This window comes from Cervus elaphus, chromosome 7 (genome assembly GCF_910594005.1).
Source record: "Cervus elaphus chromosome 7, mCerEla1.1, whole genome shotgun sequence".
NCBI classification, from domain to species: Eukaryota; Metazoa; Chordata; class Mammalia; order Artiodactyla; family Cervidae; genus Cervus; species Cervus elaphus.
This window is the reverse complement of record NC_057821.1, coordinates 35,521,681-35,665,859: the sequence shown is the minus strand read 5'-3', so window position 1 is coordinate 35,665,859 and position 144,179 is coordinate 35,521,681. Positions and strand designations below refer to the sequence as shown.

At 40.4% G+C, this 144,179-nt stretch overlaps 3 protein-coding genes, 4 non-coding genes and 2 pseudogenes across 7 annotated transcripts in view; 5 read left to right on the top strand and 4 right to left on the bottom strand.

Annotated features, from left to right (window-relative positions):
* The window catches only part of LOC122696832, a 15,049-nt pseudogene extending 14,823 nt beyond the window's left edge, over window positions 1–226 (top strand).
* Window positions 227–22,825: 22,599 nt separating this feature from the next.
* Window positions 22,826–35,688, top strand: LOC122697837 (placental prolactin-related protein 3-like). The gene is made up of 5 exons (XM_043908833.1): window positions 22,826–22,880; window positions 29,953–30,134; window positions 32,308–32,415; window positions 34,687–34,866; window positions 35,497–35,688. The coding sequence occupies exons 1-5, from the start codon at window positions 22,826–22,828 to the stop codon at window positions 35,686–35,688; spliced, it is 717 nt and encodes a 238-aa protein (XP_043764768.1).
* On the bottom strand, window positions 27,880–27,986 carry LOC122697864. The gene has a single exon (XR_006342197.1). It is a non-coding gene; the product is annotated as a U6 spliceosomal RNA (small nuclear RNA).
* A 21,977-nt stretch (window positions 35,689–57,665) lies between the features above and the next one.
* Window positions 57,666–75,315, top strand: LOC122697836 (placental prolactin-related protein 3-like). Its single transcript, XM_043908832.1, has 5 exons — window positions 57,666–57,720; window positions 70,075–70,256; window positions 72,449–72,556; window positions 74,314–74,493; window positions 75,124–75,315. The coding sequence occupies exons 1-5, from the start codon at window positions 57,666–57,668 to the stop codon at window positions 75,313–75,315; spliced, it is 717 nt and encodes a 238-aa protein (XP_043764767.1).
* On the bottom strand, window positions 59,702–59,808 carry LOC122697888. The gene has a single exon (XR_006342219.1). It is a non-coding gene; the product is annotated as a U6 spliceosomal RNA (small nuclear RNA).
* Window positions 75,316–93,518: 18,203 nt separating the features above from the next.
* LOC122697835 lies at window positions 93,519–106,164 on the top strand (annotated as a pseudogene).
* On the bottom strand, window positions 98,638–98,739 carry LOC122697870. The gene has a single exon (XR_006342202.1). It is a non-coding gene; the product is annotated as a U6 spliceosomal RNA (small nuclear RNA).
* A 31,069-nt stretch (window positions 106,165–137,233) lies between the features above and the next one.
* The window catches only part of LOC122697834 (placental prolactin-related protein 3-like), a 10,547-nt gene continuing 3,601 nt past the window's right edge, over window positions 137,234–144,179 (top strand). Inside the window, exons 1-2 of the mRNA XM_043908830.1 lie at window positions 137,234–137,288; window positions 142,541–142,722. Coding sequence (XP_043764765.1) covers window positions 137,234–137,288; window positions 142,541–142,722 — 237 coding nt within the window. The remainder of the gene's footprint in view (window positions 137,289–142,540; window positions 142,723–144,179) is intronic.
* Window positions 140,458–140,562, bottom strand: LOC122697876. Its single transcript, XR_006342208.1, has one exon. It is a non-coding gene; the product is annotated as a U6 spliceosomal RNA (small nuclear RNA).

Here is a 144,179-nt window from a genome sequence, read left to right as displayed (position 1 = left end):
GTGCATAAGAAGTCATTATTTCTTGGGTATTCAGATGGTTCTTCCAGTCAGGCAGAAGTTGTCTGAGGATTGCATTTACTGGTCAGGATTCCCAGCAATGGTGTCCAGCAAGGAAGATGTGCATCATTCTACATTTTATAAAGTGTTCAAGTGCCTGAGCAGGGATTCCCGTACAGTTGACATGTACACCAACATCCTGGCATGCCGAATCAGCGACGAGTGCTAAATTATCCACATCCATCCCATCCAGCTCTGAGATGGTCTTAATTATCTATCCCACAGCAAGCTTCTTTGAAATTTACAGCTTTTTCATGCATGCTCTGTGAAATGGGTCAAATTTCTAAACATCTAACTCTAAACATCTAATTCTATTGTGTTACTTGCTTAACTTTCTTTCCTTCAATATCTAGATATTTCCAGCAGAGAGGATGATATCTCTTAGAGGGAAAATTTGGCAATAAAGGGCCAATGCAATTGGAGGAATCATACACTCTTTAATGGACCACACACATCTTCATGTATTTGTCTATTATAAAATTTATTTCAAGCATAAATTTAGGACTTTACATCAAGAACAGAGGTGATGGCATTTGGAATGCTCTACTTGCTTGACAGTGACATATAACATGAATACTGTAGATTCCAGACAATATTGAACAGAGCCATAGATATTCTATAGAGTGAGTCAGGAATAGAAAAGGAGGGGATATTTGGACAGGATTTAACAATCACTCCCTTGCCATCCAGAAAGCATTGATTTTCCCCTCTTTTACAGATTTTCATGTAAGATTACATTTGAAGAAATGGCCCTGCTATATGAAGAATAGCAACAGTGGTTACTGAAGGGAAACAAACAAATGAAGACCCTTTGAAGTGCACTGACCTTATAGATTAGTAAGTCACATATCATGGGTACAGTGAGGACTTCAACTGAGGTTTGAAAAAGTCTCTATTTTCCAGAAGCAGGTCCTCAAGTTGTGGCAAAGGAGAGAGTGATATAAACAATTAAATTACTTATATTGCATGGTAGAGTGAAGAACATTAAGACGTGATGCCAACACGGTGCTACAGTAGATTGAGGTAAAGCTAGGAGCCATCTGAGTGTGTCATAGGAGTGATGCAAATGGGATGGTTTTATGATGGACTTTTGAAAGATTGTTGGGATATTGATGTGGAAAAATAGGAAAACAGTATATCTGTCAATTCATATAGGATCATCTTATGAAGTAAGGATCTCCGACATCCTAGATCAAGGCAACTGAGATATTAATACGTATAGCATTATAAGGTATCAGTGAATAATCAAGTCTGATGAAAACACAAGAAATGTTCATTTTTTACCATTCGTGTTTTATCTCTCCTGATTATGCTCCCATGATATACTGTATATATTATTGTAGGGTTAGAATGGAGAAATACTTGTATGGATTTTTATGCATTAGGGAGAATCATATATGCCAATTTGGAGAGTTTGTCTTTATTCTACAAAACAACAGGAAACCAAGAGCATTAGGTTCAAGAGAGAAGAGTGTCCAGAATTAGAAAAGAGAAACTTTAGTGTGGATTGAGTTGTTGTGGCTGTTGGTGCTGGTGGAGAATAAGAGAGAGACCAGGAAGAGCTGGGAATATTATGACACTAAAAATCAAAGAGGGCTCTGCCAAGTGAAAAGATGCAAATGATGTGAGAGATACAGGAAATGAAAAGGACCTTGACCACATGCAAGGGATGAGGCAGACGTAAGAGCCAAAAAAGGCATCCAACAATATGGGACTATTGAGTCAATCAGTGAAACTTCAGACAGAAGGGAGGAGACAAATTAAGGTTTTATCCAAAAGCATCTGAGCTCTATTTTCCTGTATTTCATCAACTTAGTACCAGAAATCACCAAAAAAATGTTAAGGTTCTGCAGCAAATGATAGAAATAAGTACTCTACAGAGCCTCTGCTAGACCCTCTGGAATACCAGAAGCAAAGCACGACTACCCAGTGATAACAAGCAGTAAGTCTCTAGTCACTTTCAACACTTAAATAAGACATACATTGTAAAGAATAGAGGATGAATGGAAATAAAATGGACTTATCCCTTATAAATTTAAGAGCCAGCCTAAAGAAAACCTAAAACCTAAGCAAAATAGAAGTAATGGTCTCCTTAGTCATGTGTCCACTTTCTCCAAGAGTTCCTCATTCCTTTTGCTGAATCCTCCCTTGTTTACTAACCCTTCATTGCCTTACTCTCAGCAGACGGTCAGCTAATCACTAAAACAATAAATAATTAAACAGTGTTCACTCCTGAAATATAGTTGTATTGATGGACTCTTCAAACTGAAAAGCTTTCTAATCCCCTGAAAGTAAAACTCTAATACTGGAAGGATTCCTCCCCAGCCTCTTTCCAAAATGCCCAGTGGGCAGGAACTGTGAGTGTAGCTACGTAGACATCTTCTGCCATAATTATAACCTGTTTGGATTGAATACAGGAAATGGATGAAGCACTGAAAGATGTCAAGAAAGAAATGCATGGACAAGTGGAAAAGAGAGCAGAAGCCTTAAACACCGATCTATGCCTGCACACCATACCATGTGTGATGGGAGCCAGGTGGGGCCTAATCAGGGATGGATATTTCAAAGAAAGTTCTATATGAGTTGGCACTGAGAAGTTTGATTCAACTCAACTGTTTCAACATGATTCTTTGATTCTAAGACTCAAAGCCACCTGTCTCATTTAACTGCACTAAGTCAAAACGGGAATATACTTATTGGCTATTTGAAACTGCCAAGGTAGGAGAAACCCAAGTAAGACGGTAGGTGTTGCAGGAAGGATTCAAAGGGCAGACACACTGAATAATCACAGAAAACTAGCCAATCTTATCACAGGACCACAGTCTTGTCTAACTCAGTTAAACTAAGCTATGCCGTGTGGGGCCACCCAAGACAGATGCATCATGGTGGAGAGGTCTGACAGAATGCGGTCCACTGGAGAAAGGAGTGGAAGACCACTTCATTTTTCTTGCCTCGAGAACCCCATGAACAGTATGAGAAGGCAAAATGATAGGATACTGAAAGAGGAACTCCCCAGGTTGGCAGGTGCCCAATATGCTACTTGAGATCAGTGGAGAAATAACTCCAGAAAGCATGAAGGGATGGAGCCAAAGCAAAACAATACCCAGTTGTGGATTTGACTGGTGATAGAAGCAAGGTCCGATGCTGTAAAGAGCAATATTGCATAAGAATCTGGAATGTAAGGTCCATGAATCAAGACAAATTGGAAGTGGTCAAACAGGAGATGGTAAAGATGCATGTTGACATTCTAGGAATCAGTGAACTAAAATGGACTGGAATAGGTGAACTGAACTCAGATGACCATTATATCTACTACTGTGTGTAGGAATCCCTTAGAAGAAATGGAGTAGCCATCATGGTCAACAAAAGAATCCATGCAGTACTTGGATGCAATCCCCAAAATGACAGTATGATCTTGGTTTGTTTCCAAGGCAAACCATTCAATATCACAGTAATCCAAGCCTACGCCCCAACCAGTAATGCTGAAGAAGCTAAAGTTGAAAGGTGGGATGTTCTGAGAGAATAGCATTGAAACAAGTATACAATCAAGGGTGAAACAGATCACCAGCCCAGGTTGGATGCATGAGACAAGTGCTCAGGGCTGGTGCACTGGGAAGACCCAGAGGGATGGGATGGAGAGGGAGGCGGGAGGGGGGATCGGGATGGGGAACACATGTAAATTCATGGCTGATTCATGTCAATGTATGGCAAAAGCCACTACAATACTGTAAAGTAATTAGCCTCCAACTAATAAAAATAAATAAAAAAAAAAAAAGAAAGGTTCTATGAAGACCTGCAAGACCTTTTAGAACTAACACTCAAAAAAGATGTCCTTTTCATTATAGGGGACTGGAATGCAAAAGTAGGAAGTCAAGAAATACCTGGAGTAACAGGCAAATATTGCCTTGGAGTACAGAATGAAGCAGGGCAAAGGCTAACAGAGTTTTGCCCAGAAAATGCACTCGTCATAGCAAACACACTATTCCAACAACACAAGAGAGGACTCTACACATGGACATCAACAGATGGTCAACACCGAAACCAGATAGATTATATTCTTTGCAGCCAAAGATGGAGAAGCTCTATACAGTCAGCAAAAACAAGACCGGGAGCTGACTGTGGCTCAGATCATGAAGTCCTTATGGCAAAATTCAGACTTAAATTGAAGAAAGTAGGGAAAACCACTAGACCATTCAGGTATGACCTAAATCAAATCCCTTATGACTATACAGTGGAAGTGAGAAATAGATTTCAGGGACTAGATCTGATAGACAGAGTGTCTGATGAACTATGGACAGAGGTTTGTGACATTGTACAGGAGACAGAGATCAAGACGGTCCCCATGTAAATCCATGGCTGATTCATGTCAATGTATGGCAAAAACCACTACAATATTGTAAAGTAGTTAGCCTCCAACTAAAAAAAATAAATGAAAAAAAAAAAAAAAGACCATCCCCATGGAAAAGGAATGCATAAAAGCAAAATGTCTGTCAGAGGAGGCCTTACAAATAGCTGTGAAAAGAAGAGAAGTGAAAAGCAAAGGAGAAAAGAAAAGATATTCTCATTTGAATGCAGAGTTCCAAAGAATAGCCAGGAGAGATAAGAAAGCCTTCCTCAGCGATCAATGCAAAGAAATAGAGGAAAACAACAGAATGGGAAAGACTAGCGATCTCTTCAAGAAAATTAGAGATACCAAGGGAACATTTCATGCAAAGATGTTTTTGATAAAGGACAGAAATGGTATGGACCAGCAGAATAAAAGATATTAAGAAGAGGGGCAAGAATACACAGAAGAACTGTACAAAAAATATCTTCATGACCCAGATAATCATGATGGTGTGATCACTCACCTAGACCCAGACATCCTGGAATATGAAGTCAAGTGGGCCTTAGAAAGCATCACTAGGAACAAAGCTAGTGGAGCTGATGGAATTGCAGTTGAGCTATTTCAAATCCTGAAAGATGATGCTGTGAAAGTGCTGCACTCAATATGCCAGCAAATTTGGAAAACTCAGCAGTGGCCACAGGACTCGAAAAGGTCAGTTTTCATTCCAATCCCAGAGAAAGCCAATGCCAAAGAATGCTCAAACTATCACACATTTGCACTTATCTCACAGGCTAGTAAAGTAATGCTCAAAATTTTCCAAGCCAGGCTCCAGCAATATGTGAATCCTGAACTTCCAGATGTTCAAGCTGGTTTTAGAAAAGGCAGAGGAACCAGAGATCAATTTGCCAATATCTGCTGGCTCATTGAAAAAGCAAGAGCATTCCAGAAACATCTATTTCTGCTTTATTGACTATGCCAAAGCCTTTGTGTGGATCACAATAAACTGTGGAATATTCTGAGAGAGATGGCCATACGAGACCACCTGACCTGTCTCTTGAGAAACCTATATGCAGGTCAGGAAGCAACAGTTAGAACTGAACATGGATCAACAGACTGATTCCAAGTAGGAAAAGGAGTACATCAAGGCTTTATATTGTCACCCTGCTTATTTAACTTATATGCAGAGTACATCATGAGAAACACTGGGCTGGAAAAAGCACAAGCTGGAATCAAGATTGCCAGGAGAAATATCAATAACCTCAGATGTAGAGATGATACCACCCTTATCAAAGAAAGTGAAAATGAACTAAAAAGCCTCTTGATAAAAGTCAAAGAGGAGAGTGAAAATTTGGCTTAAAGCTCAACATTCAGAAAAGTAAGATCATGGCATCTGGTCCCATCTATTCATGGGATATAGACGGGGAAACAGTGGAAACAGTGTCATACTTTATTTTTTTGAGTTCCAAAATCACTGTAGATGGTGATTGCAGGCATGACATTAAAAGGTGCTTACAATGAGGTACCATTACACGCCAGTCAGGATGGCTGCTATCCAAAAGTCTACAAGTAATAAATGCTGGAGAGGGTGTGGAGAAAAGGGAACCCTCTTACACTGTTGGTGGGAATGCAAACTAGTACAGCCGCTATGGAGAACAGTGTGGGGATTTCTTAAAAAACTGGAAATAGAACTGCCATATGACCCAGCAATCCCATTTCTGGGCATACACATTGAGGAAACCAGGTCTGAAAGAGACACATGCACCCCATTGTTCATCGCAGCACTGTTTATAATAGCCAGGACATGGAAACAACCTAGATGCCCATCAGCAGACGAATGGATAAGGAAGCTGTGGTACATATATACCATGGAATATTACTCAGCCATTAAAAAGAATTCATTTGAATCAGTTTTAATGAGATGGATGAAACTGGAGCCCATTATGCAGAGTGAAGTAAGCCAGAAAGATAAAGACCAATACAGCATACAAACACATATATATGAAATTTAGAAAGATGGCAACAATACCCTATATGCAAAACAGAAAAAGAGACACAGATGTACAGAACAGAATTTTGGACTCTGTGGGAGAAGGCGAGGGTGGGATGTTTCGAGGGAACAGCATCGAAACATGTATATTATCTAGGGTGAAACAGATCACCAGCCCAGGCTGGATGCATGAGACAAGTGCTCGGGCCTGGTGCACTGGGAAGACCCAGGGGAACCGGGTGGGGAGGGACATGGGAGGGGGATCGGGATGGGGAATACTTGTAAATCCATGGCTGATTCATGTCAATGTATGACAAAAACCACTACAATATTGTAAAGTTATTAGCCTCCAACTAATAAAAATAAATGAAAAAAGAAAAAGAGAGAGAGAGAAAAAAAAAGATGCTTACTCCTTGGAACGAAAGTTATGACCAACCTAGACAGCATATTAAGGAGCGGAGACATTACTTTGCCAACCAGATCCATCCAGTCAAGGTTATGGTTTTTCCAGTGGTCATGTATGGATGTGAGAATTGGACTGTGAAGAAAGCTGAGCGCCGAAAAATTGGTGCTTTTGTATTGCTGTTTTGGATCAGACCCTTGAGAGTCCCTTGGACTGCAAGGAGATCCAACCAGTCCATCCTAAAGCAGATCAGTGCTGGGTGTTCATTGGAAGGGCTGATGTTGAAGCTGATTTCCTTTAGTATTGACCGGTTTGATCTCCTTGCAGTCCAGGGGACACTCAAAGGTCTTCTCCAATATCGCAGTTCAAAAGAATCAATTCCTCAGTGCTCAGTTTCCTTATGGCCCAGCTTTCACATCCATCCTGACTGCTAGAAAAACCATAGCCTTGACTAGATGGAATTATATTTATATATATCTAAACATATATGTACACACACCTATGTAAGGAAAAGTTTTGAAAAGGAATATAATTCTATTCTGGATGAAGAAATCAAATCAACTAGTATTTTTCTTTTTATAATGTGCATTTTAGCTATCATGTTGGGTCTAAAACCTCTCCTTGAAACGTAGTTTATGTTTATGCTGATAAAAGAAACAGAAACATGTCTTAATCTTGTAACATTAACTGCAGAAGAGCTCATTTACAATACCTAATTGAAACCATAAAATTTTGAAACCTATAGGCCCTGCCCAGTATCTGCTATTGGTCATTTAACCAATTGATCATTGACTTAATTCCTCCTTGACTCAGAAACTCTTATAGGTGCTTAGTTTACATCAGTAAACTAAGCAGGCAGACACTTGTCCTCACGGTACTGAAATTAGAACTGGGGTAAGACAGATAATCTGCAATAAACATGAATCCAAGTACATTACATGGTATGTTAACAGGTGATCTGTACTGTGGGAAAAGAAATGGTAAAGCAGAAGATGGAGTTTAGGGATTGTACGTGAAGAAATGGAGGTGATTTAAAGAAAAACAACTTAGACCACACTGATGGGAGCAAACATGGTTTCTTGCATTCAAGATTCCAGTTTTCCCCCGTCCAGTCAGGTCTCTTGGTCTTCTACCCAACTTCAAAAATGTTTCTGTCTCTGAGGCTCTATGTGAACACACGCAAACATGGATGTTCTGAACATTCTGCCTCTCTTTAGTTGAACCGGTTTCAGAAAAAATTTTTGATAAACTCCCCCAAATCAAGTAACATTTTTGCAGCAAAATTTGATAATTTTCTGTTTCCTGAAGAACTAATCTCCAAATTATTTTTCATTTTACAACACACTGTCAGTGACCTAATAATATTATGTAAAAATATTATATATGCTTTGCTATTCTAATATATTATGACATTTAAAAATATACACAAAATGTAAATTAAATGACAGTGAGATAAAAATAAATAGAAATGGTAGTGCTAACATGTTCTTCCCCAGTGGATGAGGACATTCATTTTTTTGGCCACTGAACTAGTAGATTCTGAATGTACACAATAATTATACCAGTTTTTTAACTATAATAATAAAGGGATTTCTTTTATGTAGAGCTTCAATCAAAGTTCTCAGAATACCACAAGGGGGTTCTGAACCAGAACTCTGGTTCTTAATACCACAAGGGGGCAAAAATAAAATTGTATAGGAATAACTTTCTTCATATGCGTATATAAAAGTTTGAGCTCAATTAATTAATCATCTTTAGTTCTTTTGTTATTCTGTCAATTCATCTACTGGTAAATAATCCAAACTTTACAATAGATTTCTCTTTTTCAGGGTTTGAATCTCAAATCATAATAAAAGTAGAGCAATGGCCTTGAAAAAAAATGGCCTAGTGAAAATGTTGGGTTAAAGCTCAACATTCAGAGAACTAAAATCACAGGATCTGGTTCTATTACCTCATGGTAAATAGATGGGGAAACAGTGGAAACAGTGGCTGACTTTATTTTTCAGGTCTCCAAAATCACTGCAGATGGTGATTGAAGCCAAAAATTAAAAGACACTTACTCCTTGGAAGGAAAGTTATGACCAACATAGACAGCATATTAAAAAGCAGAGACATCACTTTGTCAAAAAGTTCTGTCTAGTCAAGGCTATGGTTTTTCCAGTGGTTACGTATGAATGTGAGAGTTGGGCTATAAAGAAAGCTGAGCACTGAATAATTGATGCTTTTGAACTGTGGTGTTGGAGCAGACTCTTGAGAGTCCCTTGGACTACAAGGAGATCCAACCAGTCCATCCTAAAAGAGATCAGTCTTGGGAGTTAATTGGAAGGACTGATGTTGAAGCTGAAACTCCAATACTTTGGCGACATGATGTGAAGAGCTGACTCATTTGAAAAGAACCTGATGCTGGGAAAGATTAAGGGCAGGAGAAGTGGACAACAGAGCATGAGATGGTTGGATGGCATCACTGACTCAATGGACATGGGTTTTGGTGGCCTCCAAGAGTTGGTGATGGACAGGGAGGCCTGGTGTGCTGCAGTTCATGGGGTTGCAAAGAGTCGGACATGATCAAGCAACAGAACCAAACTGAACTGAAATGGCCTAGAAGAATAAATAAAATATTGTATGGATATCATTATATATATATTCATTTGTAAAGAAAATTAATGAAAAAATACAGAAATCTTACAGTTTGCTGAAACAGAAGGTGTACTCACTCAGAGCAGAATATACATATAATCTAGAAAAAATACTTTCTCAGCTACTGATGACTTCTGAAAGGGACTCCATGACATTCATCTCCAGCCTACTGTGGACTCCTTTCCACTTCCCTCCTCAACTTCCCTCCGTGAAATCTCTTCCCGAGGTTATAAAACACACTTTGGGCTTCTGGTTCAGACATGAAGACCTTGATCTCTTGTGCCCACTCCTCTGTTTATTCTGGAAATAAGAAGAGACCACTAAGGGACCTTTTATAGTTCGCAAGAAGAAGGGGAACTAGTTTGGGGCCTGAAAAATGGAAGAGAAACACAGCAGCACATGACAGAAGACAACCCAGGCCCAGCATTCCTGACCTCCAACCTAGCATCAGAAGGCAGCCTGAGTGGGGCTGTTCTTCCCAAGGAATAAATGTGAAGAAACACCAGGTGGTGGCTTAGTTGCTAAGTTGTGTCTGATTCATTTGGACCCCGTGGATGGTAGCCCACCAGGTTCCTCTGTCCATGGAATTCTCTAGGCAAGAATACAGATTCCCATGTCCTCCTCCAGGGGATCTTCCCATCCCAGGGATTGAAGCCAGGTCTTCACAAGGCAAGTGGATTCCTTACTGTCTGAGCCACCAGGAAAGCCTGAGAAATTTAATAATGGCATGGATATTTGGAAATTAAAAGGATAAAAACATATGTGAATATTAGATAAAGTAGACTTTAGAGCAAAGAAAATATCTAAAGACAAAGGAGTAGAAGGACATTACATAAGGAAAAAAGAATCAGTCAAGCAGGAACACATATTAGTCCTAAATATGTATACATCAAACAACATAATCTCAAAATACTTGAAGCAAAATTAGATACATCATATGAATACTCCTATACAGTTTTTGAGATTGAAACTATGACATGAAAGTTTTGAAAAAGAAATCATCAATCCAAGGTAGTTTAACCAGAAAATTCTAACAAATATTTTAAAAATTAAGAATAATTTGACATACGTCTTCAAGAAAATGAAAGAGTAGGAAACCATTCTGAACTAATTAGATGGAGCCAGTATTGCTCTATATCAAAATCAGACAAACGCAGTACAAAAAGGAAATTTCAGACTAACGTCTCTGACAAATTTGGAATTAAAAGTTTTCACTCTCACACATACAAATCAACCAAACGAATTCAACTATGTATAAAAACATCTCTTGATAGTTTCTGGTCCCTTCCTAAGTCTGGTCACGTTACCTATCTCTTCAAAGGGTTTAAGTGAATCAAGTGTACAGACACTTCAGTTCAGTTCAGTTCAGTCGATCAGTCTTGTCCGACTCTTTGCGACCCCATGAATCGCAGCACACCAGGCCTCCTTTTCCATCACAAACTCCCTGAGGTTACTCAAACTCATGTCCATCGAGCTGGTGATGCCATCCAGCCATCTCATCCTCTGTCGTCCCCTTCTCCTCCTGCCCCCAATCCCTCCCAGCATCACAGTTAGGGTCCCAGTAAGAATATTATCATACCAGAAATACAGTGACAAATCCTCGAGTCTAGGTCAAATCAGCAACTGACCTCTCCCATTCAAGTTAATCCGACCCAGTCATTTTAAGTGTCTGGCAAAAATCACTGCAACTAGATACATAAGATAAAGAAAACGTATCTACTACATAGAAATGGTGGGTGTGTTTGATATTCTTTATTTTACCCTCAGGAATGCGGTTGATCATTTTCTATTATGTTATGAACCTTTGGAGGCTGAGAAGGCCAGACTTTATCCCTCTAGTTCTCCTGTCTTCTGACTTCTACTTGAGTTTGGCCAGTGGTGGACAAAAGAAATTGTTGAGTCAGTAGAGAAAGAGATTCATGGATTGATTGTTTCCTCTGACTCCTTTCTTACTGGGCAGTGGCCAGATCTCTCCACTGAAGCCCAGAGTTCTGGTCAGAAGCCCTCGCTTTTAGCTGCAGCTATGTACAAGACTCTTTAGAGACTGCAATGTCCATTCTCTTCTTTGCCCCATGGCCCTAAAAGTGTTCATGCACCCCTGTTCTTGCATGTCTCAAAGAGTTTTGCTTTTCCTTTTAAGCTTTCCGGAGCTCTGCTACAGCTTCCAAATCCTTAAAGACCTTTGTGTGTTAGTCGCTCAGGCATGTCTGACATTTTGTGATCCCCATGGACTGTAGCCTACAAGGCTTCTCTGTCCAAAGGATTCTTCAGACAAGAATAGTGGAGTGGGTAACCATTCCCTTCTGAATGGATCATCCCTCACCCAGGGAAGCAACCCAGGGCTCCCACATTGCAAGGAGATTCTCTGTCATCTGCACCACCAGGGAAGTCAGTTTTCTTTGTTTTTCTTATCTGTGTAAATCATCTTGATTTCTGACAATGATAGGGGTGGCTATGGAGCTGCTAGATAAAGATGGTCCCTCAAAGATCTAATGCTAAGCTGTTACAACAGGAGGGGGACATCTTTTTTCCTGACTCCAAAATCATAAATACAAGAACATGTCTCATGTCGTATAAAAATAAGTGCTGAGAAATCAATGACTTAAGAATGAATTTGGTAAAAGTGCACAAACTTTAAGCTGTAAGATGTTGAGTAAGATCTGAGGATCTAATGTGTAACATGGTGACTATGGTTTGTAATGTGTTATTGACATTTGTGGGGTTTCCCAGGTGATCTTAGTGGTAAAGAACACTCCTGCGAGTGCAGGATGCATAAGAGACGTGGGGTGAATCCCTGGGTCAGGAAGATCCGTTGGGGGAAGGCATGGCGACCCACTCTAGTATTCTTTCCTGGAGAATCCCCATGGACAGAGGACCCTGGCAGGCTATAGTCCATGGGGTCACAAAGAGTTGGACATGACTGAAGTCACTTAGCACACATGTAAGAGAGGAAAACTTAAAAGTTCTCAGCAAAAAGATTTTTAAGGTAAATATGTGAGGTGATTTCAATAAATATGTTAATTAAATCAATGAGGGAATCCGTTAATCATGTATACCTATTTAAATTGTCATGTATATTTTAAATATCTTGCCATTTTATTTGGAAATTATATTTTAAAAAACTTAACAAAGAAAAAAACAAGAATTTCAATGCTTTTTATTTCATGTTTAGGTATTTCAGCCATTAGTCTTTGTGTGTAAAAGGGTTTTCTTTAGTCCATATAATAAATGGAGGATTCACTGGATATTCAGAAATGGAAGAAATGTTGGAAATTATCTAGACAGTCCTCCCATATTGAGGATGTATAAGTAAATCCAAGAATGATTAAGTCACTTTCTAAACTTATAAAACTCGATGCAAAAATAGCAATAGAAACCAGGTTTCCTAGGTTTAGGCGAATCTTTACCAAATTTCCCGGCAAATGGAAATATCTCCTATGCTCTGCAAAACTTGATTTTTATCTTCGTTAGGTGTTTGGTCAATGAAAGACTTTTATTCGTGCAGAGTTAAATTCCACTGAATTTTTGATGCTGCTCTCAAGCATACAGTGAGAGCCATGCAACCATTGAGGTCTTTTCTTCCCACCCAAACCCTCATACCCTGATTATTTGGACATAATTAGAGAACTAGAAGTGCGGGGGCTTCCCTTGTGGCTCAGTTGGTAAAATATCTGCCTGCAATGTGGGAGGTCTGGGTTTGAACCCTGGGTTGCTAAGATTCCCTGGAGAAGGGAAAGGCTACCCACTCCAGTATTCTGACCTGGAGAATTTCATGAAATTACAGTCCATGGGTCACAAATATGACACAACTGAGCAACTTTCTTTCAAAGAACTGTGGATGCATTTGCATTTATTTGTTTCCCTATTAGATGGAAAGCACTGGATGTTCGGTCTTTTATTCCACAGACACTAGCCCTCACAGTTTCCTGTCCTATGATAATGAGATAATTGAGTCACTGACTAAAAAGGCTGAATAGGACAGAACTGGAGACAGTGCTCTGAACCTGCCACTTGAGTCTACCTTTTATCATAGGATTCTTAACTTCACTAGAGGAGTTCAGTTTCTTAGCTGCACTCTCTGATCATGACAGGTGAAAATACTTTAAGGAGAGCCTACAAATCAAATATTCTTACCTTGTACACAAACACCTAATCTCTGTTCAAAGTTATAAATGAAATTCACCTCCTTGATGAATTGTTACCTACTTTACCTAGATGAAAGTACCATCTTCCTCCTTATGGCTTCCTAATTTCATTCCCACCATTTTTATCTCTCTGACCACATTCTGACTTATAGCTAATTATCTGAACAACACCAATCCCCACTCCTTTAATTCAGTTCCCCTAGGACTACATGGGTATGCCAACTGCCCTGAAGTTACTTTTTATTCAGTATCAAATGTGGCAGAAACTGGCCAGTCATTTGTTCTTTCTCAGGTAAATATAATTAAAAACAAATAGCTAGCCTCTGGTATTTTGGATAAACTGACAACAGGACAAAATCTTAACTGCTATTCCAGATAAAACTTCCCTTTGTGTTAATGTCTTTCTTTTAGAGAGAACTTCCATTCTACATAGCATTCAGGTAATAAGCAATGGGACTTATATGTTAGCTTGAAAATAAACCCACTGTTGCAGGAAATAAAAGTAGACAAATCACTCATCTTCTGTATACTTCAAAACTCATTTTTTAGGAGCTGGCAGCTCAGACAGTAAAGAGTCCGCCTGCAGTACAGGAGACCTGGGCTCCATCCATGGTCAGGAAGATCCCTGGAAGAGAGCATGTCAAACCACTCCAGTGTTCTTGCTTAGGGAATCCCCATGGACAAAGGAGCCTGGTGGGCTGCAGTCCAACGGGTCGTCAGTCCATGGGGTTGTAAAGTGTTGGACATTTCAGAGCAACTACATACAGCAAACTTCGCAAGTTTTCATACTGACATTTAGAAACAGTTTCTCTCACTAGTGTGCTTAACTACAACTCCTGCTTGTCAATGGAAGATCAAAGATAAAAGTAATATTCCATAACAGTCAAGTAATTATTTCTATCAATGATTTATTCTTAAAGCTAAGCTAGAGAAATACATTGTGAGATAGAGCAGATAATGAGAAGTATAAGAGATCCAAACAGGGAAGCTGCTCAACCAATCGATAATTTTCTTTTCAGAAAAAAGAACAAACGTCAGTTTGGAATCATGTTTTATACAGAGATTTGCATAATCTTTGGAAAGGTAAAGGATTTTCTACTCTAATTGTCCTTCCGGTTGAGATAACCAAGCCCTAGAGAAGTGAAGATAGGTTTTCCAAGTCAAAGGGTAATTATGTTAGGATTCTGATGAGAGCCCAGTGACAGGCCTTAAGGTTCAGTTGTTTCATCCTTACGCTGACAGGCAGGAGTTGGGCTACCAGTAATGGTCCCATCTTCAGACTGAATTGCTTTTACTGAGAAACTTATTTCTTTGCTCTTAAGGCCCTCAACTGATGGCATAAAATGCACAATCTATATGTTTAAATGTTAATTACCTCTAAGAAAATATGTTCCCAGGTGAGCATGTCAAAGAACTACAATTTGAAAGAAATGTGCAATTCTATGGAATATATTACCATGTGCCACTTTATTTGGAATTGAATATCTATGCTACGTGTTCCACATTCATGACCTTGGAAGGGAAAACAAGATTGACAATTTTTTCCCCCCATTTAATCATGTCCAGTGTTTTAGTGCATGCAGGCTGCTGTTACAAAATGCCAGAGGCTGGGTGGTTTATCAACCACGTTATTTATCTGTTCTGGAGGCTAGAAGACCAAGATCAGGGTGCCAGCATGGTTGAGTGAGTGTGGGACTCTTCCAGGACATATCCCTAAATAGAAGGGATGAGTAAGCATTTCACCTCTTTCACAAGAGCCCTTATCTTATTCATGTGGGCTCTGCCGTCATGACCTAATCATTTTCCAATGGTCCCACCTACTAAAATCATCACTTTGGGGATTAGGTTTTCAACATATGAATTTTGGAAGAACACAAGCATTTAGACCATGGCACCCAACGAGGAGACTGACTTGTCTAAGGTAACCCAATGCCTCATGCATACTGAATGTTCTGTGGTGCTCATAGGAAGCCAAGGACTAAGGAAGTTGAATAAGGACCAGCAGCCCCAGGTGGAGGGTCTGAGATGGCAAAATTCTTGATGAACTTCATAACAATATATTAGTGTCTCCAGCATCTTCCTTGGCTATCAGTCATTGAGAAACATCCTCTCCTATACATGTTCCTATTTGAAATACGAGTTAATTTTTGAGTTCCTAGACAAAGTACCATTTGACTGACATGATAATATCATGACTATGCATATGAAGAAAAGTGCTTTTGACAGATACAAATTTCAGAGTGGAAAGTCCTCAAGCCTTTATTCACTTCAGAGAGCAATACAAGTTTGGGGATCTCCCAAGACCATTCTTGGGTTCCATAATCAGCTAGGACTCCAAGAGCTCACTGAAAGCTGTTTTACATGTGGTTATTGTTTATTTCAGACCTTTGATTTATTTTTAATTCATTTTTTATTTTTAGTGAAGTATAATTAATTTACAATGCTATAAATGTCAGTTTTTTTGAATAGTGAATAATTGTGTATATATATACGTATATCCACTTTTGTTTAGTTTCTTTTATCATGGAGCAACAGACATGTTTCAAAAAGGAAAAGGAGTATTCAATGTTGTATATTGTCACCATGCTTATTTAAGTTATATACAGAGTACATCATGAGAAACATTGGGCAGGATGAAGCACAAGTGGGAGTCAAGATTGCCGGGAGAAATATCAATAACCTCAAATGTACAGACGTCACCACCCTTATGGGAGAAATTGAAGAAGAACTAAAGAGCCTCTTAATGAAAGTGAAAGAGGAGAGTGAAAAACTTGGGTAAGCTCAACTTTCAGAAAACTAAGGTCACGGCATCCTGTCCATCATTTCATGACAGGAACATGGGGAAACTGGACAGTGGCTGACATTATTGTTTGGGGCTCCAAAATCGCTGCAGATGGTGATTGCAGCCATGAAATTAAAAGATGCTTACTCCTTGTAAAGAAAGTTATGACCAACATATACAGCATAGTAAGAAGCAGAAACATTGCTTTGTCAACCAAGGTCCGTCTAGTCAAGACTATGTGTTTTTCAGTAGTCATGTCTGGGTGTGACAGTTGGACTATAAAGAAAGCTGAGCACCGAAGAATTGATGCTTTTGAGCTGTGGTGTTGGAGCAGACTCTTTAGTCTGTTGGAGTGCAAGGAGATGCAACCAGTCTATCCTAAAGGAGATCAGTCCTGTGTGTTCATTTGAAGGACTGATGTTGAAGCTGAAACTCCAATATTTTGGCCACCTGATGAGAAGAGTTGACTCATTTGAAAAGACCCTGATGTTGCGAAAGATTGAAGGCAGGAGACGAAGGGGATGACAGGGTGAAACGGTTAGTGGCATCACTGACTCAGTGGACATGAGTTTGGGCAGACTCCGGGAGTTGGTGATGGACAGGGAGGCCTGGCTTGCTGTGGTTCATGGGGTCAAAAATAGTTGGACACGACTGAGCGAATGAACTGAACTGAACTCAAGTAGGTCATTTCAGAGAGTTGAGTAGAGTTTCTTGTTCCATATACTAGGTCCTTATTAGTTATCTATCTTATATATATTAGTGTGTACACATCAATCCCAATGTCACAATTCATCCCTCCCTTCTTGCCCCTGGAACCATAAGATAATTTTCTACATTGTGACTCTCTTCCTGTTTGTAAATAAGTTCATTTGTACCATTTTTTAATATCCCACATATTAGTGATATCATATGCTTTGTCTTTCTCTGTCTGACTTACTTCACTTGGTATGACAATATCCAGGTCCATCCGTATTGCTTCTGTTAGCATTACTTTATTCCTTCTTATGGCTGAGTAACATTACATTCTATATCTGCACTACATCTTCTTTGCCTATTTCTCTGTTGATGGACATTTAGGTTGCTTCCATGTTCTGGCTATTGTAAATGGTGATGCAATGAACACCGCTATGCTTAGTAACTTAATCGTGCCTGACTCTTTGTGACCCCATGGATTATAGCCTGCCAGGTATCTCTGTCCATGGGGGTAGTCTCCATGGACAATAATAGGCAAGAAGATTGGAGTGGGTTGCTATCCCCTCCTCCAGGGGATTTTCCCCACCCAGGGATCGAACCCAGGTCTCCCGCACTGCAGGCGGATTCTTTACCATCTGAGCCACCAGGGAAGCCCTGATGAAGCAAGGAACACTGAGGTGCCTGTATCTTTACAAAGTATGATTTTCTCTTGTTATATATCCAGGGGATTGCAGCTATTTAAAAGATACAGATTAAAAAAACTGCCCAGGAAAAGGCATATAGGGCAGAGTCAAAGGAAATGTGAGACATGGATCTTTAGTTTCATCTTCCCAGGGTGTCATGGGCAGCTCTGTGTTCCCAGCAGCGATGTGCCGGCAGTGAGGTCTTGCAGACACGGGAGCTCACTCCAGGCTCTGTGTCCAGAGTTTTTACTGGGGCTCCATCACCAAAGAATGACTGAGCGTCCATACAACTGATCTCAGGCTCAAACCTCTCTAGAGGTGTAGCTGATACTGCATGACAAAACCCCCATCCTGAATCACATCATTCTTGTGGCTCAAACTTTTTATTCTAAGTCATACTGTTGACATCCCTGTCAGGCTGGCCCAAGACCTTCACAAAAACAAAGGCACTTTTCTCACTCTTTACCTTTGACCCCTTTAATCACCCTTTCTCAGAGGAAATAGCCTATGTGTTTAGAGAGGAGCTCCCAGGAAACAAGGGCAAAGTCCAGACTTCCCTTTGGATGAGGCTGAGCCCTTCACTACACAGCCCTGTGGATGGTTTTGCTTGAGAAGGCTCCCTTTTTGTAGTTTCACAATAAGAAAATGTGAAGTTACAAACATCAGTCAAGCATTTATCTTCTTCTGGTCTTTGTCTGAAATGTTTTTTTTTTTTTTTTCTTGCATTATCTTCATTAACTCTTATGTAACTCCATGAGGTAGACGCTATTTTGAATGGCATTATGGAGAGAAGTAAAATAAGGCTTGCCTAAACATCCAGGGCTTGTGAGTGGTGGAGTGGGAGTATGTACACGGTCTACAGGACTCCAAGGTTCATTTCTGAAGCCACTATGTTGAAAGATATCAGCAATTTTTTTTAGCCATTTTTTTTTTTCAGTTACGTTGCTGAGGGGCTATTTTTTTAGCAGTTTTATTTTTTTGGTTTCGAGGCTGTGGGGCTATAGTCCACTGATAACTACTTAATTATTAATCCTTTTGATTAAGTGATATTTAAGCATCAAAAATTCCATTTTGCCTTTCTCAGTAGATTACTGCAAAGTTTTTCTTTTTCCTGTGTAGACAACAAGATATATAAATCAAATGTCATGAATAGTGACTAGCAAGCAGAGTATTGTTTGAAGCAGAACTGGCAAATAAAACTGTAAAAATATTTGAAGTATATAAATTGAGAATTTGATAGAGGTATATACTATTTTTTAAATTTATTTTTAATTGGAATATAATTTCTTTAAAATGTGTTGTGCAATGCTGTGAATCAGGCTGAAGTGTACATATACCCCCTCCCTCTTGAGTCCCCCACTCGCACCCCATCCTGCTTCTCCAGGTGGTCACACAGCAAGGGGTGAGCTTCCTGGGTCATTCAGCAACTTCCCAGTAGCTATCTGCTAACATTTTACACATGGTATTGTACTCTGTTTCAGTGCAACTCTCTCAATTCAACTTGCCTTCACCTCTCCTGTTATGTCCACAAACATGTTCTCCATCTGTGCCTCTGTTCCTGCCCTAAAAATAGGCTAACCAGTGCCATTTTTCTGGATTCCATATATACATTAACATACCATATTGGTTTTCGCTTTGTGACTTACTTCACTCTACATAACAGGCTGTAGGTTCATACACCTCAGCTCTAGTGACCCAAATTCGCTTCTTTTTGGGGTTAATTAAAATTCCCTTGTATAGATGTACCACAACTTCTTTATCCATTCCTCTCTCAGTGCACATTTAGATTGCTTCCATGTCCCGGCTATTGAAAACACTGTTGCAATGAATTTTGGGGTACACGTGTCTGTTTGAATTATGGTTTTCTCAGGGTATATGCCCAATAGTAGAATTTCTATGTCATATGGTAGTTTTGTTAGGACTTCCCTGATGGCTCAGCAGCTAAGAAATCTGCCTACAATGCAGGAGACACAGGAGATGGTTCAATCCCTGGGTCAGGAAGCTTCTCTGGAGGATGAAATGGCAACCCACTCCAAATGCCATTTTCCCCTACCCCTCTGCCATAGTGCTGACCCTCATTACATGTGTGTTAGAAAAGAGTTTCCCTTTCTATTAACTTAAGTAACATAGCTATCATCTGACATGTTTCCCTTTTATTTTTTGAAGAGAACACAGGTAAGTTCCATTCTCTTAGACATCACCAATTATACAACACAATTTTATCAGTTATAGTCATCATGCTACATATTAGATCCTCAGACCTTATAATTTTCATATGTTAAAATGTATAACCTTTTACAAACTTGTTCCTATTTCTTCCACTCTCCAAGCCCTGGCAATCACTTTCCTATGCTCTTTGTGACTTCCAGTTTTTGTTTTTTATTTTTTTTTCGATTTCTTACTGATAGATCATACAGTATCTGTGTTTCTCTAACTTATTTCAATTAGCATAAGGCCCTCCAATTTCATCCATGCTGCCGCCTATGGAAGAATTTCTTTCTTTTTTAATGGCTAAATAAAATTCACACACACACACACACATATATATATCACATCGCATGGTTTTAATCTCTTCACATGCTGACAGAAACTTAGATTGTATTTATAATAGGTTGTTTCTAGGCTACTGTGATGGAGAAGGAAATGGCAACCCACTCCAGTACACTTGCCTGGAAAATCCCATGGATGGAGGAGCCTGGTAGGCTGCAGTCCGTGGTGTCGGTAAAAGTCGGATACGACTTCACTTTCACTTTTCACTTTCATGCATCAGAGAAGGAAACGACAACATACTCTAGTGTTCTTGCCTGGAGAATCCCAGGGATGGGGGAAGCCTGGTAAGCTGCCGTCTATGGGTTCGCACAAAGTCGGACATGACTGAAGCGACTTAGCAGTAGCAGCAGCAGGCGATTGTCAATATTGATGCAGTGAGATGGGATTACAGATTTCTCTTTGAGATAATTATTTCATTTCCTTTGAATATATATTCAGGAGTGAATATATATCCAGAACTGTGAAATTTCATGAGAAATTTACCAAAGGTATTCCATAGGAGTTCTACCCATATACATTCCTACCATTAATCCATTAAGACCTCCATTTTCTACACATCCTCAATCACACTTATTTCTTACTTTTTGGTAAAAGCCATTTAAACAGGAGTGACGTGGTATGTGTTGTACTTTTGATTTGTACTTCCGTGATATGACGTTGAGCATCTTGTCATATACTTCTTGGCATTCTGTATGTCTTATTTGGGGAGAAAATTGTCTACTCTGTAAAAAATAGCATGCATTTTGTATACTGTATTTGAATATATAAAACTCAGGTACCTTTCCATACACCAAAAAAATTACAGAAATACAAATAATTCCATTTATAATTGCATCAAAAAAATAAAATACTTAGAAATAAATTTAAGCAAGGTGTTGAAAGATCTGTGTATGAAAATATTCTAGACACTCATGAAAGAAATGTTTAAAAGACACAAAAGGAAACATGTTTCATATTTATTGACTGGCTCAAAAACAGACACATAGATCAACAGAGTGGAACAACAAAGCCAGAAAGAACTGCACACCCATATATTGTGTGTTAACTTATGAAAAAGGAGCCAAGAATATCCAGTGGGGAAAGGACAAGCTTTTCAAAAATGGCACTGGGAAAGCTGGATAGTTCTATGGAAAAATAAAACTGTGCCCCTGTCTTTTAGCATGCACAGAAATCAACTAAAAAGTGATTAAAAAGTTGAACATAAGACTTTAAGTGTTTAAACCCCTAGAAGAAAACACTGAGGTAATCTTCTTGCCATCGGTCTTTGCAATGAGTTTTTGGGTTTCACACTAAAAGCAAAGGCAACAACTGCAAAAACAAACCAGTGCCACCACATCAAACTCCAAAGAAAGGAACATTAATAAAATCAAATGGCAATTTACAGATTGACAAAAGATATTTCCAAATCATATATTTCATAAGGGCTTAATATCCAAAAATACATGAGACATACTAGTCAGGGCAAAAAACACCAAATAATCCAAATTTTTAATGGAACATAAGAAAAATAAGAGTTTCAATAAATCTGAAGATTAGACTGTAGATGAGAGACACTGCAAGGTTTTTCTCCTAGAACAACAAAAGCCTGTGCCTTCCTGACATTACTTTCTTCATCTCCACTCACTTGTTTGACAATGACAGTTCACAGTGTACATTCTTCAGTCAATAGAAATCACCCACAATGAGCTAGAATATGTACTAAAAACAGCTTCACAAGGGGAAAAAAAAAAGCAAAACTAATATTTGCATACTAACTAACAAGGCATATCAAAAGGAAGGTAATTTCCAGAGTTTACCACTCCATTGTTTTCTATAATTCATTTCAAAATTGAGTCAGCTAGTAAGGAAAAGGAGTTCAGAGACCTCACTAATATATTGATAGAAAATCAGTTTCAAATGTGAGCATTAATGGATTATAATTTGGAGGTAATTTATTACTAGTGTTGAAACTGGAGTCCTTTTGATTCTCTACTACATCGGGTTAATAATTTATTATAAATATTAATAGCAACATAGGGACACATACTACTAAAATTACAGTGAATAGTGAAAGACATAGAGTATAGTAGAAAGAAGTGAAAGTATGGGAAGTCAGCAATGGTAGTAAAGTAAAGGGCAGCATTGCCTTGAGAGGAAGGAAGCTTCTCAAAATTTCTTGAAACACCAAGAATGAGTCAGATGTGAGGAACTAGCTTAATTTGTAAACCAGAAACTCTACCAGAAGAAATTTAAGTTCATAAAAATATTACAATGTTAATATCCATAATTAAGACAGACAATAGGATAGGGTAGGGTACACAGACATTCAAAACTCTTCATTGCTTAGTGCATCAGGCACTCAAGGACCACCCTCACTGAAGTCTTTCTCTATTGCTCCACCTACAGGTACCAGCATGGCGAAAGAGATAACTGGACTCCACAAGCAGTTGAACCCTACTTTTATGGCCTCCTGGGTTTCCTTAAGAAGCATTCGATGCAGCAGATTTCCTCCATCCCATCCCATCCGGCTGACTCCCCACAGTAAACAGGAGTCCTCACCCTGGGATCATTCTGCAGTCCCCATGGCTCCAGCTCTCAGCTTCCGTGGACACCAGTGGACTTACAACCCTGTCCGAGGTATGAAAGGCAGCAGCATGGCTTGTCTATGAGGTTCTCACTCCATTCAGACGGTGACAGATTAGTTAGTTCACTCCCCAACAGCTTCAAATGACTTTCCCATTCCAGTGGACGGCTATGGACCCGGGGATTACTCCTCTGCGCTTTAGCTCCCTCACCCCCAGGTGCAGGCTGGTCCCACATGCTTTCCTCCTTCTTTCCCCTTCCTCCTTGTCCCTTCTTTCCTTTGTCCTACTGAGTTTTGTGTGGATCAGGATATTCCACCTCAGTAGTCAGGGCGTCCTGCCAGTATTCACCTGGTCTTCTGTGAGAACTGCTGCGTTTATAGATGCTCTTGATGCATCGGTGGAGAGAGGTGTACCCCACTTCCACATACCCCTCTGTCATCTTGTCCACCCCCATTTGTGGATGTATTAGAAACAAGTTTCCCTTTCTATTAAGTAACATTGCCATCACCACACATGTTTAACTTCTGCTTTTTGAGGAGAACACAGGTTAGTTCCACTCTATTCAGTTGAGTCACTCATTCAGTCGTGTCCGAATCTTTGTGACCCCATGGACTGCAGCACGCCAGGCTTCCCTGTGTATCCCCGACACCCAGAGCTTACTCAAACTCATGTCCGTTGAGTCAGTATGCCAGTCGATGATGTTCAGTCTCTCAGAGATTATTGTTTTTTTGTAATTCCTTATATTTGAGATCTTATTGTATTTTTCTTTGTCTGACTTAGTTTACATAGTGGAATGCCCTCCAGTTTCATCCATGTTGCAATGATTGGTAAGATTTCTTTCTTTTTCTAATGGGTAAATAATATTTACATATATATGTCACATCACATTGTTTTAATCCATTCACCTATTGAAAGATACTCAGGTTGTTCCTATACCAAGGCTACTGTGAATGATGCTGCAATGAACATGGGAATATGACTATATATCCAGAAGGGGGATAATGGATCACATAACAGTTCTCTTTGAAATTTCTTGAGGAACCTTCACAGTATTTTTCTGTGGGATTTGCACTGGTATACATCCCTATCAACAGAGCATAAGCACTCCTTTTTCTCCACATCCCCAACAAGTTTTGTCATTTCTTACATTTTTGGTACTAGCCATTCAAACAGGCACGAAATGATATCTCTTGTGCTTTTGATCTGCATTTCCTTTGATTATTAGCAGTGCTGAGCATCTTGTCATTGTCTTGACCATCTATATGTCTTATTTGTGGGAGAATGTCTATTCTTTAAAGATGTAGCATACATTATGTTTACTATATTTCAATATATGAAACTATGTTGTGTACCTATATATATTAACAAAAAACTATCAGAAAGTTGAATAAAGAAAACAAGCACATTTACTATTGCATCACAAAAAGATAAAACACTTAGAAATAAACTTAAGCAAGGTGTTGAAAGATTTTATAAAAAACCTTTAAGATATTGATCTGGAGAAGGAAACAGCAACCCACTCCAGTGTTCTAGCCTAGAAAATCCCATGGACAGAGGAGCTTGGTGCAGGCTACTGTCCATGGGGTTGCAAAGAGTCAGGCACGACTTAGTGATTTCCCTTTCCTAAGACATTTATAAGAGAAATTTAAAAAGAGCTAAAGATATGTAAAGCTAGGTTCTCTATTCAATGTGTATCTTCAGGTAGGATTTGTATTACTAATAATCTTCCCTTTGAGAACTGCTCTTGTTGCATCCTATAGGTTTTAGATCATCATGTTTTCATTGTTCTCTGTGTCTAGGAATGTTTTGATTTCCCTTATTTCTTAAGTAATCTGTTTATTATTTAGAAATGTGTTGCTGAACCTCCATGTGTTTGTGTTCTTTGAAGTTGTTTTTTTCCCCCTATAATCTATATCTAGTCTCATAGTGTTGTTGTCAGAGAAAATGCTTGATATAATTTCAATTTCCTTAAATTTACTGAGGTTTGATTTGTGACCCAAGATGAGGAAAATGTTCCATTGCACTTGAGAAGAAAGTGTATTCTGCATTTGGATGGAATATGCTGAAGATATCAATTAGGTCTGTTTGCTCTAATATTTCCTTTTAGGCTTATGTTTCCTTATTAATTTTCTGTTTTGTTGATCTGCCCATTGGTATAGGTGTGGTGTTGACATGCTCTACTATTACTGTGTTACTGTCAATTTCCCCTTTTGTGTCAGTTAGGGTTTCCCTTATGTATTGAAGTGCCCCTAGTTGGCTACATAGATATTTAAAATTGTTTTGTCTTTTCCTTGGACTGACCCTTGATCATTAGGTGGTGTCCTTCTTTATCTCTTATAATAGTTTTTATTTTAAGGTCTATTTTTTTCTGATATGAGAATTGCCAATCCAGCTTTCTTTTGATTTCCATTTGCATGGAATATCTTTTTCCATCCTCTCACTTTCAGTCTGTATGTGTCTCTAGGACTGAAGTGGGTCTCTTGTAGACAGCATATATATGGGTCTTGTTTTGTATCCATTCATCCAGTCTCTGTCTTTTGGTAAGAATGGGAGAAGATAATAGCAAATAAAACAACTGATAAAGGATCGCTTTCCAAAATACAAGCTGCTCAAATAAGTCAGTCATCAAAAGCAAAGGCAAGAACTGCAAAAATAAACTAGTGAGAATACACCAAACTCAAAACCTTCTACAGAGTAAACGAACCCATCAATAAAATTAAATGGCAACCTATGGAATGAAACAAAAAATTCAAATCACATATTTGGTAAAAGCTTCATATCAAGTTTATATAAGAGACTCATGCACCTCAGTAGGAAAAAAAATAAAACAACTCAAATTATTAACCGAGCAAAGGAAGAGTAAGTGTTTTGAAAAATCTGAAGATTATACTGTAGATGAGAGAAACTGTAAGTTTTTCCTTCCAGAACAGAACCCTGTGTCTTCTTGACATTGCTTTTTTTATTTCCAATCACCTGTTTGGTGATTGAAGTTCACAGTATACATCCTTCACTCAATAGCAATCACCGTACACTGAGCTATGTGTGCTCTACTAACTATAAAAAACTAATCATTACATACTTAATCTTGAGGCATCTAAAATCCAAGGTGATTTTCAGAATTTTCCACTCCATTGTTTTCTACAATCTATTTCAAAATTGAAACACATAGTAAGGAGTGAGTAAGAGACCACAGTAATACATGGGTAAAAAGTCATTTACAACTGGGAGCATTATTGGATTATAATTTGGGGGCTGTATCATTACTAGTACTATTAAAATTTTATTCCCTTTAATTCTCTGGTATACTATGTTGATATTTATTTAAAATAGTAATACAGCCACTATGGAGAATAAGGTGGAGATTCCTTAAAAAACTAGAAATAGAACTGCCATAGGACCGAGCAATCCCATTACAGGGCATAAACACTGAGGAAACCAGAATTGAAAGAGACAAGTGAACCCCAATGTTCATTGCAGCAATGTTTATAATAGGCAAGACATGGAAGCAACCTAGATGTCCATCAGCAGACGAATGGATGAGAAAAATGTGGTACATATATACAATGGAATATTACTCAGCCAGTAAAAAGAATGCCTTTGAATCAGTCCTAATGAGGTGGATGAAACTGGAGCTATTATACAGAGTGAAGTAAGCCAGAAAGAAAAACACCAATACAGCATACTAGCATATATATATGGACCTCAGAGAGATGGTAATGAAAACCCTGTATGCGAGACAGCAAAAGACACACAGTTGTATAGAAGTATTTTGGACTCTGTGGGAGAGACGAGGGTGGGCTGACTTGGGAGAATGGCATTGAACCATGTATATTATCACATGTGACACGAATCGCCAGTCCAGGTTCGATGCATGATCCAGGGTGCTCGGGGCTGGTGCACTGGGATGACCCAGAAGGATGGGATGGGGAGAGAGGTGGGAAGAGGGTCAGGATGGGGAACACATGTACACCCATGGCGGATTCTTGTCATTGTATGGCAAAACCAATACAATATTATAAAGTAACTAGCCTCCAATTAAAATTAAAAAAATAAAATAAAATAGTAATACCAACATAGAGACACATAGCACTCAAGTTAGAGTAGACTGAGAAAGACAAAGCTTATGAGGCAGGAGGTGAAATCACAGAAAATTAGCAATGCTATCAAAACAAGGGGCAGTATTGCCTAGAAAGAAAGCAGAGTTCTCTGATTTTTTGGAGACAACACGAAAAAGCCAGATGGGAGCCCACCAGCTTAAACTGTATACCAGAAACTTCACCAGAAGGAAAATGAAGTTCATAAAAGTATGCTGATGCGGAACACCAAAATCCAGACAGTAAGCGAATAGGGTAGGGTATATGTAGATGCTGAGAACTACTCAGATTTAGACATGGAAGCAAATACACTAATAAGCATCAGAAAAATCAAAGCTCAAAAGGGTCTAAAAAGTAAATCATAAAGAGACTTGGTAGTCTGATCAAAAGAATAAGAGAATCAAATTAGACACCAAAATAGAAAGACTTGTGCACATGATAGAACCAGAGAATGCTCAGGAGAGAAAGTTTCGGACCTAGTGGACCAGCGCACAGAAGCCTCCAGCATCAGGAACAAAACCCTGAACAGAACTCATGACTGTGGGCTTCTGGGAACGGCCTCAGTTTCAAAGTCTGGGCGCTATACCGCCTAAAGGCGAATGCAGACCAGGACTATAGCTTGCTGTGACACTGAATCACAGACAATAGTGTTTGTTAGTTGACTTTTCTCATCCAACTATAAAGTTAATGAAACACTGACCAATGATAATTGACACCATCAGTTTGCAGTCAGATCCTCTTTAGTCATAGAATGGACATCTGAACCTGTTATATGATCCCCAATAACAGTTTTAATCATTAAATTTATTGATGTTTAATTGAAGGCTAATTGCTTTACAACACTGTACTGCTTTCGGCCAAACATCAACATGAGTCAGCCATAGGTTTACCTATGTCGCCTAGTCTTGAACCTCCTTCCCACCTTGATTCCCATCGGATACCTCAAAGCTGTTAGAGAAAAATATGGAAGGCTTCACATATTTGTGTATCATCCTTGGGCAGGGGCCATGCTAATATTCTCAGTATTATTCCAAATTTTTCATATGTGTGCTACCAAAGCAAACACAGAAATAACACTTTAACAGAAAAAAAAATCATACAGTTAGTCATCCACCAACAAATGATCAGTTACATTAGGAATTAGGGTATTCTGTTATATTTACTGCCACTTATAAATTTGAATTTTATAAGGTCTAAAGTTCCATGTAGGAATTATGCATATATTTATTCATAACACATGTATACATGCACAGAATATATACACAGAAATATGTCTATGTTATACAAGGTATTATTCTCCTTGCCTTTCACAATAAGCTTTTTAGTTCATGAGAGAGATTGTCCCAAATTTCTCCAACTTATATGTCTTCTTTTTGAGAACCAGTTCTTTGATTTTCATCACCTACTTTTACATAACCATTTTATTTCTAGATATCATGCCCCTTTAAACTAAGAGCAGAGAAAACCTAGTAAATGCTAGTATCTTATCCTTAAATAAATTACCACTCTTCTGGCAAATTGGAAAAAGAATCATGTTCAGATCTCATTCAGGAGGATAAAATTCCAGTTTAATCAGTTTCTTGTCCAAACTCAATTCTTGCTCACTTCAGTCAAATTATACTTACTTACAAAGGACGGACAGGAAAAGTAATATTAAAATCACGCTAGCAAGAGTCTATGCTTTTATGCTTCTGTTGGCCAAAATTAGGGCCAGAAGTAATTTCTGAAATATCAAAATACATCATGGAAGCATGAATGTCTAGTTCTAATATCAACGAGGAGATGTTTGGAGATGGTACAAAAACTTGGCCCATGGGTTGTCAGGATGTGCTCCTGATGAGACAGTTGAATTTACTCCCTAAAGCATCAAAGTCAGGCCTTTGTTCGCAGAGCCATGAGGTTGTCTTGGGTGCTGACCAGGTAATATTCTTGTATTACCATTTGGAGATTTACCTGCCATTTTCTCGAAGAAACAAATGTAATGAGAAGATTAAGGATGCATAAAAGTAGCAGAGTTGTCAAGTTGCCTAGAAGCAAGGCTAGCCAGGAGAACCAGGCCCCACACTGATAATTGTCAAAGATTTTAACAGTGAGTGTTTTATAGACAGAGCAGAACAAGTGGATAAAACCAGTGCTCTAGGGTCACTGCTGATTTGCAGTCAAAGACAAAATATTTTTCGCGTTAAACAGAGTCATCACAGCTCCTGATGTGGTCCTGGTTACACACATGCAGGCCGAGAGCCCACAGGCATGTGTGATGTGACATCAGGAAGTGAACAGATGACTGCATTGGTGCCCAGTCACCTCCATCTGCTAATAATGGGACCTGGGAAAGTTATTTGCCCTGTACAAGTCATTGCATCTTCCTTAACATAAGTTGATGATCATAGTGAAAATCAAGGCTATCTCACAAGGCTACTGTGAAACACAAATTTTAAGATGTTTTAGAGCTTTGGGGAAAGTATCAAAGACATGCATGGGGTTACAAAGGTGAGTTAGCAGATCCAAGGTACAGTATTCTTTTTCTCTTAGTATTCTCTCTGTACTCAATAGTAGTGATCAGTCAGTCAGAGTTTACTCTTACCCCAGCGTGATGGTAAACCACACAGATCAACTGTACACTTCTTGTCATTTCTGTGTCTAAAATTCAAGCACTAGTCAATGTAGAGTGAAAAAATAACACACTCCTAGAGGGCCTCGGTGCTCAGAATCTGCAGAGTCCCAACATTAAACTGTCTTAAAAGAATGGCCTAAATACTCTGGCTCAGAATGAAATTCCAAATGTTTGCAGAGCACAGAAGTACCTCTGGGAGCAATACAAAAATGCAGGGAGTAACCTACTTCTCCAAATATCTGTCTGTGCAAATGTCATCATCCATCTAAATTCACACAGAGGGTGCACTTTCTTCCGCACCCCAGCTACTACAGCATCAACTCCTGCTCAGAGCAAAAGGCTTCCCTCCACAGGATGGATTCGATAACCTCAGGTGATTAGACATCTCAGAATGGCTCATGTTTTTATTTTGGCAGGGTCCTGCCTGCTCCTGCTGCTGGTCCTGTCAAACCTGCTCCTGTGCCAAGGCAACGTATGCCCGTCCTGCGGTCCTGACGTGTTTGGCGTCCCCCTGAAGTTCCTTAGAAACACGTTTAGCCGTGTCTCCAGGCTGTCCCACGACATGCATAACCTTTCCACAAGAATGTACAATGAGTTTGTAAGTACTATGGTGGTGGTTTAGTTGCTAAGTCGTGTCCGACAGTTGCAACCCCATGGACTGTAGCCCGCCAGGCTCCCAGAAGGTACCTTTGTGTAAGTGACTGGGCCATACTGTCCTTTCAACAAGAGGGCTGCATCAGCCAAAGTTCAAATAACACACTCTCTAGGTTAAAGATGCTAACAGCTCATAAGATGTGGAAATCGAAGAACGGACCAGTTTTGTGAAATCTGAAAGTTTCCTAGGAAGTGCAATAACTTTTTAAATTTCCTTTCATTCATTTTCTTTTTTAAATTTCCAAAATAGATGATTTTGTATTTGTCAGCTAGGAATGCCATAAAAGAATACAATAGACTCAGTGGAATAAACACCAGAAATTTATTTCCTCACCGCTCTGGGGGCTAGAAGTCCCAGATCAGGGCACCAGCAAGGTGAGGCTCTGCTGAGAACTCTTTCTCTCCAGGATGGCTTCTCCATGCGTCCTCACACAGGGTGAGGAGTGGGGAAGACAGACAGAGGAAAAGACACAAAGACACAGAAACAGAAGAGAAAATTCTCTGGTGTTTCACTTCATGGAGACACTAAACCTATTGGATGAGCTCATTTAACCTAACGGGCTTTGCTGGTGGCTCAGATGGTAACAAATCTGGCCACAATGGGAGGGAACTGGGTTCTATCCCTGGGTCTGGAAGAGTCCCTGGAGAAGGGAATGGCAAGCCGGTCTAGTATTTTTGCCTGAGAAATCCCATGGACAGAGGAGTCTGGTGGGCTATAGACCATGGCATGCCAAAAAGTCAGAACCCTTTTCAAAACACAGTACTTTGGCAGTTAGGGGTCTAAGACATGAATTTAAAGAACACACATTCAGTCCATAATACTACCTGACTAAAGAACGTTTAGGCGGGACTGGGGAAAAGGAAGCATGTTGATTTTCTGGTCCTTCAGGGCCTCTCTGGGCTTTCTTCTCCAGGCTCAGAGTAAATAGCCAATAAATGAGAACTGCTGTGCAGTGAACTGCGTGGATGGAACATGTTAAACAAAGCTGAATCCCGGTCGCAAAAACGAACACTGGTAGTTTTTTTAATGCTACAAATTATTGTTTTAAGATTTGCAGTGAATAGGTTTAGAGTTATAGTAGAAGGGGAGTTTACAATTGGAAACAATTATTCTCTTTCTGATGAAGGTATTTGAAAGTTGTATGTTAATTTTTTTAGGTCAATGAAGGAGCACACAGTAGAGCAGACAGCTAATAAAAGGCGGTGCTAAAGGTTTCTATTAAATTCACGTAGTTCTTTGTAAACACTAGTTTTTGTTTCATCCTCCATTTTTGACTGTCCATTTTTTCCAACTCTTCCTAGTAATCTCTTCAAATGTTCATAACTTCCATTAAAGATTAGTTTTTCTCTATCAAAGTGTTAGTTAAGATTTTTCTACTCTTATTATTCTCAGTCCATTGCTTAGTATTTCCCATAATTTTATGCCATTTTTTTCTGATGTACCTTTTTTTCACCATAAACAGCATTGTATTCTGCACCTGGGATGAACACTAAGCTTTTTGGTGAGCATGTTCAGACATAAGTCAGAGTCATTACTGTATTACTCTGTATAAAGGAATATATTGGCTCTAAACCACAGTAAACAAGAGATTAAATGGTTAAATATAGGTGCATGCATGCATTCTAAGTCACTTCAGTTGTGTCCAACACTTTGCAACCCTACTGACTGTAGCCCAACAGGCTCCTCTGTCCATAGGATTCGCCAGGCAAGAGTCCAGGAGTGTGCTGCTGTACCCTCTCACAAGGGATGCTCCTCACCAAGGGATCTAACCTGAGGCTTCTTGTATCTCCTGCATTGGCAGGAATGTTCTTTACCACTACCGTCACCTGGGAGGCATCAAGTATCGGTACAAAAGTACTATATTTGGTTCAAATACTAAAAAAAATTTAAAAAGATAGTGTTATAATAGAGAAGGGAAAAGTTTGAACTTAGGAAAGTTAGATGTAAAATCATTTTCATAGAGACAATATATAGAAAAAGTAGGAAAATAATGACTTTCAAATTTTGTGATGCCCCCGGTTAAAAATTTACACTACTATCAAACATGATAATGTTCTGGTAATGGGCTCATCCACTGAATACCCAACAACCCTCGCTAATTTCTGATCACTTTCAGGAAGAAAAGTATTCCCAGAGTAAACCAGAGTATATCAATGCCATCAATGACTGCCACACCAATTCCCTCCATGCTCCTGAAGAAAGAGAAAAAGCCGAACAGATGAACGTGAGTCTTTCACCTGGGTTTTTCACCAGATCTAGTGAGTGTGTAGCTTGCCAGGCTTCAGATTATGAGAGGTAATGTTAACTGTACATGAAGAAAATGGTGGAGGAATTGTAAGCACTTAAAGAGAAATTATATTTTGCAGTTGATGAAGCATGAGGGAAATCAAGGGATAACTAAAGATCTGTAGTAGCAAAATGAACAACAGATCTATAAATTGTCCATGCAGACAAGTTTAGTTCAAGTAATGCATTAGACACAGGATTACAGCTATTATTCTGCACAAAAACAGGAAATGAATGGGAACTTCCATGTGTAAAATATAAGATTGCAAAATTCATGAATATGTAAGAAACACACCCCAGTTTTGAGTACTCCCTGTTACTAGTGACTCATATGTGGGAGTCCTATACTGCATCATTTGAGCCAGTGCGTCTGCCTCTCAAGGCTCTCCTGATTCTGCTTCTACTTCTCTGAAACCTCCTTCATTCGTCATTCTCAATGACTCCTCCGTCACCTTTTATTTTTAATTTGTAAGTTTCCCCCACAATGGCCTATGTAACATTGCTTTGCTTCTCATGGCTGCAACAATTGCATCCGTACTGAGGACAACACAGTTTACATACCAAGCCTCAATGATTACTGGCACCTCCAAATTTTCACCGTTATAATCTCTCCTTACTGATTTCCTGCATTGTCCTTCATCCTAACATATTTTAAAATATTTTCACATGCATGCCCCCTTAAAATTCTATCTTTCTCTCTACAACTTTCTTTTTTTTTTTCATTTATTTTTATTAGTTGGAGGCTAATTAGTTTACAATATTGTAGTGGTTTTTGTAATACATTGACATGAATCAGCCATGGATTTACAAGTATTCCCCCCCCGATCCCCCTCCCACGTCCCTCCCCACCCGATTCCTCTGGGTCTTCCCAGTGCACCAGGCCCGAGCACTTGTCTCATGCATCCAGCCTGGGCTGGTGATCTGTTTCACCCTAGATATATACATGTTTCGATGCTGTTCCCTCGAAACATCCCACCCTCGCCTTCTCCCACAGAGTCCAAAATTCTGTTCTGTACATCTGTGTCTCTTTTTATGTTTTGCATATAGGGTTATCGTTACCATCTTTCTAAATTCCATATATATGCATTTGTATACTGTATTGGTTTTTATCTTTCTGGCTTACTTCACTCTGTATAATGGGCTCCAGTTTCACCCATCTCATTTGAACTGATTCAAATGAATTCTTTTTAATGGCTGAGTAATATTCCATGGTGTATAACTTTCTTAATGATATCAGCATTGTTTTCCTCTGTTAAGCTCATTAATAACGAGGATGATCAAGTAAAGGAAAAGTTCAAAAAGGAGGAGGACGAGGGATTTTTCAATAAGCTTGAATTTAAAGTTTATTGAGAGGTTCTACATGGCCATACATTCTACTAAGCACTTTATGTGCATTACTGTAGTTAGTCCTACTCAGTTCTAAGTTCTTTACCACTAAATGAGTTCATGGCTATAAAGAAATCAAGATTATTAACTAGAGATGTTCAGACCCCAGGATTTTCAAACTCAGTTCTGCTAGTAGTAGTGCACCACGGAGGAAAACCCTCCATTGTGAATCCCACTGATGCTGTTACTAAAGACAATGCTGTGCCATTTTTTGCCCGGACACGTGTCAACCAGACAGACTCTTCTGATACCAGCATGGGGGCTGGTGTTGGGATCAACTGAGGAAAGAAAGCCTGTTTAGGAATGTCATGTCTTCTTCATTGTCTCTTTGTTGTAACAACATAAAACAAATTACCAATCGAAAACAAATACATATGATTCATCTGACTCATTAATACGAAAAAATCACTGGGTGACAATGATGTGGGCACAGGCAGAATGCCTCTTTCCTGGGTCAGGTACTGCAGGCACATACTGACTTGTCATAAAATACTTAGATTTCTCCCCTGCAAATAAACAAACATAAAAGAACTCACTGAGTGGGTGGTAGAATTTCAGAGGAAAAAGAAAATTCATGTTATAAATTAGAACTCATCAGAAGAATTAATTCCTAAAATAACCCAGATTTTTAATAATTCAGTGAAGTGGGAACTAATAGCTTACATTTTATAATTTTGCAACTTTTACTACCTTCAAAAATCTCTGCATACACATAGGAATAAGCAAAAGCCTTTTAGGTCAGCTGCCCTGAGCAACCATCACCTGTAACCAAAACCATTGAATTATGATTATTTCAATGAGATTGTTTCTTATATTTTCTTAGAATGAAGACCTTACTAAGTGGATACTCATGTTACAGTACCTCTGGACTGCTCCTTTGGTTGATCTAGGCACTGATCATCGGATTGAGAAAGACCTCTCAGATACGATCATATCAAGTGCCTTAGAGAATATTAAAAAATGTGTGAAACTTCAAGTAATCTTCGAGAGGCGATTCAGCCAGGTGAGCATCCTGCAGAGGGCTTTCTTGCTTTGTTCATGAATGAAAGAGTTGACCTCTGTAATGCATAAGGAGTTTTGAAATATCTCATTTTGTAAGAAAAAGATTCATGAATTCTATATGCTAGACTGCTACTACATAAAGCAGGAGCCTAGTCATTCATAATGATAGATTCCACTGTAAATGAATCAGAATTTCACTGCAATTTTTGACATGTGGAGCCTTCCGTACATTGCACATGATTCCACCAAAAGCTTGCCTCTTCCTGGGCACAGGTGTTTGAAATATTTTCAAGAGTAAGAGAACTAAAGAACAGAATTTCCAAGCTCAGCATTTTCCTCAAAGTATCGCAGGACATCTGCTCTTGAAGTTCCACTTTTCCTCTTTCTCTGTTCTCCTCAAATCAAAGGATGAGAGTGGGAAGGAAGAAAAGAGAAAGTTAAAACTAAACTTGAGTTATGTTTCTACTTTTTAGATTCCTAATTGTTTTCTCATAGGCTGGCTCCATATTCCATATCTAGAGAGTTTTACATTTGTATGTGTTCCCCAAATCTTAATTTGAGAATTACAAGGGACAAAGATAAGGAAATACTAATAAAACGCGTAAGAAATCATTATCTTTTGGGTATTCAGATTATTCTTCCAGTGAGGCGGATATTGTCCGAGGAACACATGTACTGGTCAGGATACCAATCCCTGCTGTCCAGCGATGAAGATGCACGTCATTCTACACTTTATAACCTGTTCAAGTGCCTGCGCAGCGATTCACGTAAAGTTGACATGTACAGCAAGATCCTGGCGTGCCGAATCAGTGACGAGTGCTAAATCCACATCCATCCCATCCAGCTCTGAGATGGTCCTAAAGATCTATCCCATAGCAAGCTTCTTTGAAATTTACAGCTTTTTAATGCATGCTCTGTGAAATGGTTCTTCTCTTAAAAAAATAAACACAGACTCTGTAGAGATTTCAAAATCTAAGAGGGAAATTTGTTAACATTTCTTATTTTCATTTAATCGAAAATCAAAACAAAAACCACCCCTACAATTGAGAGAATGAAGCTCCTATTAAAATTAGTCCAAATAGCAGAAGCTAGCATTACAAAGAAGACCATTAAGAGATTACATAAGAATCACAGAAAATTATGCTGGTCAAGTTATTAGAATCAAAGAATTAGACAATTGTTCATGGTTCTGGTCATGCTACCAAGAATGAATTCTAGGGATTCTTTATGAAAGCCAGCCGCAAACTGTCAGCCCACTGTCACAGTGTTACACCAGACAGGATCAGTGCTTCACAACTTTGTACAAATAGCATGAGGTTTACTGAATTGTGTGAAGATTGTTAGGATGCTGTCTTAGACCTTTGGGGTTGCTATAACAAAATATCACAGACTTATAAACAATGGAAATGGATTTCCACAGTGCGGTCATTCAGGGTCCTTTCTGGTCACACACTTCTTATTGTATTCTCACACAGGGTGAAGGGCTAGGAAGCTCTGTGTATCTCTTATACATAAAAGCACTCATCTCATTGAGGGGGCTCCATCCTTATAACTCCATAAGCTCACAAAGGCTCCTCAGATGGATGCTATAACCATGGGAATCTGGATTTCATCATATGAAATTTCTGGGAGACAGAAAGGTTGAGACCATAGCAGATACAAACCTGAACTGCCTCCATCCTCCTCCAGTGACTTCTTCACCCAAGCTCCACTGCATCCTCTTTTTCTGCACCACCTTGCAACCATTCCATACATTCTGTCACTCTGGGTTTCACAAGGCCAGGTCAGTCAAGTGTCAACTCCATCTCATATTCAGCCTATTCAATGTTTCCCTCTCCCCTGCTGAGGCACAGGGGACCTACCAGGAAGCATTGATGTGTCCATTTCTGCAAGGTTCCTTCTCTCTCCCTCTCTGGATCTTCATTCCTTGGGCCATGTTAGAACAGGGTAGATGGAAACGAGGTGGGAAAGTTCTGACATCACTGACTTACATGGAGCTGTTGTACCCTTCTCTTGGTCCAGACGGACTGATCTGAAATTCTCCCTGACTGACAACTGTTTCTCTTGTGGGGTATCCTTGTGATTACCCCGGACATTCAGAAGTTGGGGATCCCCAATGCCAGAGTTCCCTTTTTAATCAGGGGAAATGTTCTGGTCCCCACAGCTCACCACCCGCAGTCATCAGCACAGCCTCTCTGTCTCCCTCACTCTGCAAAGCACCATCTGGAGAAGATTCAGTAGCCCACAGTGAGCTGCCTACTAGCTGACCCACAGGAAACCCATGTATCATAAACACTCTGAACCATTGAATGGCAGAAATACAGGTGTGCATCTGTCCCTGCCCGGGGCCTCAGGACAAATATTCAACTGTTCATATAGATATCGAGTAGGTCAGAAAGCTGGATTTAAAAACACATTTATCTGAGAAGTGAGATACCATTCTCTCTTCCTTTTAGAGTAACTATCCTTGTCTTTAATTATTTGGCCTTACATACATGCCTTAGTAGGTCACTGAATTATAAAATCCTCCAAATAGACTGAGTCTCTCCTGAGACTGGAGCAGTGTGACTGGATTAGGTTGCTCAGCTTGTTCAAAGGCCTCCAGACAACCAGGGTTGAGGGCCAGTCTCTTGACTGGCACTCCTAAGAAGTCAGTGATGTTGCTGGGCTGGCTGTGTAGCATCTTTAGGGCTTTACCAGTAATTCCTAGTAATCAGAAAATGGGAAATCAAAAGGTAGATGGGAAAGGGGGATGAAGAAGAGGGAAGGAAGAGAAAGACAGAAGGAAGAAAGAGCAGCAAAAGAAAAGTGAGTCAAGGACTTGGGTAGTGAACGATGAAAAGATGTTAGAACTCTATTTTTGAGGACCCAAATATATATATATATATATATACATATATATATATATATATATATATATAATATTGTAAGAGCAAATATCTCATATTCCCTTTTATTTCCATTTTTCTTCTCTCTTCTTTTTTCTGAAATTGTCCTTTTATTAGGACTATTCTTTTGTTGTTACTAAAGGCCATAGTTCTAGAGATGAACCAAGACTGGTAAGTCTTCAGGGCAGATCCAGCCAAATTATCTTCTTTCAGGCAAAGACATATTCACCCACATACAGGAACACTGTCCAGCAAAACCAAACTCTTCCTTCATAGCCAGCATTATTCTGGCCTGAGTCCTACCCCTGTCTCTACCTGGGATGACCCAAACCTTCCAGAACATGACAAAATACTCTGACCCAAAGGAATCTATCAAACCTTCCCTGGGAAAATCACATATGCCAGTTATCATTAGGGAGAATCACATATGTCAATTTGGAGAGCGTGTCTTTATTCTACAAACAACAGGAAACCAAGAACATTTAGTCCAAGTGACCAGGATGTCCAGAATTAGAGAAGAGAAACTTCAATGTGCATTGAGGAGTTGTGGATGTTGGGACTCATAGAGAATAAGGAAGAGATCAGAAAGAGCTGGGAATATTATGACACTAAAAATCAAAGTGGGCTCTGCCAAGTGAAAACACGCAAAGGATGTCAGAGATATAGGAAATGAAAAGGACCTTGACCACATGCAAGGAATGAGGCAGACATAAGAGCCAAGAAAGGCATCCAACAATATGGGACTAGTTCAGTCAATCAATGAAACGTCAGAGAGAGGGGAGGAGATAAATTAAGGTTTTATTCAAAAGCATCTGAGCTCTATTTTCCTGTATTTCATCAACTTAGTACCAGAAATCAGCAAAAAAATGTTAAGGTTCTGCAGCAAATGATAGAAATAAGTACTCTACAGAGCCTCTGCTAGACCCTCTGGAATACCAGAAGCAAAGCACACTACCCAGTGATAACAAGCAGTAAGTCTCTAGTCACTTTCAACACTTAAATAAGACATACATTGTAAAGCATAGAGGATGGATGGATATAAAATGGAAACAACACATACCTTTACAGAGCCAGCCTAAACAAAAGCTAAAACCTAACCAAAATAGAGGTAATGGTCTCCTTAATCATGTGTCCACTTTCTCCAAGAGTTCCTCATTCCTTTATCTTGAATCCTCCCTTGTTTACTAACCCTTCATTGCCTTACTCTCAGCAGATGGTCAGCTAGTCACTAATCAATAAATAATTAAACCTTGTTCACTCCTGAAATATAGTTGTATTGATGGACTCTTCAAACTGAAAAGGTTTCTAATTCCCTGAAAGTAAAACTCTAATACTGGAAAGACTCCTTCCCAGCCTCTTTCCAAAATGTCCAGTGGGCAGCAACTGTGAGTGTAGCTACTTAGACATATTCTGCCATAATTATAACCTGTTTGGATAGTGAAGACAGGAGATGGATGAAGCACTGAAAGATGTCGAGAAAGAATCACATGGACAAGTGGAAAAGAGAGCAGAAGCCTTAAACACCGATCTATGCCTGCACACCACACCATGTGTGATGGGAGCAAGGTGGGCCTAATCAGGGATGGATTTTTCAAGAAAGTTCTATATGAGTTGGCACTGAGAAATTTGATTCACTCAACTATTTCAACCTGATTCTTTGATTCTAAGACTCAAAGCCACTTGTCTCATTTAACTGCACTAAGTCAAAACTGGAATATACTTATTGCCTGTTTGAACACTGCTAAGAGATCTTAGAAGTTCTCATCGCAAGAAGAAAATTGTAACTATATCGAGTGACAGATGTTCACCAGACTTATTGTGGTGATCATTTTGCAATATATATCAAATAATTACACTGTATACCTGAAACCAATATAACATTATATGTCAACATTATCTGTGTATAATGACACCTGAAACTAAAATAGCATTATTTGTCATTCTGGCCTATGTATAATGATCATGTAATCCTTATGTTATATACATAGCACATATGCATACCTTCAGTTAAGTTCAGTCACTCAGTCATATCCAACTCTTTGATAACCCATGACCTGTAGCACATCAGGCTCCCCTGTCCTCCACCATCAACTGGGGCTTGCTCAAACTCATGTCCATCGTGTTGGTGATGCCATCCAACCATCTCATCCTCTGCCATCTCCTTCTCCTCCTGCCATTCATCTTTCCAGCAGCAGGGTCTTTTCCAATGAGTCAGTTCTTTGCCTCACGTGGAAAGATAATTGGAGCCTCAGCTTCAGTATCAGTCCTTTCAATGAATATTCAGGGCTGATTTCCTTTAGTATTGACCGGTTTGATCTCCTTGCAGTCCAGGGGACTCTCAAGAGTCTTCTCCAACACCTCATTTCAAAAGCATCATTTCCTCGGTGCTCAGTTTCCTTATGGTCCAGCTCTCACATCCATCCTGACTACTGGAAAAACCATAGATAGCTTTGACTAGATGGAATTGTATTTATATATACAAAAATATATGTACACACACCTATATAAGGAAAAGTTTTGAAAAGGAATGTAATTCTATTTTGGATAAAGAAATCAAATAAACTAGTATTATATATATATATTTTTCAAATGTGCATTTTAGCTATCATATTGGGTCTAAAACCTCTCCTTGAAATGTAGTTTATGTTTATATCAATAAAAGAAACAGAAATATGTCTTCACCTTGTAGCATTAACTGCAGAACAGCTTATTTACAATAGCTAATTGAAACCACAAAATTTTGAAACCTATAGGCCTGTCCAGTACTATGCTATTGGTCATTTAACCAACTGATCATTGACTTAATTCCTCCTTGACTCAGAAACTCGTATAGGTGCTTAGTTTACATCAATAAACAAAGCAGGCAGACACTTACCCTCATGGAACAGATATCCCAGCTGGGGGAAGACTGATAATCTGCCATAAACATGCATCCAGGTACATTACATGGTATGTTAACAGGTGATCTGTACTGTGGGAAAAGAAATAGTAAAGCAGAGGATGGGGTTTAGGGAATGAATGTGAAGAAAGGGAGGTGATTTAAAGAAAAACAACTTAGACCACAATGAGGGGAGCAAACACCCTTTCTTGCATTCAAGATTCCAGTTTTCCCCTGTCCAGTCAGGTCTCTTGGTCTTCTACCCAACTTCAAAAATGTTTCTTCTGTCTCTGAGGCTCTATGTGAACACACGCAAACATGGATGTTCTGAATATTCTGTCTCTCTTCAGTTGAACTGGTTTCATAAAAAAATTTTTGGTAAACTTTCCCAAATTAAGTAACATTTTATGCAGCAAATTTTGATGCTTTTCTGTTTCCTGAAGATCTAATCTCCAGATTATTTTCCATTTTACAACACACTGTCAGTGACCTAATTATATTATGCAAAAATATTATATATGCATTTCTCTTCTAATATATTATGGCATTTAAAAAATATACAGAAAATAAAACCTAAATGACAGTGAGATAAAAAGAACTAGAAACATAAATGCTAACATTTTCTTCCCCAGGTGATGAGGACACTCATTTTTATGGCCACTGGACTAATTGGTTCTGAATGTACACACATAATTATATCAGTTGTTTAACTATAATAATAAAGAAATTTCTTTTATATATAGCTTCAATCAAAGTTCTCAGAATACCACAAGGGGAAAGAATAAAATTATATATGAATAACTCTCTTCATATGCAATATGAGTAATATAAGTAATCATCTTTAGTCTTTTGTTATTCCGTCAACTTATTTACTGTCTAGTAATCCAAACTCTACAATAGATTTCTTTTTTCAGGGTTTAAATCTCAAATCATAATAAAAGCAGAGCAATGGCCTTAAAAAAATGGCCTAGTGAAAAAGTTGGCTTAAAGCTCAACATTCAGAAAACTAAAATTATGGCATCTGGTCCTATTAGCTCATGGCAAATAGATGGGGAAACAGTGGAAACAGTGCTGACTTTATTTTTCTGGTCTCCAAAATCACTGCAGATGGTGACTGAAGCCAAAAATTAAAAGACGCTACTCCTTGGAAGGAAACATGACCAACCTAGACAGCAAATTAAAAAGCAGAGACATTAATTTGTGAAAAAATGTCCGTCTAGTCAAGGCTACGGTTTTTCCAGTGGTTATGTATGGATGTGAGAGTTGGGCTATAAAGAAAGCTGAGCGCCAAAGATTGATGTTTTGAACTCTGTTGTTCGAGCAGATTCTTGAGAGTCCCTTGGACTGCAAGGAGATGCAACCAAACATCCTAAAAGAGATCAGTCCTGGGTGTTCATTGGAACGACTGATGTTGAAGCTGAAACTCCAGTTTCAGCCATGTGATGAGAATAGTTGACTCATTGGAAAAGACCCTGATGCTGGGAAAGATTGAGGACAGGAGGAGTAGGGGACCACAGACGATGAGATGGTTCGATGGCATCACCAACTCAATGGAGATGGATTTGTGGGGCCTCCGAGATTTGGTGATGGACAGGGAGGCCTGGCATGCTGCAGTTCATGGGGTTGCAAAGAGTCAGACACGACTGAGCAAGTGGAACCAAACTGAACTGAAATGGCCTAGAAGAATAAATAAAATGTTGTATGGATATCATTATATTACATATATATATATATATACACACATATATATATATACATACATACATACATATATATGTATGTATTTTTAAAGAAAATTAATGAAAAAATACAGAAGACTTACAGTTTGCTGAAACAGAAAGTGTACTCACTCAGAGCTGAATATATGTATAATCTAGAAAAAATACTTTCTCAGCTTCTGATGGCTTCTAAAAGAAAGGGACTCCCTGACTTTCATCCCCAGCCTACTGTGGACTCCTTTCCACTTCCCTCTCAACGTCCCTCCATGAAAGCTCTTCCCTAGGTTATAAAACACACTTTGGGCTTCTGGTTAAGACACAATGACCTTGATCTCTTTGTGCCCACTCCTCTGTTTATTCTGGAAATAAGAAGAGACCACTAAAGGAGACCTATTATACTTGGCAAGAAGAAGGGGAACTAGTTTGGGGCCTGAAGAATGGAAGACAAACACAGCAGCATGTAACAGAAGACAACCCAGGCCCAGCATTCCTGACCTCCAACCTAGCATCAGAAGGCAGCCTGAGTGGGGCTGTTCCACCCAAGGAATAAATGTGAAGGAACACCAGGTGGTGGTTTAGTTGCTAAGTTGTGTCTGATTCATTGTGACCCCATGGACTGTAGCCCACCACGTTCCTCTGTCCATGGAATTCTCTAGGCAAGAATAGAGATTCCCATGTCCTCCTCCAGGGGATCTTCCCATCCCAGGGATTGAAGCCAGGTCTTCACAAGGCAAGTGGATTCCTTACTGTCTGAGCCACCAGGAAAGCCTGAGAAATTTAATAATGGCATGGATATTTGGAAATTAAAAGGATAAAAACACATGTGAATAGTAGACAAAGTAGACTTTAGAGCAAAGAAAATATCTAAGGACAAAGGAATACAAGGATATTACATAAGGAAAAAAGAGTCAATCGAGCAGGAACACATAGTAGTCCTAAATATGTATACATCAAACTACATAATCTCAACATACTTGAAGCAAAATTAGGTACATCATATGAATACTCCCATACACTTTTTGAGATTGAAACTGTGACATGAAACTTTTGAAAAAGAAATCATCAATCCAAGATAGTTTAACCAGAGAATTCTAACAAATATTTTAAAAGGTAAGATCAATTTGATATAATCTCTTCAAGAAAAAGAAAGAGTAGAAAACCTTTCCCAACTAATTAGATGGAGCCAGTTTTGCTCTATATCAAAATAAGAAAAAGGCAGTACAAAAAGGAAATTTCAGACTATCGTCTCTCACAAATTTGGAATTAAAAGTTTTCACTCTCACACATGTGAATCAACTAAATGAATTCAACTATGTATAAAAACATCTCTTGATAGTTTCTGGTCCCTTCCTAAGTCTGGCCACATTACCTATCTCTTCAAAGGGTTTAAGTGAATCAAGTGTACAGACACTTCAGTTCAGATCAGTTCAGTTGCTCAGTCATATCTGACTCTTTGAGACCCCATGAATCGCAGCACACCAGGCCTCCCTTTCCATCACAAACTCCCGGAGTTTACTCAAACTCATGTCCATCGAGCTGGTGATGCCATCCAGCCATCTCATCCTCTGTTGTCCCCTTCTCCTCCTGCCCTCAATCCCTCCCAGCGTCAGTTAGTGTCCCAGTAAGAATATTATCATACCAGAAATACAGTGACAAATCCTCGAGTCTAGGTCAAATCAGAAACTGACGTCTCCCATTCAAGTTAATCTTACCCAGTCATTTTAAATGTCTAGCAAAAATCACTGCAACTAGATTCATAAGATAAACAAAACATATCTACTACAAAGAAATGGTGGGTGAGTTTGATATTCTTTATTAGCCTCTCTGGAACCCTGTTGATCATATTCTATTATGTTATGAACCTTTGGAGGATGACAAGACCAGACTTTATCCCTCTAGCTCTCCTGGCCTCTGACTTCTACTTGAGTTTGGCCAGTGGTGGACAAAAGAAATTGTTGAGTCAGTGGAGAAAGAGATTCGTGGATTGATTCTTTCCTCTGACTCCTTTCTTACTGGGCAGTGGCCAAATTTCTCTACTGAAGCCCAGAGCTCTGGTCAGAGGCACTTGCTTTTAGCTGCAGCTATGTACAAGACTCTTTAGAGACTGCAATATCCATTCTCTTCTTTGCCCCGTGGCCCTAAATGTGTTCATGCACCCCTGTTCTTGCATGTCTCAAAGAGTTTTACTTTTCCTTTTAAGCTATCCTTAGCTCTGCTACAGCTTCCAAATTCTTAAATCCATCCTGTGTTAGTCGCTCAGGCATGTCTGACATTTTGTGATCCCCATGGACTGTAGCCTACAAGGATTCTCTGTCCAAAGGATTCTTCAGACAAAAATAGTGGAGTGGATAACCATTCCCTTCTGGATGGATCTTCCCTACCCAGGGGAGTAACCCAGGTCTCCCACATTGCAAGGAGATTCTCTGTCATCTGCACCACCAGGGAAGCTAGTTTCTTTTATTTTCCTTATCTGTGTAAACCATCTTGATTTCTGACAATGATAGGGGTGGCTATGGAGCTGCTGGATAAAGATGTTCCCTCAAAGATCTAATGCTAAACTGTTATAACAGGAGGGGGAGAACTTTTTTCCTGACTTCAAAATCATAAATACAAAAACTTGTCACAGGTCATGTAAAAATAAGTGCTGAGAAATCAATGATTTAAGAATGAATTCCGTAAAAGTGTACAAACTTTAAGCTGTAAGATGATGACTGAGATCTAAGGATCTAACCTGTAACATGGTGACTATGGTTTGTAATGTGTTATTGATATTTGTGGGGTTTCCCAGGTGATGTTAGTGGTAAAGAACCCTCCTGCGAGTGCAGGATGCATAAGAGATGTGGGGTGAATCCCTGGGTCAGGAAGATCCCCTGGAGGAGGGCATGGCAACTCACTCTAATATTCTTTCCTGGAGAATCCCCAAGGACAGAGGACCCATGCAGGCTATAAAGTCCATGGGGTCACAAAGAGTTGAATATGACTGAAGTCACTTAGCACACATGTAAGAGAGGAAAACTTAAAAGTTCTCACCAAAAAATCTTTAACGGTAAATATGTGAGGTGATAATAATAGATATGTTAATTAAATCAATGAGGGAATCCATTAGTCATGTATACCTATTTAAATTGGCATGTATACTTTAAATATCTTGCCATTTTATCTGGAAATTATATTTTAAAAAACTGAACAAAGGAAAAAAAACAAGAATTTCAATGCTTTTTATATAATATTGTAGATATTTCAGCCATTACTCTTGGTATGTAAAAGGGTTTTCTTTATTCCAGACAATAACCTGTGAGATTCACTGGATATTCGGGAATGGAAGAAACGTTTGAAATTATCTAGACATTCCTCCCATATTAAGGATCTATAAGTGAATCCAAGAATGATTAAGTCACTTATCTAAACTTATAAACTCGATACAAAGGTAGCAATAGCAACCAAGTTTCCCAGGTTTAAGGAACTATTTACCAAATTACCTGGCAAATGGAAATATCTCCTATGCTCTGTAAAACTTGATTCTTATCTCTTTCACAGAAGTGATCATATTCTGCTTTGTATTCATTGTCCAGTTAGCATAAGTTTTACCAAGTAAGTAAAATTCCTTGAAGGTTCAATCCTGGCATGTCTGTTCTTCTCACTCTATATTCTCACTTATGGCTGAAGCTCTTTATCAATGCCATTTCTTCTCTCTGGAAGACCCTCGCTCTTTTACCTCATGACTTCCCCAACATCTTCAGCTCTCAGTGAAAACGACTTCCACAAAGCAGCCTTTCGTGATTCTGACACAGCTCAGGTCTCCTTGTTATGAGGACATATGGCATTCTGTGCTTTTCCCTCTTGACACGTGTCCCAATTATGGTGCAACATTTAACTTTCAAATTTATCTCATTTCTCTTTTTCTATTAAATTTTAAGTCCTACTTTACAAAGTCCACATGTGTGCTCCTGACTACTGTCCATTCTTTGCATCCACCAGGGCTTCGTTAGGTGTCTGGTCAATGAAACACTTTTATTCCTGCAAAGTTAAATTCCACTGAATTTTCATGCTGCTCTCACAGCATACAGTGAGAGCCATACAACCATTGAGGTCTTTTCTTTCCACCCAAATCCTCATACCCTGATTATTTGGACATAATTACAGAAATAGAAGCCAGGGGCTTCCCTTGCGGCTCAGCTGGTAAAATATCTGCCTTCAGTGTGGGAGATCTGGGTTTGATCCCTGGGTTGGAAAGATTCCCTGGAGAAAGGAAAGGCTATCCACTCCAGTATTCTGGCCTGGAGAATTCCATGGACTGCATAGTCCATGGGTCACAAGTCGGACACGACTGAGTGACTTTCTTTCAAAGAACTGTGGATGCATTTGCTTTCAGTTTTTGCCCTATTAGATAGAAAGCACTGGCTGTTCGGTCTTTTATTCCACATACACTAGCCCTCACAGTTTCCTGTCCTATGATAATGTGATAATTGATCACTGACTAAAAGGCTGAATAGGACAGAACTAGAGACAGTGCTCTGAACCTGCCACTTGAGTCTACTTTTTACCATAGGATTCCTAACTTCACTAGAGGAGTTCACTTTCTTAGCTGTACTCTCTGATCATGACAGAAAAACATACTTTAAGGAGAGCCAGCAAATCAAATATTCTTACATTGTACACAAACACCTAATCTCTCTTCAAACTTACAAATGAAATTCACCTCCTTGATGAATTGTCACCTACTTTTCCTAGATGAATGTACCATTTTCCTCCTTAGGGCTTCCTAATTTCATTCTCACCATTTTTATCTCCCTGACCACATTCTGACTTATAGTTAATTATCTGAGCAACACCAATCCCCACTCCTTTAATTCAGTTCCCCTGGGTCTACATACGTACGCCAACTGCCCGGCACCCCACTCCAGTTCTCTTGCCTGGAAAATCCCATGGATGGAGGAGCCTGGTGGGCTGCAGTCCATGGGGTCGCTAAGAGTCAGACACGACCGAGCGACTTCACTTTCACTTTTCACTTTCATGCATTGGAGAAGGAAATGGCAACCCACTCCAGTGTTCTTGCCTGGAGAATCGCAGGGACGGTGGAGCCTGGTGGGCTGCCGTCTATGGGGTCACATAGAGTCCACACGACTGAAACGACTTAGCAGCAGCAGCAGCAAACATGGCAGAAACTGGCCAGCCATTTGTTCTTTCTGAGGTAAATATAATCAAAAACAAATAGCCAGCCTCTGGTATTTTGGATAAACTGACAATTGGATAAAATGTTAACTGCTATTCCAGATAAAATTTCCCTTTGTGTTAATGTCTTTCTTTTAGAGAGAACTTCCATTCTACATAGAGGTTGGGTAAACAGAAATGGGACTTATATGTTAGCTGCAAAATAAACCCACTGTTGCAGGAAATAAAAGTAGACAAATCACTCATCTTCTGTATACTTCAAGACCCATTTTATTAGGAGCTGGCAGCACAGACTGTAAAGAGTCCGCCTGCAGTACAGGAGACCTGGGCTCCATCCATGGTCAGGAAGATCACTGGAAGAGGGCATGTCAAACCACTCCAGTATTCTTGCTTAGAGAATCCCCATGGACAGAGGAGCCTGGCGGACTGCAGTCCAAGGGGTCATCAGTCCATGGGGTCATAAAGTGTTGGACACGACAGAGCAACTACACACAGTAACTTCTCAAGTTTAAGTAGTGACATTTAGAAATAGTTTCTCTCACTAGTGTGCTTAACTACAACTCCTGATTTTCAATGGGAGATCAAAGATAAAAGTAATATTCCATAACTGTCAAGTAATTATTTCTATCAATGATTTGTTCTTAAAGCTAAACTAGAGAAATACATTGTGAGATAGAGCATATAATGAGAAGTATAAGAGATCCAAACAGGGAAGTTGCTCAACCAATCGATAATTTTCTTTTCAGAAAAAAGAACAAACGTCAGTTTGGAATCATGTTTTATACAGAGATTTGCATAATCTTTGGAAAGGTAAAGGATTTTCTACTCTAATTGTCCTTTTCCAGTTAAGAAAACCTTGCCCTAGTGAAGTGAAGATAGGTTTTCCAAGTCAAAGAGTAGTTATGTTAGGATTCTGATGAGAGCCCGGTGACAGGCCTTAGGGTCCAGTTGCTTCATCTTTAAGCTGACAGGCTGGAGTTGGGCTACCAGTATTGGTCCTGTCTTCAGACTGATATCTTTAATTTTGAGAAACTTCTTTCTTTTTCCTTAATGCCATCAACTGATCACAAAAAATCCACAATCTATAGGTTTAAATGTTAATTACCTCTAAGAAAATATGTTCCCAGGTGAGCATGTCAAAGAACTACAATTTGAAAGAAATGTCCAATTCTATGGAATATGTTACCGTGTGCCACTTTATTTGGAACTGATTATCTATGCTACGTGTTCCACACTCATGACCTTGAAAGGGAAAACAAGATTGACAAGTTTTTTTTTTCCATTTGATCATGTCCAGTGTTTTAGTGCATGCAGGCTGCTGTTACAAAATGCCAGATGCTGAGTTGTTTATAAACCATGTTATTTATCACTGTTCTGGAGGCTAGAAGTCCAAGATCAGGGTGCCAGCATGGTTGAGTGAGTGAGGACCTCTTGCAGGACATATCCCTGAATAGAAGGGATGAGCAAGTATTTCAGGCCTCTTTCACAAGAGCCCTAATACCATTCATGTGGGCTCTGCCGTCATGACCTAATCATTTTCCAGTGGTCTCACCTCATATAATCATCACTTTGAGGATTAGGTTTTCAACATATGAATTTTGGAAGAACACAAGCATTTAGACCATGGCACCCAAAGAGGAGACTGACTTGTCTAAGGTAACCCAATGCCTCATGCATACTGAATGCTCTGTGGTGCTCATAGGAAGCCGAGGACTAAGGAAGTTGAATAAGGACCAGCAGCCCCAGGTGGAGGGTCTGAGATGGCAAACTCCTTGATGGACTTTACAACAATATATGAGTGTCTCCAGTGTCTTCCTTGGTTATCAGTCATTGAGGAATTTCCCCCTCCTATACATGTTACTATATGATATATGAGTTAATTACTGAGTTCCTAAAGAAAGTACCATTGGATCAACATGATAATATCACGACTAAACATAGGAAGAAATGGGCCTTTGACAGATACAAATTTCAGACTGGAAAGTCTTCAAGACTTTATTTACTTCAGATAGCAATTACAAGTTTGGGACCTCCCAAGACCATTCTTGGGTTCCATAATCAGCCTGGGTTCCAAGAGCTCACTGAAAGCTGTTATACATGATGTTATGGTTTATTTCAGATCTTTGATTTATTTTTAATTCATTTTTTTATTTTCAATGCTATAAATGTCAGTTTTTGTTGAACAGTGAATAACTTGTTTGTATATAAATATATCCACTTTTGTTTAAATTCTTTCCTAATGGAGCAACAGACAGGTTTCAAAAAGGAATAGGAGTATGTCAAAATTGTATATTCTCACCCTGCTTATTTAACTCATATACAAAATACATCATGAGAAATGCTGGGCAGGATGAAGCACAAACTTCACTCAAGATTGCCGGGAGAAATATCAATAACCTCAAATATACAGACACCACCACCCTTATGGCAGAAAGTGAAGAAGAACTAAAGAGCCTCTTGATGAAAGTGAAAGAGGAGAGTGGAAAACTTGGCTTAAGCTCAACTTTCAGAAAACTAAGGTTACGGCAACCTGTCCATCACTTCATGACAGGAACATGGGGAAACTGGATAGCGGCTGACTTTATTGTTTGGGGCTCCAAAATCACTGCAGATGGTGATTACAGCCATGAAATTAAAAGATGCTTACTCATTGGAAGGAAAGTTATGACCAACCTAGACAGCATATTAAGAATCAGAGACATTACTTTGTCAACAAAGGTCCGTCTAGTCAAGGCTATGTTTTTTCCAATAGTCATGTGTGGATGTAACACTTGGACTATAAAGAAAGCTGAGCACCGAAGAATTGATGCTTTTGAGCTGTGGTGTTGGAGCCGACTCTTTAGTCTGTTGGACTGCAAGGAGATGCAACCAGTCCATCCTAAAGGAGATCAGTCCTGGGTACTCATTGGAAGGACTGATGTTGAAGCTGAAACTCCAATATTTTGGCCACCTGATGAGAAGAGCTGACTTATTTGAAAAGACCCTGATGTTGAGAAAGATTGAAGGCAGGAGAAGAAGGGGATGACAGAGGGTGAAATGGTTAGTGGCATCACTGACTCAGTGGACATGAATTTGGGCAGACTCCGGGAGTTGGTGATGGACAGGGAGGCCTGGCGTGCTGCAGTTCATGGGGTCGCAAGGAGTTGGTCACGACTGAGCGAATGAACTGAACTGAACTCAAGTAGGTCATTTCAGAGAGTTGAGTAGAGTTTCCTGTTCCATACAATAGGTCCTTATTAGTTATCTATCATATATATTAGTGTGTACACATCAATCCCAATGTCACAATTCATCCCTCCATTCTTGCCCCTGGAACCATAAGATAATTTTCTACATTGTGACTCTCTTCCTGTTTGTAAATAAGTTCATTTGTACCATTTTTTAGTATCCCAGATATCAGTGATATCATATGCTTTTGTCTTTCTCTGTCTGACTTACTTCACTTGGTATGACAATATCCAGGTCCATCCGTATTGCTTCTGTTAGCATTACTTTATTCCTTCTTACGGCTGAGTAACATTACATTCTATATCTGCACTACATCTTCTTTACCCATTTCTCTGTTGATGGACATTTAGGTTGCTTCCATGTTCTGGCTATCATAAACGGTGCTACAATGAACACCGCTATGCTTAGTCACTTAATTGTGCCTGACCCTTTGCGACCCCATGGATTGTAGTCTGCCAGGTACCTCTGTCCATGGGAGTAGTCTCCGTGGACAATAATAGGCAAGAAGATTGGAGTCGATTGTCATCCTCTCCTCCAGGGGATCTTCCCAACCGAGGGATCGAACCCAGGTCTCTCGCACTGCAGGTGGAATTTTTACCCTCTGAGCCACCAGGGAAGCCCTGATGAAGGAGCTTTTTAAAAGATACAGATAAAAAACTGCCCAGGAAAGGGAATATAGGGCAGAGACAAAGGAAACGTGAAACTTGGAACTTTGGTTTCGTCTTCCCAGGGTGTCATGGGCAGCTCTGTGTTCCCAGCACCTATGTGCCAGCAGTGAGCACTTGCAGACAGGGGAGCTCACTCCAGGCTCTGTGTCCAGAGTTTTACTGGGGCTCCATCGCCAAGGAATGACTGAGGGTCTGTACAGCTGATCTCAGGCTCAAACCTCTCTAGAGGTGCAGCTGATACTGCATGACCAAAACCCTCATCATGATTCACATCATTCTTGTGGCTCAAACTTTTTACTCTAAGTCATGCTGTTGACATCCCTGTCAGGCTGGCCCAAGACCCTTACAAAAACAAAGGCACTTTTCTCAGTGTTAACCTTTGACAGCTTTAATCAGCTTTTCTCAGAGAAAACAGCCTAAGGGTTTAGAGAGGAGCTCCCAGGAACAAGGGCCAAGTCCAGACTTCCCTTTGGATGAGGCTGAGCCCTTCACTACACAGCCCTGTGGATGGATGGTTTTGCTTGAGAAGGCTCCCTTGTTGTAGCTTCACAATAAGAAAATGTGAAGTTACAAACATCAGTCAAGCATTTATCTTCTTCTGATCTTTCTCTGAAATGTTTTTTTTTTTTTTTTGCACTATCTTCATTAATTCTTATGCAACTCCATGAGGTAGACACTAGTTTGAATGGCATTATGGAGAGAAGTAAAATAAGGCTTGCCTAAATGTTCAGGGCTCTTGAGTGGTGGACTGGGAGTATGTACAAGGTCTAGAGGACTCCAAGGTTCATACTTAAAGCCACTGAGTTGAAAGATAGTGACAATTCTTTTTTAGCCGTTTGTTTTTTGTTTGTTTGTTTGTTTGTTTGTTTTGGTTGTGTTGCTTAGGGGCTATTTTTTTAGCAGTTTTATTTTTTTGGTTGTGAGGCTGAGGGGCTATTCGTCCACTGAATACTACTTAATTATTAATCCTTTTGCTTAAGTGATATTTAAGCATCAAAAAAGTCTCCATTTTGCCTTTCTCTGTAGTACTGCAAAGTTTTTCTTTTTCCTATGTAGACAACAAGATATATAAATCAAATGTCATGAATAGTGACTAGCAAGCCGAGTATTGTTTGAAGCAGAATTGGCAAAGAAAACTGTAAAATATTTAAAGTATATAAAATGAGAATTTGATAAAGATATATCTTATTTTCTTAATTTATTTTTTAATTGGAATATAATTTCTTTAAATTGTGTTGTGCAATGCTGTGAATCAGGCTGAAGTGTACATATACCCCCTCCCTCTTGAGTCCCCCACTCGCACCCCGTCCCACTTCTCCAGGTGGTCACACAGACGGGGTGAGCTTCCTGTGTCATACAGCATCTTTCCACCAGTTATCTGCTAACATTTTACACATGGTAATGTACTGTGTTTCAATGCTATTCTCTCAACTCAACTTGCCATCTCCTCCCCTGTTATGTCCACAAACATGTTCTCCATCTGTGCCTCTGTTCCTGCCCTGAAAATAGGTTAACCAGTGCCATTTTTCTGGATTCCATATATACATTAACATACAATATTTCGTTTTCTCTTTGTGACTTACTTAGCTCTACATAACAGGCTGTAGGTTCATCCACCTCAGCTCAAGAGACCCAAATTCGCTTCTTTTTAGGGTTAGTTAAAATTCCGTAGTATAGATTTACCACAATTTCTTTATCCATTCCTCTCTCAGTGCACATCTAGATTGCTTCCATGTCCTGGCTATTGTAAACACTGTTGCAATGAATTTTGGGGTACACGTGTGCGGGGCTCCAGCCCCGACAAGAACCAGGGGTTCCCTCAGGATGAATGGCATCGGCGAGGGAGAGAGAGAAAGAAAGAGAGACAGACCAGACTGGGGTTGTGCAGCAGAGTCTGGCAATGCTTTATTTTTTACCATAGTGTTCATACCCTAAGTTAGTACATTTCTAAGAGGAAGATAGTTTAACATTACATCAGCTTGTCCTTCACGAAATCAGGGTGTTTTCTGCATACTTCTTTGTCTATAAGGGTCTTGTACATTATCTTCTGGCCTTCGGGCCTATTGACACATTAGGCAAGTCAGGTGAATGTAAACCTATTTTTCCTTTCTGTGGTGATCTTAACAGAAAAGTTTCAGTCTCTTAGGGCAACAGTACAGCATGTCACAACATAGTAGAAGTATAACCTTGTTAACACAAAGGTCAATTCTTCTGCAGAAGTTGTCAGTTGAGTTTATCTAAGAGGATTATCCCATACAGACTCTGTGGCTTCAGTGAGGTAGCCTCTGCCTAACACTCCTGGCTGACAATTAACAACCATCTCATTGTTACCACACTAGGGCTAAGCTCTTATTTTTCTAGACCTTTAAGTATATTAACAATGGTTTCCATAACACAACCTTAGCACATTAAGAGCAAAAACACAGCAAGCAAATGTTAACCCAATAGCCACTTTTAGAATAATTTTTCTTGTGTTTTCTAATAGGGCTTCCTCACTCCCCGAAGGGCTCTATGTCTATTAGGGCCTTTATATGATCAGGTTCTTTATGCTGTTTTATGATTAGGGTATTGTAAGCAGTCGTGCTTATTAGTACCAAGGGCATAGATGCATTTGCTAATCAAACTAGAATGCCAGCAAAGGAGTTTAAATTGAAACACTCCTTTCATCTTGGATAATCTCATAAGATACCACCACCCAGGAAATTTATTGATTAAAATTCTAAATTGATTCTTATTTGGAAAGAGATCAGGGAAGGCCATCTGCCTGTGTCACAGAAATTAGGGAGTAGTCTATTGAAGCAAGCATCAGAAAGGCAGATATCATCTTTATGGTGAGCGCCGGGGGCAGCTTTTTGGAATCCCTGAAAACCTGAACCGCCTTGCCTGTCAGGTTTTCTCCTCATGACCATGTCATGGGTGGGATCTCGTGAGTTGGCTCCTGGACATGTGTGTGTTTGAATTATGGTTTTCTCAGGGTATATGCTCAATAGTAGAATTTCTAGGTCATACGGTAGAATTGTTAGGACTTCCCTGATGGCTCAGCAGCTAAAGAATCTGCCTGCAATGTAGGAGACACAGGAGATGGTTCAATCCCTGGTTCAGGAAGCTTCTCTGGAGGAGGAAATGGCAAGCCACTCCAAATGCCATTTCCCCCTACACCTCTGCCATAGTGCTGACCCTCATTTACATATGTATTAGAAAAGAGTTTCCCTTTCTACTAACTTAAGTAACATAGCTATCATCTGACATGTTTACCTTTTATTTTTTGAAGAGAACACAGATAACTTCCATTCTCTTAGACATCACCAATTATACAACACAATTTTATCAGTTATAGTCATCATGCTACACATTAGATCCTCAGACCTTATAATTTTCATATGTTAAAATGTATAACCTTTTACAAACCCGTTCCTATTTCCTCCACTCTCCAAGCCCTGGCACTTTCCTACACCGTTTCTGAGTTCCACTATTTTTTTTTTTTTTTTAGATTTCTTACAAATAGATCATACACTTATTTCACTTAGCATAAGGCCCTCCAATTTCATCCATGCTGCCACATATCAAAGAATTTCTTTCTTTTTTAATGGCTAAATAAAATTCATATATATATATATGTATATATATATATATATATATCACACTGCATTGTTTTAATCTCTTCACATGCTGACAGATACTTAGATTTTTTTTACAATAGGTTGTTTCTAGGCTACTGTGATGGAGAAGGAAATGGCAACCACTCCAGTACACTTGCCTGGAAAATCCCATGGATGGAGGAGCCTGGTAGGCTGCAGTCCTTGAGGTCACTAAAAGTCAGTCATGACTTCACTTTCACATTTCACTTTCATGCATCAGCAAAGGAAATGGCAACCTACTCTAGTGTTCTTGCCTGGACAATCCCAGGGATGGGGGAGCCAGGTGGGATGACGTCTATGGGGTCGCACAGAGTCGGACATGACTGAAGTGACTTAGCAGCAGCAGCAGCAGGCGATTGTCAATATTGATGCAGTGAATATGGGAGTAAAGATTTCTCTTTGAGGTAATTACTTCATTTCCTTTGAATATATATTCAGGAATGAATATATATCCAAAAGTGTGAAATTTCGTGAGAAACTTCCCAAAGGTATTCCATGGGAGTTGCACCAATATACATTCCTACCAAGAATCCATTAAGACCTCCATTTTCTACACATCCTCAGCCAAACTTGTTTCTTAGTTTTTGATAGAAGCTATTTAAACAGGAGTGAGGTGGTTGGTGTTATACCTTTTTTTTTTTTTTTTTTTTTTTTGTGTTATACTTTTGATTTGCACTTACCTGATATGATGTTGAGCATCTTGTCATATACTTCTTGGGATTCTGTATGTCTTATTTGGGGGGAAAATTGTCTATTCTGTAAAAAATAGCATATATTTTGTATATTGCATTTGAATATATGAAACTCAGGTACCTTTCCATACACCAAAAAAATTACAGAAATACAAATAATTCCATTTATAATTGCATCAAAAATATTAAAATAGTTAGAAATAAATGTAAGCAAGGTGTTGAAAGATCTAGGTAAGAAAATATTCAAGACACTCATGAAAGAAATGTTTAAAAGACACAAAAGGAAACATGTTTCATATTGATTGACTGGCATGGAAACAGACGCATAGATCAACAGAGCAGAACAACAAAGCCAGAAAGTACTGCACACCCATATATTGTCTGTTAGATTATGAAAAAGGAGCCAAGAATATCCAGTGGGGAAAGGAGAAGCTTTTCAAAAACGGCATTGGGAAAACTGGATAGTGCTATGAAAAAGTGAAACTGTGCCCTCATCTTTTAGCATACACAAAAGTCAACTAAAAAGGGAATAAAAAATTGAATGTAAGACTTTAAGTGATTAAACAGCTAGAAGAAATCATTGAGGTAATCTTCTTGCCATCGGTCTTTGCAATGAGTTTTTGGGTCTCACACTAAAAGCAAAGGCAACAACTGCAAAAACAAACAAGTGGGACCACATCAAACTCCAAAGAAAGGAACATCAACAAAATCAAATGGCTTTTTACAGATTGACAAAAGATATTTCCAAATCATATATTTCATAAGGGCTTAATATCCAAAAATACATGAGACATACAACTCGAGGGCAAAAAACCCCAAATAATCCAAATTTTTAATGGAGCATAAGAAAAGTAAGAGTTTCAATAAATCTGAAGATCAGACTGTAGATGAGAGACACTGCAAGGTGTTCCTGCTAGAGCAACAAAAGCCTGTGCCTTCCTGACATTACTTTCTTCATCTCCATTCACTTGTTTGACAATGACAGTTCACAGTGTACATTCTTCAGTCAATAGAAATCACCCCACAGTGAGCTATAATATGTACTAAGAACAGAAAAAAAAAAAATATATCTACTAAGAACAGCCTCACAGGGGGGAAAAAAAAGCAAAACTAATACTTGCATACTAACTAATGAGACATATAAAAAGGAAGGTCAATTGTTTCCATATTTCCTTTTAAAATTGAGCCACCTAGTAAGGAAAATGAGTTCAGTGACCTCACTAATATATCGATAGAAAATCAGTTTCAAATGAGATCACTAATGGATTATAATTTGGGGGTAATTTATTACTAGTGTTGAAACTGAAGTCCTTTTGATTCTCTACTGCATTGGGTTGATAATTTATTATAAATATTAATAGCAACATAGGGACACATAGTACTAAAGATATAGTGAATAGAGAAAAACATAGAATATAGTAGGAAGAAGTGAAAGTATGGGAAATCAACAATGGTAGTAAAGTAAAGGGCAGTATTACCTTGAGAGGGAGAAAGGTTCTCAAAGTATATTCAAACACCAAGAATGAGTCAGATGTGAGGAACTAGCTTAATTTGTAAACCAGAAACTCTACCAGAAGAAATTTAAGTTCATAAAAATTTTACAATGTTAATATGCACAATTTAGGCAGAGAACAGGGTAGGGTAGTGTATATAGACATTCAAAACTCTTCATTGCTTAGTGCATCAGGCACTCAAGGACCACCCTCACTGAAGTCTTCTCTATTGCTCAACCTACAGGTACCCTCATGGAGAAAGAGATAGCTCTACTCCACAGGCAATTGAACCCTACTTTTATGGCCTCGTGGCTTTCCTTAAGTAGCATTCGATGCAGCAGATTTCCTCCATCCCATCCCATCCCATCCGGCTGACTCCACACGGTCAACAGGACTTCTCACCCTAGGGTCATTCTGCAGTCCCCATGGCTCCAGCTCTCAGCTTCCATGGACACCAGTGGACTTACAACCCTGTCCGAGGTATGAAAGGCAGCAGCATGGCTTGTCTATGTGGTTCTCACTCCATTCAGACGGTCACTGATTAGTTAGTTCACTCCCCAACAGCTTCAAATGACTCCCCTATTCCAGAGGACGGTCATGGAGGCAGGGATCTCTCCCCTGCGCTTCAGCTCCCTCAGCCCCAGGTGCAGGTTGGTCCCACATGCTCACTCCTTCTTTCCCGTTCCTCCTTATCCCTTCTTTCCTTTCTCCTACCGAGTTCTGTGTGGATCCAGACACTCCTTCTCTGTAGTCAGGGAGTCCTGCCAGTATTCACCTGGTCTTCTGTTAGAACTGCTGTGTCTTTAGATGTTCTTGATGCATCGGTGGAGAGAGGTGTACCCCACTTCCAACTACCCAATCATCATCTTGTAAACCCCCATTTGTGTATGTATTAGAAACGAGTTTCCCTTTCTATTAAGTAACATTGCCATCACCACACCTTTTAACTTTTGTGGTATGTGTACACAATGGAATATTACTCAGCCATTAAAAAGAACAAATTTAAATCAGTTCTAATGAGGTGGATGAGACTGGAGCCTATTATACAGAGTGAAGTAAGCCAGAAAGTAAAACACCAATACAGCACACTAAGATAATATATGGACTTTAGAAATATGGTAACGATAACCTTGTATGCAAGACAGCAAAAGACACACAGTTGTACAGAAGTCTTTTGGACTCTGTGGGAGAGGGCGAGGGTGGGCTGACTTGGGAGAATGGCATTGAACCATGTATATTATCACATATGACATGAATTGCCAGTCCAGGTTCGCTGCATGATCCAGGGTACTCGGGGCTGGTGCACTGGGATGATCCAGAAGGATGGGATGGGGAGAGAGGTGGGAAGAGGGTCAGGATGGGGATACTTTTACACCCATGGTGGATTATTGTCAATGTATGACAAAACCAATACAATATTATAAAGTACCTAGCCTCCAGTTAAAATTAACAAAATAAAATAAAATAGTAATACCAACATAGAGACACATAGCACTCAAGTTACAGTAGACTGAGAAGGACAAAGCTTATGAGGCAGGAGGTGAAATCACAGAAAATTAGCAATGGTATTAAATGAAGGGGCAGTATTGCCTAGAAAGAAAGCAGAGTTCTCTAATTTTTTGGAGACAACACGAAAAAGCCAGATGGGAGCCCATCAGCTTAAACTGTATACCAGAAACTTCACCAGAAGGAAAATGAAATTCATAAAAGTATGCTGATGCTGAACGCCAAAATCCAGACAGTAAGCAAATAGGGAAGGGTATTTGTAGAGACTGAAAACTACTCAGAGAGGTAGACATGGAAGCAAACACACTAATGAGCATCAGAAAAATCAAAGCACAAAAGGGTCTGAAAAGTAAATCGTAAAGAGACTTGGTAGTCTGATCAAAAGAATAAGAGAATCAAATTAGACAACCAAAATAGAAAGACTTGTGCACATGATAGAACCAGAGAATGCTCAGGAGAGAAAGTTTCAGACCTAGTGGACCAGCGAACAGAATCCTCCAGCATCAGGAACAGAAATCCTGAACAGAACTTATGACTGTGTGCTTCTGGGAACGGTGTCAGTTTCAAAGTTTGGGCACAATGCCGCCTAAAAGCAAATGCAGACAAGGATTATAGCTTGCTATGACACTGAGTCACAGACAATAGTGTTTGTTAGCTTACTTTTCTCATTCAACTATAAAGTTAATGAATCACTAACCAAGGATAATTGACACCATCAGCTTGCAGTCAGATCCTCTTTAGTCATTCAATGGATATCTGAACCTGTTATATGATCCCCAGTAACAGTTTTAATCATTAAATTTATTGATGTTTAATTGAAGGCTAATTACTTTACAATACTATACTGCTTTCGGCCAACCATCAACATGAGTCAGCCATAGGTTTACCTATGTCGCCTCAGTCTTGAATCTCCTTCCCACCTTGATTCCCATCGGACCCCTTGAAGCTGTTAGAGAAAAATATGGAAGGCTTCATAAATTTGTGTGTTATCCTTGGGCCAGGGCCATGCTAATCTTCTCAGTATTATTTAAAATTTCTAATATATATGCTACCAAAGCAAACACACAAATAAAAATTTAACAGAAAAAAAATCATATAGTTAGTCATCCACCAACAAATGATCAATTACATTAAGAATTAGGGTATTCTGTTACATTTACTGCCACTTATAAAATTGAATTTTATAAGGTCCAAAGTTCCATGTAGGAATTAAACATATATTTATTCATAACACATGTATACATGCACAGAATATACACACACAAATACGTCTATGTTATACAAGCTATTATTCTCCTTGCCTGTCACAATAAGCTCTTTAGTTGATGACAGAGATTGTCCCAAATTTCTCCAACTTATATGTCTTCTTTTTGAGAACCAGTTCTTTGATTTTTATCACCTAATTTTAAATAACCATTTTATTCTTAGATACCATGCCGCTTTAAACTAACTAAGAGCAGAGAAAACCTAGTAAATGCTGATATCTTATCCTTCATTAAATTACCACTATTCTGGAAAATTGGAAAAAAAATCATATTCAGATCTCATTCAGGAGGATAAAATTCCTGTTTAATCAGTTTCTTGTCCAAACTCTATTCTCCTCACTTCAGTTAAATTTTACTTACTTACAAAGGATGGACAGGAAAAGTAATATTAAAATCATGCTAGCAAGAGTCTATGATTTTATGCTTCTGTTGGCCAAAAGTAGAGCCAGAAGTAATTTGTGAAATATTAAAATACATAATGGAAGCATGAAGGTCTAGTTCTCTTATCAAGCGGTGGTGTTTGGAGATGGTTCAAAAACTAAGCCCCATGGGTTGTCAGGATATACTCCCGACCAGACAGATGAATTTACTCCCTAAAACATCCAAGTCAGGCCTTTATTCACAGAGCCAATGACGCTGTCTTGGGTGCTGATTAGGTAATATTCTTGTATTACTATTTGGAGATTTACCTGCCATTTTCTCGAAGAAACAAATGTAATGAGAAGATTAAGGATGCTTAAAAGTAGAAGAGTTGTCAAGTTGCCTAGAAGCAACGTTGGCCAGGAAAACCAGGCCCCTACACTGATAATTGTCAAAGACTTTAACGGTGAGTGTTTTATAGACAGAGCAGAACAAGTGGATAAAACCAATGTTCTATGGTCACTGCTGTTTTGTGTAAGAACGCCGCGGCAAGACAAAGAGAGTGCCGGAGTATCAGGAGGCTTTTATTGGGCAATCGCTCCCGGGCAGAGCTCCCAGGCACGAGCAGGGGGAAAGCAGGAGTCTGCAACCGGCGGGAAGCGGGGCGACACCTATATACCCTGGCGGCTGCGGACGTGGCGGGACCTTTCCATATATGGTTAGGGTCGGGCTCTAGGGTGCTGGTTGGACTTTCTGGTCTCGTGCCAGTTTTTGATTGGCCAGAGTCTTGGTGCCTTTGTGTCCATCAGTCTGCCTGGTAACAGGCCATTGATTGGTGGATGTCTGTCCCTGGGACTTATCCGGGACTTTCCGGCGGGGGCTTCTCTGTCAGCATTTTCCGGCTGGAGCTTTCCCACCTGCGGTCAGCGTGACCTTTCATCCTGGCCTTTTTGGTATAGGACAAGGGACGACGTTTGTCTTCTGGCTACTTCCTGCTGAACGGGGGCAATGTGGGGGTCAGGGCCGGTTGGGACGAAAGGTCAGCTTATGTAGGATTGTGAGGTGGGTCTATGTCTTCTTAATTGAGTTGAGTGTAAGCTGTTAGTATCATGGCCTGTCCGGTCGTGGCCTGCGCTATTTTTTGGACCCTGCGAAAAACAAGTTGGAGGAGGCAGGGGCCTATGGTGAGGCTCATAACCAGCAGGAGTATAGGGCCTAGAAGTGGCAAGAGGTATGGGAGTAAACCATTGAGTCCGGTCCAGAGGGGGCTTTCCTGGATCTGTCTGCACCTTTGTTCCAGGTCGTCCTGTAGCTCCTTAATCTTAGTCTGGACTATTCTGGAGCGGTTGGCATAGAAACAGCATCTTTCCTGTAAGAAAAGGCATATGCCGCCCTCTTGGGCGGTGAGGAGGTCTAGCCCACGTCTATTTTGGAGGACAGCTTCTGCTAGAGAATCTATTTGCCCCTGAAGTTCTAACATGGTGTCAGCCACATGTTGGACATCTGATATGATCTGTTGGGAGAGCTTGGTGTATGTGTGCTGTGAGAGGCCGATCCCTGCTGCCCCTGCCGCTAAGCTGGTGGATAAGCCCAGTCCCGCCAGCAGGGGTGCCATTTGGATAGCTCGCTTTTTTTTCCTGGCCACATGGTCTAGAGTGGGTATGGGGACTGGTTCTTTTCCTGATATCAGGTCAATGTCTGGGAGCAGGACTGCGAGTACACAGGTTCCAGTCCAGTTTGTAGGGAGGAAAGTATAGGCCAGGTTTCCTCCACAGACAAAGACCAGGGGATGAGGGGCGCATATTGAGGTGGTGATGTTCTGTATTGTGGTGTAGCTGGCAAAGTCTCCCACCCCCACGTCTAGAGCTGTCTCATTGTCTGTTATTTGGCCTCTTAGGCAGTATCCTATTGAGGCTTCTATCGGTTGTGCCTGCAAGGGTGGTGTTACTTTACATGCTGCTGGGTATACAGAGGTGTTGACAGGTTGGGAGAGGTTGGCCGGCACGGCTAGCGGGCGAGGGGTTCCTATGGCTAGGCATATCCAGCAATCTTGGGCCCACTCGGGGCTGGACTGATTTAGGGTGTTCCATGTTAGCTGTATTAAGTTTGTAGATGCTGGGTCTAGTTGCAGAGGGCCCCGCTGATTAGGCAGGGCCAGGGGATGGTAATGGACTTTTGGAAAGTAATGGTCCATTACTTCTTGGAGTCTTTGTTGGGCTTGTTCTCTTCGTGCCATATCCTGGACCCCTCCTCCATCTGAGACGTGTATGGGTGCCTTTAGGTTCCAGCAGACCTCTTTACCTGCCTTATTTGGGCACGCAGGTGAGGAAGGGCCTGGGCCCGATGTACCCGGGAAGTGTCCTGTTTGTGTTGCAGTCCAATAAGTCTTATTTTTTGGGCCCCTGCATTGGCGTGCCTGTTCCTTAAGGTAGCATAGAGAGTGGAGAGTTTCCTGGTATTCTCAGCAAGAGCAGTTCTTGAGCTGACCTGGGGGCAGGGGTTCTGGGGTCTGGATGGCGTTAACGCATTGCCATGAATTGGCTTTTCCAATGTGTGAGTATCCATTTGAGGAAGACTCGTATCCCAACCCTATAAAGTTGTAAGCCATTTTGTCCCCGCAGTTGATTGATTGGACGTGTCTGACCCTTCCCTCAGGATATTGGGAGAGAGTCCCCCCGGTGCAGTCACAAGGCTTTCCTATTTGCCTGGCCAGGATTTGCCTCGTCTTAGCTGGGTCATCAAATCCCCCGTAGGTCTGACCAAGGAGAACAAGCAATAGGAGGGTACCTGTCATTCTTTGGCCACTGGTGGGAAGGGGGACTGGGAGATTTTTAGTTTTGCGGGCCCTGTTAGAGAGGACTGGTATGTGTGTCCTGGCGAAGCCTTTGGACCCGAGTCTAAGCCTGGATCTCTTTCTGGAAGGCCTGGGGGGGCTCGTTTGAGCCTGGTCACATGGTACCAGGGTTCGAGGCCTGAGAGGTTGGCTGCAGTGGGGGTGGTCAGGACTACTGTGTAAGGACCCATCCAACGAGGTTGGAGGGGCCTGGGAGACAGGGTCCTGAGTAGCACCTGGTCCCCGGGCGACAGCGGTCTGATGGAACCGTCACCTTCTCCAGGTTGTGGCAGGACCCGATCTGCATGTTCCCTGAGTAAGGCGCGCAGGCGGGTGAAGAGGAGCAGATAATTGGCCAGGGGAGGTGGTTTTTCTGGGGGAAGATGGGTCAGCAGGTAGGGCCTGCCATACAGCAGTTCGAAGGGGGTCAAACCTGTCTTTGAGTATGGTGTTGTGCGGATGCGGGTGAGAGCCAAGGGGAGGAGGTTGACCCAGGAGAGCCACACTTCTGAGGCGAGCTTGGTGAGGTGGGCTTTGAGGACCCCGTTGGCCCATTCTACCTTACCCAATGACTGGGGTCAGTACAGGATGTGAAGATGCCAGGTGATGTTGAGGGCTGCAGCTACCTGCTGGGTTATCTGCGAAACAAAAGCAGATCCGTTATCGGATTGGAGGGAGCTAGGGAGTCCGAACCGGGGGATGATGTGTTTGACCAGCGTTTTGGATACTATTGCAGCTATTTCGCAGGAGGTGGGGAAGGCCTCGACCCATCCTGAGAATGTGTCCACAGAGTACCAGCAGATAATGATAAGCCCAGTGTTTGGGCATGTGAGTGAAGTCCACCTGCCAATCTTGACTGGGCAGGTGTCCTCTCAGCTGGTGGGTTTCCTGGGGGGGCCGGAGCCCTCCTTGAGGAGAGATCGTTGCGCAGGTCAAACAGGAGCAATGTACGGTCTGGATGGCCTGTCTAAGGTGAAGAGGGGAGAAGAGCAGGCTAAGGAAAGTTAAGAGAGCTCGCGGTCTGATATGGAGGGTGTCATGGATCTGCTTTATGATGGTGATGGCTTGTTGTTCAGGGAGGACCAGTTTTTCGTGGAGGGTGATCCATCTGGAAGGATGTGTTTGTGTCCCCTCCTGGGCGAGTAGAGCTCTGGTTTCTGCCTTGGTGTATTTAGGGGTAAAGGATGTTTCCAGGACCAGTAGAGGGACCGCCTCTTGCTGCAGGGCGGTTTGCTGGGCCACTTGGTCAGCCAAATTATTACCCTGGGCTATGTTATCACGAGCTGCCTGGTGTCCCCGCAATGTAAGCTGGCTACTTCTTTTGGCAGGGGATGGCCTCCAGTAGTCTGGTAATATGGGAGGCATTACATATTGGGGAGCCCTTAGTTGTGAGAAAGCCTCTCTCTTTCCAGATTGCTGCGTGTGAGTGGGCGATTAGGAAAGCGTACTTAGAGTCTGTGTAGATATTGGCCCTTTTATTTCTTGTAGGGCTCGGGTCATTGCAGTTAGTTCTGCCTTTTGGGAAGTTGTTCCTAGTGGGAGGGGTTGGGCCTCAAGGACTTTCTGTAGGGTGACTACAGCGTAGGCCGCTGCCCGGCGCCCATCTGGGTCCTTTTTGGAACTCCCGTCGACAAACATGGTTATATTGGGATCCGGCAGTGGCTCTGCAAAGAGGTTTGGAGGTGGCTGTGTCAGAGAGTCCAAGATCTCGGTACACTGGTGAGCAGGGACTCTTGAGGAAATCGGGGGAGATGGAAGCGCAGATAGCGGGTTCAGCTGGGAACTACATCCCACGGTGACCTGCGGGTTGTCTAGGAATATTAAGTGGAACTGCTGTAGTCTGGAGTCACTGAGGTCAGAGAGGAACCTGGAAGCCAAGAGGTCACTGAGGCGGTGAGGGGAGAAAATGGTTAGAGGTTGATTTTGAAGTAACTTTTTTGCATCCATGTAAACCGCTGCTGCCGCTGCCAGTGCTCGTAGGCAGGGGAATCATCCCCTGGCAGTGGGGTCTAGTTGTTTGGAGATGAAGGCGACAGGCAACAACTCAGAGCCCACCGGCTGTACCAGGGCCCCAAAGGCTATTCCCCCCTTTTCATCAGTATAGAGATGATATGGGTAGTTTGGATTAGGCAGGGAAAGGGGAGCGGCAGATGTCAGGGCAGACTGTAACGTGAGAAAGGCTTGGGTGACCTCGTTTTGTGAGGAGAGTGGCCCCTTTGGGCTTTCTTTTGCTGCTGAATAGAGGGGTCTTGCCAGTGAGGCATAGTTGGGAACCCAATGGCGAAAGAATCCCGCCAGGCCCAGGAAAGACAGGATTTGGTCTCCGTTAGTTGGAGGCTGGATAGACCGGAGGAGTTGGCAACGGTCGGTTGTGAGGGCCTTGGTGGTGGGGGTAATTTGTAATCCCAGGTAAGTAACTGAGGACTGGGTGAGTTGGGCCTTTGACTGTGAGGCCCGGTATCCTCTGGAGGCCAGGAAGTTAAGGAGAGCTGTGGTGTGTTGTTTTGAGAGATCTTTGGAAGAGGTCATCTACATATTGGAGCAGGGTACTAGGGCTAAGACGGCAGACGGCCAGGTCCCGGGCCAGGGCCTGGCCAAAGTAATGAGGGCTATCTCGAAACCCCTGAGGCAGGACCATCCACGTGAGTTGAGTGGCCTGTCTGGTGTCAGGATCAGTCCAGGTGAAGGCGAACAGAAATTGACAGGCGGGGTGGATTGGGATGGAAAAGAATGCATCTTTGAGATCGATTACCGTGAAGTGGGTGGTGCCCGTGGGTATTTGGGACAATAAAGTATAGGGGTTGGGGACCAGCGGGTGTGTAGGGACAACGGCCTCGTTGATAAGCTGGAGGTCTTGGACTAGTCGGTAGGCTCCTGAGGCCTTACGGGCCAAAAGGATGGGGGTATTACATGGGGACGAGGTGGGGACCAGTAGGCCCTCTCCCAGGAGGCAGTTAATGATTGGCTTAAGCCCTCGAAGGTTGGGCTGGGACAGGGGGAACTGGGCCTGAGCCGGAAAACAGGTGGGGTCTTTTAGGTGGATGAGGACTGGGGGTTGGTGTTGGGCAATTGTTGGGATCTTGGTGTCCCAAACCTGGGGATCTATTTGGGAGCTAGAGGACCCAGTGAGTAGCAGTAGGAATCTGCCTGTGGAAGGGAAAGTCCCTGGGGTTAGGTGAAGTGTGGCCTTGAGTTTTGTTAGAATATCTCTCCCTAGCAGAGGGGTCAGGCAGGAGGGAATAACTAGAAAGGAGTGGGTGAATAGGCAATTGTCTAATTGGCAGTTTAAGGGCTTGGTCTCTAAAGGCTGTGACGGCTGGCCGTCAAATCCCATTACTGAGACCCAGGAAGGATGCAAGGTGCCTCCAAAAGAGGGAAAGACCGAATAGGTAGCCCCTGTGTCAACCAAGAAGTCAATCGACTTACCCGCTACCTGGAGCATTACCCTGGGCTCGGCTTGGGTTATCGGGGTTCCTGAGTCTGGGCGGCTTCAGTCTTCATCAAAGGTCAGCAGTTGTAGGGCGGGGTCTGGGCTCGGAGTCATCCTGGGTCGCTCTGGTCCCTTACCCCCTGGGGTCAGGGGCGAGAGGCCGAGGGACAGTCACTTGCCCAGTGCCTACATTGTCTGCACTTTGGGCAGGGCCTTGTGGGCGGTCTTGGGTTAGGACACATTTTGGCCCAGTGTCCCTCTTTGCCGCATTTGAATCAGGCCCCCGGTGGGGGTTTTTGTGGGCCCGAGCCCGTTTCCGGCTGCAGGGTTGCTATCAGAGCCTGGGTTTGTTGGTTGGGGAGGCTGGCCTGGAGTTCGCCCTTTTGTCTCAGTCTGGCTTTACGACTAGCCTCTGCAGTCTCTTCCCGGGCATTGTAAACTTTAAAGGCCATTTTTACCAGGTCTCGTATGGGAGTCTGAGGGCCGCCCTCAGCCTTGGCCAGTTTTTTTTGGATGTCGGGGGCGGATTGAGAGATAAAACAATTGGCCAGAGTGACTGCTCTGGCTGGGGAGTCTGGAGCCAGTCGGGTATATTGGATAAGGGCCTCTGTCAGCCTATTTAAGAACATAGCAGGGTTTTTGTCAGGGCCCTGGGTGATCTCATCCAGCTTGAGGAAGTTGACCACTTTATTAGAAGTGGCTTCCATGCCACCCAGGAGACACTCTACCATATATCTGACCCTGAGTTCGCCTCCCCCAGTCTCCTGATAGTCCCAGTTAGGGTCTGTGTTGGGGACTGCCTGGGCCCCTGGGGGGCGCTCAGGAGAGGGGTTAGTGAAGTGTCTCTGGTTGGCCTGGGTCTTAGAGGCCATCCAGATGGCTTGTCGCTCTTCTGGGGTGGTGGTGGAACCTAAGACCACATAGATATCTTTCCAGGTTAAGGCGTATGAGCGGATCAGTTGGGTGAACTGCTTGATGTAATGGGTAGGGTTGGATGAGAATGACCCAAGCTTGGCCTCGATTTGAGACAGGTCTTGGAGGGAGAAGGGGACGTGGACCTGTGCCAAGCCCTCAGCTCCGGCTACTTGTCTCAGAGGGAGTGGGGGGGCCGGGGCACGGGGAAAAGAATCTTGGGATGACTGTCCATGGGACCATGTGTGTGAGCTAACCAGTGATGGGGAGGGTGTTAGGGGAGGTAATGGAGGATAGAGAATGGGAGTAGGAGGGAGGTGTATAGTTTCAGTCGGTTGTGTATCAATTGAGGAAGTGTGGGAAGGTGTTGTTGGGGCAGTTAGGGAAGTGGGAGTGGGGGAGGGAGCTGCTGGAGTCAGAGAAGCATAGGGCGGGGGGGGGTGCGACCAGGTCTTCTAGGGGAATAGAGAAGGCAGAGGACTCAGGGCCTGGCGATTCTTTGGGAGGGGGGGTCTGGATTTGGGCAGGCGGGCCGTTTAGGTGAGCATAATTTGGGTCGGGGAGCAGGTTGTGCAAAGGGTAGGGCGGGAGCGCAGTGTCCAGAAAGCCTGTATGTAGGGGACCTCGGACCATTTTCCCGTTCTCCGACAGTAATTATCTAGATCATGGAGGACATCAAAGTCTAGCGTCCCTGTGGGGGGCCAATGGGAATCATTATCTAGGGGGTATTGAGGCCAAGCCTCTGAGCACAAAAAAGTGAGCCGTTTTGGCCTGACGTAGCCTGTTAACCTCAGATTTTTTAGGTTGGCTAGCAGGCATTCTAGTGGAGTACACCAATTGGACTCGGGTTTGGAGGCCACTGACCCCATGGTGACCACGTGGGGCTAGCCTCTATTGTCCGGGCTTCCCCGGGCAAACAGAGGCAGCCAGATCGGAGGTCTCGAGAGAGACCGGGGGTTACTCAGCCGATTAGGACATCTCCAGCATGAGCTGAGAACCGGGAGGAGGCACACCTGCTGGATGAGGGCCCGATAACTGCGCACCGGTTATCTGGCCCTAGGAAGTGGTAGCCCAGGGTGGCGGGGCCCAAAGCCAGAGGGACTTACCCCATCGTCTGCCATCTGGGAGGTTGGTCCATGGCTGGGGCACGTATGGCCACGGTGGTGGAGCTTGAGGGGCCCGGCACGGCATGAGCCGGGGCCCTCATCTCGAGCCCCACGTTGTGCGCCAAATGTAAGAACGCCTCGGCAAGACAAAGAGAGTGCCGGAGTATCAAGAGGCTTTTATTGGGCAATCGCTCCCGGGCAGAGCTCCCAGGCACGAGCAGGGGGAAAGCGGGAGTCTGCAACCTGCGGGAAGCGGGGCAACACCTATATACCCTGGCGGCTGCGGACGTGGTGGGACCTTTCCATATACGGTTAGGGTCGGGCTCTAGGCTGCTGGTTGGACTTTCTGGTCTTGTGCCAGTTTTTGATTGGCCGGATTCTTGGCGCCTTTGTGTCCATCAGTCTGCCTGGCAACGGGCCATTGATTGGTGGATGTCTGTCCCTGGGACTTATCCAGGACTTTCCGGCGGGGGCTTCTCTGTCAGCATTTTCCTGCTGGTGCTTTCCCACCTGCGGTCAGCATGACCTTTCATTTGCAGTCAAAGACAAAATATCTTTTGCATTAAGCAGAGTCATCACAGCTCCTGATATGGTCCTGGTTACACACATGCAGGCCGAGAGCCCATAGGCATGTGTGATGTGACATCAGGAAGTGAACAGATGACTGTATTGGTGCCCAGTCACCTCCATCTGCTAATAATGGGACCCGGGAAAATTATTTGCCCTCTCCAAGTCATTGCATCTTCATTAACATAACTTGATGATCATAGTGAAGATGAAGGCTATCTCACAGGGTTACTGTGAAAGGCAAATTTTAAGATGTGTTAAAGTGTTTGGGAAAGTATCAAAGACATGCATGGGGTTATGAAGGTGAGTTAGCAGATCCAAGGTACAGTATCCTTTTTCTCTTAGTATTCTCTCTGTACTCAATAGTAGCGATCAGTCAGTCATGTGTTTACTCTTACCCCAGCGTGATGGTAAACCACACAGATCAACTGTACACTTCTTGTCATTTCCGTATCTGAAATTCAAGCACTGGTCAATGTAGAGTGAAAAAATAACACACTCCTAGAGGACCTGGCTGCTCAGAGTCTGCAGAGTCCCAACATTAAACTGTCTTAAAAGAAGAGCCTAAATACTCTGGCTCAGAATTAAGTTCCAAATGTTTGCAGAGCACAGAAGTACCTCTGGGAGCAATACAAAAATGCAGGGAGTAACCTACTTCTCCAACTATCTATCTGTGCAAATATCACCATCCATCTAAATTCACACAGAAGGTGCTCCTTCTTCCCCACCCCAGCTACTACAGCACGAACTCCTGCTCAGGGCACAGGGAAAGAGAAGGCTTCCCTCCACAGGATGGATTTGATAACCTCAGGTGACTAGATCATCTCAGAATGGCTCATGTTTTTATTTTAGCAGGGTCTTGCCTGCTCCTGCTGCTGGTCCTGTCAAATCTGCTCCTGTGCCAAGGCAACGTATGCCCGTCCTGCGGTCCTGACGTGTTTGGCGTCCCCCTGAAGTTCCTTAGAACAACGTTTAGCCGTGTCTCCAGGCTGTCCCACGACATGCATAACCTTTCGACAATAATGTACAATGAGTTTGTAAGTACTATGGTGGTGGTGGTTTAGTTACTAAGTCGGTTTCGACTCCTGGGACCCCATGGACTGTAGCCCACCAGGCTCCCAGAAGGTACCTTTGTGTAAGTGACTGGGCCATACTGTCCTTTCAACAAGAGGGCTGCATCAGCCAAACTTCAACTAACACACTCTCAAGGTTAAAGAGGTTGTCAGCTCATAAGACGTGGAAATCGAAGAAAGGACCAGTTTTGTGAAATCTGAAAGTTTCCTAGGAAGTGCAATAACTTTTTAAATTTCCTTACATTCATTTTCTTTTTTAAATTTCCAAAATAAATGATTTTGTATTTGTCAGCTAGGAATGCCATAAAAGAATACAACAGACTCAGGGAATAAACACCAGAAATTTATTTCCTCACAGCTCTGGGGGCTAGAAGTTCCAGATCAGGGCACCAGCAAGGTGAGGCTCTGCTGAGAACTCTTTCTTCCCAGGATGGCTTCTCCGTGCGTCCTCACACAGGGTGGGGAGTGGGGAAGACAGACAGAGGAAAGGACACACAAACACAGAGACAGAAGAGAAAATTCTCTGGTGTTTCGCTTCATGGAGACACTAAACCTATTGGATGAGTGTTGTATCCTAACAGCTCATTTAACCTTAATGGGCTTTGCTGGTGGCTCAGATGGTGAATAATCTGCCTGCAATGGGAGAGACCTGGGTTCTATCCCTGTGTCTGGAAGACTCCCTGGAGAATGGAATGGCAAGCCACTATAGTATTCTTGCCTGAGAAATCCCATGGACAGAGGAGTCTGGAGGGCTATAGACCATGGCGTGCCAAAAAGTCAGAACCCTTTTCAAAACACAGTACTTTGACAATTCTGGCTCTAACACATGAATTTGAAGAACACACATTCAGTCCATAATACTATCTGACAGAAAGCACTTTTAGGTGGGACTGGGGAAAATGAAGCATGGTGATTTTCTGGTCCTTCAGTGTCTCTGTGGGCTTTCTTCTCCAGGCTCAGTGTAAATAGCCAATAAATGAGAACTCTCTGCAGTGAACTGGGTGGATGGAACATGTTAAACAAAGCTGAATCCCATTCACAAAAATGAATACTGGTAGTTTTTTTAATGTTACAAATTATTGTTTTAAGATTTGCAGTGAATAGGTGTCCAGCTACAATAGAAGGGGAGTTTACAATTGGAAACAATTATTCTCTTTCTGATGAAGGTATTTGAAAGTTGTATGTTAATTCTTTTAGGTCATTCAAGGAGCACACAATAGAGCAGACAGCTAACAAAAGGTGGTGCTAAAGGTTTCTATTAAATTCATGTAGTTCTGTGTACTCACTAGTGTTTGTTTCATCCTCTATTTTTGACTGTCCATTTTTTTCCAACCTTTCCAAGTAATCTCATCAAATGTTCATAACTTCCGTTAAAGATTAGTTTTTCTCTATCAAAGTGTTAGTTAGATTTTTCTACTCTTATTTTTTCTCAGTCCATTCGTTAGTATTTCCTATAACTTTATGCCATGTTTTTCTGTCGTACCATTTTGTCACTATAAACAATATTGTATTCTGCACCTGGGATGAACAGTAATCTTTTTGGTGAGCTGGCTCAGAGAGGTCAGTCATTACTGTATTACTCCTAATAAGGGAATATATTGGCTCTAACCCACAGTAAACTTGAGATTAAATGGTTAAATATAGGTGCATGCATGCATTCTAAGTCATATCAGTTGTGTCCAACTCTTTGCAACCCCACTGACTGTAGCCCAACAGGCTCCTCTGTCTATAGATTTGCCAGGCAAGAGTACAGGAGTGTGCCGCTGTACCCTCGTGCAAGGGATGCTCTTCACCAGGGATCCAACCTGAGTATTCTTATATCTCCTGCATTGGCAGGAATGTTCTTTACCACTACCGTCACCTGGGAGGCATCAAGTATCGGTACAAAAGTACTATATTTGGTTCAAATACTAAAAAATAGTTTAAAAAAAAGATAATGATAAAATAGAGAAGGGAAAAGTTTGAACTTAGGAAAGTTAGATGTAAAATCATTTTTATAGAGACAATATATAGAAAAAGTAAGAAAAGAATGACTTTCAAATTTTGTGATGCCTCCGCATTAAAAAATTACACATCTTTCAGACATGTTAATGTTCTGGTAATGGGCTCATCTACTGAATACCCAACAACCCTGACTAATTGCCTGATCCCTTTAGGAAGAAAAGTATCCCCAGATTAAATTAGAGTATATCAATGCCACCAATGACTGCCACACCAATTTCATCCATGCTCCTGGAAAAAGAGCAAAAGCCCAACAGATGAACGTGAGTATTTAACCTTGGTTTTTCACCAGATCTAATGTGAAATTAGGTAGCTTACCAGGCTTCAGATTATGAGAGGTAATGGAAACTGTCCATGAAGAATATGGTGGAGGAATTGTAAGCAGTTGAAGAGAAATCATATTATGCAGTTGATGAAGCATGAGGGAAATCAAGGGATAACTAAAGATCTGTAGTAGCAAAATAAACAACAGATCTATAAATTGTCCATGCAGACAAGTTTAGCTCAAGTAATGCATTAGACACAGGATTGCAGCTATTATTCTGCACAAAAACAGGAAATGAATGGGAACTTCCATGTGTAAAAAGAAGTTTGCAAAGGTCATGAATATGTAAGAAACACAACCCAATTTTGAGTACTCCCTGTTAGTAGTGACTTGTACATGGGAGTCCTACACCGCACCACTCGAGCCAGCGCGTCTGCCTTTCAAGGTTCTTCTGATTCTGCTTCTACTTCTCTGACACCTCCTTCATTCGTCACTCTCAATGACTCCTCCGTCACCTTTTATTTTTAACTTGTAAGTTTCTCCCACAAAGGCTTATATAACATTGCTTTGCTTCTCATGGCTGCAACAATTGCCTTGTTTTGAGAACAACACAGTTTACATATCAAGCCTCAATGATTAATGACAACTCCATATTTTCACCATTATAATCTCTCCTTTCTGATTTCCTGCATTGTCCTTCATCCTAACATTATTTAAAATGCTTTCACATGCATTCCCCCTTAAAATTCTATCTTTTCTCTACAACTATCTCAATGATACCAGCATTCTTTTCCTCTGTTAAGCTCATTAATAATGAGGATGATCAAGTAAAGGAAAAGTTCAAAAACAAGGAGGATGAGGGATTTTTCAATAAGCTTGAATTTAAAGTTTATTGAGAGTTACTACATGGCCATACATGTTACTAAGCACTTTATGTGCATTACTATATTTAATCTTACTCAGTTCTCTGTTCTTTACCACTAACACAGTTCATGACTGTAAAGAAATCAAGCATATTAACTAGAGATCTTCAGACCCCAGGATTTTCATGCTCAATTCTGTTAGTAGTAGTGAACCTGGGGGAAAAACCCTCCATTGTGAATCCCACGGATGCTGTTACCAAAGACAACGCTGTCCCGTTTTCTGCCTGGACACATGTCAACAAGACAGACTCTTCTGATACCAGCATGGGGGCAGGTGTTGGGATCAACAGAGGAAAGAAAGCCTGTTTAGGAATGGCATGTCTTCTTGATTGTCTCTTTGTTGTAACATTACAAAACAAATTACCAATCGAAAATCAATATGAATGACTCATCTGATTCATTAATATGAAAGAATCACTGGGTGATAATGATGTGGGCACAGGTAGAATGCCTCTTTCCTGGGTCAGGTACTGCAGGCACATACTGACTTGTCATAAAATACTTAGATTTCTATAATGCAAATAGACAAACATCAAAGAACTCACTGAGTGGGTGGTAGAATTTCAGAGGAAAAAGAAAATTCATGTTATAAGTTAGAACTCATCAGAAGTATTAATTCCCAAAATAACCCTGTTTATTAATAATTCAGTGAAGTGTGAACTAATAGTTTACAGATTACAATTTTGCAACTTTTACTACCTTCAAAAATCTCTGCATACACATAGGAATAACCAAAAGTCTTTTAGGTCAGCTGCTCTGAGCAAAGATCACATGTAACCAAAACCATTGAATTATGATTATTTCAATGAGACTGTTTCTTATGTTTGCTTAGAATGAAGACCTTACTAAGTGGATACTCATGTTACAGTACCTCTGGACTACTCCTCTGGTTGATCCAGGCAATGGGAACCAGATTGAGAAAGACCTCACAGATACTATCAATACAAATGCTTTAGAGAATGCTAAAAAATCATTAAAACTTCAAAAAATCTTAGAGAGGCGATTCAGCCAGGTGAGCATCCTGCAGAGGGCTTTCTTGCTTTGTTCATGAATGAAAGAGTTGACTTCTGTAATGCATAAGGAGTTTTGAAATATTTCATTTTGTAAGAAAAAGATTCATGAATTCTATATGCTAGACTCCTACTACATAAAGCAGGAGCCTAGTCATTTAAAGTGATAGATTCCAATATAAGCAAATCAGAATTTCACTGCAATCTTTGACATGTGCAGCCTTTCCTCTATTGCACACGATTCCACCAAAAGCTTGCGTCTTCCTGGGCACAGGTGGTTGAAATATTTTCAAGAGTAAGAGAACTAGAGAACAGAATTTCCAAGCTCAGCATTTTCCTCAAAGCATCCCAGGACAACTGCTATTGAAGTTCCACTTGTCTTCTTTCTCTGTTCTCCTCAAATCAAAGGATGAGATTGGGAAGGAAGAAAAGAGAAAGTTAAAACTAAACTTGAGTTGTGTTTCTACTTTTTAGATTCCTTACTGTTTTCTTATAGGCTCGCTCAAAAATCCATATGTAGAGAGTTTTACTTTTGCATGTGTTCCCCAAATCATAATTTGAGAATTACAAGGGACAAAGATAAGGAAATACTAATAAAAAGCATAAGAAATCATTATCTTTTGGGTATTCAGATTATTCGTCCAGTCAGGGAGAAGGTGTCCGAGTTTCGCATGTACTGGTCAGGATACCGAGACCTTGTGTCCAGCGATGAAGATGTACGTCATTCTGCACTTTATAACCTGTTCAAGTGCCTGCGCAGCGATTCACGTAAAGTTGTCATGTACAGCAAGATCCTGGCGTGCCGAATCAGCGACGAGTGCTAAATATACATCTATGGCATCCAGCTCGGAGATGGTGCTAATGATCTATCCCATAGCAAGCTTCTTTGAAATTTACAACTTTTACATGCATGCTCTGTGAAATGGGTCTCCTCTTAAAAAAATAAACAGAGACTCTGTAGAGATTTCGAATCTAAGAGGACAATTTGTTAACATTTCTTATTTTCATTGAATTGAAAACCAAAAGAAAAGCCACCCCGACAATTAAGAGAATGAAGCTCCTATTAAAATTAGTCACATATAGCAGAAGCTGGCATTACAAAGAAGACCATTAAGAGATTATGTAAGAATCACAGAAAATTATTCTGGGTCAAGTTATGAGAATCAAAGTATCAGACAATTGTTCATGGTTCTGGTCATGCTACCAAGAAGACTGAATCCTCAGGATCCTTTATGAAAGCCAGCCGCAAACTGTCAGCCCACTGTCACAGTGTTACACCAGACAGGATCAGTGCTTTGCACCTTTGTACAAATAGCATGAGGTTTACTGAACTGTGTGAAGATTGTGAGGATGCTGTCTTAAACCTTCTGGGTTTTTCTAAAAAATATCACAGACTTATAAACAATGGAAATGGATTTCCACAGTGTGGTCATGCAGGGTCTTTTCTGGTTACACACTTCTTATTGTGTCCTCAAACGGGGAGAAGGGCTTGGGACCTCTGTGTGTCTCTGTGCATAAAAGCACTCATCTCATTGAGGAGGCTCCATCCTTATAATTCTATCACCTCAGAAAGGCACAACCTATGGATACCATAAGCATGGGAATCAGGATTTCATCATATGAAATCTCTGGGGGACACAAAGGTTGAGACCATAGCAGATACAAACATGAACTGCGTCCATCATCCTCCAGTGGCTGTCTTCACCCACACTCCACTGCATCCTCATTTTCTGCAACCTTGCAATGATTCCATACATTCTATCACTCTGGGTTTCACAAAGCCAGGTCATTCAAGTGTCAACTCCATCTCATATTCAGCCTATTCCTTGTTTCCCTCCCCCCTGCTGAGGCCCAGGGGACCTACCAGGAAGCATCGATGTATCCATTTCTGCAACGTTCCTTGTCTCTCCCTCTCGGGATCTTCATTCCTTAGGCCATGTTGGAACAGGGTAGATTGAAACGAGGTGGGAAAGTTCTGACATCACTGGCTTACGTGGTGCTCTTGTAGCCTTCTCTTGGTCCAGACGGACTGATCTGAAATTCCCCCTGACTGACAACTGTTTCTCTTGTGTGGTGTCCTTGTGATTATCCAGGACATTCACAAGTTGGGGATCCCCAACATCAGAGTTTCCTTTTTAATCAGGGGAAATATTCTGGTACCCACAGCTCGCCACCTGCAGTTGTCAGCACAGCCTCTCTTTTTCCCTCACTCTGCAAGCACCATCTGGAGAAAATAAGTAGCCCACAGTGAGCTGCCTACTAGCTGACCCATAGAAAACCCATGTATCATAAACACTGAACCATTGAATGGCAGAAATACAGGTGTGCATCTGTCCCTGCCCGGGTCCTCAGGACAAATATTCAACTGTTCATATAGATATCGAGTAGATCAGAAAGCTGGATTTAAAAACACATTTATCTGAGAAGTGAGATACCATTCTCTCTTCCTTTTAGAGTAACTATCCTAGTCAGTAATTATTTGGTCTTACAAACATGCCCTAGTAGGTCACTGAATTATAAAATCCTCCAAATAGACTGAGTCTCTACTGAGACTGGAGCAGTGTGACTGGATTAGGGTTGCTCAGCTTGCTCATCAGCCTCCAGACAACCGGGGATGAGGGCCAATCTTTTGACTGGCTCTCCTAAGAAGTCAGTGATGTTGCTGGGCTGGCTGTGTAGCATCTTTAGGGCTTTACCAGTAATTCCTAGTAATCAGAAAATGGAAAATCAAAAGGTAGATGGGAAAAGGGGGTGATAAGAGAGAAGGAAGAGAAAGACAGAAGGAAGAAAGAGCAGCAAAAGGAAAGTGAGTCAAGGATTTGGGTAGTGAAGGAGAAAAGATGTTATAACACTTTATTTTTAAGGACCCAAATACATACATACATATGTATGTATGTATGTATGTATGTATATATGTATGTATGTTTACATATATATATATTTAATATTGTAAGAGAAAATATCTCATATTCCCTTTTATTTCCATTTTTTTCTTCTCTCCTCTTTTTTCTGAAATTGTCCATTATATTAAGAGTATTCTTTTGCTGTTACTAAAAGCCATAGTTCTAGAGATGAACCAAGACTGGTAAGTCTTCAGGGCAGAATCCAGCCAAATTATCTTCTTTTAGGCAAAGACATATTCACCCACATACAGGAACACTGTCCAGCAAAACCAACCTCTTCCTTCATAGCCAGCGTTATTCTGGCCTGAGTCCTACCCCTGTCTCTACCTGGGATGACCCAAACATTCCAGAACATGACAGAATACTCTGTCCCAAAGGAATCTATCAAACCCTCCTTTGGGAGAATCACATATGCCAATTATCATTAAGGAGAATCTCATATGCCAATTATCATTAGGGAGAATCATATATGCCAATTTGGAGAGTGTGTCTTTATTCTACAAAACAACAGGAAACCAAGAACATTTAGTCCAAGAGAGCAGGATGTACAGAATTAGAGAAGAGAAACTTCAATGTGCATTGAGGAGTTGTGGCTGCTGGGACTCATAGAGAATAAGAAAGAGATCAGAAAGAGCTGGGAATATTATGACACTAAAAATCAAAGAGGGCTCTGCCAAGTGAAAACACGCAAAGGATGTGAGAGATAAAGGAAATGAAAAGGACCTTGACCACATGCAAGGAATGAGGCAGACGTAAGAGCCAAAAAGGCATCCAACTATATGGGACTAGTTGAGTCAATCAATGAAACGTCAGAGAGAAGGGAGGAGATAAATTAAGGTTTTATCCAAAAGCATCTGAGTTCTATTTTCCTGTTATTTCATGAACTAAGTACCAGAAATCACCAAAAAATGTTAAGATTCTGCAGCAAATGATAGAAATAAGTACTCTACAGAGCCTCTGCTAGACCCTCTGGAATACCAGAAGCAAAGCACAACTACCCAGTGATAACAAGCAGTGAGTCTCTAGTCACTTTCAACACCTAAGTAAGACATACATTGTAAAGCATAGAGGATGGATGGAAATAAAATGGAAACAACACATATCTTTACAGAGCCAGCCTAAACAAAACCTAAAACCTAACCAAAATAGAGGTAATGGTCTCCTTAATCATGTGTCCCCTTTCTCCAAGAGTTCCTCATTCCTTTTGACTGAATCCTCCCTTGTTTACTAACCCTTCATTGCCTTACTCTCAGCAGATGGTCAGCTAGTCACTAATCAATAAATAATTAAACCTTGTTCACTCCTGAAATATAGTTGTATTGATGGACTCTTCAAACTGAAAAGGTGTCTAATCCCCTGAAAGTAAAACTCTAATACTGGAAAGACTCCTTCCCAGCCTCTTTCCAAAATGTCCAGTGGGCAGCAACTGTGAGTGTAGCTACTTAGACATATTCTGCCATAATTATAACCTGTTTGGATAGTGAAGACAGGAGATGGATGAAGCACTGAAAGATGTTGAGAATGAATTGCATGGACAAGTGGAAAAGAGAGCAGAAGCCTTAAACACCGATCTATGCCTGCACACCACACCATGTGTGATGGGAGCCAGGTAGGCCTAATCAGGGATGGATTTTTCAAGAAAGTTCTATATGAGTTGGCACTGAGAAGTTTGATTCAACTCAACTGTTTCAACATGATTCTTTGATTCTAAGACTCAAAGCCACCTGTCTCATTTAACTGCACTAAGTCAAAACTGGAATATACTTATTGCCTGTTTGAACACTGCTAAGAGATCTTAGAAGTTCTCATCGCAAGAAGAAAATTGTAACTATATCGAGTGACAGATGTTCACCAGACTTATTGTGGTGATCATTTTGCAATATATATCAAATAATTACACTGTATACCTGAAACCAAAATAACATTATATGTCAGTATCATCTATGTATAATGATACCTGAAACTAAAATAGCATTATTTGTCATTCTGGCATATGTATAATGATCATGTAATCATTATGTTATATACATAGCACATATGCATACCTTCAGTTAAGTTCAGTCACTCAGTCATATCCAACTCTTTGATAACCCATGACCTATAGCACATCAGGCTCCCCTGTCCTCCACCGTCAACTGGGGCTTGCTCAAACTCATGTCCATTGTGTCAGTGATGCCATTCAACCACCTCATCCTCTGCCATCTCCTTCTCCTCCTGCCATTCATCTTTCCCAGCATCAGGGTCTTTTCCAATGAGTCAGTTCTTTGCCTCACGTGGAAAAATAATTGGAGCCTCAGCTTCAGTATCAGTCCTTTCAATGAATATTCAGGACTGATTTCCTTTAGTATTGACCGGTTTGATCTCCTTGCAGTCCAGGGGACTCTCAAGAGTCTTCTCCAACACCTCAGTTCAAAAGTGTCACTTCCACGGTGCTCAGTTTCCTTATGGTCCAGCTCTCACATCCATCCTGACTACTGGAAAAATGATAGATAGCTTTGACTGGATGGAATTGTATTTATATATATAAGCATATATGTACACACACCTATATAAGGAAAAGTTTTGAAAAGGAATGTAATTCTATTTTGGATAAAGAAATCAAATCAACTAGTATATATATATATTTCAAATGTGCATTTTAGCTATCATGTTGGGTCTAAAACTTTATCTTCGTATGTAGTTTATGTTTATGCTGATAAAAGAAACAGAAACTTGTCTTCACCTTGTAGCATTAACTGTGGAACAGCTTATTTACAATAGCTAATTGAAACCACAAAATTTTGAAACCTATAGGCCTGCCCACTACTCTGCTATTGGTCGTTTAACCAACTGATCATTGACTTAATTCCTCCTTGACTCGGAAACTCTTATAGGTGCTTAGTTTACATCAATAAACAAAGCAGGCAGACATTTACCCTCATGGAACAGATATTCCAGCTGGGGGAAGACAGATAATCTGCCATAAACATGAATCCAAGTACATTATATGGTATGTTAACAGGTGATCTGTACTGTGGGAAAAGAAATAGTAAAGCAGAGGATGGGGTTTAGGGAATGAATGTGAAGAAAGGGAGGCGATTTAAAGAAAAACAACTTAGACCACACTGAGGGGAGCAAATACCCTTTCTTGCATTCAAGATTCCAGTTTTCCCCTGTCCAGTCAGGTCTCTTGGTCTTCTACCCAACTTCAAAATGTTTCCGTCTCTGAGGCTCTATGCAATCTCATGCAAACATGGTTGTTCTGAATATTCTGCCTCTCTTCAGTTGAACTGGTTTCATAAAAAAATTTTTGGTAAACTTTCCCAAATTTAGTAACATTTTATGCAGCAAATTTTGATACTTTTCTGTTTCCTGAAGATCTAATCTCCAGATTATTTTCCATTTTACAACACACTGTCAGTGACCTAATTATATTATGCAAAAATATTATATATGCATTGCTATTCTAATATATTATGGCATTTAAAAAATATACAGAAAATAAAACCTAAATGACAGTCAGATAAAAAGAACTAGTAATGTAAATGCAAACATTTTCTTCCCCAGGTGATGAGGACACTCATTTTTATGGCCACTGGACTAATTGATTCTGAATGTATACACATAATTATACTAGTTGTTTAACTATAATAATAAAGAAATTTCTTTTATATATAGCTTCAATCAAAGTTCTCAGAATACCACAAGGGGCAAGAATAAAATTATATGTGAATAACTCTCTTCATATGCTATAAGTAATATAAGTAATCATCTTTAGTTCATTTGTTATTCTGTCAACTTATTTACTGGTTAGTAATCCAAACTCTGCAATAGATTTCTTTTTTTCAGGGTTTAAATCTCAAATCATAATAAAAGCAGAGCAATGGCCTTAAAAAAATGGCCAATTAAAAAAACTGGCTTTAGCTCAACATTCAGAAAACTAAAATCATGGCATCCGGTCCTATTAGCTCATGGCAAATAGATGGGGAAACAGTGGAAACAGTGCTGACTTTATTTTTCTGGTCTCCAAAATCACTGCAGATGCTGACTGAAGCCAAAAATTAAAAGACGCTTACTCCTTGGAAGGAAACATGACCAACCTAGACAGCAAATTAAAAAGCAGAGACATTAATTTGTGAAAAAATGTCCGTCTAGTCAAGGCTACGGTTTTTCCAGTGGTTATGTATGGATGTGAGAGTTGGGCTATAAAGAAAGCTGAGCGCTGAAGATTGATGCTTTTGAACTCTGTTGTTCGAGCAGATTCTTGAGAGTCCCTTGGACTGCAAGGCGATGCAACCAAACATCCTAAAAGAGATCAGTCCTGGGTGTTCATTGGAAGGACTGATGTTGAAGCTGAAACTCCAATATGTTGGCCATGTGATGCGAAGAGTTGACTCACTGGAAAAGACCCTGATGCTGGGAAAGATTGAGGACAGGAGGAGTAGGGGACCACAGACGATGAGGTGGTTCGATGGCATCACCGACTCAATGGAGATGGATTTGTGGGGCCTCCGAGATTTGGTGATGGACAGGGAGGCCTGGCATGCTGCAGTTCATGGGGTTGCAAACAGTCGGACACAACTGAGCAAGTGAACCAAACAGAACTGAAATGGCCTAGAAGAATAAATAAAATGTTGTATGGATATCATTATATTACATATATATATATGCATTTGTAAAGAAAATTAATGAAAAAATACAGAAGACTTACAGTTTGCTGAAACAGAAAGTGTACTCACTCACAGCTGACTATACATATAATCTAGAAAAAATACTTTCTCAGCTTCTGACGACTTCTAAAAGAAAGGGACTCCATGACTTTCATCCCCAGCCTACTGTGGACTCCTTTGCACTTCCCTCCTCAACTTCCCTCCAAGAAATCTCTTCCCTAGGTTATAAAACACACTTTGGGCTTCTGGTTCAGATACAATGACCCTGATCACTTTGTTGCCACTCCTCTGTTTATTCTGGAAATAAGAAGATACCACTAAAGGAGACCTATTATACTTGGCAAGAAGAAGGGGAACTAGTTTAGGGCCTGAAGAATGGAAGAGAAACAGAACACATAACAGAAGACAACCCAGGCCCAGCATTCCTGACCTCAAACCTAGCATCAGAAGGGAGTCTGAGTGGGGCTGTTCCTCCCAAGGAGTAAATGTGAAGGAACACCAGGTGGTGGATTAGTTGCTAAGTTGTGTCTGATTCATTGTGACCCCATGGATTATAGCCCACCAGTTTCCTCTGTCCTTGGAATTCTCCAGGCAAGAATACAGATTCCCATGTACTCTTCCAGGGGATCTTCCCAACACAGGTATTGAGCCCAGGTCTTCACAAGGCAAGTGGATTCCTTACTATCTGAGCCACCAGGAAAGCCCGAGAAATTTAATAATGGCATGGATATTTGGAAATTAAATGGATAAAAACACATGTGAATATTAGATAAAGTAGACTTTAGAGCAAAGAAAATATCTAAGTACAAAGGAGTAGAAGGACATTACGTAAGGAAAGAAGAGTCAATCGAGCAGGAACACATAGTAGTCCTAAATATGTATACATCAAACAACATAATCTCAAAATACTTGAAGCAAAATTCGTTACATCATATGAATACTCCTATACACTTTACTGAGATTGAAACTGTGACATGAAACTTTTGAAAAAGAAATCATCAGTCCAAGATAATTTGACTAGAGATTTCTAACAAATATTTTAAAAGGTAAGATCAATTTGACATAATCTCTTCAAGAAAAAGAAAGAGTAAGAACCATTTTCAACTAGTTAGATGCGGCCAGTATTGTTCTATATCAAACTCACACAAAGGAAGTACAAAAAGGAAATTTCAGACTAACGTCTCTGACAAATTTGGAATTAAAAGTTTTCACTCTCACACATATGAATCAACCAAATGAATTCAACAATAGATAAAAACATCTCTTGATAGTTTCTGGTCCCTGCCTAAATCAGTCACATTACCTATCTCTGCAAAGGGTTTAAGTGAATCAAGTGTACAGACACTTCAGTTCAGTTCAGTTCAGTCATTCAATCGTGTCCGACTCTTTGCGACCCCATGAATCGCAGCACGCCAGGCCTCCCTGTCCTTCACAAACTCCTGGAGTTGACTCAAACTCATGTTCATCTAGCGGGTGATGCCATCCAGCCATCTCATCCTCTGTTGTCCCCTTCTCCTCCTGCCCCAATACCTCCCAGCATCACAGTTAGGGTCCCAGTAAGAATATTATCATACCAGAAATACAGTGACTAATCCTTGAGTCTAGGTCAAATCAGAAGCTGACCTCTCCCATTCAAGTTAATCCGACCCAGTCATTTTAAGTGTGTAGCAAAAATCACTGCAACTAGATTCATAAGATAAAACATATCTACTACATAGAAATGGTGGGTGTGTTTGATATTCTTTATTTGCCCCTCTGGAACCCTGTAGACATTTTCTATTGTGTTATGAACATTTGGAAGCTGAGAAAACCAAACTTTATCCCTCTAGCTCTCCTGGCCTCTGACTTCTACTTGACTTTGGTCAGTGGTGGACAAAAGAAATTGGTGAGTCAGTGGAGAAAGAGATTCGTGAACTGATTCTTTCCTCTGACTCCTTTCTTGCTGGGAAGGTGCCAGATCTCTCCACTGAAGCCCAGAGCTCTGGTCAGAGGCGCTTGCTTTTAGCTGCAGCATTGTACAAGACTCTTTAGAGACTGCAATATCCATTCTCCTCTTTGCCCCGTGGCCCTAAAATTGTTCATGCACCCCTGTTCTTGCATGTCTCAAAGAGTTTTACTTTTCCTTTTAAGCTATCCTTAGCTCTGCTACAGCTTCCAAATTCTTAAATCCATCCTGTGTTAGTCGCTCAGGCATGTCTGACATTTTGTGATCCCCATGGACTGTAGCCTACAAGGCTTCTCTGTCCAAAAGATTATTCAGACAAGAATAGTGGAGTGGGTAACTGTTCCCTTCTGGCTGGATCTTCCCTCACCCCTGGGAGCAACCCAGGGCTCCCACATTGCAGGGAGATTCTCTATCATCTGCACCACCAGGGAAGCCAGTTTCCTTTATTTTCCTTATCTGTGTAAACCATCTTGATTTCTGACAATGATAGGGGTGGCTATGGAGCTGCTAGATAAAGATGGTCCCTCAAAGATCTAATGCTAAACTGTTACAACGGGAAGGGGACATCTTTTTTCCTGACTCCAAAATCATAAATACAAGAAGGTGTCTCAAGTCGTATAAAAATAAGTGCTGAGAAATCAATGACTTACGAATGAATTTGGTAAAAGTGCACAAACTTTAAGCTGTAAGATGATGAATAAGATCTGAGGATCTAATGTGTAACATGGTGACTATGGTTTGTAATGTGTTATTGACATTTGTGGGGTTTCCCAGGTGATGTTAGTGGTAAAGAACCTTCCTGAGAGTACAGGATGCATAAGAGACGTGGGGTGAATCCCTGGGTCAGGAAGATCCCCTGGAGGAGGGCATGGCAACCCACTCTAGTATTCTTTCTTGGGGAATCCCCATGGACATAGGACCATGGTAGGCTATAATGTCCATGGGGTCACAAAGAGTTGGACATGACTGAAGTCACTTAGCACACATGTAAGAGAGGAAAACTTAAAAGATCTCGCCAAAAAGATATGTGAGGTGATATCAATATATGTGTTAATTAAATCAATGAAGGAATCCATTAATCATATATACCTATTTAAATTGTCATGTATAATTTAAATATCTTGCCATTTTATCTGGAAATTATATTTTAAAATACTGAAAAAAGAAGAAAAACAAGAAGGTCAATGCTTTTTAAATATTATTGTAGATATTTCAGCCTTTACTCTTGTATGTAAAAGGGTTTTCTTTATTCCAGATAATAACCTGTGTGATTCACTGGATATTCAGAAACGGAAGAAATGTTGGAAATTATCTAGACAATCCTCTCATATTAAGGATTTATAAGTGAATCCAAGAATGATTAAGTCACTTATCTAAACTTATAAAACTCGATGCAAAGGTAGCAATAGGAACCATGTTTCCTAGGTTTAGGGGAATATTTACCGAATTACCCAGCAAAGGGAAATATCTCCTATGCTCTGCAAAATTTGATTCTTATCTCTTTCACAGAAGTGATCACATTCTGCCTTGTATTCATCGTCCAGTTAGCATAAGTTTTACCAAGTAAATAAAATTCCTTGAAGGTTCAATCCTGGCATGTCTGGTCATCTCACTCTATATTCTCACTCATGGCTAAAACTCTTTATCAATGCCATTTCTTCTCCCTGGAAGACCCTCGCTCTTTCACCTCATGACTTCCCTGACATCTTTCAGATCTCAGTAAAAACCACTCCATAAAGCAGCCTTTCGTGATTCTGAGACAGCTCATGTCTCCTTGTTATGTGGACATATGGCATTCTGTGCTTTTCCCTCTTGACACATGTCCCAATTATGGTGCAACATTTAACTTTGAAATTCACCTCATTTCCATTTTTATATTAAAACTTAAGTCCTAAAAAAAAAAAAAATTAAATCCTAATTTACAAAGTCCACATGTGTGATATTCACTACTGTCCATTCTTTGCATCTAGCAGGCCTCCGTTAGGTATTTGTTTAATGAAACACTTTTATTCGTGCAGAATTAAATTCCAAAGAATTTTTGATGCTGCTCTCACAGCATACAGTGAACTAAAATCATTGAGTTCTTTTCTTCCCACCTAAACCCTCATACCCTAAATATTTGGACATAACTACAGAACTAGAACTGTGGGGGCTTCCCTTGTGGCTCAGCTGGAAAATATCTGCCTGCAATGTGGGAGATATGGGTTTGATCCCTGGGTTGGGAAGATTCCCTGGAGCAGGGAAAGGTTACCCACTCCAGTATCCTGGCCTGGAGAATTCCATGAACTGTATAGTCCATGGGTCACAAGTCGGACACGACTGAGCGACTTTCTTTCAAAGAACTGTGGATGCATTTGCATTTAGTTGTTGCCCTACTAGATGGAAAGCACTCAATGTTTGGTCTTTCATTCCACATACACTAGCCCTCACAGCTTCCTGTTCTATGATAATGTGATAATTGAGTCACTGACTAAAAGGCTGAAATAGGGCAGAACTAGAGAACTAGAGAGAGTGCTCTGAAACTGCCCTTGAGTCTTCTTTTTACCATAGGATTTTTCACTTCACTAGAGGAGCTCACTTTCTTAGCTGTACTCTCTGATCATGACAGATAAAAATACTTTAAAGAGAACCTACAAATAAAATATTCTTACATTGTACAAAAACACCTAATCCTTCTTCGAAGGTACAAAAGAAATTCACCTCCTTGATGAATTGTTATCTACTTTTCCTAGATGAAAGTACCATCATCCTCCTTATGGCTTCCTAATTTCATTCTCACATTTTTTATCTCCCTGACCACATTCTGACTTATATTATAGTTAATTATCTGAACAACACCACTTCTTTATTTCAGTTCCCCTTAGGCTACATGGGTACACCAACTGCTCTGAAGTTACTTTTTATTGAGTATCAAATATCCAGAAACTGTCCAGCCACTTGTTCTTTCTGAGATAAATATTAAAATTAAAAAGAAATAGCCAGCCTCTTGTATTTTGAATAAAATGACAACTGGACAAAATCATAACTGTTATTCCAGATAAAAGTTCCCTTTGTGTTAATGTCTTTCTTTTAGAGAGAACTTGCATTCTAGATAGCGTTCAGGTAAATAGAGACAGGACTTATATGTTAGCTGGAAAAAAATCCACTGTTGCAGGAAACAAAAGTAGACAAGTCACTCATCTTCTGTATACTTCAAGACCCATTTTATTAGGAGCTGGCAGCTCAGACAGTAAAGTGTCGGCGTACAGTACAGGAGATCTGGGCTCCATCCATGGTCAGGAAGATCCCTGGAAGAGGGCATGTCAAACCACTCCAGTAATCTTGCTTAGAGAATCCCCATGGACAGAGGAGCCTGACTGGCTGCAGTCCAATGGGTCGTCAGTCCGTGGGGTCGTAAAGTGTTGGACACGACGGAGAAACTACACACAGCAAATTTCTGAAGTTGACATACTGACATTTAGAAACAGTTCCTCTCACTAGTGTGCTTAACTACAACTCCCGATTTTCAATGGAAGATCAAAGATAAAAGTAATATTCCATAATAGTCAAGTAATTATTTCCATCCATGATTTGTTCTTAAAGCTAAGCTAGAGATATACCTTGTGACATAGAGCAGATAATGAGAAGTATGAGAGAACCAAACAGGGAAGCTGGTCCACCAATTGATAAATTTCCTTTTCGGGAAAAAAGAATAAACCCATTTGGAATCATGTTTTATACAGAGATTTGCATAATCTTTGGAAAGTTAAAGGACTTTCTACTCTAATTTTCCTTTTCCAGTTGAGAAAACCAAGCCCTAGGGAAGTGAAGATAGGTTTTCCAAGTCAAAGAGTAGTTATGTTAGGATTCTGATGAGAGCCCGGTGATAGGCCTTAGGGTCCAGTTGCTTCATCTTTAGGCTGACAGACTGGAGATTGGGGTACCAGTAATGGTGCCGTCTTCAAGCCGAATTGCTTTTATTTTGAGAAAATTCTTTCTTTGCTCTTAGGCCCTCAACTGATCACACAAAATCCACAATATATAGGTTTAAATATTAATTACTTCTAGGAAAATATGTTCCCAGATGAACATGTCAAAAAACTACAATTTGAAAGTAATTTGCAATTCTATGGAGTATGTTACCATGTGCCACTTTATTTGGAATTGAATATCTATGCTGCCTGTTCCAGATTCATGACCTTGGAAGGGAAATCAAGATTGACAACTTTTTTTTTTTTCCCCCCATTTAATCATGTCCAGTGTTTTAGTGCATGCAGGCTGCTGTTACAAAATACCAGGGGCTGGGTGGTTTATAAACCATGTTATTTATCACTGTTCTGGAGGCTAGAACTCCAAGATTAGGGTGCCAGCATGGCTGAGTGAGTGAGGGCCTCTTCCAGGATATATCCCTAAATAGAAGGGATGAGCAAGTATTTCAGGCCTCTTTCACAAGAGCCCTAATACCATTCATGTGGGCTTTGTCCTCATGGCCTCACCATTTTCCAATGGTCCCACCTACTAAAATCATCACTTTGGGGATTAGGTTTTCAACATATGAATTTTGGAAGAACACAAGCATTTAGACCATGGCACCCAACGAGGAGACTGACTTGTCTATGGTAACCCAATGCCTCATGCCTACTGAATGCTCTGTGGTGCTGATAGGAAGCCAAGGACTAAGGAAGCTGAGTAAGGACCAGCAGCCCCAGGTGGAGGGTCTCAGGTGGCAAACTCCTTGATGGACTTCACAACAATATATGAGTATCTCCAGTGTCTTCCTTGATTATCAGTCATTGAGCAATCCCCCCATCCTATACATGTTCCTATGTAAAATATGAGTTAGTTACTTAGTTCGTAGACAAAGTACCATTTGACCCACATGATAATATCATGGCTATGCATATGAAGAAAAGGGCCTTTGACAGATACAAATTTCAGAGTGGAAAGTCCTTAAGACTTTATTCACTTCAGATAGCAATTACAAGTTTGGGGATCTCCCAAGACCTTTCTTGGGTTCCATAATAACCTAGGACTCCAAAAGCCCACTGAAAGCTGTTATAGAAGTGGTTATGTTTTATTCCAGATCTTTGATTTATTTTTAATTCATTTTTTTTATTTTTAGGGACGTATAATTGATTTACAGTGTTATAAATATCAGTTTTTGTTGAACAGTGAATAACTTGTGTATATATATATATGTATATCCAGTCTTGTTTACTTGTTTAGATTGTTTTCTCCTGGAGCAATACACAGGTTCCAAAAAGGAAAAGGAGTATGTCAAGTTTGTATATGGTCGCCCTGCTTATTTAGCTTATATACAGAGTACATCATGAGAAACGCTGGGCTGGATGAAGCACAATCTGGATCAAAATTGCTGGGAGAAATATTAAAACCTCAGATATGCAGACAACACCACCCTTGTGGCAGAAAGTGAAGAAGAACTAAAGAGCCTGTTGATGAAAGTGAAAGAAGAGAGCGAAAAACTTGGCTTAAAGCTCAACACTCAGAAAACTAAGGTCATGGCATCCCATCCCATCACTTCATGGCAAGTAGATGGGGAAAATGGACAGTGGCTGACTTTATTGGTTTGGGCTCCAAAATCACTGCAGATGGTGATTGCAGCCACGAAATTAAAGATGCTTACTCCTTGGAAGGAAAGTTATGACCAAACTAGACAGCATAGTAAGAAGCAGAAGCATTACTTTGTCAACAAAGATCCGTCTAGTCAAGGTTGTTTTTTCCAGTAGTCATGTGTGGTGTGACAGTTGGACTATAAAGAAAGGTGAGCGCCGAAGAATTGATGCTTTTGGACTGTGGCATTGGACCAGACTCTTGACTCCCTTGGACTGCAAGGAGATGCAACCAGTCCATCCTAAAGGAGATCAGTTTGGGTGTTCATTGGAAGGACTGATGTTGAAGCTGAAACTCCAATATTTTGGCCACCGTACTCGAAGAGCTGACTCATTTGAAAAGACCCTGATGTTGCGAAAGATTGAAGGCAGGAGAAGGGGATGACAGAGGGTGAAATGGTTAGGTGGCATCACCAACTCAATGGACATGAATTTGGATAGACTCCGGGATTTGGTGATGGACGGGGAGGCCTGGCGAGCTGCAGTTCATGGGGTCAAAAATAGTCAGACACGACTGAGCGACTGAACTGAACTGAACTCAAATAGGTGATCAGAGAGTTGAGTAAAATTTCCTCTTCTATACAATCGGTCCTTAGTAGTTATCTATCTTATATATATTAGCGTGTACACGTCAATCCCAGTGTCACAATTCATCCGTCCCTTCTACCCCCTGGAACCATAAGATAATTTTCTACATTGTGACTCTCGTCCTGTTTGTAAATAAGTTCATGTGTACTATTTTTTGATATTCCATATATCCGTGATATCATATGATTTTGTCTTTCTCTGTCTGATGTACTTCACTTGGTATGACAACATCCAGGTCCATCCATATTGCTTCTGATAGCATTATTTTGTTCCTTCTTATGGGTGAGTAAGATTACATTCTGCATCTGCACTACATCTTCTTTGCCCATTTCTCTGTTGATGGACATTTAGGTTACTTCCACATTGTAAACGGCTATTGTAAACGGTGCTGCAATGAACACTGCTATGCTTAGTTGCTTAATCCTGCCTGACTCTGCGACCACATGGATTGTAGCATGCCAGGCACCTCTGTCCATGGGGGTAGACCCCGTGGATAATAATAAGCAAGAAGATTGGAGTGGATTGCCATTCCCTCCTCCAGGAGATCTTCCCAATGCAGGGATCGAACCCAGGTCTCCCGCACTGCAGGCGGATTCTTTACCATCTGAGCCACCAGGGAAGCCCTGATGAAGCAAGGAACACTGAGGTGCATGTATCTTTACAAAATATGATTTTCTCTTGTATATATCCAGGGGATTGCAGCTTTTTAAAAGATACAGATAAAAAACTGCCCAGGAAAAGGCATATAGGGCAGAGTCAAAGGAAATGTGAGACATGGAACTTTGGTTTCGTCTTCCCAGGGTGTCATGGGCAGCTCTGTGTTCCCAGCACCTATGTGCCAGCAGTGAGCACTTGCAGACATGGGAGCTCACTCCAGGCTCCGTGTCCAGAGTTTTTACTGGGGCTCCATCGCCAAGGAATGACTGAGGGTCTGTACAGCTGATCTCAGGCTCAAACCTCTCTAGAGGTGTAGCTGATACTGCATGACCAAAACCCCCATCCTGAATCACATCATTCTTGTGACTCAAAGTTTTTACTCTAAATCACACTGTTGACATCCCTGTCAGGCTGGCCCAAGACCCTCACAAAAACAAAAGCACTTTTCTCAGTATTAACCTTTGACATCTTTAAACCTAAGGGTTTAGAGAGGAACTTCCAGGAAACAAGGGCAAAGTCCAGACTTCCTTTTGAATGAGGCTGAGCCCTTCACTACACAGCCGGGTGGCTGGTTTTCCTTGACCAGGCTCCCTCGTTGTTACTTCACAATAAGAAAATGTGAAGTGACAAACATTTGTAAACCATTTATCTTCTTCTGGTCTCTCTCTGAAAATTTTTTTTTTCTTTTTTGCATTATCTCCCTTAATTCTAGTGCAACTCCATGAGGTAGACACTAGTTTGAATGGCATTATGGAGAGAAGTGAAATAAGGCTTGCCTAAAGATTACTACCTCATGATGCACTCATCTGACAGGGTAGTAAATTAATTCTCAAAATTCTCCAAGCAAGGCTTCAGCAATATGTGAACCGTGAAATTCCAGATGTTCAAGCTTGTTTTAAAAATGCAGAGGAAAAAAAAAAATAAATAAATAAAAATGCAGAGGGACCAGAGATCAAATTCCCAAAATCCACTGGATCTTCGAAAAAGCAAGAGAGTTCCAAGAAAAATATATTTCTGCTTCATTGACTATGCCAAAGCCTTCAACTGTGTGGATCACAATAAACTGAGGAAAATTCTGAAAGAGATGGGAATAACAGTCCACCTGACCTGCCTCTTGAGAAACCTGTATGCAGGTAAGGAAGCAACAGTTAGAACTGGACAGGGAACAACAGACTGGTTCCAAATAAGAAAAGGAGTATGTCAAGGCTGTATATTGTCACCCTGCTTATTTATCTTAGATGCAGAGTACATCATGAGAAACGCTGGGCTAAAAGAAACACAAGTTGGAATCAAGATTGCCGGGAGAAAGATCAATAATCATAGATTTGCAGATGACACCACTCTTATGGCATAAAGTGAAGAGGAACTAAAAAGTCTCTTGATGAAAGTGAAAGAGGAGAGTGAAAAAGTTGGCTTGAAGCTCAAGATTCAGAAAACTAAAATCATGGCATGTGGTCCCATCACCTCATGGAAAAGAGATGGGGAAACAGTGGAAACAGTGTCAGACTTTATTTTTGGGGGCTCCAGAATCACTGTGGATGGTGACTGCAGCCATGAAATTAAAAGATGCTTACTGCTTGGAAGGAAAGTTATGACCACCATAGATAGCATATTAAAAAGCAGAGACATTATATTGTCAACAAAAGTCCATTTGGTCAAGGCAATGGTTTTTCCAGTGGTCATGTATGGATGTGAGAGTTGGACTGTGAAGAAAGCTGAGCACCAAAAAATCGATGCTTTTGAACTGTGGTGTTGGAGATGACTCTTGAGAGTCCCTTGGACTACAAGGAGATCCAACCAGTCCATCCTAAAGGAGATCAGTGCTGGGTGTTCATTGGAAGGACTGATGCTGAAGCTGAGACTCCAGTCCTTTGGCCACTTCATGTGAAGAGTTGACTCACTGAAAATGACCCTGATGCTGCGAGGGATTGGGGGCAGGAGTAGAAGGGGACAACAAGAGGATGAGATGGCTGGATGGCATCACCAACTTGATGTGCATGAATTTGAGTAAACTCCGGGAGTTGGTGATGGACAAGGAGGCCTGGTGTGCTGCAATTCATGGGATCTCAAAGGTTGGACATTACTGAGTGACTGAACTGAACTGAACTGACTGATAAGTATTAATAGCAACATAGGGACACATACTACTAAAGTTATAGTGAATAGAGAAAGACATAGAATATAGTAGGAAGAAGTGAAAGTATGGGAAGTCAGCAATGGTAGTAAAGTAAAGGGCAGTATTGCCTTGTGAGGAAGCAAGGTTCTCAAAGTTTCTTGTAATACCAAGAAGGAGCCAGATGTGAGGAATTAGCTTAATTTGTATACCAGAGACTACCAGAAAATTTAAGTTCCTAAAAATATTATGATGCTAAAACCCACAGTTTAGACAGAGAATAGGGTAGGGTAGGATATATAGACATTCAAAACTCATCATTGTTTAGTGCATCAGGCACTCAAGGACCACCCTCACTGAAGTGTTTCTCTATTGCTCAACCTACAGGTACCAGCATGGAGAATGAGATAGCTCTACCCCACAGGCAGTTGAACCCTACTTTTATGGCCTCATGGCTTTCCTTAAGAGGCATTGGATGCAGCAGATTTCCTCCATCCCATCCCATCCGGCTGACTCCCCACGGTCAACAGGAGTGCTCACCCTGGGATCATACCTCAGTCCCCATGGCTCCAGCTCTCAGCTTCCGTGGACACCAGTGGACTTACAACCCTGTCCGAGGTATGAAAGGCAGCAGCATGGCTTGTCTATGTGGTTCTCACTCCGTTCAGACGGTCACAGGTTAGTTAGTTCACCCCCAAGAGCTTCAAATGACTCCCCCATTCCAGTGGACGGCCATGTACGTGGGGATCTCTCCATTGCACTTCAGCTCCCTCACCCCCAGGTGCAGGCTGGTCCCACATGCTTTCCTTCTTCTTTCCCCTTCCTCCTTGTCCCTTCTTTCCTTTCTCCTACTGAGTTCTGTGTGGATCTGGATATTCCACCTCAGTAGTCAGGGCGTCCTGCCAGTATTCACCTGGTCTTCTGTGAGAACTGCTGCGTCTTTAGAAGTTCTGATGAAAAAAAAAAAAAAAGAAAGACGTTCTTGATGCATTGGTGGAGAGAGGTGTACCCACTTCCACCTACCCCTCTGTCATCTTGTCCACCCCCTTTTGTGGATGTATTAGAAACCAATTTCCCTTTCTATTAAGTAACATTGTCATCAACACACATGTTTAACTTGTGCTTTTTGAGGAGAACACAGGTAAGTTCCATTCACTTCAGTTGAGTCATTCATTCAGTCATGTCCGAATCTTTGTGACCCCATGGAGTGTGCCACGCTAGGCTTCCCTGTACATCGCCGACACCCAGAGTTTACTCAAACTCATGTCCGTGAGTCGGTATGCCACTCGAAGATGTCCAGTCTCACAGAGATTATTTTTTTTTGAGATTTCTTATAATTGAGATCGTATTGTATTTTTCTTTGTCTGACTTAGTTTACATAGTGTAATGCCCTCTAGTTTCATCCATGTTGCAATAATTGGAAGGATTTCTTTCTTTATCTAATGGCTAAATCATATTTACCTATATATGTCATATCACATTGCTTTAATCCATTGACCTATTGAAAGATACTCAGGTTGTTCCTATACCAAGGCTACTGTGCATGATGCTGCAATGAACATGGGAATACAGATCTCTCTTTGAGACAATGATTTCATTTCCTTTGACTATATATCCAGAAGTGGGATAATGGATCACATAAAAGTTCTCTTTGAAATTTCTTGAGGAACCTCCACAATATTTTACCCTGGGAGTTGCACCAGTGTGCATCCCTACCAACAGTTCATAAGCACTCCTTTTTCTCCACATCCTCAACAAGATTTGTCATTTCTTACATTATTGGTACTAGCCATTCAAACATGGAAGAGGTGATATCTCTTGTGCTTTTGATCTGCATTCCGTTTGATTATTAGCAATGCTGAGCATCTTTTCATATACCTCTTGACCATCAATATGTCTTATTAATGGGAAAATGTCTATTCTTTAAAGTTGTAACATACAAATGTTTAATATATTCCAATATACAAAACTCTGTTGCCTACCTATATATCAACAATGAACTATCAGAAAGTTGAATAAAGAAAACAAGCCCAATTACTATTGCATCACAAAAAGATAAAACACTTCAAAATAAACTTAAGAAATGTGTTGAAAGATTTTATACAAAACTTTAAGATATTGATCTTGAGAAGGAAACAGCAACCCACCCCAGTATTCTTGCCTAGAAAATCCCATGGACAGAGGAGCTTGGTGCAGGCTACTGTCCATGGGGTCGCAAAGAGTCGGGCATGACTGAGCAACTTCTGTTCCCTAGTACATTGATAAGAGAAATTTAAAAAGAGCTAAAGATATGTAAAGCTAGGTTGTCTCTTCAATGTGTTTCTTGAGGTAGGATTTGTATTACTATAACCTTCCCTCTTAGAACTGCTCTTGTTGCATCCTATAGGTTTTAGATCATCATGTTTTCATTGTAATCTGTTTCTAGGAATGTTTAGATTTCCCTTATTTCTTTGGTAACCTGTTTACTATGTAGAAATGTGTTGCTGAACCTCCATGTGTTTGTGTTTTTTAAAGTTTTTTTTTTTTTTTCCTATAATCTATATCTAGTCTCCTAGTGTTGTGGTCAGAGAAAATGCTTGATATAATTTCAATTTCCTTAAATTTACTGAGGTTTGATTTATAACCCAAAATGAGGAAAATGCTTCATGTGAACTTGAGAAGAAAGTGTATTCTGCATTTGATGGGATGTTCTGAAGATATCAGTTAGGTCTGTTTGCTCTAATATTTCCTTATAGGCTTATTTTCCTTATTAATTTTCTGTTTTGTTGATCTGCCCATTGGTATAGGTGCAGTGTTGACATGCCCTAATATTTGTGTGTTACTGTCAATTTCCCCTTTTGTGTCAGTTAGTGTTTTCCTCGTGTATTGAGGTGCTCCTATGTTGGCTACATAAATATTTAAAATTGTTTTGCCTTTTTCTTGGACTAACCCTTGATCATTTGGTTGTGTCCTTCTTTCTCTCTTATAACAGTTCTTATTTTAAGGTCTATTTTTTCTAATACGAGAATTGCCAATCCAGCTTTCTTTTGATTTCCATTTGCACGGAATATCTTTTTCCATCCTCTCACTTTCAGTCTATATATGTCTCTAGGACTGAAGTCAGTCTCTTGTAGACAGCATATATATGAGTCTTATTTTTGTATCCATTCATCCAGTCTGTGACTTTTGGTAAGAATGGGAGAAGATAATAGCAAGTAAAACAGCTGATAAAGGATCACTTTCCAAAATACAAGCAGCTCAACAAGTCAGTCATCAAAAGCAAAGGCAAGAGCTGCAAAAATAAACTAGTGAGACCACATCAAACTCAAAACCTTCTGCATAGTAAAAGAAGCCATCAGTAAAATTAAATGGCAACCTATAGAATGAAAAAAAAATATTTGCAAATCAGATATTTGGTAAGGACTTCATATCAAGTTTATATAAGAGACTCATGTAACTCAGTAGGAAAAAATCAAACAACTCAAATTATTAAATGAGCAAAGGAAGAGTAAGTGTTTTGAAAAATCTGAAAATTAGATAGTAGATGGGAGACACTAAGTTTTTCCTTCCAGAACAAAAATCTACGTCTTCCTGGCAGTGCTTTCTTTATTTCCAATCACCTGTTTGGTGATTGAAGTTCACAGTATACATCCTTCACTCAATACCAATCACTGTACACTGAGCTATGTGTGCTAAGAATAGCCCTACTAACTATAAAAAACTAATCATTGCTTACTTAATCTGAGGCATCTAAAATCCAAGGTGATTTTCAGAATTTTCCACTCCATTGTTTTCTACATTCTATTTAAAAATTGAAACACCTAGTAAGGAGTGAGTAGGGGACCTCAATAATACATGGGTAGAAAGTTATTTAAAACTGGGAACATTACTGGATTACAATTTGGGGGACTGTTTTTTTACTAATCCTATTGTAATTTTGTTCCCTTTAATTCTCTGATATACTAGGTTGATATTTATTTAAAATAGTAATACAGCCACTATGGAGAACAGGGTGAAGATTCCTTAAAAAACTAGAAATATAACTGCCATATGACCGAGCAATCCCACTGCTGGGCATACACACTGAGGAAACCTGAATTGAAAGAGACACGTGTACTCCAATGTTCATCGCTGCACAGTTTATAATAGCCAGGACATGGAAGCAACCCAGATGCCCATCAGCAGACGAATGATGAGAAAGCTGTGGAACATATACACAATGGCTTATTACTCAGCCTGTGAAAAGAATATATTTAAATCAATTCTAAAGAGGAAGATGAAACTGGAGCCTATTATACAGAGTGAATTAAGCCAGGAAGAACACCACCAATACAGTATACTAACATATATATATATATGGACTTTAGAAAGATGTTAATGATAAGCCTGTATGTGAGACAGCAAAAGACACAAAGATGTATAAAAGAGTCTTTTGGATTTGTGGGCGAGGCGAGGGTGGGCTGACTTGGGAGAATGGCATTGAACCATGTATATTATCACATGTGACACGAATCGCCAGTCCAGGTTCGATGCACGATCCAGGGTGCTTGGGGCTGGTGCACTGGGATGACCCAGAAGGATGGGATGAGGAGGGAGGTGGGAGCAGAGTTCAGAATGGGGAGCCCATGTACACCCATGGTTTATTCCTGCCAATGTATGGCAAAACCAATACAATATTGTAAAGTAATTAGCCTCCAATTAAAATAACAAAACAAAATAAAATAGTAATACCAACATAGAGACACATAGCACTCAAGTCAGAGTAGATTGAGAAAGACAAAGCTTATGAGGCAGGAGGTGAAATCACAGAAAATTAGCGATGGTATCAAATGAAGGGGCAGTATTGCCTAGAAAGAAAGCAGAGTTCTCTAATTTTTTGGAGACAACATGAACAAGCCAGTTGGGAGCCAACCAGCTCAAGCTGTATACCAGAAACTTCACCAGAAGGAAAATGAAGTTCATAAAAGTATGCTGATGCGGAACACCAAAATCCAGACAGTAAGCGAATAGTAGATACTGAAAACTACTCAGAGATTTAGACATGGAAGCAAATACACTAATGAGCATCAGAAAAATGAAAGCTCAAAAGGGTCTAAAAAGTACATCGTAAAGAGACTTGGTAGTCTGATCAAAAGAATAAGAGAATCAAATTAGACCCCAAAATAGAAAGACTTGTGCACATGATAGAACCAGAGAATGGTCAGGAGAGAACGTTTCGGACCTAGTGGACCAGTGCACAGAAGCCTCCAGCATCAGGAACAGAAACCCTGTACAGGACTCATGACTGTGCGATCTGGGAACGGCCTCAGTTTCAGAGTTTGGGCGCTATACCGCCTAAAGGCGAATGCAGACCAGGACTATAGCTTGCTGTGACACTGAGTCACAGACAATAGTGTTTGTTAGCTTACTTTTCTCATTCAACTATAAAGTTAATGAATCACTAACCAATGATAATTGACACCATCAGTTTCCAGTCAGATCCTCTTTAGTCATAAAATGGACATCTGAACCTGTTATATGATCCCCAATAACAGTTTTAATCATTAAATTTATTGATGTTTAATTGAAAGCTAATTGCTTTACAATACTGTACTGCTTTCGGCCAAACATCAACATGAGTCAGCCATGGGTTTACCTATGTTGCCTCAGTCTTGAACCTCCTTCCCACCTTGCTTCCCATCGGACCCCTCGAAGCTGTTACAGAAAAATGTGGAAGGCTTCACAAATTTGAGTGTCATCCTTGGGCCGGGGCCATGCTAATCTTCTCAGTATTATTCCAATTTTTTAACATATATGCTACCAAATAAACACACAAATAACACTTTAACAGAAAAAATAATCATATGGTTAGTCATCTACCAACAAATGGTCAATTACATTAAGAATTAGGGTATTCTGTTATATTTACTGCCACTTATAAAATTGAATTTTATAAGGTCCAAAGTTCCATGTAGGAATTAAGCATATATTTATTTATTACGCATGTATATATGCACAGAAATATATGCACACAAATATATCTATGTTATACAACTATTATTCTCCTTGCCTATCACAATAAGATCTTTAGCTGATGAGAGAGACAGTCCCAAATTTCTCCAACTTATATGTCTTCTTTTTGAGAACAACTGCTTTGATTTTCATCACCTAATTTTAAAATAACCATTTTATTCTTAGATAACATGCCCCTTTAAAGTAACTAAGAGCAGAGAAAACCTAGTAAATGCTGATATCTTATCCTTCATTAAATTACCACTCTTCTAGTAAACTGGAAAAAGAATCATGTTTAGATCTCATTCACCAGGATAAAATCCGTATTTTATCAGTTCTCTTGTCCAGACTCAATTCTTGTATACTTCAGTCTTAAATTCTGCTTACTTACAAAGGACGGACAGGAAAATTAATATTAAAATCATGCTTGCAAGAGTCAATGATTTTATGCTTCTGTTGGCCAAAGGTAGGGCCAGGAATAATTTCTGAAATATTACAACACATCAAGGAAGCATGAAGGTCTAGTTCTCCTATCAAAGAGGAGATGTTTGGAGATGGTTCAAAAACTCAGCCACATGGTGGTCAGGATGTGCTCCCGACTGGAGAGATGGATTTTCTCCCTGAAACCTCACAGTCAGGAAAGGCCAGGCGTGTCCGCAGAGCCAGTGACAGGGTCCTGGGTGCTGAGAGGTAAGACTCTTGGACATTTACCTGCCATTGTCTCAAAGAAACAAATGTAATGAGAAGATTAAGGATGCATAAAATTAGAAGAGCTGTCAAGTTCCCTAGAAGAACGTCTAGCCAGGAGAACCAGGCCTCCACACTGATAATTGTCAAAGATATTAATAGTAAGTATTTTATGGACAGAGCATAACAAGTGGATAAAACCAGTGTTCTAGGGTCACTGCTGTTTTTCAGTCAAAGACAAAATTTTTTCGCGTTAAGCTGAGTCATCACAGCTCCTGATGTGGTCCTGGTTACACACATGCAGACCGAGAGCCCACAGGCATGTGTGATGTGACATCAGGAAGTGAACAGATGACTGCTTGGTGCCCAGTCACCTCCATCTGCTAATAATGGGACCTGGGAAAATTATTTGTCCTCTCCAAGGCATTGCATCTTCATTAACATAACTTGATGATCATAGTGAAGATGAAGGCTATCTCACAGGGTTACTGTGAAAGGCAAATTTTAAGATGTGTTAAAGCTTTTGGGAAAGTATCAAAGACATGCATGGGGTTACGAAGGTGAGTTAGCAGATCCAAGGTGCAGTATCCTTTTTCTCTTAGTATTCTCTCTGTACTCAATAGTAGCGATCAGTCAGTCAGAGTTTACTCTTACCCAAGCGTGATGGTAAACCACACAAAACAACTGTACACTTCTTGCCATTTCAGTGTCTAAAATTCTAACATTAGTCATTGTAGAGTGAAAAAATTAGAAACCCCTAGAGGGCCTCTCTGGTCAGAGTCTGCAGGTCCCAACATTAAACTGTCTTTTTTTTTTTAATGTTTATCAATATTTATTGACATCTTGAGTAGCAAACAAAGCAGTCACGTAAAATTTTGACACTTAATTACAAATGGTTACACAAACAGTGATACTTCCTGATGTGTCACAGTAAGAAGTACAGGTCATCATCTGAAGAGTATTCTCTCTATTAATGTTGGAATGATGCTTCCCTGGGGTCTCAGAGAGTAAAGACTGCCCGCAATGCAGCAAACCTGGGTTTGTTTAAACTGTCTTAAAAGAATGGCCTAAATACTCTGGCTCAGATTAAGTTCCAAACGTTTGCAGACCACAGAAGTACTTCTGGGACAATACAAAAATGCAGGGAGTAACCTACTTCTCCAACTATCTATCTGTGCAGATATCATCATCCATCTAAATTCACACAGAGGGCGCTCCTTCTTCCCCAGCCCAGCTACTACAGCACCAACTCCTGCTCAGGGCAACAGGGAAAGAGAAGGCTTCCCTCCACAGGATGGAGTTGATAACCTCAGGTGACTAGATCATCAGAATGGCTCATGTTTTTATTTAAGGAGGGTCCTGCCTGCTCCTGCTGCTGGTCCTGTCAAATCTGCTCCTGTGCCAAGGCAATGTATGCATGCCTGGGGTCCTGACGTGTTTGGCCTCCCCCTGAAATTCCTTAGAAAAGTGTTTAGCCATGCCTCCAGGCTGTCCCATGACATGCATAACCTTACCACAATAATGTTCAATGAGTTTGTAACTACTGTGGTGGTGGTGGTTTAGTTGCTAAGTCGGTTCCGACTCCTGGGACCCCATGGACTGTAGCCTGCCAGGCTCCCAAAAGTTACCTTCCTGTAAGTGACTGGGCCATGCTATCCTTTAAACAAGAGGGCTGCATCAGCCAAAGTTCAAATAACACACTCTCTAGGTTAAAGACGCCGTCAGCTCATAAGATGTGGAAATCGAAGAAAGGACCAGTTTTGTGAAATCTGAAAGATTCCTAAGAAGTGCAATAACTTTTTCAATTTCCTTTCATTCATTTTCTTTTTTAAATTTCCAAAATAAATGATTTTGTATTTGTCAGCTAGGAATGCCATAAAAGAATACAATAGACTCAGTGGAATAAACACCAGCAATTTATTTCCTCACAGCTCTGGGGGCTAGAAGTCCCAGATCAGGCACCAGCAAGGTGAGGTTCTGGTAAGAACTCTTTCTTCCCAGGATGGCTTCTCCGTGCGTCCTCACACAGGGTGGGGGGTGGGGAAGACAGACAGAGGAAAGGACACACAGACACAGAGACAGAAGAGAAAATTCTCTGGTGTTTCGCTTCATGGAGACACTAAACCTATTGGATGAGTGTTGCACCCTAAGAGCTCATTTAACCTAAACGGGCTATGATCGTGGCTCAGATGGTAAAGAATCTGCCCACAATGGGAGAGACCTGGGTTCTATCCCTGGGTCTGTAAGATTCCCTGGAGGAGGGAACGGCAAGCCACTCCAGTATTCTTGCCTGAGAAATCCCATGGACAGAGGAGTCTGGACGGCTATAGACCATGGTGTGCCAAAAAGTCGGAATCCTTTTCAAAACAGCATACTTTGGCAGTTCGGGCTCTAACATATGAATTTAAAGAACACACATTCAGTCCATAATACTACCTGACTAAAGCACTTTTAGGTGGGACTGGGGAAAAGGAAGCATGTTGATTTTCTGTTCCTTCAGTGTGTCTCTGGGTTTTTTCTCCAGGCTCAGAGTAAATAGCCAATAAATGAGAACTGCTCTGCAGTGAACTGCGTGGATGGAACATGTTAAACAAAGCTGAATCCCGGTCACAAAAACGAATACTGGTAGTTTTTTTAATGCTACAAATTATTGTTTAAGATTTGCAGTGAATAGGTTTAGAATTATAGTCGAAGGGGAGTTTACAATTGGAAACAACTATTCTCTTTCTGATGAAGGTATTTGAAAGTTGTATGTTAATTCTTTTAGGCCAATCAAGGAGCACACAGTAAAGCAGATAGATAATAAAAGGCGGTGCTAAAGGTTTCTATTAAATTCTCGAAGTTCTTTTTACTCACTAGTTTTTGTTTCATCTTCCTCTTTTGACTGTCCATTTTTTTCCATCTCTTCCAAGTCATCTCTTCAAATGTTCATAATTTCCGCTAAAGACTAGTTTTTGTCTATCAAAATGTTAGGTAGATTTTTCTATTCATTATTCTCAGTTCATTCCTTAGTATTTCCTATAACTTTATGCCATGTTTTTCTGACGTCCCATTTTGTCACTATAAACAACATTGTATTCTGTACTTGGGATGAACACTAAGCTTTTTGGTGAGCGGGTTCAGAGATAAGTCAGAGTCATAACTGTATTACTCCTTATAAGGGAATATATTGGCTCTAACCCACTGTAAACAAGAGATTAAATGGTTAAATATCAATGCATGCATGCATTCTAAGTCACTTCAGTTGTGTCCAACGCTTTGCAACCCTACTGACTGTAGCCCAACAGGCTTCTCTGTCCATATTTGCCAGGCGAGAGTCCAGGAGTGTGCTGCTGTACCCTCTCACAAGGGGTGCTCCTCACCAAGGGATCAAACCTGAGTCTTCTTATATCTCCTGCATTGGCAGGAATGTTCTTTACCACTACCGTCACGTGGGAAGCACCAACTATTGGTAAAAAGTACTATATTTGGTTCAAATATTAAAAAAAAAAAGATAATGATAAAATAGAGATGGGAAAAGTTGGAACTTAGAAAAGTTAGATGTAAAATAATTTTTATAGAGAGAATGTATAGAAAAAGTAGGAAAAGAATGACTTTCAAATTTTGTGATGCTCCCCTGTTAAAAAAATTACATATCTATCAAACATGTTAATGTTCTGGTAAGGGATTTATCTACTGAATGCCCAACAATCTTAACTAATTGCCTAATCATTTTCAGAATGAAAAGTATTCCCAGAGTAAACTGGAGTATATCAATGGCACCAGCATCTGCCATACCAATTCCCTCCAAGCTCCTGAAGAAAGCGAAAAAGCCCAACAAATGAACATGAGTCTTTCACCTGGGTTTTTCACTGGATCAGATGAGACAGTATGTAGCTTACCAAGCTCCAGATGTTTAGACATAATTAATGGTAACTGTACATGCAAATACGGTGGAAGAACTGTTAGCAGTTGAAGAGAAATTATATTATGCAGTTGATGAAGAATGAATGAAATCATGGGATGATCTGTAGTAGCAAAATAAACAACAGATCTATAAATTGTCCATGCAGACAAGTTTAGTTCAACCAATGCATCAGACACAGGATTGCAGCCTTTATACTGTACGAAAACAGGAAATGAATGGGAACGTCCATGTGTAAAATATGAGATTGTAAAATTCATGAATATGTAAGAAACACACCCCAGTTTTGAGTACCCTTGTTACTAGTGACTCGTACGTGGGAGTCCTATACTGCACCACTTGAGCCAGCGTGTCTGCCTTTCAAGGCTCTCCTGATTCTGCTTCTGCTCTCTGACACCTCCTTCATTCATCATTCTCAATGACTCCTCTGTCACCTTATATTTTTAATTTGTAAGTCTCGCCCACAATGGCCTATATAACATTGCTTTGCTTCTCATGGCCACAACAATTGTCTCTGTTCTGAGCATAGCACAGTTTACATATCCAGCCTCAATCATTTATGGCAGCTCCAATATTTCAACATTATAATCTCCCTTTGTGAGTTCCTACATTATCCTTTGTCCTAATATTATTTAAAATATTTTCACATCAATCCCCCCTTAAATACTATCTTCTCTCTCTACAATTTTCTTAATGATACCAGCAATCTTTTCCTCTGTTAAGCTCATTAATAATGAGGATGATCAAGTAAAGAAAAAGTTCAAAAACGAGGAGGAGGAGGGACTTTTCAATAAGCTTGAATTTAAATGTCTTTGAGAGTTACTACAAGTCCATACGTTTTACTAAGCACTTTATGTGCATTACTATATTTCATCCTATTCCGTTCTCTAGTCTTTACCACTAAAACAGTTCATGGCTGCAAAGAAATCAAGCATATTAACTGCCCCCTGGCATTTTCATGCTCAATTCTACTAGTAGTAGTGAACTAGGGGGAAAACCCTCCATTGTGAATCCCACCGATGCTGTTACTAAAGACAACATTGTGCCATTTTCTGCCCAGACACAAGTCAACAAGACAGACTCTTCTGATACCAGCATGGGGGCTGGTGTTGGGATCAACTGAGGAAAGAAAGCCTGTTTAGGAATGTCATGTCTTCTTCATTGTTTCTTTGTTGTAACAACATAAAACAAATTACCAATCAAAAATCAATATGAATGACTCATCTGATTAATTAATACAAAAGAATCACTGGGTGACAATGATGTAGGCACAGGCAGAATGCCTCTTTCCTGGGTCAGGTACTGCAGACACATACTGACTTGTCATAATATACCTAAATTTCTCTCATGCAAATATAAAAACACCAAAGAACTCACTGAGTGGGTGGTAGAATTTCAGAGGAAAAATGAACATTCTTCATGTTATAAATTAGAACTCATCAGAAGAATTAGTTCCTAAAATAATCCAGAATTTTATTAATTCAGCAAAGTGTGAACTAATAGCTTACATTTTATAATTTTGCAACTTTTACTACCTTCAAAATTCTGCATACACATAGGAATAAGCAAAAGTCTTTTAGGTCAGCTGCTTGAGCAAAGATCACATGTTACCAAAAACCACTGAATTATGATTATTTCAATGAGACTGTTTCTTATGTTTGCTTAGAATGCAGACCTATCTAGGTGGATACTCATGTTTCAGTACCTCTGGAATAGTCCTCTGTATTATCTAATCGTGGACCAGTGGATTAAGAATTTCATCTCAGATGCTATTCTATCAAATGCAAAAGAGTATATTAAAAAGTCATACAAAGTTCAAACAATATTAGAGAGGCGATTCACCCAGGTGAGCATCCTGCAGAGGGCTTTCTTGCTTTGTATATGAATGAAAGAGGTGACCTCTGTAATACATAAGGAGTTTTGAAGTCTTTCATTTTGTAAGTAAAAGATTCATGAATTCTATACGCTAGACTGCTACTACATAAAGCAGGAGCCTAGTCATTCAGAGTGATAGATTCTACTGTAAGGAATCAGAATTTCACTGTAATTTTTGACATGTGCATCCTTCCCTGCATTGCACACAATTCCACCAAAAGTTTGCCTCTTCCTGAGCACAGGTGGTTGAAATATTTTCAAGAGTAACAGAACTAGAGAACAGAATTTCCAAGCTCAGAATTTTTCTCAAAGTATCCCAGGACATCTGCTATTGAAATCCACTTGTCTTCTCTCTCTGTTCTCCTCAAATCAAAGGATGAGATTGGGAAGGAAGAACAGAGAAAGTTAAAACTAAACTTGAGTTATGCTTCTACATTTTAGATTCCTAATTGTTTTCTCATAAGGTGGCTCCAAAATCCATATCTAGAGAGTTTTATATTCGTATGTCTTCCCCAAATCTTAATTTGATAATTATAAGAGACAAAGATAAGCAAATACTAATAAAGTGCATAAGAAGTCATTATTTTTTGGGTATTCAGATGGTTCTTCCAGTCAGGCGGAAGTTGTCTGAGGATCGCATGTACTGGTCAGGATTCCCAGCAATCGTGTCCAGCAAGGAAGATGTGCATCATTCTACCTTTTATAAAGTGTTCAAGTGCCGGAGCAGGGATTCCCGTACAGTTGACATGTACACCAAGATCCTGGCATGCTGAATCAGTGACGAGTGCTAAATCCACATCCATTCCATCCAGCTCTGAGATGGTCCTAATGATCTATCCCATACCAAGCTTCTTTGAAATTTACAGCTTTCTCATGCATGCTCTGTGAAATGGGTCTCCTCTTAAAAAAAAATAAACACAGACTCAGCAGAGATGTCAAATCTAAGAGGGTAATTTGTTAACATTTCTTATTTTCATTTAATTGAAAATCAAAAGAAATTCTACCCCTACAATTGAGAGAATGAAGTTCCTATTAAAATTGTCACAAATAGCAGAAGCTGGCATAACAAAGAAGACCATTAAGAGATTACATAGAATCACAGAAAATTATTTTGGGTCAAGTTATTAGAATAAAAGTATTAGACAATTTTTCATGGTTCTGGTCATGCTACGAAGAAGATTGAATTCTCAGGATTCTTTATGAAAGCCAGCCACGAACTGTCAGCCAACTATCACAGTGTTACACCAGACAGGATCAGTGCTTCTAACCTTTGTACAAATAGCATGAAGTTTACTGAACTGTCTAAAGACTGTTAGGATGCTATCTTAGTCCTTCTGGGTTGCTATAACAAAATATCATAGACTTATAACAATGGAAATGGATTTCCACAGCGTGGTCATGCAGTGTCCTTTCTGGTCACACACTTATTATTGTATCTTCAAATGGGGGGAAGGGCTTGGTAGCTCTGTGTGTCTCTTATACATAAAAGCACACATCTCATTGAAGAGGCTCAATCCTTAAAACTCCATCACCTGACAAAGGCATCACCTATGGATACCATAACCATGGGGATCAGGATTTCATCATATAAAATTTCTGGGGGACACAAAGGTTGAGACCATAGCAGATAGAAACGTGAACAGGTTCCATCCTCCTCCAGTGGCTGTCTTCACCCACACTCCACTGCATCCTCATTTTCTGCATCACCTTGCAACCATTCCATACATTCTATCACTCTGGGTTTCACAAGGCCAGGTCAGTCAAGTGTCAACTCCATCTCATATTCAGCCTATTCAATGTTTCCTCTCCCCTGCTGAGGCCCAGAGGACCTTCCAGGAAGCATTGATATGTACATTTCTGCAAGGTTCCTTCTCTCTCCCTCTCTGGATCTTCATTCCTTGGGCCATGTTGGAACAGGGTAGATGGTAATGAGGTGGGAAAGTTCTGACATCACTGGCTTACATGGTGCTCTTGTAACCTTCTCTTGGGCCACACGAACTGGTCAAAATACCCCCTGACTGACAAATGCTTCTCTTGTGTGGGATCCTTGTGATTATCCCAGACATTCAGAAGTTGGGGATCCCCAACATCATAGTTTCCTTTTTAATCAGGGGAAATATTCTGGTACCCACAGCTTACCACCTGCAGTAGTCACCATAGCCTCTCTGTTTCCCTCACTCTGCAAGCACCATCTGGAGAAAATTACGTAGCTCACCGTCAGCTGCCTATTAGCTGACCCACAGGAAACCCATGTATCATAAACACTCTGAACACCTGAATGGTAGAAATACTGGTGTGCATCTGTCCCCCGCCTGGGGATTCTGGACAATTGTCCAACTTGTCACTTAGACACCAAGCATATCTGAAAGCTGGATTCAAATCACATTTATCTGAGAAGTGAGACCATTCTCTCTTCCTTTTAGAGTAACTATCCTTGTCATTAATTTTTGGCCTTACAAACATGCCCTAGTAGGTCTCTGAATTATAAAATCCTCCAAATAGACTGAGTATCTACTGACACTGGAGCAATGAGACTGGATTAGGGTTGTTCAGCTTGTTCCACAGCCTCCAGACAACCTGGAATGAGGGCCTTCTCTTGACTGGCTCTCTTAAGAAGTCAGTGATGTTGCTGGGCTGGTTGTGCAGCATCTTTAGGGCTTTGCCAGTAATTCCTAGAAAACAAAAATTGGGAAATCAAAAGATAGAAGGAAAATAGGGATAGATAAGAGAGAAGGAAGAGAAAGAAGGAAGGAAAAGCAGCAAAAGGAATGTGAGTCAAAGATGGGTAGTGAAGGAGAATAGATGTTAGAATACTTTATTTTTAAGGACCAAAATATATATGTTCTCTTTTTAATATTGTAAGAGCAAATATCTCATATTCCCTTTTATTTCCATTTTCTCTTCCCTCCTCTTTTTTCTGAAAATGTTCTTTGTATTAAGAGTATTCTTTTGTTGTCACTAAAGGCTATAGTTCTAGAGATGAGCAAAGCCTGGCAAGTGTTCAGGGCAGAATCCAGCCAAATTATCTTCTTTTAGGCAAAGACACCCTTCACCCACATACAGGAACCTGTCCAGCAAAACCAACCTCTTCCCTCATAGCCAGGGTTATTCTTGACTGAGTCCTGCTCCTCCCTTTACCTGGGATAACCCAATCCTTTCAGAACATGACAGAATACTCTACCACAAAGCAATCTATCGACTCTCCTTTGGCTCCTTCATGCATATAAAGTGTCAGCTTTCTTCTATTTTCGCTTTCTTCTTCCAAAATGTAAAACACCCTGAAAAAACCCTGCAAGCACTTTCTAAGTCATTTACTGCCCAAAACATCTAATTCTATTGTGTTACTTGCTTACTTTCTTTCCTTCAATATCTAGATATTTCCAGCAGGGAGGATGGTATCTCTTAGAGGGAAAATTTGTCAATAAAGGGCCAATGCAATTGGAGGAATCATACACTCATTAATAGACCACACACATCTTCATGTATTTGTCTATTATAAAATTTAGGAATTTACATCAAGAACAGAGGTGATGATATTTGGAATGCTCTCCTTGCTTGACAGTGACATATAACGTGAATACTGTAGATTTCAGACAATATTGAACAGAGCCATAGATATTCTATAGAGTCAGTCAGGAATAGCCAAAGAGGGGATATTTGGACAGGATTTAACAATCACTCCCTTGCCATCCAGAAAGCATTGATTTTCCCCTCTTTTACAGATTTTCATGTAAGATTACATTTGAAGAAATGGCCCTGCTATATGAAGAATAGCAGCAGTGGTTACTGAAGGGAAACAAACAAATGAAGACCCTTTGAAGTGCACTGACCTTATAGATTAGTAAGTCACATATCATGGGTACAGTGAGGACTTCAACCGAGGTTTGAAAAAGTCTCTATTTTCCAGAAGCAGGTCCTCAAGTTGTGGCGAAGGAGAGGGTGATATAAACAAATAAACTATTATATTACATGGTAGAGTGAAGAACATTAAGACGTGATGCCAACACGGTGCTACAGTAGATTGAGGTAAAGCTAGGAGCCATCTGAGTATGTCATAGGAGCGATGCAATTAGGATGACTTTATGATGGACTTTTGAAAGATTGTTGGGATATTGATGTGGAAAAATAGGAAAACAGTATATCTGTCAATTCATTTAGGATCATCTTATTTAGTAAGGATCTCCGACATCCTAGATCAAGGCAACTGAGATATTAATACGTATAGCATTATAAGGTATCAGTGAATAATCAAGTCTGATGAAAACACAAGAAATGTTCATTTTTTTGCCATTCATGTTGTATCACTCATGATTATGCTCCAATGATATACTGTATATATTATTGTAGGGTTAGAATGGAGAAATACTTGTATGGATTTTTATGCATTAGGGAGAATCATATATGCCAATTTGGAGATTTCGTCTTTATTCTACAAAACAACAGGAAACCAAGAACATTAGGTTCAAGAGAGAAGAATTAGAAAAGAGAAACTTTAGTGTGGATTGAGTTGTTGTGGTTGTTGGTGCTGGTGGAGAATAAGAGAGAGACCAGGAAAAGCTGGGAATATTATGACACTAAAAATCAAAGAGGGCTCTGGCAAGTGAAAAGACGCAAAGGATATGAGAGATACAGGAAATGAAAAGGACCTTGACCACATGCAAGGAATGAGGCAGATGTAAGAGCCAAAAAAGGCATCCAACGATATGGGACTAATTGAGTCAATCAATGAAATGTCAAAGAGAAGGGAGGAGATAAATTAAGGTTTTATCCAAAACCATCTGAGCTCTATTTTCCTGTATTTCATCAACTTAGTACCAGAAATCACCAAAAAAATGTTAAGGTTCTGCAGCAAATGATAGAAATAAGTACTCTACAGAGCCTCTGCTAGACCCTCTGGAATACCAGAAGCAAAGCACGACTACCCAGTGATAACAAGCAGTGAGTCTCTAGTCACTTTCAACACCTAAGTAAGACATACATTGTAAAGAATAGAGGATGAATGGAAATAAAATGGAATCATCCCTTACAAATTTAAGAGCCAGCCTAAAGAAAACCTAAAACCTAAACAAAATAGAAGTAATGGTCTCCTTAGTCATGTGTCCACTTTCTCCAAGAGTTCCTCATTCCTTTTGCTGAATCCTCCCTTGTTTACTAACCCTTCATTGCCTTACTCTCAGCAGACGGTCAGCTAATCACTAAAACAATAAATAATTAAACAGTGTTCACTCCTGAAATATAGTTGTATTGATGGACTCTTCAAACTGAAAAGCTTTCTAATCCTCTGAAAGTAAAACTCTAATACTGGAAAGACTCCTTCCCAGCCTCTTTCCAAAATGCCCAGTGGGCAGCAACTGTGAGTGTAGCTACTTAGACATGTTCTGCCATAATTATAACCTGTTTGGATTGAATACAGGAAATGGATGAAGCACTGAAAGATGTCAAGAAAGAAATGCATGGACAAGTGGAAAAGAGAGCAGAAGCCTTAAACACCGATCAATGCCTGCACACCACACCATGTGTGATGGAGCCAGGTGGGCATAATCAGGGATGGATTTTTCAAGAAAGCTCTATATGAGTTGGCACTGAGAAGTTTGTTTCAACTCAACTGTTTCAACCTGATTCTTTGATTCTAAGACTCAAAGCCACCTGTCTCATTTAACTGCACTAAGTCAAAACGGGAATATACTTATTGGCTATTTGAAACTGCCAAGGTAGGAGAAACCCAAGTAAGACGGTATGTGTTCTGAGAAGGATTCAAAGGGCAGACACACTGAATAATCACAGAAATCACATAATCACAGAAAACTAGCCAATCTGATCACATGGACCACAGTCTTGTCTAACTCAATGAAACCTAGCCCTGCCATGTGGGGCCACCCAAGACAGATGGGTCATGGTGGAGAGGTCTGACCGAATGTGGTCCACTGGAGAAGGGAGTGGAAGACCACTTCATTTTTCTTGCCTTGAGAACCCCATGAACAGTATGAGAAGGCAAAATGATAGGATACTGAAAGAGGAACTCCCCAGGTTGGCAGGTGCCCAATATGCTACTTGAGATCAGTGGAGAAATAACTCCAGAAAGAATGAAGGGATGGAGCCAAAGCAAAATAATACCCAGTTGTGGATTTGACTGGTGACAGAAGCAAGGTCCGATACTGTAAAGAGAAATATTGCATAAGAATCTGGAATGTAAGGTCCTTGAATCAAGACAAATTGGAAGTGGTCAAACAGGAGATGGTAAAGATGAATGTGGACATTCTAGGAATCAGTGAACTAAAATGGACTGGAATGGGTGAATTGAACTGAGATGACCATTATATCTACTATTGTGTGCAGGAATCCCTTAGAAGAAATGGAGTAGCCATCATGGTCAACAAAAGAATCCATGCAGTACTTGGATGTAATCCCAAAAATGACAGTATGATCTTGGTTTGTTTCCAAGGCAGCCATTCATTATCACGGTAATCCAAGCCTATGCCCCAACCAGTAATGCTGAAGAAGCTGAAGTTGAAATGTGGAATGTTCTGAGAGAATAGCATTGAAACAAGTATACAATCAAGGCTGAAACAGATCACCAGCCCAGGTTGGATGCATGAGGCAAGTGCTCAGGGCTGGTGCATGGGGTAGACGCAGAGGGATGGGATGGAGAGGGAGGCGGGAGGGGGGATCGGGATGGGGAACACATGCAAATCCATGGCTAATTCATGTCAATGTATGGCAAAAACCACTACAATATTGTAAAGTGATTAGCCTCCAACTAATAAAAATAAATTAGAAATAAAAAGAAAGGTTCTATGAAGACCTGCAAGACCTTCTAGAACTAACACCCCAAAAAGATGTCCTTTTCATTCTAGGGGACTGGAATGCAAAAGTAGGAAGTCAAGAAACACCTGGAGTAACAGACAAATATGGCCTTGGAGTACAGAATGAAGTATGGCAAAGGTTAATAGAGTTTTGCCCAGAAAACGCACTCGTCATAGCAAACACACTCTTCCAACAACACAAGAGAGGACTCTACACATGGACATCACCAGATGGTCAACACTGAAACCAGATTGATTACATTCTTTGCAGCCAAAGATGGAGAAGCTCTATACAGTCAGCAAAACCAAGACCAGGAGCTGACTGTGGCTCAGATCATGAAGTCCTTATGGCAAAATTCAGACTTAAATTGAAGAAAGTAGGGAAAACCACTAGACCATTCAGGTATGACCTAAATCAAATCCCTTATGACTATACAGTGGAAGTGAGAAATAGATTGAAGGGACTAGATCTGATAGAAAGAGTGCCTGATGAACTATGGACGGAGGTTCGTGACATTGTACAGGAGACAGAGATCAAGACCATCCCCATGTAAATCCATGGCTGATTCATGTCAATGTATGGCAAAAGCCACTACAATATCATAAAGTAATTAGCCTCCAACTAACAAAAATAAATGAAAAAGAAAAAAAAAAAGACCATCCCCTTTGAAAAGCAATGCAAAAAAGCAAAATGGCTGTCTGAGGAGGCCTTACAAATAGCTATGAAAAGAAGAGAAGGGAAAAGCAAAGGAGAAAAGCAAAGATATTCCCATTTGAATGCAGAGTTCCAAAGAATAGCCAGGAGAGATAAGAAAGCCTTCCTCAGCGAACAATGCAAAGAAATAGAGGAAAACAACAGAATGGGAAAGACTAGAGATCTCTTCAAGAAAATTAGAGATACCAAGAGGGAACATTTCATGCAAAGATGTTTTCGATAAAGGACAGAAATTTTATGGACCTAACAGAAGTAAAAGATATTTAGAAGTGGTGGGAAGAATATACAGAAGAACTGTACAAAAAAGATCTTCATGACCCAGATAATCATGATGGTGTGATCACTCACCTAGACCCAGACATCCTGGAATATGAAGTCAAGTGGGTCTTAGAAAGCATCAGTAGGAAAAAAGTTAGTGGAGCTGATGGAATTGCAGTTGGGCTATTTCAAATCATGAAAGATGATGCTGTGAAAGTGCTGCACTCAGTATGCCAGCAAATTTGGAAAACTCAGCAGTGGCCACAGGACTGGAAAAGGTCGGTTTTCACTCCAATCCCAAAGAAAGGCAATGCCAAAGTATGCTCAAACTATCACACATTTGCACTCATCTCACAGGCTAGTAAAGTAATCCTCAAAATTTTCCAAGCCAGGCTTTAGCAATATGTGAATCCTGAACTTCCAGATGTTCAAGCTGGTTTTAGAAAAGGAAGAGGAACCAGAGATCAATTTGCCAACATCTGCCGGCTCATCGAAAAAGCAAGAGAATTCCAGAAACATCTATTTCTGCTTTATTGACTATGTCAAAGCCTTTGTGTGGATCACAATAAACTGTGGAAAATTCTGAGAGAGATGGCCCTACCAGACCACCTGACCTATCTCTTGAGAAACCTATATGCAGGTCAGGAAGCAACAGTTAGAACTGGACATGGACCAATAGACTGATTCCAAATAGGAAAAGGAATACATAAAGGCTGTATATTGCAACCCTGCTTATTTAACTTATATGCAGAGTACATCATGAGAAACACTGGGCTAGAAGAAGCACAAACCATAGCATTGACCAGATGGAATTGTATTTATATATATAAACATATATGTACACACACCTATGTAAGGAAAAGTTTTGAAAAGGAATATAATTCTAATTTGGATGAAGAAAACAAATCAACTATTTTTTTTAATGTGCATTTTAGCTCTCATGTTGGATCTAAAACATTACCTTCAAATGTGGTTTATGTTTATGCTGATAAAAGAAACAAACATGTCTTAATCTTGTAACATCAACTGCAGAAGAGCTTATTTACAATAGCTAATCGAAACCACAAAATTTTGAAACCTATAGGCCTGCCCAGTATCTGGTATCAGTCATTTAACCAATTGATCATTGACTCAATTCCTCCTTGACTCAGAAACTCTTATAGGTGCTTAGTTTACATCAGTAAACAAAGCAGGCAGACACTTGTCCTCATGGAACTGAAATTCGAGCTGGGGTAAGACAGATAAACTGTAATACTCATGAATCCAAGTATATAACATGGTATGTTAACAGGTGATCTGTACTATGGGAAAAGAAATGGTAAAGCAGAGGATGGGGTTTAGGGATTGTATGTGAAGAAAGGGAGGTGATTTAAAGAAAAACAACTTAGAACACATGGATGGGAGCAAACATGCTTGCTTTCATTCAAGTTTTCCCTGTCCAGTCAGGTCTCTTGGTCCTCTACCCAACTTCAAAATGTTTCTGTCTCTGAGGCTCTATGCAAACTCATGCAAACATGGATGTTCTGAACATTCTGCCTCTCTTTAGTTGAACTGGTTTCAGAAAGATATTTTTGATAAACTCCCCTTAACATAAAATGTTAAGTAACGTTTTATGAAGCAAAATTTGATAATTTTCTGTTTCCTGAAGAACTAATCTCCAAATTATTTTTCATTTTAAAACACACTGTCAGTGACCTAATAATATGTAAAAATATTATATATGCATTGCTATTCTAATATATTATGACATGTAAAAATATGCCAGGGTCCAGCCTCAGCAGGATCCAGGGGATACCCTCAGGATGAACAACGTCGGTGAGAGAGGGAGAGAAGACACGTGAAACCAGCCTTGATAGGGCCAAGTCTGCGAGAAAGAGAGAGAGAGAGAGAGAGAGAGAGAGAGAGAGAGAATGACCAGACGGGGGTGTTTTCAGGGTCTGGCAGAGTCTGGCAATGCTTTATTTTTTACCGTGGCTTTTATTCCCTAAATTAGTACATTTCTAAGGGGAAGATAGTTTAACATTACATCAGCTTGTTCTTCACCAAACCAGGGTGTTTTCTGCATACTTCTTTGTTTATGAGGGTCTTGTACATTATCTTCTGGCCTTGGGGCCTATTGACATTTTATGACCGAGGTGAATGCAAAGCTGTTTTCTGTAATCTATTCTTTAATGAACACAAAGGTCAGTCCTTTTGCAGAAGTTATCAGTTAAATTTATCTGAAAGGTTTGCCACACGAAGACTCTGCAGCTCCAGTGATGCAGCCCCTGTTTAGCATTCCTGGTTAAAATTAACAATTTTAAACTCTTATTTTTCTAACTCTTTAACTATAACCCTTTTAGAATAACATTTCTGTGTTCTCTAATAGGGCTTCCTCACCCTTGAAGGGCTCTGTGCCTATTAGGGCCTTTATGTGATCAGGTTCTTTATGCTGTTTAGGGTATTAGGGTATTATAAGCAATCATGCATATTAGTACCAAGGGCATAAACACATTTGCCAAACAAACTAAAATACCAGCAAAGGAGTTTAAATTAAAACACTCCTTTCACCCTGGATGATCTCATAAGATATCACCACCCGGGAAACTTATTGATTAAAGTTCTAAATTGCTTTTTATTTGGAAAGAGATTGGGGAAGGCCTTCTGCCTGTGTCACAGAAATTAGGGAGTAGTCTATTGAAGCAAGCATCAGAAAGACAGATATCATCTTTAAAGTGAGCGCCGGGGGCAGCTTTTCGGAATTCCTGAAAACCTGAACCGCCTTGCCTGTCAGGTTTTCTCCTCATGACCTTGTCATGGGTGGGATCTCGTGTGCCAGCTCCCGGCATCTCCCCGTTTTTTATTTTTTAAGACAGCCAGATGGATCTCAGTCGCGAGCTTTTGAGTGCTCTGCTGGAGAGTTCTGACAATGCAAGGAAGGATTATAATGAGAAGTAAAATTAGGGCTGCTGCAGCAGCATATTGAAGATAGTTGATAGGATATTTTTTCCAGTAATAAAGTTAGAAAAGGTATGAAAAAATTCATTAGCAGCTCCTGCAGCAGTAAAGTCCAGGCGGGAATGTTCTAAGGTTTTTATCTGATCGTGAAGCTTTCCAAGATCTAAACTAATGCTGGAGCTATTCCATACACCTGAAATATGATTTTTAATCCTTTCCCAATTGTAATCTGCATCATTTACTTTCAGGGGCGTTACACAGATCCATCAATAGTTGGCGTGACAGGCTAACTTTACCCTTAAAGCCTGCAACTCGGTTCCAATATGCATGACTGCATCTTTTAGGGCATCTATTTTTACTTCTAATTTTCTATCTATAAATTCTTGCGTAGCTAGAGCTAAAGAAACATTTTTTGACATATCATTGACATATTGAACAGTATGTACCTGTTGAGTCAATGATATCGCTGCCACAGTGACAGAGGTAATTGCTGTTATCAAAACTGAAATCCCTAAGATAAGTAATCCAACAAACCGTTGGAACGCATTAAATCTTGCAGTTGTTGCAGAACGGCTAAACTGTAATTGTCATGCCAATAGGCATTCACTGTGATGGGCACCATAAGGTAAGGTGGATGTTGCAACACCACAAAAGAACAAATATTATATTGAGGGGTTAAACAGGATGAAAGCATGAATTGTTCACAGTAGACTATATTTGGTTCACCTGAATAATTCATTTGTATATGAAGCCTTTTTGAATCATTAGTAAACAAAAAAACATAAGGGGAGGGTAAACAAGCCAGCACAGAATAGGTGGAATCGTTTTCTGGCCAAGTTAAAGTAACAATGAAGGTGGCAGCAAGGGCTCTCCAAATTTCTGGTTGCCAAAAGGTTTTGCCCTTAGTAGTATAGGACAACATGCGGGGAACAAATTGATTATAATGCCATCGGCTGGGCACCAGTGGCCAAGGGAGGGAATTATTTTTCCAATTGCTAAACCTACTGACATGGTCAGAAACAGCTCCTGGATTCTGACTTGGGTTTGGATTGCTCCAGTCTTGTACCAAATAGTTTCTGCCTCCCGGTATTCTATAATCTATTTTTGAATTATAAGTACAAGATTTCCATACCGGATATCCAAGACGGTTGTCTATAGTTTTCTATATGACATCTGACGGAGCAACATCAATACAATTTGGATATTTTGGTGGAGCATTAAGGAACAAGGTTTAATAGGGGTCAAGGACCCCGGGCATATGGGCCTGTAATATCCAAACCAGCCTATCTCCTGTTTTGTCTGAAAATTTTGATGCTGGAGAATCTGTCAGAATTGCTTTCTTGGAGGCTCCAACACACCCCTCCTTAGAGGGAGTGATAAGATCACTTGTATGACTATGGGGGAAGTTAAAGCAAAGGGGAAGGTCATCTGTTAATCCCCTAAAAGTATAGTTAAAATTGATAGTGATCTTTATCATAAGAAGTATAGGATCCTCCCAAGAGATGAGGCTGGTCTGTGTTGACCCGTATAGGGTCATTGTTCCAAGTAACTACTTGGAAGGTCAGGGGATCAGGGAAATATGCCCAGTATTTTTCTGATGTAGAAGAGGTAGCACTTGCCTGGCAAGACAGTAAAGCAAGCATTGCAATAAAAACTTTTTCAGGAGAGGCTGAGGATCCCTGTAGAGAAGCTATTCCCTGCGCTAGGTGGCAAAGTGACTTAATTTGCCCCCATGTGGGCATGGAGGCTTGTTGAGTTGCCCGCGCAGGACTTCCTGGTGATTTCCATTTGTTCTTCCGGGATCTCCACTGCCGGTTGTTTCAGAGTCTGCTGGACCTTCTAGGTGGGCGGCGGAGGCAAGGGCAGAGGAGTGTCCTCTTCTTTTGTGGTCGAAGCAATGGGGGAACCGGATGTCTAGGGGACTGCGACATGGCAAATCAGTCTGTCCGGGATCCAAATTGGCTACTCAGCACCCTGGGGGAAAACACAAGCACACCCTCAGCCGCTGGTTAGTAATGGGTCAGGACCCCTCCATTGTTCTGAAAGGAGGTTTTTCCATTTAACCAGAGGTTTTGTACTCTGCTGCTCTGGAATCCAATGTCGGAGCATTGCAGTAACCCCAAATGAATCAGTGTTTAGATTGTATATCACAAAAAGAGCGTGTTGTAGAATCTGGTGAGGGGAACTATACTTAAATTCACCTTTATGTAGTTTTAAAATTTGAGTTTTTAGGATCTGATGTGCTCTTTTTATGATGGCTTGTCCCTGTGGGTTATAAGGAATACCTGTGCTATGTTTTATATGAAACCTTGTACAAAAGTCTTGAAAAGATTTAGAAGTGTAAGCAGGGGCGTTGTCAGTTTTAAGACATTAAGATAGCACAAGTCTAACAGTGAGGGGTTATTTTTGGTAGAAGCAGAATGAGCTTTTATATGTACCATAATCTGAAATAACACTTATTTACTTTACTAAAGTATCAAAAGATTTTAAAAACAAATATAAATCACTTAAAGGCAAAGAAATTAATAATTTGTTATTGAAAGATTCATTCTAAGAAAACTTTGTTCTCTTAACATAGAGAGTAGACTAAATTCCAGTCTGTTACCAATTTACCGGATAGCAAACAAACAAAATTTTTCAGTTAATCTTAGAAAAGTCTTTTTATAAATCTTGAAGAACTAACAGTATTTTTTTTTTTTCATTGGAAAATCCTATCAAATGTTTATTTTTTTTTAATTTTTTTATTAGTTGGAGGCTAATTACTTTACAACATTTCAGTGGGTTTTTTCATACATTGATATGAATCAGCCATAGATTTACACTTATTCCCCATCCCGATCCCCCCTCCCACCTCCCTCTCCACCCGACTCCTCTGGGTCTTCCCAGTGCACCAGGCCCGAGCACTTGTCTCATGCATCCCACCTGGGCTGGTGACCTGTTTCACCATAGATAGTATACATGCTGTTCTTTTGAAACATCCCACCCTCACATTCTCCCACAGAGTTCAAAAGTCTGTTCTGTATTTCTGTGTCTCTTTTTCTGTTTTGCATATAGGGTTATCGTTACCATCTTTCTAAATTCCATATATATGTGTTAAAAAGGCGTGAGAGTGAAACCATACAAGGCATGTTTAAAATCTAATTAAATTGTAATTGACAAAGTAGCCTGGTCATTGTTGTGACTTGTAACACTTTAACGTGATAACTAAAATTACAACTGACATTTCACCAGGACATATCAGATTTTCATGAATTTCACATAATTTCTAGGATATCGATATAAGTAACATCAACCATACAATATAACCTGAGAAGATTTATCACTCCTCCAACAATAATTCCCATGCAATTTAACATGTCAAATGAACTCAGGTAGTTTAATAGCTCTTTGGGATGTCTCAGGGGCCCTCTGAAGCATCAGGTCAATGAAGTCTCTTGTTCCTTACCGGTCGGGGCACTCTGGCCAGTTGTCCACGTCAGGAGGAGATCAGGGACAAAAGGGTCCCAGTTGTGGCCGCTGTGTCTGGTCCATTGGCAGGCAAGCTGGCCTCTGAGTACCCCGAGTGGTCAGGATGTCAGTCTCAGCAAAGAAGAGTCCGCACCACAGTCGCCATTTGTTGCAGGAAGGGGGACCCCTTCCAGGGCCCGAAACTGAGCTCTTATAAATGAATTGTCCGAGGAGACACATGTGCTGACAAAGCAAGAGATCTCATTGGAAAGAGCACCGGGGTGGAGGGCAGGAGGCTAAGGGAACCCAGGAGAACTGCTCTCTTCTGGAAAACAAGGACATTGCTCTTGGACAAAGGTAGAAAAGGACTGAACACTGGTCTTTTTAACTTTAATTCCTCTGCGGTTAAGGAGTTGCATTATGATTCCAATAAAAAGCTGTCTTTCTTTTGACTCACTGTTACCCATTTTTGTTACTAATTAGAAGAAGAAAAAAAGAGAAAAAAGGAAGAGGCTTAATTTAGAGAAGAAGGAAAGAACCTGAAACGTACCCACCTTTCTTACCCTACCTTTCTTATGTAGGGGGGCCTGTAGCGCCCTAGTGGGGTTCTAAAACCTAAAGCCTACCCACTGTCCTCACCCTACCTATCTTATGCAGGGGGGCCCGCGCGCCCTAGTGGGGTCCTAGCCGTCCTGAAGACTGAACAATGCGGGGGATTACCTTCGGGTTCCCTGTTCGTGGCGCCACTTGCCAAACAAACTAAAATACCAGCAAAGGAGTTTAAATTAAAACACTCCTTTCACCTGGATAATCTCATAAAATATCACCACCCGGGAAACTTATTGATTAAAGTTCTAAATTGATTCTTTGGGAAGAGATCGGGGAAGGCCTTCTGCCTGTGTCACAGAAATTAGGGAGTAGTCTATTGAAGCAAGCATCAGAAAGACAGATATCATCTTTAAGGTGAGCGCCAGGGGCAGCTTTTCGGAATCCCTGAAAACCTGATCCGCCTTGCCCGTCAGGTTTTCTCCTCATGACCTTGTCATGGGTGGGATCTCGTGTGCCGGCTCCCAGCACTAATCTCCAAATTATTTTCATTTTAAAACACACTGTCAGTGACCTAATAATATGTAAAAATATTATATATGCATTGCTATTCTAATATATTATGACATTTAAAAATATATACAAAATGTAAATTAAACGACAGTGAGATAAAAATAAATAGAAACGGAAATGCTAACATTTTCTTCCCCAGTGGATGAGGTACTCATTTTCTGGCCACTAGACTAATGGATTCTGAATGTACACACATAATTATACCAGTTGTTTAACTATAATAATAAACTGATTTCTCTTATGTATAGCTTCAATCAAAGTTCACAGAATACCAAAAGGGGGCAAGAATAAAATTGTATATGAATAACTTTCTTCATATACATATATAAAAGTTTGAGCTCAATTAAGTAATCATCTTTAGTTCTTTTGTTATTCCGTCAATTCACCTACTGGTAAATAATACAAACTCTACAATTGTTTTTTTTTTTTTTTTCATAAAAAAGTAGAGCAATGGCCTTGAAAATAAATGGCCTAGTGAAAAAGTTGGGTTAAAGCTCAACATTCAGAAAACTAAAATCATGGCATCTGGTCCTATTATATCACGGCAAGTAGATGGGGATAGAGTGGAAACAGTGCTGACTTTAATTTTCTGGTCTCCAAAATCACTGCAGATGGTGATTGAAGCCAAAAATTAAAAGATGCTTACTCTTTTGAAGGAAAGTTATGACCAACATAGACAGCATATTAAAAAGCAGAGACATCACTTTGGCAAAAAGTTCCGTCTAGTCAAGGCTATGGTTTCTCCAGTGGTCATGTATGGATGTGAGTGTTGGGCTATAAAGAAGCAGAGCGCTGAAGAATTGATGCTTTTGAACTGTGATGTTGGAGCAGACTCTTGAGAGTCCCTTGGACTACAAGGAGATCCAACCAGTCCATCTTAAAGAAGATCAGTGCTGGGTGTTCATTGGAAGGACTGATGTTGAAGCTGAAACTCCAATACTTTGGCGACATGATGTGAAGTGCTGACTCATTTGAAAAGACCCTAATGCTGGGAAAGATTAAGGGCAGAAGTGGACAACAGAGGATGAGATGGTTGGATGGCATCACCGGCTCAATGGACATGGGTTTTGGTGCCCTCCAGGAGTTGGTGATGGACAGGGAGGATTGGCATGCTGCAGTTCATGGGGTCACAAAGAGTCAGACACGACTGAGCAACTGAACCAAATTAAACTGAAAAAAAATGTTGTATGGGTATCATTATATATATATATATATATATATATATATATAAAATATACATATATGTATATATATATATGCATTTGTAAAGAAAATTAATGAAAAAATACAGAAGACTTACAGTTTGCTGAAACAGAAAGTGTACTCACTTAGAGCTGAATATAAATGTAATCTAGAAAAAATACTTTCTCAGCTTCTGATGACTTCTCAAGAAAGGCACTCCATGACTTTCATCTCCAGCCTACTGTGGACTCCTTTCCACTTCCCTCCTCAACTTCCCTCCAGAAGATCTCTTCCCGAGGTTATAAAACACACTTTGGGCTTCTGGTTCAGACACGATGACCTTGATCTCTTTGTGCCCACTCCTCTGTAATTCTGGAAATAAGAAGAGACCACTAAGGAACTTATTATAGTTGGCAAGAAGAAGGGGAACTAGTTTGGGGCCTGAAGAAAGGAAGAGAAACACAGCAGCACATAACAGAAGACAGCCCAGGCCCAGCATTCCCGACCTCCAACCTAGCATCAGAAGGCAGCCTGAGTGGGGCTGTTCTTCCCAAGGAATAAATGTGAAGGAATACCAGGTGGTGGTTTAGTTGCTAAGTTATGTCTGATTCATTGGGACCCCATGGACTGTAGCCCATTAGGTTCCTCTGTGCATGGAATTCTCCAGGCAAGAATACAGATTCCCATGTCCTTCTCCAGGGAATCTTCCCAACCCAGGGACTGAAGCCAGGTCTTCACAAGGCAAGTGGATTCCTTGCAGTCTGAGCCACCAGGAAAGCCTGAGAAATTTAATAATGGCATGGATATTTGGAAATTAAAAGGATAAAAACACATGTGAATATTAGATCAAGTAGACTTTAGAGCAAAGAAAATATCTAAGGACAAAGGAATACAAGGATATTACATAAGGAAAAAAGAGTCAATCGAGCAGGAACACATAGTAGTCCTAAATATGTATACATCAAACAACATAATCTCAAAATACTTGAAGCAAAATTCGATACATCATATAAATACTCCTATACACTTTACTGATATTGAAACTGTGACATAAAACTTTTGAAAAAGAAATCATCAATCCAAGATAGATTGACCAGAGAATCCTAACAAATATGTTTAAAATTAAGATCAATTTGATATAATCTCTTCAAGAAAATGAAAGAGTAGGAAACCATTCCCAACTAATTAAATGGGGCCAGTATTACTCTATAGCAACTCACACAAAGGCAGTACAAAAAGGAAATTTCAGACTATTGTCTCTGACAAATTTGGAATTAAAAGTTTTCACTCTCACACATACAAATCAACCAAATGAATTTAACTATGTATAAAAACATCTCGATAGTTTCTGGTCCCTTCCTAAGTCTGGTCACATTACCTATCTCTTCAAAGTGTTTAAGTGAATCAAGTGTACAGACAGTTCAGTTCAGTTCAGTTCAGTTCAGTCGCTAAGTCGTGTCCCACTCTTAGCGACCCCATGAATCGCAGCACACCAGGCCTCCTTGTCCTTCATAAACTCCCGGAGTTTACACAAACTCATGCCCATCGAGCTGGTGATGCCATCCAGCCATCTTATCCTCTGTTGTCCCCTTCTTCTCCTTCCCCCAATCGTTCCCAGCATCACAGGTAGGGTCCCAGTAAGAATATTATCATACCAGAAATACAGTGACAAATCCTCGAGTCTAGGTCAAATCAGAAACTGACGTCTCCTATTTAAGTTAATCCTACCCAGTCATTTTAAATGTCTAGAAAAAATCACTGCAACTAGATTCATAAGATAGAGAAAAAATATCTATTAAATAGAAATGGTGGGTGTGTTTGTTATTCTTTGTTAGCCTCTCTGGAACTGTGTTGATCATTTTCTATTATGTTATGAACGTTTGGAGGATGAGAGGACCAGACTTTATCCCTCTAGCTCTCCTGGCCTCTGGCTTCTACTTGAATTTAGCCAGTGGTTGACAAAAGAAATTGTTGAGTCAGTGGAGAAAGAGATTCGTGGATTGATTCTTTCCTCTGACTCCTTTCTTACTGGGCAATGGCCAAATCTCTCCACTGAAGCCCAGAGCTCTGGTCAGAGGCCCTTGCTTTTAGCTGCAGCATTGTACAAGACTCTTTAGAGACTGCAATATCCATTCTCTTTTTTGCCCTGTGGCCCTAAATGTGTTCATGCACCCCTATTCTTGCATGTCTCAAAGAGTTTTGCTTCTCCTTTTAAGCTATCCATAGCTCTGCTACAGCTTCCAAATCCTTAAAGCCCATTGTGTGTTAGTCGCTCAGGCATGTCTGACATTTTGTGATCCCCATGGACTGTAGCCTACAAGGCTTCTCTGTCCAAAAGATTCTTCAGACAAGAATAGTGGAGTGGGTAACCATTCCCTTCTGGATGGATCTTCCCTGACCCAGGGGAGTAACCCAGGTCTCCCACATTGCAAGGAGATTCTCTGTCATCTGCACCACCAGGGAAGCCAGTTTCCTTTATTTTCCTTATCTGTGTAAACCATCTTGATTTCTGACAATGATAGGGGTGGCTATGGAGCTGCTAGATAAAGATGGTCCCTCAAAGACCTAATGCTAAACTGCTCACAACAGGAGGGGGACATCTTTTTTCCTGACTCCAAAATCATAAATACAAAAACATGTCACAGGTCGTGTAAAAATAAGTGCTGAAAAATCAATGATTTAAGAATGAATTTGGTAAAAGTGCACAAACTTTAAGCTGTAAGATGATGAATGAGATCTCAGGATCTAATGTGTAACATTGTGACTGTGGTTTGTAATGTGTCATTGACATTTGTGGGGTTTCCCAGGTGATGTTAGTGGTAAAGAACCCTCCTGCGAGTGCAGGATGCATAAGAGACGTGGGGTGAATCCCTGGGTCAGGAAGATCCCCTGGAGGAGGGCATAGCGACCCACTCTAGTATTCTTTCCTGGAGAATCCCCGTGGACAGAGGACCCTTGCAAGCTATAAAGTCCATGGGGTCACAAGAGTTGGACATGACTGAAGTCACTTAGCACACATGTAAGAGAGGAAAACTTAAAAATTCTCACCAAGAAAATCTTTAAAGGTAAATATGTGAGGTGATATTAATAGATATGTTAATTAAATCAATGAGGGAATCCATTAATCATGTATACCTATTTAAAGTGTCATGTATACTTTAAACATCTTGCCATTTTACCTGGAAAGTATATTTTAAAAAACTGAACAAAGGAAAAAAAAAACAAGAATTTCAATGCTTTTTATATAATATTGTAGATATTTCAGCCATTACTCTTGGTATGTAAAAGGGTTTTCTTTATTCCAGATAATAACCTGTGGGATACACTGGATATTCAGAAATGGAAGAAACGTTGGAAATTATCTAGACATTCCTCCCATATTAAGGATCTATAAGTGAATCCAAGAATGATTAAGTCACTTATCTAAACTTATAAAATTCGATGCAAAAATAGCAATAGCAACCAGGTTTCCGTGGTTTAGGGGACTCTTTACCGAATTACCTGGCAAATGGAAATATCTCCTATGCTCTGTAAAACTTGATTCTTATCTCTTTCACAAAAGTAATCATATTCTGCTTTGTATTCATTGTCCAGTTAGCATAAGTTTTACCAAGTAAGTAAAATTCCTTGAAGGTTCAATCCTGGCATGTCTGTTCTTCTCACTCTATATTCTCACATATGGCTAAAGCTCTTTATCAATGCCATTTCTTCTCCCTGAAGACCCTCTCTCTTTCACCTCATGCTTCCCCAACATCTTTCAGGTCTCAGTAAAAACTGCTTCCACAAAGCAGCCTTTTGTGATTCTGAGACAGCTCAGGTCTCCTTGTTATGTGGACATATGGCATTCTGTGCTTTTCCCTCTTGACACGTGTCCCAATTATGGTTCAATATTTAACTTTGAATTTTCCTCATTTCTCTTTTTCTATTAAATTTTAAGTCCTACTTTACAAAGTCCACATATGTGCTCTTGACTATTGTCCATTATTTGCATCCACCCGGGCTTCATTAGTTGTTTGGTCAATGAAACACTTTTATTCGTGCAGAGTTAAATTCCACTGAATTATCATGCTGCTCACAGCATACAGTGAGAGCCATACAATCACTGAGGTCTTTTCTTCCACCCAAACCCTCATACCCTGATTATATGGACATAATTACAGAAGTAGAAGTGCGGGGGCTTCCCTTGCGGCTCAGCTGGTAAAATATCTGCCTGCAATGTGGGAGATCTGGGTTTGATCCCTGGGTTGGAAAGATTCCCTGGAGAAAGGAAAGGCTACCCACTCCAGTATTCTGGCCTGGAGAATTCCATGGACTGCATAGTCCATGGGTCACAAGTCGGACATGACTGAGTGACTTTCTTTCAAAGAACTGTGGATGCACTTGTTTTAGTCTTTGCCCTATTAGATGGAAAGCATTGGATGTTCAGTCTTTTATTCAACATACACTAGCCCTCACAGTTTCCTGTCCAACGATAATATGATAATTGAGTCACTGACTAAAAGGCTGAATAGGACAGAACTATTTCAGACAATGCTCTGAAACTGCCACTTGAGTCTACTTTTTACCATAGGATTCTTAACTTCACTAGAAGAGTTCAGTTTCCTAGCTGTACTCTCTGATCATGACAGATAAAAATACTTTAAGGAGAGCGAACAAATCAAATATTCTTACATTGTACACAAACACCTAATCTCTGTTTGAAGTTACAAATGAAATTCACCTCCTTGATGAATTGTCACCTACTTTCCCTAGATGAATGTACCGTCTTCCTCCTTATGGCTTCCTAATTTCATTCTCACCATTTTTATCTCCCTGACCACATTCTGACTTACAGTTAATTATCTGAGCAACACCAATCCCCACTCCTTTAATTCAGTTCCCCTGGGTCTACATGGGTACACTAACTGCCTGGCACCCCACTCCAGTACTCTTGCCTGGAAAATCCCATGGACGGAGGAGCCTGGTGGGCTGCAGTCCATGGGGTCGCGAAGAGTCAGACACGACCGAGCGACTTCACTTTCACTTTTCACTTTCATGCATTGGAGACGGAAATGGCAACCCACTCCAGTGTTCTTGCCTGGAGAATCGCAGGGACGGTGGAGCCTGGTGGGCTGCCGTCTATGGGGTCACATAGAGTCAGACATGACTGAAGCGACTTAGCAGCAGCAGCAGCAGCAAACATGGCAGAAACTGGCCAGCCATTTATTCTTTCTGAGGTAAATATAATGAAAAACAAATAGCCAGCCTCTGATATTTTGGATAAACTGGCAACTGGAGAAAATGTTAACTGCTATTCCAGATAAAACTTCCCTTTGTGTTAATGTCTTTCTTTTAAAGAGAACTTCCATTCTACATAGAGTTCAGGTAAATAGAAACGGGACTTATATGTTAGCTGGAAAATAAACCCACTGTTGCAGGAAACAAAAGTAGACCAATCACTCATCTTCTGTATATTTCAAGACCCATTTTATTAGGTGCTGGCAGCTCAGACAGTAAAGAGTCCGCCTGCAGTACAGGAGACCTGGGCTCCATCCATGGTCAGGAAGATCCCTGGAAGAGGGCATTTCAAACCACTCCAGTAATCTTGTTTAGAGAATCCCCATGGACAGAGGAGCCTGGCGGGCTGTAGTACAAGGGGTCATCAGTCCATGGGGTCGTAAAGTGTTGGACACCGTGGAGCAACTACACACAGCAAACTTCTCAAGTTGACATAGTGACATTTAGAAACAGTTTCGCTCACTAGCGTGCTTAACTACAACTCCTGATTTTCAATGGAAGATCAAAGATAAAAGTAATATTCCATAACTGTCAAGTAATTTTTTCTATCAAATATTTGTTCTTAAAGCTAAACTAGAGAAATACATTGTGAGATAGAGCATATAATGAGAAGTATAAGAGATCCAAACAGGGAAGTTGCTCAACCAATCGATAATTTTCTTTTAGAAAAAAGAACAAACCTCAGTTTGGAATCATGTTTTATACAGAGATTTGCATAATCTTTGGGAAGGTAACGGGTTTTCTACTCTCATTTTTCTTTTCCAGTGGAGAAAACCAAGCCCTAGAGAAGTGAAGATAGGTTTTCCAAGTGAAAGAGTAGTTATGTTATGATTCTGATGAGAGCCTGGTGACAGGCCTTAAGGTTCAGTTGCTTCATCTTTAAGCTGACAGGCTGGAGTTGGGCTACCAGTATTGGTCCTGTCTTCAGACTGAATTTCTCTAATTTTTAGAAATTATTCCTTTGCTCTTAATGCCCTCAACTGATCACATAAAATCCACAATCTATAGGTTTAAATGTTAATTACCTCTAAGAAAATATGCTCCCAGGTGAGCATGTCAAAGAACTATAATTTGAAAGAAATGTACAATTCTATGGAATATGTTACTTTGTGCCACTTTATTTGGAATTGAATATCTATGCTACGTGTTCCACATTCATGACCTTGGAAGGGAAAACAACATTGACAAGTTTTTTTTCCATTTGATCATGTCCAGTGTTTTAGTGCATGCAGGCTGCTGTTACAAAATGCCAGATGCTGGGTTGTTTATAAACCATGTTATTTATCACTGTTCTGGAGGCTAGAAGTCCAAGATCAGGGTGCCAGCATGGTTCAGTGAGTGCGGGCCTCTTCCAGGACATAACCCTGAATAGAATAATGAGCAAGTATTTCAGGCCTGTTTCACAAGAGCCCTAATCCCATTCATGTGGGCTCTGCCCTCATGACCTAATCATTTTCCATTGGTCCCACCTCCTATAATCATCACTTTGGGGATTAGGTTTTTGAACATATGAATTTTGGAAGAACACAAGCATTTAGACCATGGCACCCAACGAGGAGACTGACTTGTCTGAGGTAACCCAATGCCTCATGCCTACTGAATGCTCTGTGGTGCTCATAGGAAGCCAAGGACTATGGAAGCTGAATAAGGACCAGCAGCCGCAGGTGGAGGGTCTGAGATGGCAAACTCCTTGATGGACTTCACAACAATATATGAGTGTCTCCAGTGTCTTCCTTGGTTATCAGTCATTGAGTAATTTCCCCCTCCTATACATGTTCCTATATGACATATGAGTTAATTACTGAGTTCCTAGAGAAAGTACCATTTGATCAACATGATACCATCACGACTATACATATGAAAAAAAGGGCCTTTGACAGATACAAATTTCAGACTGGAAAGGCTTCAAGACTTTATTCACTTCAGGTAGCAATTACAAGTTTGGAGACCTCCTAAGACCATTCTTGGGTTCCATAATCAGCCTGGGTTCCAAGAGCTCACTGAAAGCTCTTATACATGTGGTTATGGTTTATTTCAGATCTTTGATTTATTTTTAATTCATTTTTTATTTTCAGTGCTATAAATGTCAGTTTTTGTTGAACAGTGAAGAACTTGTATGTATATACGTGGATATCCACTTTTGTTTAGATTCTTTTCTCATGGAGCAAAAGACAGATTTCAAAAAGGAATAGGAGTATGTCAAAATTGTATATTCTCACCCTGCTTTTTTATCTCATATACAGAATACATCATTAGAAATGCTGGGCTGGATGAAGCACAAGCTGCAGTCAAGATTGCCGGGAGAAATTTCAATAACCTCAAATATACAGACACCACCACCCTTATGGCAGAAAGTGAAGAAGAACTAAAGAGCCTCTTGATGAAAGTGAAAGAGGAGAGTGGAAAACTTGGCTTAAGCTCAACTTTCAGAAAACTAAGGTCACGGCATCCCGTCCATCACTTCATGACAGGAACATGGGGAAACTGGATAGTGGCTGGCTTTATTGTTTGGGGCTCCAAAACCACTGCAGATGGTGATTACAGCCATGAAATTAAAAGATGCTTACTCATTGGAAGGAAAGTTATGACCAACCTAGACAGCATAGTAAGAAGCAGAGGCATTACTTTGTCAACAAAGGTCTGTCTAGTCAAGGCTATATTTTTTCCAGTAGTCATGTCTGGATGTAACACTTGGACTCTAAAGAAAGCTGAGCACCGAAGAATTGATGCTTTTGAACTGTGGTGTTGGAGCCGACTCTTTAGTTTGTTGGACTGCAAGGAGATGCAACCAGTCCATCCTAAAGGAGATCAGTCCTGGGTGTTCATTGAAGGACTGATGTTGAAGCTGAAACTCCAATATTTTGGCCACCTGATGAGAAGAGCTGACTTATTTGAAAAGACCCTGATGTTGCGAAAAGTTGAAGGCAGGAGAAGAAGGGGATGACAGAGGGTGAAATGGTTAGTGGCATCACTGACTCAGTGGACATGAGTTTGGGCAGACTCCGGGAGTTGGTGATGGACAGGGAGGCCTGGTGTGCTGCGGTTCATCGGGTCACAAGGAGTTGGACACGACTGAGCGACTGAACTGAACTGAACTCAAGTAGGTCATTTCAGAGAGTTGAGTAGAGTTTCCTGTTCCATACACTAGTTCCTTATTAGTTATCTATCTTATGTATATTAGTGTGTACACGTCAATCCCAGTGTCACAATTCATCCCTCCCTTCTCCCCTGGAACCATAAAATAATTTTCTACATTGTGACTCTCTTCCTATTGGTAAATAAGTTCATTTGTACCATTTTTTAACATCCCAGATATCAGTGATATCATATGCTTTTGTCTTTCTCTGCCTGACTTACTTCACTTGGTATGACAATATCCAGGTTCATCAATATTGCTACTGTTAGCATTATTTTGTTCCTTCTTATGGCTGAGTAACATTACATTCTATATCTGCACTACATCTTCTTTGCCCATTTCTCTGTTGATGGACATTTAGGTTGCTTCCATGTTCTGGCTATTATAAACGGTGCTGCAATGAACACCGCTATGCTTAGTCATTTAATTGTGCCTGACCCTTTGGGACCCCATGGATTGTAGTCTGCCAGGCACCTCTGTCCCTGGGTGTAGTCCCCGTGGACAATAATAAGCAAGAAGAATGTAGTGGATTGCCATTCCCTCCTCCAGGGGATCTTCTCAATGCAGGGGTTGAATCCAGGTCTCCCACCCTGCAGGCAGAATTTTTACCATCTGAGCCACCAGGGAAGCCCTGATGAAGCAAGGAACACTGAGGTGCATGTATCTTTACAAAGTATGATTTTCTCTTGATATACATCCAGGGGATTGCAGCTTTTTAAAAGATACAGATAAAAAACTGCCCAGGAAAAGGCATATAGGGCAGAGTCAAAGGAAAAGTGAAACATGGAACTTTGGTTTCTTCTTCCCAGGGTGTCATGGGCAGCTCTGTGTTCCCAGCACTGGTGTACCGGCATTGTGCACTTGCAGACATGGGAGCTCACTCCAGGCTCCGTGTCCAGAGTTTTTACTGGGGCTCCATCGCCAAGGAATGACTGAGGGTCCGTACAGCTGATCTCAGGCTCAAACCTCTCTAGAGGTGTAGCTGATACTGCATGACCAAAACCCCCATCCTGAATCACATCATTCTTGTGGCTCAAACTTTTTACTCTAAGTCACACTGTTGACATTCCTGTCAGGCTGGCCCAAGACCCTCACAAAAACAAAGGCACTTTTCTCAGTGTTAACCTTTGACACCTTTAATCACCCTTTCTCAGAGGAAACAGCCTAAGGGTTTAGAGAGGAGCTCCCAGGAAACAAGGGCAAAGTCCAGACTTCCCTTTGGATGAGGCTGAGCCCTTCACTACACAGCCCTGTGGATGGGTGGTTTTGCTTGAGAAGCCTCCCTTGTTGTAGCTTCACAATAAGAAAATGTGAAGTTACAAACATCAGTCAAGCATTTATCTTCTTCTGGTCTTTCTCTGAAAAATTTTTTTTTTTTTTGGCATTATCTTCATTAATTTTAATGCAACTCCATGAGGTAGACACTAGTTTGAATGGCATTATGAAGAGAAGTGAAATAAGGCTTGCCTAAAGATTCAGGGCTAGTGACTGGTGGACTGGGAGTATGTACAAGGTCTAGAGGACTCCAAGGTTCATACTTAGAGCCACTAAGTTGAAAAACAGCAACAATTCTTTTTTTAGCCTTTTTTTTTTTTTTTTTTATTGTGTTGCTGAGGGGCTATTTTTTTTTAGCAGTTTTATTTTTTTGGTTGTGAGGCTGAGGGGCTATTTGTCCACTGATAAGTACTTAATTATTAATCCTTTTGATTAAGTAATATTTAAGCATCAAAAAAGTCTCCATTTTGCCTTTCTCTGTAGTACTGCAAAGTTTTTCTTTTTCCCTATGTAGACAACAACATATATTAATCCAATGTCATGAATAGTGACCAGCAAGCAGAGTATTGTTTGAAGTAGAACTGGCATAAAACTGTCAAATACTTAAAGTATATAAAATGAGAATTTGATAAAGATATATCTTATTTTTTTAATTTATTTTTTAATTGGAGTATAATTTCTTTAAAATGTGTTGTACAATGATGTGAGTCAGCCATAAGTGTGCATATACCCCCTCCCTCTTGAGTCCCCCACTTGCACCCCGTCCGGCTTCTCTAGGCGGTCACACAGCACGGGGTGAGCTTCCTGTGTCATACAGCATCTTTCCACCTGCTGTCTGTTAACATTTTACAGATCGTAATGTACTGTGTTTCAATGCGACATTCTCAACTCAACTTGCCCTCTCCTCCCATGTTGTGTCCACAAACATGTTCTCTGTCTGTGTCTCTCTTCCTGCCCTGAAATAGGTTAACCAGTGCCATTTTTCTGGATTCCATATATACATTAACACACAATATTTGGTTTTCTCTTTGTGACTTACTTCATTCTACATAACAGGCTGTAGGTTCATCCACCTCAGCTCAAGAGACCCAAATTCGCTTCTTTTTAGGGTAGTTAAAATTCCCTTGTATAGATGTACCACAACTTCTTTATCCATTCCTCTCTCAGTGCACATCTAGATTGCTTCCATGTCCTGGCTATTGTAAACACTGTTGCAATGAATTTTGGGGTACACTTGTGCCAGGCTCCAGCCCCGACAAGAACCAGGGGTTCCCTCAGGATGAATGGCGTCAGCGAGGGAGAGAGAGAAAGAAAGAGAGAGAAAGAGAGAGAGAAAGAGAGACAGACCAGACTGGGCGTGTGCAACAGAGTCTGGCAATGCTTTTTTTTTTTTTACCATAGCGCTTATACCCTAAGTTAGTACATTTCTAAGGGGAAGATAGTTTAACATTACATCAGCTTGTCCTTCAAAAACCAGGGTGTTTTCTGGATACTTCTTTGTCTATGAGGGTCTTGTACGTTATCTTCTGGCCTTCGGGCCTATTGACATTTTATGCAAGTCAGGTGAATGTAAACCTATTTTTCGCTTTTGTGGTGATCTTAACAGAAAAGTTTCAGTCTCTTAGGGCAACAGTACAGCATGTCACAACATAGTAGAAGTATAACCTTGTTAACACAAAGGTCAGTTCTTCTGCAGAAGTTGTCAGTTGAGTTTATCTAAGAGGATTACTCCATACAGACTCTGTGGCTTCAGTGAGGTAGCCTCTGCCTAACACTCCTGGCTGACAATTAACAACCATCTCATTGTTACCACACTAGGGCTAAGCTCTTATTTTTCTAGACCTTTAAGTATATTAACAATGGTTTCCATAACACAACCTTAGCACATTAAGAGCAAAAACACAGCAAGCAAATGTTAACCCAATAGCCACTTTTAGAATAATTTTTCTTGTGTTTTCTAATAGGGTTTCCTCACTCCCCGAAGGGTTCTATGTCTATTAGGGCCTTTATATGATCAGGTTCTTTATGTTGTTTTATGATTAGGGTATTGTAAGCAGTCATGCTTATTAGTACCAAGGGCATAGATGCATTTGCTAATCAAACTAGAATGCCAGCAAAGGAGTTTAAATTGAAACACTCCTTTCATCTTGGATAATCTCATAAGATACCACCACCCAGGAAATTTATTGATTAAAGTTCTAAATTGATTCTTATTTGGAAAGAGATCGGGGAAGGCCATCTGCCTGTGTCACAGAAATTAGGGAGTAGTCTATTGAAGCAAGCATCAGAAAGGCAGATATCATCTTTATGGTGAGCGCCGGGGGCAGCTTTTTGGAATCCCTGAAAACCTGAACCGCCTTGCCTGTCAGGTTTTCTCCTCATGACCATGTCATGGGTGGGATCTCGTGAGTTGGCTCCCGGCACATGTGTGTGTTTGAATTATGGTTTTCTCATGGGTATATGCCCAATAGTAGAATTTCTAGGTCATACGGTAGTTGTTAGGACTTCCCTGATGGCTCAGCAGCTAAAGAATCTGCCTGCCATGTAGGAGACACAGGAGATGGTTCAATCCCTGGTTCAGGAAGCTTCTCTGGAAGAGGAAATGGCAAGCCACTCCAAATGCCATTTTCCCCTACCCCTCTGCCATAGTGCTGACCCTCATTTACATATGTATTAGAAAAGAGTTTCCCTTTCTACTAACTTAAGGAACATAGTTATCATCTGACATGTTTACCTTTTATTTTTTGAAGAGAACACAGGTAAGTACCATTCTCTTAGACATCTCCAATTATACAACACAATTTTATCAGTTATAGTCATCATGCTACACATTAGATCCTCAGACCTTATAATTTTCATATGTTAAAATGTATATCCTTTTACAAACCCGTTCCTACTTCCTCTACTCTCCAAGCCCTGGCAATCACTTTCCTATGCCATTTCTGAGTTCCACTTTTTTTTTTTTTTTTTTTTAGATTTCTTACAAATAGATCATACAGCATCTGTCTTTCTCTAATTTATTTCACTTAGCATAAGGCCCTCCAATTTCATCCATGCTGCCACAAATGGAAGATATTCTTTCTTTTTTAATGGCTATACTTTCTTTTTTAATGGCTATATAACACACTACATTGCTTTAATCTCTTCACATGCTGACAGATACTTAGATTTTTTTTTTTTTTTTTTTTTACAGTAGGTTGTTTCTAGGCTACTGTGGTGGAGAAGGAAATGGCAACCACTCCAGTATTCTTGCCTGGAAAATCCCATGAATGGAGGAGCCTGGTAGGCTGCAGTCCATGGGATCTCTAAAAGTCGGACACAATTTCACTTGTACTTCTCACTTTCATGCATCAGAGAGGGAAATGGCAACCTACTCTAGTGTTCTTGCCTGGACAATCCCAGGGACGGGGGAGCCAGGTGGGTTGCCGTCTATGGGGTCACACAGAGTCGGACATGACTGAAGCGACTTAGCAGCAGCAGCAGCAACAGGCTACTGTCAATATTGATGCAGTGAATATGGGAGTATAGATTTCTCTTTGAGATAATTACTTCATTTCCTTTGAATATATGTTCAGGAATGAATATATATCCAAAAGTGTGAAATTTCATGAGAAACTTCCCGAAGGTATTCCACGGGAGTTGTACCAATATCCATTCCTACCAAGAATCCATTAAGACTTCCATTTAGTACACATCTTCAATCACACTTATTTCTACTTTTTGATAAAAGCCATTTGAACAGGAGTGAGGTGGTATGTGTTATACTTTTGATTTGCACTTCCCTGATATGATGTTGAGCATATATGATGTTGTCATATACTTCTTGGGATTCCGTGTGTCTTTTTTGGGGGAAAATTGTCTATTCTGTAAAAAATAGCATGCATTTTGTTTATTGCATTTGAATACATAAAACTTAGGTACCTTTCCATACACCAAAAAACTTACAGAAATACAAATAATTCCATTTATAATTGCATCAAAAAAATAAAGTACTCAGAAATAAATTTAAGCAAGGTGTTGAAAGATCTATGTATGAAAATATTCAAGACATTCATGAAAGAAATGTTTAAAAGACACAAAAGGAAACATGTTTCATATTTATTGACTGGCATGGAAACAGACACATAGATCAACAGAGCAGATCAAAAAAGCCAGAAAGGACTGCACACCCATATATTGTCGGTTAGCTTATGAAAAAGGAGCCAAGAATATCCAGTGGGAAAAGGAGAAGGTTTTCAAAAACGGCACTGGAAAAACTAGATAGTGCTATGAAAAAGTGAAACAGTGCCCCTGTCTTTTAGCATACACAAAAGTCAACTAAAAATGGATTAAAAAGTTGAACATAAGACTTTAAGTGATTAAACAGCTAGAAGAAATCATTGAGGTAATCTTCTTGCCATCGGTCTTTGCAATGAATTTTTGGGTCTCACACTAAAAGCAAAGGCAACAACTGCAAAGCAAACAAGTGGGACCACATCAAACTCCAAAGAAAGGAACATCAACAAAATCAAATGGCTTTTTACAGATTGACAAAAGATATTTCCAAATCATATATTTCATAAGGGCTTAATATCCAAAAATACATGAGACATACTAGTCAAGGGCAAAAAACCCCAAATAATTCAAATTTTTAATGGAGCATAAGAAAAGTAAGAGTTTCAATAAATCTGAAGATTAGACTGTAGATGAGAGACACTGCAAGGTTTTCCTGCTAGAGCAACAAAAGCCTGTGCCTTCCTGACATTACTTTCTTCATCTCCACTCACTTGTTTGACAATTGCAGTTCACAGTGTACATTCTTCAGTCAACAGAAATCACCACACAGTGAGCTATAATATGTACTAAGAACAGACTCACAGGGAAAAAAAAAAGCAAATCTAATATTTACACACTAACTAATGAGGTACATCAAAAGGAAGGTAATTTCTAGAGTTTACCCTTCCATTTTTTTCTATATTTCATTTTAAAATTGAGCCACCTAGTAAGGAAAATGAGTTCAGAGACCTCACTAATATATAGATAGAAAATCAGTTTCAAATGGGAGCATTAGTGGATTATAATTTGGGGGTAATTTATTGCTAGTGTTGAAACTGGAGTCCTTTTGATTCTCTACTGCATTGGGTTAATAATTTATTATAAATATTAATACCAACATAGGGACACATAGTGCTAAAGTTACAGTGAATAGAGAAAGACATAGAATATAGTAGGAAGAAGTGAAAGTATGGGAAGTCAGCAATGGTAGTGAAGCGCAGTATTGCCTTGAGAGGAAGGAAGGTTCTCAAAGTTTCTTGAAACACCAAGAATGAGTCAGATGTGAGGAATTAGCTTAATTTGTAAACCAGAAACTCTACCAGAAGAAATTTAAGTTCATAAAAATATTACGATGTTAATATGCACAATTTAGACAGAGAACAGGGTAGGGTAGTATATAGACATTCAAAACTCTTCATTGCTTAGTGCATCAAGCACTCAAGGACCACCCTCACTGAAGTCTCTCTATTGCTCCACCTACAGGTACCCTCATGGAGAAAGAGATAGCTCTACTCCACAGGCAGTTGAGCCCTACTTTTATGGCCTCGTGGGTTTCCTTAAGCAGCATTCAATGCAGCAGATTTCCTCCATCCCATCCCATCCGGCTGACTCCCCACGGTCAACAGGACTTCTCACCCTGGGGTCATTCTGCAATCCCCATGGCTCCAGCTCCCAGCTTCTGTGGACACCAGTGGACTTACAACCCTGTCCGAGGTATGAAAGACAGCAGCATGGCTTGTCTAGGTGGTTCTCACTCCATTCAGACGGTCACTGATTAGTTAGTTTGCTCCCCAACAGCTTCAAATGACTCCCCTATTCCAGAGGATGGTCATGGAGGCGGGGATCTCTCCCCTGCGCTTCAGCTCCCTCAGCCCCAGGTGCAGGTTGGTCCCACCTGCTCACTCCTTCTTTCCCGTTCCTCCTTGTCCCTTCTTTCCTTTCTCCTACCGAGTTCTGTGTGGATCCAGATATTCCTTCTCTGTAGTCATGGAGTCCTGCCAGTATTCACCTGATCTTCTGTGAGAACTGCTGTGTCTTCAGATGTTCTTGATGCATTGGTGGAGAGAGGTGTACCCACTTCCACCTAACCCTCCATCATCCTGTCCACTCCCATTTGTGCATGTATTATAAATGAGTTTCCCTTTCTATTAAGTAACATTGCCATCACCACACATGTTTAACTTTTGCTTTTTGAAGAGAACACAGCTAAGTTCCACTCTCTTCAGTTGAGTCATTCAGTCGTGTCTGAGTCTTTGTGACCCCATGGATTGCAGCACACCAGGCTTTCCTGTATATCTCCGACACCCAGAGCTTACTCAAACTCATGTCCATTGAGTCGGTATGCCAGTTGATGATGTCCAGTCTCTCAGAGATTATTTTTTTTTGAGATTCCTTATAATTGAGAACATATTGTATTTTTCTTTGTCTGACTTAGTTTACATAGTGTAATGCCCTCCAGTTTCATCCATGTTGCGATAATTGGAAGGATTTCTTTCTTTTTCTAATGGCTAAATAATATTTACCTATATATGTTACATCACATTGTTTTAATGCATTCACCTGTTGAAAGATACTAAGGTTGTTCCTATACCAAGGCTATTGTGAATAATGCTGCAATGAACGTGGGAATACAGATCTCTCTTTGAGAAAATGATCTAATTTCCTTTGACTATATATCCAGAAGGGGGATAATGGAGCACATAACAGTTCTCTTTTAAATTTCTTGAGGAACCTCCACAGTATTTTTCTGTGGGATTTGCACTGGTATACCTCCCTACCAACAGAGCATGAGCACTCCTTTTTCTCCACATCCTCAACAAGATTTGTCATTTCTTACATTTTTGGTACTAGCCATTCAAACAGGCACGAAGTGATATCTCTTTTGCTTTATATCTGCATTCCGTTTGATATTAGTGATGCTGAGCATCTTTTCATATACCTCTTGACCATCTATATGTCTTATTTGTGGAAAAATGTCTATTCTTTAAAGATGTAGCATACATTATGTTTACTATATTCCAATATATGAAACTCTGTTGTGTACCTATATATATTAACAATGAACTATGAGAAAGTTGAAGAAAGAAAAGAAACCAATTTACTATTACATCACAAAAAGATAAAACACTTCGGAATAAACTTAAGCAAAGTGTTGCAAGTTTTTATGGAAAACCTTTAGGACATTGATCTGGAGAAGGAAACAGCAACCCACTCCAGTATTCTTGCCTAGAAAATCCCATGGATGGAGGAGCTTGTGCAGGCTACTGTCCATGGGGTCGCAAAGAGTCGGGCATGACTGAGTGACTCCCCTTGCCTAAGACGTTGATAAGTGAAACCTAGATGCCCATCAGCAGATGAATGGATGAGAAAGCTATTGTACATATACACAGTGGAATATTACTGAGCCATTAAAAAGAATAGATTTGAATCTGTTCTAATGAGGTGGATGAAACTGGAGCTTATTATACAGAGTGAAATAAGCCAGAAAGAAAAACACCAATACAGCACACCAACATATATGCATGGACTTTAGAAATATGGTAACGATAACCCTGTATGCAAGACAGCAAAAGACACAAAGATGTATAGAAGTCTTTTGGACTCTGTGGGAGAGGGCGAGGGTGGGATGACTTGGGAGAATGGCATTGAACCATGTATATTATCACATGTGACATGAATCACCAGTCCAGGTTTGATGCATGATCCAGGGTGCTTGGGGCTGGTGCACTGGGATGATCCAGAAGGATGGGATGGGGAGAGAGTTGGGAAGACGGTTCAGGATCGGGAACACATGTACACCCACGACGGATTCCCCTCAATGTATGGGAAAACCAATACAATATTATAAAGTAATTAGTCTCCAATTAAAATTAACAATATAAAATGAAACAGTAACACCAACATAGAGACACATAGCACTCAAGTTACAGTAGATTGAGAAAGACACAGTTTATGAGGAAGGAGGTGAAATCACAGAAAATTAGCAATGGTATCAAATGAAGGGGCAGTATTGCCTAGAAAGAAAGCAGAGTTCTCTAATTTTTTGGAGACAACACGAAAAAGCCAGATGGGAGCCAACCAGCTTAAACTGTATACCAGCAACTGCACCAGAAAGAAAATGAAGTTCATAAAATATGGTGATGTGGAACGCCAAAATCCAGACAGTAAGCACATAGGGAAGGGTATATGTAGATACTGAGAACTACTCAGAGAGGTAGACATGGAAGCAAACACACTAATGAGCATCAGAAAAATCAAAGCACAAAAGGGTCTGAAAAGTAAATCGTAAAGAGACTTGGTAGTCTGATCAAAAGAATAAGAGAATCAAATTAGACAACCAAAATAGAAAGACTTGTGCACATGATAGAACCAGAGAATGCTCAGGAGAGAACGTTTCAGACCTAGTGGACCAGCGAACAGAATCCTCCAGCATCAGGAACAGAAACCCTGAACAGGACTCATGACTGTAGGCTTCTGGGAACGGCCTCAGTTTCAAAGTTTGGGCACTATACCGCCTAAAAGCGAACACAGACAAGTATTATAGCTTGCTATGACACTGAATCACTGACAGTATTGTTGGTTAGTTTACTTTTCTCATTCAGCTATAAAGTTAATGAATCACGAACCAATGATAATTGACACCATCATTTTCCAGTCAGATCCCCTTTAGTCAGAGAATGGACATCTGAACCTGTTATATGATCCCAAGTAACAGTTTTAATAATTAGATTTATTGATGTTTAATTGAAAGCTAATTGCTTTACAACACTGTACTGCTTTTGGCCAAACATCAACATAAATCGCCATATTTTTACCTATGTCCAATCATTCTTGAACCTTCTTCCCACCGTCCTTCCCATCGCAGCCCTCGAAACTGTTAGAGAAAAATATGGAAGGCTTCATAAATTTGTGTGTTATCCTTGGGCTGGGGCCATGCTAATCTTCTCAGTATTATTCCAATTTTTTAACATATATGCTACCAAAGCAAACACACAAATAACAATTTAACAGAAAAAAAAATCATATAGTTAGTCACCTGCCAACAAATGATCAATTACATTAAGAATTAGGGTATTCTGTTATATTTACTGCCACTTATAAAATTGAATTTTATAAGGTCCAAAGTTCCATGTAGGAATTAAGCATATATTTATTCATAACACATGTATACATGCACAGATATATACACAGAAATACATCTATGTTATACAAGCCATTATTCTCCTTGCCTGTCACAATAAGCTCTTTAGTTGATGAGAGAGATTGTCCCAAATTTCTCCAACTTATGTCTTCTTTTTGCAAAACACTTCTTTGATTATCATCATCTAATTTTAAATAACCATTTTATTCTTCGACATGCCCCTTTAAAGTAACTAAGAGCAGAGAAAACCTAGTAAATGCTGATATCTTATATTTAAATAAATTACCACTCTTCTGGTAAATTGGAAAAAGAATCATGTTCAGATCTCATTCAGGAGGATAGAATTCCTGTTTAATCAGTTTCTTGTCCAAACTCTATTCTTCCTCACTTCAGTCTTAAATTCTACTTCTTACAAAGGATGGACAGGGAAAGTAATATTAAAATCAAGCTTGCAAGAGCCTATGATTTTATGCTTCTATTGGCCAAAAGTAGGGCCAGAAGTAATTTGTGAAATATTAAAATACATAATGGAAACATGAAGGTCTAGTTCTCCTATCAAGCGGTGATGTTTGGAGATGGTTCAAAAACTAAGCCCCGTGGGTTGTCAGGATATACTCTTGACCAGACAGATGAATTTACTCCCTAAAACATCAAAGTCAACCCTTTGTTCACAGAGCCAATGACGTTGTCTTAGTTGTTGACCAGGTAATACTCTTGTTACCATTTGGAGATTTGCCTGCCATTTTCTCGAAGAAACAAATGTGGTGAGAAGATTAAGGATGCTTAAAAGTAGAAGCGTTGTCAAGTTGCCTAGAAGCAAGGCTGACCAGGAGAACCAGGCCCCCACACTGATAATTGTCAAAGACTTTAACTGTGAGTGTTTTATAGACAGAGCAGACCAAGTGGATAAAACCAGTGTTCTAGGGTCACTGCTGTTTTGCAGTCAAAGACAAAATATTTTTCACGTTAAACAGTCATCACAGCTCCTGATGTGGTCCTGGTTACACACATGCAGGCCGAGAGCCCACAGGCATGTGTGATGTGACATCAGGAAGTGAACAGATGACTGCATTGGTGCCCAGTCACCTCGATCTGCTAATAGTGGGACCAGGGAAAATTATTTGCCCTCTCCAAGTCATTGCATCTTCCTTAACATAACTTGATGATCATAGTGAAGATGAAGGCTAACTCACAGGGCTACTGTGAAACACAAATTTTAAGATGTTTTAAAGCTTTGGGGAAAGTATCAAAGACATGCATGGGGTTATGAAGGTGAGTTAGCAGATCCAAGGTACAGTGTCCTTTTTCTCATAGTATTCTCTCTGTACTCAATAGTAGCGATCAGTTAGTCATGTGTTTACTCTTACCCCAGCGTGATGGTAAACCACACAGATCAACTGTACACTTCTTGTCATTTCCGTGTCTAAAATTCAAGCATTAGTCAATGTAGAGTGAAAAAATAACACACTCCAAGAGGACCTGGCTGCTCAGAGTCTGCAGAGTCCCAACATTAAACTGTCTTAAAAGAAGAGCCTAAATACTCTGGCTCAGAATTAAGTTCCAAATGTTTGCAGACCACAGAAGTACCTCTGGGAGCAATACAAAAATGCAGGGAGTATCCTACTTCTCCAACTATCTATCAGTGCGAATGTCATCATCCATCTAAATTCACACAGAAGGCGCTCTTTCTTCTCTACCCCAGCTATTACAGCACCAACTCCTGCTCAGAGGAACATGGAAAGAGAAGGCTTCCCTCCACAGGATGGATTTGATAACCTCAGGTGATTAGATCATCTCAGAATGGCTCATATTTTTATTTTAACAGGGCCCTGCCTGGTCCTGCTGCTGGTTCTGTCAAATCTGCTCCTGTGCCAAGGCAATTTATGCCCGTCCTGCGGTCCTGACGTGTTTGGCGTCCCCCTGAAGTTCCTTAGAAAAACGTTTAGCCGTGTCTCCAGCCTGTCCCATGACATGCGTAACCTTACCACAATAATGTTAAATGAGTTTGTAAGTACTCAGTGGTGGTGGTTTATTTGCTTAGTTGTGTACGACCTTGCGACCCCATGGACTGTAGCCCGCCAGGCTCCCAGAAGTTACCTTCACATAAGTGACTGGGCCATGCTGTCCTTTAAACAAGAGGGCTGCATCAGCCAAACTTCAAATAACACACTCTCTAGGTTAAAGACGCCGTCAGCTCATAAGATGTGGAAATTGAAGAAAGGACCAGTTTTGAGAAATCTGAAAGTTTCCGAAGAAGTGCATTAACTTTTTCAATTTCCTTTCACTCACTTTCTTTTATAATTTCCAAAATAAATGATTTTGTATCTGTCAGCTAGGAATGCCATAAAAGAATACAACAGACTCAGGGAATAAACACCAGAAATTTATTTCCTCACAGCTCTGGGGGCTAGAAGTTCCAGATCAGGCACCAGCAAGGTGAGGTTCTGGTAAGAACTCTTTCTTCCCAGGATGGCTTCTCCATGCGTCCTCACACCGGGTGGGGGGTGGGGAAGAGAGACAGAGGAAAGGACACACAGACACAGAGACAGAAGGGAAAATTCTCTGGTGTTTCGCTTCATGGAGACACTAAACCTATTGGATGAGTGTTGCACCCTAAGAACTCATTTAACCTTAATGGGCTTTGCTGGTGGCTCAGATGGTAAAGAATCTGCCTGCAATGGGAAAGACCTGGGTTTTATTCCTGGGTCTGGAAGATTCCCTGGAGGAGGGAATGGCAAGCCACTACAGTATTCTTGCCTGAGAAATCCCATGGACAGAGGATTCTGGTGGGCTATAGACCATGGCATGCCAAAAAGTCAGAACCCTTTTCAAAACACAGTACTTTGGCAGTTAGGGGTCTAAGACATGAATTTAAAGAACACACATTCAGTCCACAATACTACCTGACATCAAGCACTTTTAGGTGGGACTGGGAAAATGAAGCATGGTGATTTTCTGGTCTTTCAGTGTCTCTGTGGGCTTTCTTCTCCAGGCTCAGTGTAAATAGCCAATAAATGAGAACTGCTCTGCAGTGAACTGGGTGGATGGAACATGTTAAATAAAGCTGGATCCCATTCACAAAAATGAATACTGGTAGTTTTTTTAATGCTACAAATTATTGTTTTGAGATTTGCAGTGAATAGGTTTTGAGCCACAATAGAAGGGGAGTTTACAATTGGAAACAATTATTCTCTTTCTGATGAAGGTATTTGAAAGTTGCATGTTAATTCTTTTAGGTCATTCAAGGAGCACACAATAGAGCAGACAGCTAATAAAAGGCGGTGCTAAAGGTTTCTATTAAATTTACATACTTCTGTGTACTCACTAGTTTTTGTTTCATCCTCCATTTTTGACTGTCCATTTTTTTCCAACTCCTCCAAGTAATCTCTTCAAATATTCATAACTTCCGTTAAAGATTAGTTTTCTCTATCAAAGTGTTAGTTAGATTTTTCTACTCTTATTAT

Coding starts and splice junctions, on each gene's coding strand:
- LOC122697836 (XM_043908832.1), top strand. CDS start 57,666: ATGGCTCCAGCTCTCAGCTTCCATGGACACCAGTGGACTTACAACCCT. Junction 57,721..70,074: donor GACTTACAACCCTGTCCGAG/GTATGAAAGGCA, acceptor TTATTTTAGCAG/GGTCTTGCCTGCTCCTGCTG. Junction 70,257..72,448: donor CAATAATGTACAATGAGTTT/GTAAGTACTATG, acceptor TGATCCCTTTAG/GAAGAAAAGTATCCCCAGAT.
- LOC122697837 (XM_043908833.1), top strand. CDS start 22,826: ATGGCTCCAGCTCTCAGCTTCCGTGGACACCAGTGGACTTACAACCCT. Junction 32,416..34,686: donor AAAAAGCCGAACAGATGAAC/GTGAGTCTTTCA, acceptor ATATTTTCTTAG/AATGAAGACCTTACTAAGTG. Junction 34,867..35,496: donor TCGAGAGGCGATTCAGCCAG/GTGAGCATCCTG, acceptor TTGGGTATTCAG/ATTATTCTTCCAGTGAGGCG.